Below are 144,179 nucleotides of genomic sequence, written 5' to 3' on the forward strand. Positions count from 1 at the left end.
CCAAGCCGGCCTGTGCGGTCAGCGCCGGGAGCCCTCGCCCCCTGCCCAGGCTGGAAGGGACCCACCTACAAACACCTGCAGCCCTCTCTCCTTCACTTCTCCTGCGCTCGGGGGCCACTTGGGGGAGATCAGTGCACCCGGGGTGCAGGCACCAAGGGGGAGCCAAGGACAGGGCCACCTCCTCGCCACTATCGCTGGAGCTGACACCACCCTTGCAGACCTAAGCTTTGGCAGCAGCCGTCTCAGCTGCAGGGAGAAGGCAATTCTGATTTCATTTTTAAGCGAAGCGGCTCCATATCCAATTCATCGCCCAGGAGAGGGCAAACCCTGACATCTGCTGACAGAGGGAACTATGGATGAAATTGATCTGGGCTTCCAAAATGTAGGGTTCTTTTCTTTCTCCATAAAAATGCACTTAATTTCCCTGTAAGGCATGACTCTGGCAGACTTCTAGGAGAGTTATCAAAAACTGGAGTTTTTCCAAAAGGTGGTGCAGCTGGGGGAAGGGGTTCAGGAAGCCAGCCCCGGCCTCTGCCCTCTGATTATCTTCCGTGCCCGTCTCGGACCGCAGGGGCCCCCTCAGCGGCCCCGCGCAGACACTCAGACGCCAGGCAGAGACCGAGCGCCGAGGCCCTGAAGTGCTTCTCTCGACCCAGGCGTTGCCGCTGCAACTTGGCCGTGCATGACAGCCTGGCCTGGCCTGTTCTATCCCAGCAAGAATTCGAGCACTGTGAAAATCCCTGAGAAGCTGGATTTTGTGAAAAGGAAACGCTCCTTGGCCCAGGGAGGGGGTGAGGGCGGGAGATGCGGGGGTTGGGGGGGGAGCGGTGAACTGAAAGACCATTGGAAAGAGGCCAGGTCCCCCAGGAGCGGGGTGGTGACCGCTGCGGCCAGGCCGGGAGCCGGGTGACTCGGTTCCTGGAGACACTTCAGACGCTCTACACATCTCTGCCAGGCTCTCCTTCCGGTCGGGGTCAGGCCTGTCCGCGTGGGGCGAGGCCCGTAGCAGGTCCTTCTCACCCCCCAGCGGCAGCAGCGGCGGCGGCGGCGGCGGCGGCAGCGGCGGCAGAAACATCAGGGCTTTTTCCTGTCAAAGTGCGGCACGATTCCGCTGTCCTCAGGCCTGGGGCTGCCTGCCCCCTCGGGCTCCTTCAGGCCCTCCTCGGCCAGCTGGGACAAGTACTTCTGCGGTGCAAAGATAGGGACAGAGGAGGCAGGAGGCATGAGTGGCAGCAGGTGGAGAGCAAGGGGGGTGACAGGCACCCTCTCCTGTCACCTGTGTCCCATGGGTGGGCCACCCTTCCCCTGGCATCCTCCTGGGGCTGGGGGACCCATGCTAAGGCCCTCCTAGGTTAGTTGACAACTCGTACGTGCCTGCCGTAGAAAAAACACAAAGTCCAGATACTAACAATAGCAAACACTTGCACAGCCAGGCACTGTTCTAACTGCTTGGCTTCTACACACTCACTTAATCCTCATGGCAACTCTGCCTGCTTTCCAGAGAGAGCAGGCAGTGGGTCCACATGGGAGGGCGGGAGAAGATGAGCCCTGGCCCACAGCTCTTGGGCAGTGGCAGCACAGAGGCTCTCGGTAACCTGTTTCCTGCCAGGAAAGGGCAGGGTCCTGGAGCTCCTTCCACGGATTCGAGCGTGCACCTGTCAGCTCTATAGTTGGGGCTGCTTCCACACAGTCCCTGAACACTCGCTGCTACGACTGGCCCCCGGCCCAACAAGGTGAGCCAGGTCAGGAGGCCGTGCAGCGTCCGCAGTGGACATGGTGAGACGGGATCAGGGGCAGCAGGTGACAGAGCACTGGATCAGGAGTCAGAAGCATTCCGTCCAGCACAGTGTGTGAGCTCTGCTCTCAAATGACCAGGGTTCAAATCCCAGCTCGGCAGGCACGTCACCCCCAAACTCGGACATGGGTGGAGTGAGGGTAGCAGCAGTGACTCCCACACTGCAGGGGGTGCGCTGTGAAGCTGAAGAGAAGCTGCACAAAGCATCTGGCTCGGTGCCTGGCACAGGGTAAACACCCAGGCAGGTGGGGCTTCTCCTTGCAGCCTCATAGTCCTAATCCGTGAAATGGGATGACAGTGTCTCCCACCTCCCGCCTCCCGGGGCGACAACCAGGCTCACATGAGAGGAAGTGTGTGGAAAGCCCGGGGCTGCCCTCCACAGAAGAGACTGGCTGGCTTTCAGGGCCGGGTGCAGCTTGATGGGGAGCGGGCACCCGCAGACGCCCGTGGTCAAGGCTGCTGATGCGGAGCCTGGGTTCAGCTGAGCGGCGGGAAAAGGCGCCCTGAGGGAGGCAAGTGCACCCCGTGTGCAGGCCTGCTCTTTCCCAGGGCAAGGGTCTGCTCCGCCCATCTGGCGCTGCGTCTACCTGCGGTCCCAGGTCACTCCGGGTGGTTCTCCCAGAGCCTTGGGCTGCAGTGGGCACAGCAGGGGAAGGTCAGAGAATGGAGGCTCCTCCCACCTGCTCCCTGCCTCCAAGAGCCATCCTGACCCCTTCTCAAGGAATCCTGGTGGGTGCTAAGTTTACACGTGTCTGGCTCAGGTGTCAGCCAGCACCCACTTGCTTGGGTCTGAATTTTTCCCTTTCCACACATGTATCCAGGGGTGGGGTGGGTGAAGCTGTGAGGACTGAGACATGCTGTCAAGGCTACCAGAAACCCCAGCTAGGAAGCCTGCGGCAGAGGCACTGGCTCCCCAGCAGGTGCACGGTTTGGGCAGCATGGGGCGGGGGGGTGGATTAGCCAGCATCTACACATGCCTAGAGAATCCGAGGAGGGGCTCTGGCCTGCGGTGGGGGGTGGGGGGAATGGCAGTTGGCCGAGGGGTCTGACTCAGAAGCTCAAAGCACAGGAAGGCCACTGCCCTGGAGAAAACAGGATTTGGAAGTAGAAGCCCTGGCAAGTCTGAACTCTTGCTAACTCCCTGGGTGACCTTGAGCTGTGTGGTCTCATCTCCCTGAGGGCGTCACAGTCTGCCTGAGAGAGAAGGTTCCTACACCGACGTGTCAGAAGGCACTGGACAGACTGTTTAAAATGCAGACTCTCAGGCCCAGCCTAGAGAGGATGAGGAAGCGAGTGAAGGGGCGGGGTCGAATCCAGGAAGCCACATTTTGAAAAGGAGCCAGTTGGCAGGGGGAGCAAGGTTAGGGGGGAAAAAGCAGGACCAGGTGATCTCCACAGCCGCTTCCAGCCCGGCCATTCCACAGCTCCCATCTCGGGGGGGATGGGGCGGGTGTGTCCTGGGGCTAGCTGACTGTCCTCAGCCGGCTCTGGGGAGCCCAGTCTGAACTCCCTGCTCTGGGCCCAGGAGTGGCCTCAGGCACAGGGCAGCTGCTCTCCAGAGGGAATCAAGAGGCTTAAATGACCTGAGTCTGGGCATAGTCCACGCCAGCCTCTTACAAACGGTGACCCGGGCCAGGACATCGTGGGTCTCAGTTTCCAGGGCCAGCTTAGTAGAGTAAAAAGAGGAAAGTGATTAAGAATCAAGTGATCTAGCACTGGGCCCAGCAGCTCACTCTGCAACGGATGAATCATGCCGCCTTGCTCTGAGCCTCAGTTCCCTGGGTTCTAAGACCAGAGAGCCCCGACCAGAGTTTCTTAACTGCGGGGAGGGTATTCGAATCATCTGGAGAACTTTCTCGAATCGCATGTTCCTGCCTCCCCACTTGCAGTTCTCTTGAATATCTGACCTGGGACGTGCACTTCAGAAACAGTGCCCAGGTGAGTCTGGTTTACAACCTGCTAGGTCAGGCCCTGTTTACCAACTGAACTGTACCCCAAATGCATGGCTGCAATTAGGGTGCTGACAGCACAAGGACTGCGTGACTTGAGGCACTGAGGGTCAATCGTGTCTGATCACTCGTAGTAAAAGCAGGCAGCGTCTCAAGATACTCATTCTGGACATTTGAGACGCTGGTAAGCTGCCAAAATGTAGCTTATACCAGACGTTCATTATGAAACCACACTCTAACCTACTCTATGTTAGTTGGGTAGACATTGTAGAACATTATGCCCTATTTCATTGATTTTAAGACACCTTTTTCCACATGGTAACAACTTTGCAATAGAGATACATTTCACAGTTGGTGGATTCTCACCATTTAATTTACAACATTTTTTTTTCTTGTTGGTTACCAAAAATGGCACTGTAGACTGGCTATAATGTAGTATATAGGATATCTTTTACATGCCACTTTTTTAAAAAAAAAAAGCTATTTTTATTTATTTGAAGGTAGAATGACACACAGAGCGGCAGAGATCTCCTGTGTGCTGGTTCATCTCCCAAATGCCTGCAGCAGTCAGTGCAGGACTATGCCAGGCTGTCCCAGTGGCTAGGAACTCAATCCAGGTCTCCCACAAGGGTGGCAGAGACTCAAGTACTTAAGCCATCACCTGCTGCTACCCAGGGTGTGCATTAGCAAGAAGCTGGATCAGAAGTAGAGTGGGGACTTGAACCAGGCACCCCGATACGGGATGTGGGCATCTCAACTGCTGAGCCAAATGCCTGCCCCATATACGTGACTTTTTAATTTACTATTATCACTTTTGTGATTTATTGCTTGACTCCTGCACTAGAATGGGAGCCCCATGAGGTCAAGGGTTTTGTCTGCTTTTGTAGCTGTCTCCCCAGTTCCTGGAGCAGTACCTGGTACATAGTCTGTGTAAACATCTGCTCTCTGCATGAACATTTAAACAGAACTTAACAGTGGACCCTGTACCAAGGAACAGAAGCAGGAACACCAACACCTGGAGCACCTAGGTCTGGTGGGAAGGGGTCAGCCCCACGAGGGTTCAGGTGAACAGCAGCCTAAGTCAGGCTACTCACAGTGGCTGGGGAGGCAGGCATTTTAAAAAGCCACCTAAACAGAGTGTATCAGTATGAAAGTAAAGACAGATGCCCTGGGAGCACTTGGGAGACAGCCCCCACAAGGCGCAGGCTGGTGGGGTCAGTTCTGTGGGTAGAGGGGGAGTTCTGCGTTGTGGGAGGGCACAGAAACTCACAGAAGCAGAGGGGCAGCCCTGTGTGCATGGGGTAGGGTTGGCTGCCTGCGTCCAGGGCTGGAGTCAGAGACAAGCCGGCCGAGGATCCTGGATGCCTGGTCCGGCCCCACGGGGTGCTGAGCCAGGAAGGCCAAGGGTTACCTGCAAGTTCCTGTAGTGGACGGCACTGCGGCAGTGGGTCACCTTGGCCATCTCCTCGCTGGCATAGAACAGCCCACACAGTTTGCAATAGAACCCAGTCCTGGGAACCACGAACTCCACCCCTGTAGGAGAGGGGATGGACAGGCGTTAGGAGGGCGCCCCCGGCCCCCAGCCCCCGGCCCCTCCTGCCACCAAGCGGACATGAGGGTGACAAGGTCCACCCTCCCTCATGGTTGACTTTGGCTGGTTCTCTTGCTCCTCCAAGCCTTGGTCTCATTTGCCAAGTGGCTTCGCTCCCTGGCGGCTGTGAGTAGAAGCGATGTCGCCGTGCGGGGTACTGAGTGCTAACAACTAAATGCTCGCCACTAGCTTTGGGGACGGTTGTCCCCATCTCCTCCTCGCAGGCAGAGCAGGAGGAAGGGGGTTCTGCATTTCACGTCTCCAGCCCATGCTCCTCTCTGCTGTCGCAGTTGCTGTTTATTTAGGAATGACGTTCATTGAAGAAAACCTTGCACACAAAGGGAGGCTAAAAAGCCACCCAGAGCCAGGCCAACCCCAGGATTTCTTTCCGCGTGGCTTCTCTCTGGCAGGGCCCTTTGCGGGCGGTCTTAACCGGCTCCTAAAGCAGCTCTGTGCCCTCCCTTTCTCCTAACGTGCACATTTCTCTACCTGCCTCCAGCCTTTACATCCCGTCAATGCCACAGTGCATGTGTGGCTCACTAACTGTAACTTCCAGAATTCCAGGAGGCCTTTTGATTTCAAGGGAGGGAGACAAAGGGCCCCAGGCATTGAGCAGTGACTGTCACACTAGAGGGCTCATCTTTGAAGGGTGACTGCTCAGGTTTCCGCAAAGAGGTGTTCTGACTGGCAGAGTCACGCGGTCTCCCCTCTCCACCCCCCCCCCCCAACCTTTTCTCAAAAATGATTTATTTATTGACTTATTTGAAAGGTGGACTTACATAGGGCAAGTGAGAGAGAGAGAGAGCAAGTGAGAGATCTTCACCTGCTGGTTCATTCCCCAAGTGGCTCCAGCCAGGGCTGAGTCAGGTTGAAACTAGGAGCCTGGGCCGGTGACGTGGCTCAATAGGCTAATCCTCCACCTTGCGGCGCTGGCACACCGGGTTCTAGTCCCGGTCGGGGTGCCGGATTCTGTCCCAGTTGGCCCCCTTCCAGGCCAGCTCTCTGCTATGGCCTGGGAAGGCAGTGGAGGATGGCCCAAGTGCTTGGGCCCTGCACCCCATGGGAGACCAGGAGAAGCACACAGTGCGGTACGCTGGCCGCAGCACACCGGCCGCGCCGGCCATTGGAGGGTGAACCAACGGCAAAGGAAGACCTTTCTCTGTCTCTCACTGTCCACTCTGCCTGTGAAAGGAAGGAAGGAAGGAAGGAAGGAAGGAAGGAAGGAAGGAAGGAAGGAAGGAAGGAAAAAAAAAAGAAACTAGGAGCCTGGAACTCCATCTGGGTCTCCTACATGGCTGGACGGGGCCCAGGTATTTCAGTCATCTTTTGCTTTCTCAGGTTCATTAGCAGAGAGCTGAATCGGAAGCAGAGCAGCCGGGACTCCCACCTGCACTCATACGGGATGCCATCAATGCCGGTGGCAGCTTAACCTTCTGTACCACAACACCTGCCGACATGGTCTCCTCTTGGAGATGTGGTCAGCAGGGTGGAGAAGGCCCAGGTCCGAGAGGGTCCCGCCCAGACACTGAGGACCTAGGCATCTTGGGGCAAGTCAGTGAGTCACTCCTGGGGTTCAGTTTCCCTGCCTGGAAGAGCATGGGCCCCGCTCAAGGGCATCTGTAGTGCAGCTCCAGCAAGGGGCGAGCCGGCAGGACTGCGAAAAGCAGCAGCCACTGCAGAGCGAAACAAGGGGGCTGGGCTTGGGCCCTGGGTGCCAGTCCACACTGGGGCTGCTGCCCATGTGTGAGTAGCACCTGTAGCCAGGCTTGGCTGCTCCCTCTGTTCTGCTAGGGGTAGGTAACGTCAGAGATCAGGCCACACTGAGATCCGCCCATGCAGGGGACACATGGCAACCTCTGGCAGTGAGGGAGAGGCAAGCCTCCCCCACCCCGCCCCCCGGGAGGGCAGTCCTGAGCCACAGGACCACATCCTGGCTGCTCTGCCTTCTCTCTCCTCCGCCCTCCTCCCACCCAGGGACAGAGCCGAGGGCCGGGAAGACTCTGGCTTAGAGATGCAGCCTAGCCTTGTCATTAGAGCTCCTTTTTCCATTTCACTGTGTGTGAAAGGGCAGCCCTGGGGAGGGGCCAGGAGGCCTGCCCCCGCCGGCCTTGGCTGCTCACTGCCTTGTGGTTTGTGGCCTGTGGCCTCAACTAGTTTGCTCTAACTGCCACGTAGCCTTGAGCTCTCAGCAGGCAGCAGCAGCCCCCAGAAGTGAGGGAGTCCCCCTAAGGCCTAGCTGCCTGGAGGGGACCAGAGGGTCCTCCCCAACCCCTCCTCCCACCCTCACCACAAAGGTGGGGAAGGTGGCCCCGGCCCTACTCCCTTCTACCTCATGCCCAGGCCCTGGCCCTGCCTCATGCTGGTCCAGCCACATTAAACAAAGCAGAATTTTTCCTCTTGCAGCCGCTCCACCGGGAGCTGAGAGCTCTGAGCCCAGCCAGGCCCTCGGTCCCAACCCAGACCCCACAGGATCCGCCAACCGGGTGGGGGTGCTGAAGGCCCGTCCTGGGACCCCCGGGAAGGGGTATAGCTGCCTTGGGGGGGGGGGTCCTCTGAGCCTGACACTGGCACTGAGCTGGCAGCATCTATGCCTTTTAAACAAAGACCCCGCTACCCTCTGTGGGGCTCAGGGCAGCATTTCACTTCACGCAGGAGAAAACGCCACTAACAAGCAAGAAAGCAAAAACGAGGGAGGCCACAGGGCAGGGCCATGGTAGAGTGGAGAGAACACTGAATTTAGAATCAGACAGACATAGGCGTTTTACTTGTGCTGTGTGACCCCAGGCACGTCTGAAACCTCTCTACGACAGTAACACCACGCATGTTGTTAGGGGCAAGCACCTATCATCTTGCCTGGTGCTCAGGAAACATCCGTTCGGAACGTTTCCCTCCCAGAGCAGCGGCCCTCCCACCGCCCTCCCACCTTCCCCGCGGCCTCCTGCAGGAGCCGGCTCTGCAGCCTGCCACGCCTTTTCCTGGCCTCTGTCCAGAAGGTCGGGGCAGTACCAGGAGTCACAAGACAGCCCCAGGGAAGCAGAAGCTAGGCAGGGAGAATCCCCCGGACAGCCTGGGGTTGTGCGGGCCCCTCAGCGCTCACAGCGACACCCTGGGATGCGGGGGACCTGAGGCAGCAGCAGCACATGTGTTGCCTTGGCTGTGACGAGCTCTGGAGCTGCTCGGTGCTCGCTCTCTGCTCTGTTGTAAAGTACCATCATTAAAGCTGCTTTTGGCTTCTAATAATAGCTCCTGGCAGCAGCCACTTAACTCCGTCGTCCCAGTAAAGCCAGCACTGGGGCGGCAGTGGCGGGGGGTGTTCTGTGCGCTGCAGGCAGGGGCAGTGACACTGGGATCTGAGAGCAGCAGGCCTTAGCAGGCCCACACTGGCCAGGGCCACCCAGAGCTGGCCCGAGTCACATGGGCCATGCCCTTCCCCACCATGACCCAGCCTCTGAGCAACAGAATCGGCCTCTCCCCATGGGGTACCCGGTCCTGGGCACTCCTCATGTCACCTCCCTGCTGTCCCACAGGGACAAAGCTTCCCTTAGTGACCAATCACGGAAGGGGAAGGTTATGCAGCCCCAGTAAGAGGAAGCACACTACAAGGGCACTTCACAAAGTTCACGGAAAATGCAATGAAGTGTATTTTGGTGTAAAAAAAAATCATGAAATCCATGCAAAGTTTCTGCATAATGTGCATTTCCATGAACTTTCAAAAGATTCTTCATCTGCATGGATTTCAAAACTATTTTGTTCGATAATAAACTTTTAACTCCACTTTCCACGAACTTTTTGAAGTACTCCTGTAGTTCTCAATAAACGAACAGTAACAACAGAAAACCCTTATTAAGTGTTCTTCTGGAAGGCACTAAGACCTAACAAGTATTTGTCCATTTAATCCTCAAAGTAACTCTTGGGAAGGCTTCTGTTATAATCCCTGCTTCATAGATGAAGAAGTCCAAGCAGAGGTTACATAAATTGCTTTTTGTTATCCAGCCAGCAAGTGGCCGAGATGAGACTCGAACCCAGGGAATCAGATTCCACGGTCCGTGCTCCTCACTTCCTGTACTTGCTGCTGCCGGAGCCGGAGGAACTGGCGAGCACAGAACCCTGAGCTCTGGCCTGGATTTCCTATGAGATCTTGGGGAAGTGTCCAGACTTGAGTGTCCCCACCTGTCGAGTACACACAATAGGATCATGCCTCTTCTCTTCTCAAGGTCAAGCAAAGACCACGAACATGCACAATCTGCAGTGCTCCAAGCCAAACACAACCTAAATGCCCATCAACCCGTGAATGAATAAACAGAGCGTGGTACACCCACATCTACGGCCCAATCCTGCTCAGCGAGGGAAGACGTGAACTACTGATACGCTCACCCATACAGACGAATGCCAATTATGCTGAGCGAAAGAAGCCAGGCGAAACCAGGACGCACTGTAGAACCCCCTCCCAGTCAGCTCTAGAAAACGCAAACTAATACTTGGTGGTGGAAAGCAGGTCAGTGAGCGGGGTGAGCGGGGGCCTGAGGCAAGGGAGGGAGGGATCACAGAGCAGCACACCCTCCCTGTCTGGGTCTTGCTCATGGTCTCCCGGATACACACAAATGTCAAACCGCACACTTCACAATGGTCAATCACACCTTGATAGAGCTGTTTCCAGAAAACCAAAATGAGACGTCATTTTCCTACCAACAGGCTCACACAGACAAAAGACAGATAACGTGTGATGCTGGCACGGAGGTGGAAGATGGGAATGCGCTCCCAAGGTCACAGGGGAAACTAGCATGGCCTTTGTGCAGGGCAATTTGGCTGCCGTCATGAGAATTTAAAGTGCAGGACACCATCTCGCAGAAGCACTGGCAAGTGCAGAGAACACCTCACAGCGCACACGTGCAAGGCAGCAAAGCTCAGCGAGTAGGAACGCAGCTTCAGCATCAGACGTTGGGGCTTGTGTCCTCGCTCCTGCCCTTGCCAGCCATTAGCTGTGTGATGCTACTGCTCAGGTTTGTGATCTATAAAAGAGGCATGAAACAACGCCCTGCCTTACAGGTGTCTTGAGAGGGCCAAGCAAGACAAGATACAGGAAGCACTAGGAGGCCTGCACGGTGAGTGAAGGCAACACAAGCATAGTTATCGCAGTGTTCTCACAATGGGAAAAACTAAAAAACAACCTACATGGTCTCCAGGAGCAGAAGGACCAGGAATGTGCAGTGAATCGAACGTCTGTGGGACCAGTGTGGTGGCGCAGCACGTAAGGCCACTGCCTGCTGCGCTTACTACCCTCATGGGCGCTGGTTCTTATCCCGACTGCTCTACTTCTTAACCAGCTCCCTGCTAATTTCCTGGGAAAAGCAGCGGAAGACGGCTCAACTGGGCCCCTGCCACACACGCGGCAGACCCAGATGACGTTTTTGACTCCGGTGTTTGTCCTGATCCACTCCGGTCATTGTGGCCATTCCATGTGGGGAGTGAACCAGCAGATGGAAGATCTCTCTCTCTCTCTCTCTCTCCTCTCTCTCTCTCTTTCTCTCTCCCTCTCTCCCTCCTTCCCTCCCTCCCTCTCTGAATAGGGCCAGCACTGTGGCTTAGCAGGTTAAAACACCGGCCTGCAGTGCCAGCATCCCATATGGGAGATGGTTCGTGTCCAGGCTGCTCTATTTACAATCCAGCTTCCTGCTAGTGGCCGGGGAAAGCAGTGGAAGACAGTCCAAGTGCTTGGGCCGCTTACCCATGTAGGGGACCCGGAAGAAGAAGCTCCTGGCTCCTGGCTTTGGCCTGGCTCAGTCCTAGCTGTTGCGGCTATTTGGAGAGTGAACCAGCAGATGCAAGGTCTCTATCTCTCTGTCTCTCCTTCTTTCTCTCTCTGTCACTCTGCCTTTCAAACAAATAACTCTTAAAAAAAATAAAGAAGGAATAATAGCATAAAAATAAGGTATCCTCTAAGAAGAGATCTCTGTGATCCGCTGTGATGTGAAAAAAGCAAACTGCAGAACAGGATGCGTCTCTAGCGATCCTGCCTTTGTGGGAATAAAGCCCTCTCTGAGCAGTGGCCACCACCGGAGGCTGGGGAGAGCCTGGAGGGACTGTGGGAACAGGCGACACCTTTCTTACTGACTGTATATGCCTCTTATTTTTTTTTTTAACTCATTAGTAATACTCATATTTTCTCTAGTGAAGACACGAATTATAAGGTAGTAGAATTGACTCCCAATTTTTGCTGACTCATCTGATTCCAAGTTCTTGGATGACAAGAGACTGGTTCCCCTGCAGGCCTAGCCCAGTGCCACAGTCTCCTGTATTTGCTGCCTGAGTGAATCATCTCCGCTCCCAAAAGGCAGCCTATGCAGCTGTTTAGAGACTTTCCCAGGGTTAAAAACCCAGGGCCCTTTCAGTTCATTCTAAGGTCTGTCGCCCTCTCTCCCTCCCTCCCTCCCTCTCTTCCTCCCTCCCTCCCTCCCTCCCTTTCTTCCTCCCTCCCTCACCTCCCTCTCTCCCTTTCTTTGCTCCTTCCTCCCTTCATTTCTCCTTTTTAAATTTTTGTCTTGGAAGATACTGTGCAGCACATCTACCACTTTACAAAAAAGGGTTTTTTGCTCTCTACACCTGACCCCAAAAAAATGAGGGGGAAACGGAGGTTGTTTTTGTTTTTTGTTTTGTTTTGTTTTTTAAGAGGAGAAGAAAAAGAACAGAGGAACGTGGATGGGAAGGGGGCCTCCACGGCGAGGAGCCCCTGCCTGGAAGTGCAGCCACACCAGAGCTTCTCAGACACACCGGCCTCTCGGCTGCCCACGTGGCCCTGTCCCAGGCTTGCTCTCTGGACAGCTGCTTTGACTCCTTTATTGCATCGCCTTCCAAGCTCTCAGAGCCAAGGCGCACCCTCAGAGATGACGCAGGCTGGAGTGGGAGTTACTCCGGACTCTCCCAGGGAAGTACCTTTACCCCTACCCAGACTCTGCTTGGTTCTCCCCTATGGAAATGTGGCCTCAGTGATTCAGTGAGTGAACCCCAGCCCACCCCCAACACCTGCCCACTGAAAGCCATCGGTTTGCTCCAATTCCGTGGCACAGATGAGGAAATCAAGGCTCAAGCTAGGACTGACCTGCCTAACAGTCACACAGGGCCCCATAAATGGAATAGAAAGGACAGGGCCCCAGGTCTCTGTGTTCAATGCTCCCTCTGTCAACTACCCAGGACCTGCCTAAAACACAGTCTATTCATTGCCTCAAAGAGGGAAAAAATGTAGCATTGGTCTGGGAACGGCTGGGCAAGCGGGGAAGGGAGACAGCAGCAGGAGAGGCTCATTTCTGTTGACTGTGGAGGCCGTGGGGCCTCCACCTCTCTACCTGCACGAGGCTGCGTGGTCAAGAAGACCACCCACGTTAGCCAACAAGGCAAACAGGCCTGCATTAGCTGAGTGCCAGGGCGCTGCTGCCCAAGGCCTGCTCCCAGAGAGTGGTCTACCAGCGGAGACTGAAACTGCACAAAACTTCCGGCACCTTGTAAAATTAGGTTATTGTATCACATGTTAAAAACACGACAACAACAACATGGGCAACGCCCTCTCAAGCTCTTAGAAGCTGCTATGGACTGCAATTTCCTGGAGCTGGGCTTTAGGAAGAACTGTTACATCACTTACCTAGAGGAATGCTGAGCTCACTGAACACATCCTCTGGCTCCCAGGACGGTAAAGAAAGGGGCTGCTTCAGCTCCGCTTCGGTGTATTCCGGGGCCCTCGTGTCCAGAGATTTCACTTCCAGGTACCTGGGGTTTTCTGCAAAACGGGAGCCAAGGCAAGGGGCTGTGGGAGCACACACGTCTCAGAGAGTCCCTGCAGGTACACGCCCTGGGAACGGTGCGGCTGGGAGTTGTCCCTAGATGCCTAATCTCATGAGGCTACAGTGATGACTGCAAATTAGAACCAAGCACTACCATTAGGAGCCTTCTCAGAATGCCACACGCCCCAAGTCTCTGCACTTGGCCCACAGAGGGTGGCTGCTGATGCCCCTCTCCTGCCCCACCCCCAGCTCTGTCTCATGCCATCTCTGCAGGCAGAGGAATTATAACAAGGGCAAAAACTGTACGGATGTCCACTGGGGCTGGCAAGAACGGCCATGCCAGTGTCACCGCAGAGAACTCCAAACCCCAGAGAGCACAGGGACCACTCACAGGCACGAGCTGAGACCCAAACTGCAAACTACAAGGGGTTCACAACAGAGCGAGGGGGAAAATGTCACTCCTGCCTGATCCTGGCCTTTTCCAGGCAGAGCCGGGCCTTGGCGTCTCTCTAGGCAGCTTCTGGTAGAGTTTCCATGGAGACTCAGATCCAGGCAAATGGAAAACAGCTCGGGTCAGCTTGACATGGAAGGAAGCCCAAGCCTCCAGGTCACCTACCACTTGGTGCTGTCCACGAGGCTCCGGGTTGAAAGGTTTCTTTGTAAGTCTTTCCTGCAGAATTCCTACCCCCGCTCCCCCACCCACCCACCTCCCCTATGTGGAGGCTTTCTATGCAACGAATCTCGGGGCATTTTCACTGTGACAGTCTCCAGGGCTCCACTCCCTCCTGCCTGCCCTCCCCTAGAGCCCTTGATGGAGCTTGGTTTCCACTTGGCAGAGAACCCGGGCTGAGCCTATTTTAAACTCTCTCTTTCATGATGTCACAGAGCCAGGCATAGACACAACATCACCTTGCGTGGAAGAGATCCTGGGACAAGTCTTGTGTCACTGCCAGACCCTGGAGAGGAATGGCTCTGCGGCAGTGAGAAGGGGAGCAAGCCATACTCCTTGGGATGACGCCCTGTCCTTTCCCCAACCCCTCCTTGCTTGCCTCCCACACACCTACCCCAGGAACCACAGCCTGGGTGGGCTCTGCCCGGCAGGTAAAAGGGGTCATGGGGCTGACCCGAGGAACCCCAGCTCCTCTGCTGTGAACGTGAGCACATTCTTCACTGTCCAAGTCCACCTGGGTTCCTTAATGCAGAAAAGTCTGTCCTGTCCGAGAGCACTTCCCAAAACACACGTGACCTCCTAGCCGACTTCCTTCACTCCTCTGGCCTGAAAGCTCTAGCAGGTTAGCCAGGCTCTCCGGGGCTTCCCTCTGGTACTTGCTCACTCTCTGTGCCCCTCTCCCCCACACTGCTGTAACCCCGGCACATGCGCCTCCGCCTTCGGGTGAGCAGTGGCCTGACCCGCCCGACCCACTGAGACAAGGGAAGGTAGTTACCCTGGGTCAACACTCCTTGGCAAGCCTGGCTTGGGAGGTCGGTCTCGGTGGAGGGGCTGGCTTTCTCCTCCAGGGGGCTGCCTCCACCACAAGCCCCATCTTCGGGGGTCCCCCTGGCCTTGCAGTCATCGAGAAATGGGCTAGGCTGCCGGGGCCTCTCCTCTGCTGGCTTGGGGGACGACATTTGCTGGACTGGAGGGGCCGGATGAACATCTGAGCCCTCCGTTCCCTTTGCCTCCTTCTCGTAGCAATCTGAGTCCCGCAGTGAGAGGCCGGTCTCGCATTCAGCTGGCTTCCGCTCAGCATCCAGATTTAGGCCAGGCATTTCCACGTCCATGTCACTGGGACAGCTCGTCGAAGCAGAAGGCAGTTGTCTGGGCGGCTTCAGGCTCATTTCCGCAGCCCCGCTCCCCAGGGGCTTCACTCCTTCCTCGGCGACACTCTGGGCCAAGTCCAGGTCCAAGGTGCTGGCTGCCACACAGGGACAGGTTTCAGGGCAGATTTTGTCTTTCTGGTCCTGGGGCACGTTTTCTTCCAGCTCTGGGATGTCTGGCTCCATGATAAAATCTTCTTCCCCCACCTCGTCCACTGTGACCAGTTCCTCCATGTTCGTGGGATACCAGCTCTCCCCCTCAGTCTCACTTCCACTCTCCCAGTCTTGCTCCTGGATAAAAATACAGAGCAGAGGTCAGAGGGTGGCTGAAGGCATTGATCAGAAGGCACAACCCTTGTCTGCAAGGACCCCTTATACCAAAAAGCTCCCGAGCATTCTTCTTTCCCTCTGGGAACGACTGGGAAATTGGGAGCCATGACACACTCTAGCCCCGTATCTGTGGCTCATCCTCAGAACGATGCTCAACACGGCACCAGATTTGCAAGGAGCCCTTGGTGTTTAGGCCACCGTGGTTACAGTGACACAAAGAATTCCAACCTCTGACACATAACAGGTGCTCAATAAATAGCTTTTGAATTAATAGATGATTAAGTTAAAAACTCTAAACACATTAGAGAGCACTGGGGAAACTATCTAAGACACTGGCACAGGCAAAGAGTTCTTGGAAAAGACCCCAAAAGCATAAGCAATCAAAGCCCAAATTCACAAATGGGATTACATCAAATTGAGAAGCTTCTATACTGCAAAGAAGCACTTAGGAAAGTGAAGAGGTAACTGACAGAATAGGAGAAATTATTTGCAAACTATGCAACTGATAAAGGATTAATACCCAGATTATATAAAGAGATCAAGAAACTCAGCAACAACAAAACAAACGACACAGTTAAGAAATGGGCAAAGGACTTTAACATTTTTCAAAAGAGGAAATCCAAATGGCCAACAGACACATGAAAAAATGCTCAGGATCACTAGCCATCAGGGAAATGCAAATCAAAATCACAATGAGGTTTCACCTCACCCCAGTTAGAATGGCATTCATACAGAAATCAATAAACAACAAATGCTGGTGAGGATGTGGGGAAAAGGTACCCTAATCCACTGTTGGTGGGAATGTAAACTGGTACAGCCTCTGTCGTAGACAGTATGGAGATACCTCAGAAATCTGAATATAGACCTACCATATGACCCAGCCATCCCATTGCTGGGAATTTACCCAAGGGAAATGAAGTCAGCATGTGAAAGAGTTATCTGCATCCCCATGTTTATTGTAGCTCAATTCTTAATAGCTAAGACACGAATCAATCCAAATGCCTGTCAACTGAAGACTGGATAAAGAAATTATGGGATATATACACCATGGAATACTACTCAGTGGTAAAAAAAAAAAAAATGAAGTACAGTCATTTGCAACAAAATGGATGAATCTGGAAAACATCATACTTAGTGAAATAAGCCAGTCCCAAAGGGACAAATACCATATGTTCTCCCTGACCTGTGATAACTAATAGAGCACCAAAAGGCAATCTGTAGAAGTGAAATTGACACTTTGAGAAATAATGACTGGAACAGCCTTTGTCTTGACTGTTGAGGAAGAGGTTTTTTTCATACTATTTGTTGACCCCTTTACTTAACTTAAACATATGTGTATAAAGTCAATTGAAAATAAAGCTCAGTAAAAAATAAGAATGGGAGTAAGAGAGGGAGGAGGAACAGGGGTGGGAATATGGGTGGGAGGGCAGCCACAGTGGGAAGAATCACCATGTTCCTAAAGTTGAAATTGTGAAGTGTATGAAGTTTGTAACTGTGAAAACATAATAATAATAAAATAACACTTTCTGGAGCTACTTCCTTGCACGTGGATGGCCACTCACTGGAACTGTGACCAACTCCCTCACACACACACAAATCCCGATTCCCCCCAGCCAGGGTGCAATCCCATAACCAAGGCTGTTCCTCGGCCCCTCCTGGAACAGCGTCCTTGGTGCCCCAGCAACCCAAGGACTCATGGACACAGTGAGGACGACACCCACCGCCCCTGCCTCTCCTGACCAGGAAGGCACGGAGCTGGCTACGTGCCAAGGACATTGCTGTTGCTTCGGCAGCCCCAGCCCAGGAGGTCTGCAACTGGGATTTGCATTTTAATTAAGTAAAGTCATCTTTACAAGCACAGTAGATGCCTTGCTAATCCCAGGCCTGGGCCTGCTGAGGTCAGGGCCCCAGCTAGAGTACAGAAGTGGGACCTGCCTATTTCGGGAGCCTGGCTCTGGAGCCTGAGTCTCTTTTGAGTGCGTGCTGCCTCTCAGGAGCACAGCCAAATTGCTGGAGAGGGAGGCAGAGACGAGGCATGGGGGTCGGGAGATCGTCAAGGCTGTCAGAAGGTCCCAGGCAAATCCATTCCTCCACTAGCTCCTTCACAGGAACCATGCTGGGGACACCCCTGTGACCCAGGGCCAGCAGCCACAGGGCAGACGTGACGACACTGCTAGAAACCAGGGCACACTTTACCTTCTTTGTCCTTGTGTCTTCTGGGTCAGAGGCCTCTGCTTCTTTCTCCTGTCCGCCCACAGATGCGGGGCTTTCTTCTGTGCTGTCTTGTTCCTCTTTTCCAGCCTTACCAAAAGAAGATCAGAAAAAACCAAATCAGCAGTGAACAATGGCGGGGAAGAGCGAGAGCAGCAGAAGGAAGCGTGATTCTGAGCGCGGCTCGCCGCTGTCAGACACGGCTGCGACGTCACCTCCCGTCCCCTCACAGAACCCTCGGAGGCGGCTGCACTGGTCATCTTGGTTTTATAAGGGAGCAAACTGTGGCTCAGAGAGGCTAAGTAGCTGTTCACAGTCACACAGGCAAATGGAGGCAGAGAGCTGTCTCTGATGGCTGGCCAGATGTCATTAGCGGGGAAACTAGGAACTATTTTTTTGCAGTGAGGGTGAGTAGAAGAAGCCAAGGGTGAAATGACTCTAGAGCCAGAGACCTTGGGGTTGGACATAAGATAGCATTTTCCCAACAGAGCTGCCTTGACTATTAAAAAAAAAAAAAAAAAAAAACAACTCACACTCAGGGGTGAGTCTTGGGCATAGCTGGGGACACATGCATTCCAGATCAGAGTGCTGGGTTCCAGTCCCAGCTTTGCCTCTGTTGCAGCTACCTACTAACACACACCCTGGAGGGGTGGCAGCAGACGACGGCTTAAGTAGCTGGGACAATGCCACCCATGTGGGAGAGCTGGATGGAGTTCCAGGCTCCCAGCTTTGGCTTGGCCTAGCCCTGGTTGCTGTGGGCATTTGGGGAGTGAAAGAGGTATGTCTGTCAGTCTCTGTCTTCCAAATAGATAAATAAATTTTCTAGAAAATCACATTCAGGCCACTTGTGAGTAGGAAAGGAGCTGTCACTCAACGTTGTCTCTGTCTTAGCACTATAGTTCAAACTAGCACTCCTCTCTTTTTCAGGATAGTGCCTATGTGTGTGAAACTGAGCAACTGGGAGCAGGTGTTGAGTTTCAGAATGAGGGCCTCACCAGCCTTTAAAACAGGGCACCAAGCTGTAGTCCATGGGACAAACCTGACAACTGCCCCCTCCCCCAATCTGTGTACACTCTGGGAGCTAAGGGGGGTTTTCTAATTTTAAACAGCTATCTTTTAAACAATCATGTAAGCGGCCGCATAAGATCCCCAGTTTGGCCTTGCCCTGCACAGACTAACATGTTTATCATCTGGTCCCTTGCAGAGAACATTTGCCAACCCCGCTGTAGAAGGTTCTGGGAGATTCTCCCATGACTTAAACTTTGGCTACCAAATCCACAACTACTCCCAGGCTTCCTCAGGGGCACCCTGCATTTTCTCGATGTTTTCAGCTGGGGTTGGCTCAAAGGAAATGACTCCGGTTCTGATGTCTCACCACCAGACACAGCCTCATGAGGACAGGAGCCAGTTGGGGCAGGAATTCAGGGCTGACTGGTTTAGCCTGCTGGACTGACAGGGACAGGTGGTTCCAGTCCACAAACCCTCACTCTTTCCAGTGTCTGGAGCAGAAGATTGCACAGAAAGCTTTGCGGAAGTCTTCTGGCTAAGCTGCGCAAGACAACAGCTGCGTGTACCTGGTGAGGCTGCAGAAGCCACTCCTTCACCTGCCTGGATACCCAGGGGCCTGTCCTACCCTCACCCTTTGCAAGCAGCTCGTGCAGCCACATCCCTAGCCCACACTGCAAAGACTCCTTCCAGCTCAAGCTAGGAGAGGCTGCGCCAAAAGCTCCCCTCCCCCCAAAGCAGGCAGACCCCTGCTCTTCCTTCCTGCAGGAAAGGAAACTGGGGAGCCCTGGGATCACTTCCCGGTGAGAGCAGCACCTTCAGAGGAACAGATAAACACACCCTGTCCCCAGCTGCCCACGGCAGCCCTCAGACCACGACGTTCGGTCCCCGTCTTGCTCTAAGAAAATAGGGATCTGGTGGCACAGGACACATAATCCTGACTGGCAGCTGTGGAACACAGCTGAGCAGTAGCCGGCCACCCCCATCAGAGAGGCGACACAGCCTGCCTCGGTCCCATCACTCCCACTCAGCCACACTCGTGTCGTCTGCTCCGGCATCACTACGTGGCGTCCAGGTCTCCAACACTGGACCCTGCTCCCACCTCTCCTGTGGTCCTGGGCTCAGGGCTGGCCATCATGCATGGACGTGGCTACCACAAACACCCAAAAGCACAAACTGGCTACACCATGCACTTTCTCCAGAGATCTCAGGGTTCCCAATGAGCATAAGCTCATTAACAAGCTACCACAGCCCGGGTCACACCCATTCTAATAACAAGAAAACTGAGGTAGAGAAGAACAGGGTGGGACTGGTTCTAGGAGCCAGGTCTTTGCCTCCGGAGTCTAGGTTCAGTCCTCCACCCTTCACCGGAAAACTGTTGAGTGTCCACTCTGGAGCTGGGGACACAGGATACAAAACTCCTGCCTCCTGGAGGTGACACGCAGAGGATAGTGGGAGTAAGGACACACATTAAATAAAACATACAGTAGGCGGCTGGCGCTGTGGTGTAGTAGGTTAAGCCTCCACCTGCAGCACCAGCAACCCATATGGGCGCCATTTCATGTCCTGGCGGCTCCACTTCCAATCCAGCTCCCTGCTAATGGTCTGGGAATGCAGTGGAAGATGGTCCAAGTGCTTGGGCCCCTGTACCCACATGGGAGACCTGGAAGAAGCTCCTGGCTCCTAGCTTCAGATCAGCCCAGCTCCAGCCATTGTAGTTACTTGGGAAGTGAACCAACGGATGGAAGACCTCTCTCTGTCTCTCCCTCTCTCTGTTTGTAACTCTGCCTCTCAAATAAATAAACCTTAAAAAAAAGACAGGAAGTAGGTAAAAGTGCTACCCCGAACAGCAAAGCGGAGAAAGGAGAGAAGTGGGTTGGGCTGCTGAGATCTTACACAGTTGCCAGGGATAAACTTGGAGAATGCCGCCACAAATGAAGACACAAGGGATGAGCAGCAAGTGGCATGGACTTCTGGGCTGGGGGCTCCTCAGCAGAGCAGTGGGTATCAACGGCCTGTGGGTGGCGGGGGTCTGGGGGATTGGAAGAAAGGCTGTAGCTCATCCCTGCTGCCTTCATTCCCAAGTTCAGCTGCTGCGTCGTAGCTGACTCCTGGGGCAGCCCCGTGGAGACCTGTTTTTTACAGAGTTCATAATACAGATTTTTGAGAACGGGGCAGAAAACTCATTGTTTTGCTGTTATTCCAACTCAGGGAGTTGGGCTGCCCAGCTCTGATTTCCCAGAATCAGTCTGCTGGGGGCCCTGAATCCCTACCAACCCCACTGAAGGGCTACACAAGGTAGAACCAAGCAGGAGGACAGATTATGGGGAAACACACGGGGCTACCTGAGACTCTGCTTTGGGCTCTTGGGATGACCCACAGTGTGCGCCAATTTAGATGGACAGTGTTATGCAAACCAACAAGAACAGGGTGGGTGCAACTGCAGGAGAAATAAGGTTCTCAAAGAACAGTCTCAGGTATGGGCAGGAGTATGGAGGGACAGCTCCACCCTTGCCTTGGGGGTCTGCGTATGAGCCCCGGGCTTTACTCCCGCCAACTCTTGCTCTTTGTCCCCTGGAGCCTTTTCTTGCAGTACCAACCCATCACCAGCTCCCTGGACACTTGTAAGCAGATATGTTCTTCTTAAAAACATCAACTTGGAGGTTGGCATTGTGACACAGCGGGTTAACACTGGCATCCCATAGTGACATGCTGATTCGAGTCTTGGCTACTCTGCATCCGATACAGCTCCCTGCTCATGTTCCTAGGCAGGCAGTGGAAGATGACCCAAGTACTTGGGCCCCTACCACCTATATGGGAGGCTCAGATGGAGCTCCAGGCTACTTCTGGCTTTGGCCTGGACCAGCCCCACTTGTTGCAGTGGACAAAAGATATCCCTCTGTCTCTGTCTATCTCACTCTGCCTTTCAAATAAACGAATAAACCTTAAAACAACAACAAGCATAACAGTTCCCCAGGTCCTTGGGATCCAGTTCAAGTCCTTAGCAAGGCACACAATGTCCTTCACGAACCCACCCCTTCCCTTTCCTAATCTCATCTCCTGTGCTTCCCTCCACTCAGTCATAAAGACTGTGAGTTTGAAGTGGGCAGAAAAGGTTGCAATGGACAAAAAAAAAAGGGTATCCTTTCAATGGAACACTGGACATTTGTCCAGTGCACCCTTCCATGGTGTCTGATTCTACCGGGGTCTGCATTGTTCATGATCTTCAAGAAAACTATTTTACAAGTAGAAGTCACAGAAAACTGGTTGTAATGCAGACAATTCTTGGCCATAAAGCTGCAAATGAATTTCATCTGGTGCAGATGCACCTGACCCTCCAGTCCCTGTGGGGAAGGCCAGTTGTCCATCTATTAGTATATTCTCAGTATCCCTGACTGCCTATAAAGGTTGCCACTCTCTAGATTCTCCTCTAAGTTGGCTTTTCCATCTTACAGTTTCCTCATTAACCAATGAGCTGAGAAAATCTCTGACATCTATTCATCGATGTTTGCTCTAGGCCCACAATTTTACTTTTTGAAAATATTATTCTTTAATATGCCCTAAAGCTGCAGTCATGCCCATAGTTTCAAGGTTCCTCACAGTCTTTTGCACTTCTTCCCTTGCTGCTGCCTCTACCAAGAACCCAAACTGCTTCTTTTTCCAATTTTCTGTACCCAGCTCAAATGTCACCCCCTTGGTGCAGCTGTGCCTCTCTCCTTGTGTAAAATTCATTGCTCACAGAACAGTTCATCCACTCTGAATTCTAGCATGAGTGCCATTGCATGCAAATTATTTTGAGGGGTCTGTTTCCACCCTTAGACCTTGGCTCTGCCATGAAATGGACTCTGTCCTATTCCCCAGACCCCCTGTGCCAAGCATGCACCACCTAGCCAAGCAGCACCCCAGCCGCATGTATGTGTGACTCTTCAGCATTCATGGACTAGAGAATCGGGCTCCTGATTGGCACTTAGGAACTGTCACCAAGTCCTGGTTCAGAAGATACACAAGGAGGATTTAAACAACTAGGTCCCTTACACAGATCTCCCAACCTCAACTACCCCAGCTCTCCCTTCAACACAGGAGGCTCCAGAAAGGAGGGAGTATGGGCATCTGTCAAGTAGATTCCTCCTCGTGACCCCCGCCCCCCAGTGTGAACTGGGACAATGCAACAAGGCGCAGGCCCTTTTGGACAGAGAGGAAGGTGTCGGCTTTACTGCAGTGGAATTAAAACACCGTGGGCACCATCTGGAGAAACACACCATGCCCTGGGCACCTGGGGTAATTTGGAGGGTGGTGGCTGCTTCTCCTTCACCGCCTCTCACCAAAGCTCTGGGGTTGGTATGCTCTGGGCAGGAGAGAGAAGAGAATGCACCAAGATCTAATCTCTCTTGGCAGACTCTGTGTCAACACTGCAGGGTTACTCCGCCCTGGGCAAACAGGGCTACAGAGGCTTTGCCACCCGGTGCCTCCCTGACTTCTAATAAGGGCAACAAGTGCCCTTATTAGATTTGGGGCCAGGCTGCCCAGGCAGGATTCTGGCTCTGCCCCTTCCGGATCATGTGTCCTTGGGCAAACCCCACAGTTCCCTGGGCCTCAGTTTCCTCATCTGCAGTAACCGGAGCACCAACCTCAGGGTTGCTGTGAGCATTAGATGACCTAACTGAGATACAGCATTCAGCACGGTGCCTGGCATGCAGTGAACAGCCAACCCCCATCACGCTGTTCCTAAGGTTATTCTACTATGGGACCTGCCTCGCCTTACCTGGGGAGGACTTGCATCATTACCTCATTCTCTGCCATTTTGCTTTCTTTTCTATCATCAGCTCCTTCTTGGTCTCTATCAGGTCTCTTGGTTTTATTTTTCTCACTCTGCTTGGACTTGGCGCCCTCAGGGGCCCTAGCGACCTTGGGCCCCAGCCCGTCTTCCTTGCCTGAGTCATCGGGGTGGGGGTGCCTGCTCTCCCGCAGCCTGGCCTCTTCTTTCCTCCTGGATCTCCCAGGGGTCTCCTGCTGCTGCTTTAGATGCTTGTCCGACTTGGCTTTAGGCTCTTTCCGGTAGTAGCCGTCTTCCCGGCTTTTGTAGCTGGACGCAGAGTGGATGAGGTTGGGGGACCCAGACCTTGGGTACCTGTCCCGGTAGCCCCTCCCTCCTTCCAGTCGCTCGTCCAGGTCGGCCTTGTCTGGCTGCCGGGGGTAGTGCTTGCGATCATGCGCCCACGTGTCAGTCCTGTCCCTCTTGTCCTCTCCGTTCTCCCTCCAGGGGCCTGGGTCTCGCTCCTCTTCCCTCCTGGCATAGGGAGAGTGCTCCCACGAGTCCCGGCCGTTGCCCCAGTCAGCCCGGGAAGGGACTGGGGGACTGTGGGAAGAGCTGCAGGAGGTGAAGCTTGGCGTATGGGACCTTGGAGAGAGGGACCGGCTCACTGGACTGCGAGACCGTGGCCTCTCTGGGCCGTATCTGCCAGGGATCAAAGGAGCAGGATTAGAATTTGTACCCCATGCCACCAACCTGGGCACAGAAGGCACACAGCCTCTCTGCGTACAGCTGTACATTCTGCACTCACAATGCTCCAGAACCACACAGAGCGGGCCAGGAGCAAGGCTTTCCTTCCCTCCTGGCTTCTGGTAGTGGTGGTGGTAGTGGGAGATGGGGGAGGGGGTGGGATGGACAAACTGGAGAACAAAAGCCCCATGCCTGAATAGCTACTTACAGATACACACAGGAGGCTACTTCAAAAAGGCCATGGAAAAATGGAATTAAAAGATTGGTTGATTTTGGCACAAAAACATCTTTTACAATTGATGTATTTATTTAAAAGACAGGGTTACACCTACACTTACACACACACACACACACACAGAGAGAGAGAGAGAGAGAGAGAGATTCTTTCATCCAATGGTTTACTCCCCAAATTGTTGCAAAGACCTGTGCTGGGCCAGGCTGAAGCCAGGAGTCAGGAACTCCATCTGGGTCTCCCACACCGGTGGCAAGGACCCAAGTACTTGGACTATCTTCTGCTGCTTTCGCAGGAGTGTTAGCAGAGAGCTGGATTGGAAGTAGAGCATCTAGGACTTGATCGGCACTTATATGGGAAGCCAGTGTTGCAGGTAGCAGTTTAACCCACTGCACCACAATGCAGGCCCCTTGGTACAAAGACTTTTTGAAGTCTATGCATAATTTATTCATAATGTACATTTCCATGAACTTTCTAATTTTCTGTGAATTCCCTAAAGACACACACACATAGACACACACACACAGGTTATTAAACAGATCAACTGAGTTCTACCCCTATTATTCTAAAAGGATGAGCATTTTTCATTTGGGTCTCAAACACAGAAAAACTCTGCAGCCCTCACTGCCCAGGAGACAGCAAGGTGTGGTTCTCTAGGACTAAGATACCTTGACCATCATGGGGAAAACAGCCTGGGCTCATGCCCTCTGTAGTGGAGTGAGAGCGCCCCCTGTGGTATCCCTGAGTAAGACCCCAGAATGTGTCAGCCAGGTGCAGGCTCCTGCTGTTTTCCACCCGCACTCTCCATAGGGACTGACTTTGTAGGGCAGTGACTGTGGTCAACTTGCAGCCCCCAGCTTGGTCTGGTCACAGCCCTCAGTTGGGTTAGAAAACTGAATGCATTCAATGTACAGAGTAAATGACTGTGCAGGGAGTTTGGGGATCATCTACATTCAGCTCATGAAAAATCCAGAGCTGGCTCCAAACCGAAATGCCCCCTCCCTCTACACACACACTGTCAGGCTGTCTTAGTGGAATGCAGACTTGCCCCAGAGGACCAACTATTAACAAACACTTGCTATATTCCTTTCCAACAAAGCAGGAGCAACTGCGAAGCAGCCCAGCACCTGGCATTTTCCTGACGGATAACTGGAGCAGCACTTCTGGACTGGACTGCATCAGTGCCCAGAAGGGCCGATGGATGGGGCAGAGGTAGGGACAGGACGTGTTGTGGTTCAAATACCCCTAAGAGTCAGAGAGAGGAGAGTGTTCCCGCTGCTGAGACACTGCCAAGGCCTCACCTGTCTGCTTCCCGGAACAAGTCCCTCTCCCTCTGGGAATGGATGTCCTGGATGATGGCAGCCACAGCTTTCCCAGGTTTCTAGACAAAGAGAGATCACCATGAGATGAGGGTGGCCTTGCAAACACCAAAGGACAGCAGCTGTGATGTGGGCTGCTCACTGCCCAGGCCACCCGAGGGGGAAAGGTGCCCTTTGTGCAGGGGGAAGAAAGGTTTGACGCCAGGGGTGTGGAGTGGGAGCAGAGAGAGCACGGCGCCCGTGGAGCTGGCGAAAGAAGGACGCTGGAGCTTCCTGTCCATGTGCTGGCAACAAGTAGCACTTGATAATTCGTACCACCTCCCAAGTTAAAAAACAAAAGGATTAAACATGAAAGAGAGGACAGAAGAAAGGAAGAAAGGAGGGAGGGAGGGGAGGGAGGGAGGGAGGGAGGGAGGACAATGGTTTTATAAATGTGGAGACCTGAAAACCGTTGCATGCAGCCTTCACAACATGTGTGTGCAAATGGAGACCCAGAGTCTCCCCTGCAGAATTCCAGGGCCGCCAGTCACAGGTGCTCCATGCAGATGGTGTCGTCCAGAGTTGTGCTGAGTTAAGGGACACGTTCAAGGTCACGATAGTGAAAGACTTGAGCGTGGACATTTTCCTTCCAAGCTCCTTTCCATGTCCTTGCCCCCTTTAACACCTTTCTCTAGCATGTTCATCCACAGGGGTGATTTGACGCTCAAAGTGTGTCATGCGGCACAGCTGTGAATGCCAGGCACCCAAAGGCTCTGTCCTTTCCGGAGGTCACTCTCTGGTGGTTGTACCAGCTCAGGACCAAATCCAGCCCCAAACCCCAAACCAAAATGCTTTCCTAAACCCAGGATGAACAAACAATGACAGAACAATACAAAACAAATGATTGGGGCAGGCATTAGCCCAGTGGGTAACACTCTGGTTGAGATGCCTGCACCCTACGTCAGAGTACTTAGGCTTGATCCCCAGCTCTGGCTCCTAATTCCAGCTGCCTGCTAATGAAGATCCTGGGAGGCAGTGGTGGTGGCTCAAGTACTTGAGTTGCTGTGTTCCACTGAGTTCTCCACACGGGAGACTTAGATTGAGTTCTCAGCTGTGGTTTCGGCCTGGCCCAGCCTCAGCCATTATGGGCATTTGGGGAGTGGGTCAGTAGACAGGAGGTCTGTCTGTCTGTCCATGCCCTCACTCCTCTCCTGCCACTGTCTCTCAATAAGCAAATAAAACTTTAAATCATTAAAAAGAAATTCATGGGCGCAAAAGAAAAGGCAGGAACATCTTCCAAGAGATTATGTGGGATCTATCCCTTTAATAAAAGTGTACTGAGCAGGGAGTTATATCTCAATAAAGTTGATTTTTAAAAAATTAAAACCCAGGGCCGGCGCTGTGGCTCAGTGGGTTAATGCCTTGGCCTGAAGCGCCAGCATCCAATACGGGCACCGATTCTAGTCCCGGCTGCTCCTCTTCCGATCCAGCTCTCTGCTATGGCCTAGGAAGGCAGAAGATGGCCCAAGTCCTTGGGCCCCTGCACCCATGTGGGAGACCTGGAAGAAGCTTATGGCTTCTGGCTTCAGATCAGCGCAGTTCCGGCCATTACAGCCAATTGGGGAATGAATCCTCGGATGGAAGACCTCTCTCTCTGCCTCTCCTCTCTCTGTGTAACTCTGACTTTTAAATAAATAAATACATCTTTAAAAAAAATTAAAACCCTCAGTCTGTAGTACCAACTTTTTAATTTTTTTTTTTTTTTGACAGAGTGGACAGTGAGAGAGAGACAGAAAGGTCTTCCTTTTGCCGTTGGTTTGTAGTACCAACTTTTGGTAGAGTTTTATTAAGAAACTTAATGAACTGCCCTTTTCATCCTTAATTTTTTCCATGTAGTTTACAGAATCCTGAAATCTTAGGAGCGATGCAAACATAGGTTATCATCATGTATCGCATTTTGTAGGTGGGAAAACCAGGTGCTGTGGTGTCTTCTAGCTGGGACTGGGACACTATCGGCACTGTGAGTGGCACAGGTGGGAAAAACATGGAGTAAAGGTGAGAATGAAGGGAGAGCTGCCTGTGGTTCAGGGCGAGGACACAGAGAAGAGAAAACAAATGCTCAAGCCAGGGTGGGATCTCTTGTCAACTTGAGCAGCAGGAAAAAGGCAAGAAATTCAAAGATGAGGCTGAGACCTCCCACCCCTGTGGCCGTGAAGAAGTAGGAGATTAAGAGGCCAGACAATCCCTTGTGCTTAGTCCTGGTTTGGAACTTAGTCCTGGTCAGGATACATACCCCAAAATGGCCCTGAACAACCTCAGTAAGTGGCCTCTTACATTCAGGTGTAGTGTAAAGGTTGGTCCACTTACCAGTAACCAGATCAGCCAGGACACTGTCAACCAACAATTCAACTGCTTGAAATGTACCACAACCAGAGACCCAAGGCCAAACAAGGAAGGAGGCCATGGCTGTTGGCCTGGGCCAAGAAGAAGGCTGGTGCTACCCAAGACCCCTCCTCCCAGCATACTCGAGACCACCGGCCCTTCAGCCAGGGTTGCTGGCTCATCCAGGGGTGACCGCACTGACCGTGGATATCCCGCTGAGTGGGTCGTCTTCCTGCCTGCCCACCTTGGGCCTCACAATGAAAGTCAGCTACCATGCCATCAGCAGCGAGGGCGGCCAGGACAGCTGGGCCGCAGAAAGACCCCTCGGTGCTGCCTCCCCACAGGTGAGCGTCAGAGCTGGGGAAAGCTGGCAGCAGCCACCAGGGCCAGACTGACGTGACGAGATGTGCTGTTCCCGGGAGGCTACATTTTGCATCCTAAATCCACAGCTCATACGGCCAAACCAGAATAGGCAAAGACTGAGGGATGTGCCTCCAAACGTGGTTAAACATATCACGGCAACTTTTCAGAACATAAAAATTCTCTGAAGCGGTGGGATGACAGACTTTCTGTAGCACGATGAGTCCCCACGGCCCCAGGAGTCTTCTGTTCTGGGACCTCATGATCATTCCTTCCAGCCCAGCCCCAGCAAAGCCTGAAGTGGGAGGAGGCCAACGGCCTTGTGGTTGTGAAGCTCACCATGGACAGCATAGGGAGGAGTGGCGAGATGTGTAGGGGCAGCGACGGGGCACATCAGGGAGAGAGGCATCCCAGGAGCTCACAGTCCCTACCGCACTTTGGGCATCACAAACAGCTGGGGCCAAGCCTTCCCCTCTTGGGGTTCCCTCCAAGAGGGGCAGAGCAGGTCCATCAGGCACCACACATGGAAACGTCCTCTTGTCACCCACATAGTCCCCCAGGAGTCACAGAGATGCCCGTGGAGAGCTTCCTCGAGGGCTAGAAGAGCCCCTTCTTGGCTTAAACATCCCCCAACTTCCTCCTGGGGGCCACTGTCAGCCCAGTGTCCTATGGAGCTCTCTGGGTTACTTCCAAACAGATCCCAGGTCCCTGGTGAGGGTGCCCTGGGCTGTTGACCACACAGCCCAAGCTTTGCATGGAACACCTGTTCCAACATAAATGGCCACAGAGATGGGGGCTGTGGCTGAGGAGAACCAACACATCAGGCGCAAATACTCTACACTGTGGCTAGTGATCACAGGCATTGTGCCACCTTCTGAGCATCAGACAGTCTGTTCTACTATTTTAAGTGCTGATTACAAGTGCGTGGCTCTCTGGAACAAACACCCTGCTAGCTGCCACCTGAGAAGGACACAGAGTGGCCAAAGGTTTTCAAACAACAGAAGTGGCTTTTCCAAATCCTAAGAACAATCCTCTCCACCTTCCTCTTTGGGCCACAACGTCTGTAAGGCCGGCAGGGGAAAGGAGAAAATGGAGATGAGGCTACAGTGATGTCGCCAATAAAAATCTGGGTATCTTTTTGTTGTAGAACCTCTTAAACATAAATAAAAGGAGAGAGAATGGTATGTTGGACCCCCCCCCATTAATCCATTAGCCATCTTCAACAATTCTGTCCAATCTTGCTGCATCTGCCCCCCTCCATTCCCATCCCATCCCTCTCCTCTCTCCCAAGGTTATTCTAAAGCACAGCCCAGATGTTCCATCTTCTCATCCACTCTGTGACATTGCTGTTGCAATCCAGCAACCCCACAGGGGACATTTCCAGTGCTTACCTTGCTGCTTCCAAGACAGTAGAGAGACTCCAAGCCTCACACAGACCTAGGAAAGTGCTCCATTCTAAGAGGGAGGCACCCCAACTTGGAATCTCAAACAAGGAGAGCAGCCCCAGCTCCACTCCCACCTGGCTGCATAATCTAGGGTCCAGGTTTGCTGCCTGTGGAAGACTCACTTTCTCCAGCTATAAAGGTGGGATAATGAAGCCCATCTGGCATCCACCAAGAGCCTCTGGGCATGGCAGTGTCTACAGTAAAGGCTCAGCCAAATAAAAGGGGCTGCCAGTGAGCTTCATGCCTTCTGACAGCACTACAGCTGTCTCACATACCTCTGGAGTCCTGGGTGATGCAACCTTCCAGATGGGCCCAGAGACCATCACAGCTGGACCCCATCAGGGCAGCCCTGATTGTTCCTGACGTAACTGGCCTGTACACCTCTTCTTGCTCAGTTCCTTCTGCATGCAAACAAGCCTTTCCCCGTGCAGCTGATCCTCCCCATGCTTCAAGGAATGGCTCCCTTCTTTACACTCCAAGTCACACTAACCTTCTGCTGGCTCCTGCACTTATGCACTCGTGGTTAAATCTTGTATAACTTTGCATAAGAATAGCTCGTCCCCCTATTAGACAGTAAACTGACCCAAAGGGAGGACCACATTTCACACAAATGACAGCTACAGGTACCATGCCTTACATGGAGAAGATCTTCAGGCACCAGTTTGCTGACTGGATCTGTCCAACTGAGAACATCACAGGCCACTTACAGGCCCACTTCCTAAGGTAGGAGGCCTGCTCTGTGGCTAGGAGGCTGGCAAGACGGGCAGTTCTGAAACCAGGCCATCCGCCCCCAGACCTGCCTGGGAATTTCAGCTTCACCCCAGATCTACTGAATGAGACTCTGGGAAAGAGGACTTGAACAGCCCTTGACAATGTCTGACATGGTGAATGGGAAACATTGTCTAAATTATTCCAAGTTCCCTTCTGCATCAAAGACATTATAAACTTGCACATCTAGGACAAGTGTACAGAGCCACCCAGAAAACAGCCTCATCTTGCCCAGGTCTACAGGAAGAAAAATAATTACTTAATATTGCTTCCTTGGATTTTCTCTGTATCATTCATTCCACATGTTTGTTAGACACCTGTTATGTGGAAGGCTCATCCCAAATCCCCCACGGAATAGAACCCCTGTCATAACGGTGCAAGGGGCAATATGATATGAGCATGAGAAAGTATCATTCATGAGAAGAGAGCAAAAATGCCGTAAAATCTCTCCAGTCTCTCTCTCCATTTTTCCTAATAAGCAGAAGATTAAAGTCAGAGGAGATTGACCAATCAATATGTTCTCCCATCTCTGCAAACCCTGGTGGTACCCAACGTGGGCCCATTTTGAATACAGAAGTTCACTGTGCACCTCCTTAGGACCCATCCCCCCTCCTCCTGATAGCAGCTGTTTCTCCCCCATCTCACTCCAGGGGTCTGGGTGGGTCTCTACCCCTGACTCTAAAGATGTACTGAGTGACATGAGTCTGGCCAATCACAGTGAAGCCTCCCCGTGGCCAGAGAATAGTATAGAGACAGGCACATATAGTAAGCTAGTCCAATCAAAATGACCCTAGCGCTTTTGTGGGAGCTAGGAGTAAAATCTCTGGCTCCCTCTTATTGAAGGCTATGGAGGATGAGGAACCAGAGCTGCTGAAGTCATAGTAACCATCACGCCATCTAGGGGAGACAGCCTGGGGCTGCTAAGGACCATCCCAGAACAAAGTCAACTGAGCCATCTAGGGGAGACAGCCTGGGGCTGCTAAGGACCAACCCAGAACAACACCAACTGAGCAGAAGGCACAGTGGGGAGAAACCCAGTCTTATGAGATCATCTGGGCCTTGACGCCAGCCATACCTGCTGCCAGAGCTACTCCTGGATTTACCATGCCGTAATAATTCCTTTTATTACTGCATCAATAGGTGAGACAAAATGAATTTCTGTTACTTGCAGAGAGAGACCTAGCTGATTCATGTCCACATAGGGACCATAAAGCATGCATTTCTCCATAGTGGAAACCTGCTTTAAAGATACTTTCACATAAGTGGTCCCATGGCACCTTTACAGTGACTCTGAGAGGCAGCATCACGGCTTGGGGAGCAGAGAACCCTCACTGAAGATCAGAACACGATGTGCTCCACAGGCCTTCCCACTCAGAGTGGGCTCTGCGCACCAGCAGCACAGCATCTCCTAGGAGTCGTCAGAACGCAGAATCAGGGTTGGGTGTCGTGATGCAGCAGCTTAAGCCACAGCTTAGGACGTCCACATCCCATAATTGGAGTGCCAGTTTCAATCCTGACTACTCCACACTTCCAATTCAGCTTCCTACTGAACCTGGGTGGCAATGGATGATGGCCCAAGTATATGGGTTCCTGCCAGCCATGTGGGAGACCCACATGGATTTCCTGGATCCTGGATTCAGCCAGGGCTGAATGGCCACAGGCATTAGGGGAGTGAACCAGCAGATGGAAGATGGATTCTCTCTCTCTTCCTTCTTCCTCTCTCCCTGCTTCCTTCTCTGTCACTCTGCCTTTCAAATAAGTAAATCTTTAAAACAAACAAAAACATAAACGCAGAATCACAGCCCTTGCTCAGAAACACATTTTAACAAGACCCCTGCGTGGCTGGTACACACGCTGCAGTGGAGAGGCTCGGTCCGTCAGAACACTGCCTCTGTTTCTTCCTGCCCAGGCTACCTGGTTTCTCTCTGTGTTTTCCTGTGGACAACAGAGATTATAATGACAACATAATGATGCAGCAAAACCAAACTGTTCTTGGGTTATCCTCACGGTCCTTCCAGTAACTGTGATCTGGGGCAAGTCCCCTATTAGCCTCAGTTTCCTCTTGTGTGAAATTGAAGTAATGATACCTGTCTGACAGGGCTGACGTCAGGATGAGGGCAGATAATGTATGGCAAGTGTTTGGGAAATTATTTGCCCCCAAATAATTCAATTAATGGTACACATTATTGTTATTGTTGTACTCTTTTAATTACTGTAATTATCCACCCTACGCACCTCACACGGTAGGAGGTTGTGAGATTTAAAGGTAATGTAAGCTTAAAAAAATTGCTAAAACTAAAGAACTCAAGGTATAGTTCTTTCCTGTTCTGGCAACTAAGGTTCCCAGAGGTTAAGCAACTCATCTGAGCTTGCCCCAGCAGGAAGGGACAGCACCTGGGTTGGCACCATCACCTTCCAAGCTGGCACAGGTCACACGGCTGTGGATGGTTCTGTGGTTACACGTCTCTCCTCCCACCAGACTGAGCTCCTCACACGCCTGCCACTTCCACACCCATGGCACCGGGCCCAGCTCCGGCCAACAGTGAACACTGAATGAACATCTGCAGAATGCAAAGCTTGACCACACGACCTTTTTAAAAAACCCATGGTTTTTGCCCCACCCCAAACTATCTCCCTCCGTAAGGTATTACAGCATCTTGGTACTTTAATGTAAGAAGCTGATTACCACTGTAGCTCCTAATTAGAAACTTACGACAACATCTCATCTGGAGACCAAAGCTCCTCTGTGAACTCAGTGCAGAAATTCAGTTCCAGCCCCAGGGGAGAAACCAGGAGAACAGGAACTTTGGCTGGGTACAGAATGGGGAGGGATCTTTCACTCGTCTAAGAGAAGGAGAGGGGAGCAGAGGGGAAGGGAGGGAAGGGAGGGCTCACGTTCTGCTTGGAGCACCCTAGTTGGCAAAGGACTTCAGAGGCAACAATGCAAGCAAAGCAGAATCAGCTTGGGCAAATGGTTGCCATATTCCTGGTCTACATATGGAGACTTGTCAGAATGCTATCCTGGCTGGAAGCAACCACCGCGCCTTTGTTTTCTGGCTGCAAACTAGAAGATTGAGGGCATTGTCAAGGGCTATGAGGCTTGAACAAAATGGACCCTAAGTAAATGAGGAAAGAGATGAAGTAAAGTGGAAAAAATTCCTATTGAATAATACAGAAGGCACAAAATAAGAGCAGAGACTTAGATGCAAATATAGCATTAATTATAAGAAACCCAAATAGATTCAGTGCTCCAATTAAAAGAATTTCTGTAAACAAGAAGACACAGTGCAAAAGAAAAGTATGGGCACTGACTTAAAAAGAAAATTCGTGCCAAAGAATATCCAGATGGAATAGCCAATAAACAGGAAAAAGTGCTCAAGCTCAGTTAGTAATTAAGAAAATTAAAAAATGAAACCATAATAAACCATTATATTCTCCTGCAGAAAGGCAAAATTGAAAAGTCAGGCAAGTCAAAGTGCTAGCAAGAATGTGGACCACTGAAAACTCCCAAACGACTAGGAGTGTAAATGTGGAAAGAGCTTTCTATCATCTAATAAAATTATGGGTAAGCATGCATTGTGACTTAGCAATTCCAAGTCTACTTATTTGCATACCCTTAGTTATATCTTCATGAGCATGTATACCAGGGTAACATGTTTGGGAAGGTTTCTATTAGCCTTGTTCCTAATATCCTACAACCGGCAGCAATCCAAATGTCCTTCAGCAGTAGAATGGATAAATAAATTGTACAACAGGGATTTATATAACAATTAAAATAAACAGACACACCCAACAACATGGATGACATAACGTGGACTGAAAGAAGACCTGAAAGAATACAGGTGGTATAATTCCACTCTTATAAAGCCTAAAATCAGGCAAACCTAAGCTACAATAGCTATGGCTTGGATATGGTTTGTCCCCTAGAAGTTCATGCACTAGAGGCATGGTCCCAAGTGTGGCAATGCTGAGGTGGTGAAACTTTTAAGAGGCGTGGCCTAGTGGGGGTGATTTCATCACTATGTGCAACACCCTCAGAAGGGATTAATGCATGTATCAAGGGACCCTAATTAGTTCTCACAAGAGTGGGTTGCTATAAAAGAGCAAGCCAGGCCCCGGAATGTCTTGGGCTTCCTGTCTAGTCATGTGATCTCTTCTGTACCTGCTCCCACCATCATGGTGCCATCTCTCATGGGCCCTTACCAGAAGATGAACAGATAGGGCCACCCAATCCTGAACTTGCAGCTTCCCAAAATATGACCTAATCAAACCTCTTTTTTCCTCTTTGATGAAGTGCCCAACCTCACGTATTTTTCTGTAGCAACAGAAAAGGGATTCACATTTCTACAATAAGGTTGAAGCAGGCATTACTGTGGTAGAACTATAAGAGAAAGCATGGAAATCCTAAAAGTGAGAAGAGTGGAGAGGGAGGGCTGGTTGAGAGGAGAGACTCACAGGGACTCTGGGTTCTGGTCAAATTCCATTCTTTGACTTTGGCTGTAATAGTATGGGATTTATGAGCTTTCATGCATTAATAATTTTTACAGTTTTACTTTTACATCTGTTTCTATGTTACATTTCCCAATTTCAGAGAAAGAAAGAAATATGAGATGAACTAGAACAAAAACAAAGCCCTCTTCACAATGATCAAAATTCATCCCTGAATTCTCACCATGGCCATTTCCTCCAGGTACTGCCTAGAAGAATGGGACTTAAGATACAGATATGGAGGAGGAAGGTGATACTAAGAGATCATGGGGTAGGAGAGGAATTAGAAGGTCTTGAAGGCCTAGATGGGCAGAGAAGAAGGGTGTGTTCATGTTTTATGCCCTGAACTGCCATCACCGACAAGCAATCACCTTTCCCCCTCTTGCTTCTTTCTTCCAAATTTCCCCCGTAAATAAGATTTTCCTCAGCTCCCAGGCAGTCCCAAGCCTCCCTTACATTTTGCACTGACCTCAGGGAGTGCTTCTCTTACATATTGTAATGGTCTGCTCTCCCAAGTGATCTCTTCAAAGCCATTATTTTTTGAGTCATTTTTGAATCACACCCCTTTCCCATCAACACTTAGGTCAAGGTCTGACCAGTAAGAGAAACTTGGCACATGCTTGGTGAATGACTGAATGACTGAAAGCATGCTTTACCTTCAGCTGCAGTTCCTTGTATCTCTTGGACATCCGAATGAGTAACTTCTCACCATTGATCACAGCAGATTTTTCTTGATAATACTGGACCATGGCCTGGGCAGCTTCTGTGTAGGCCATCTCTAAGAAGGCCTGGGGAAGAAAGGAAAGACATACCCTGGACTTGACTTTAATGGTCTTCAATAAAGTTCAGTACAGGGAACGAGTCTACGTATGGGAAGTTCAAGGACAGACAAAACCAACCGATGGTGACAGAGCTCACAGCTGAGCTTCCCTCTGGGGGTATCCACTGGAGAGGACATAAGGAAATCCTCTATTTCTGGATTAGAAATATTCTGGAAATGTCCTATATCTTGACTGAGTGTTAATTATATGGATGTACATATGTTAAAAATTAATGGAGTTGTACACTGAAGACAAGTGTGCTTTCTGTACTGTAGACTATGTACTTTATCCCTCAATAAAAAGGGAAAAAAAGTCAGTACAAGGAAGAGCTGTCTTTGATCCCATGTGTTCAAAGAGACCTCTTTATTTACCTCACCCAATGAACTCATTATCTAACGGCTCCTCTCCTGATCCCCATGGTTACTGAACATTATTCTTCATAAAGTATTCCACCCTGGGCTACATCATGCCACTGAAGCCCCTGTGGGATGGGAGAGTCCATGGACCCACAGCTCCCACAGGGGACTGCTGCAAATGTGGCCTTAGGCTGAGCTCTATACAACTTGCTGTTTGGTGTGGCTGCAGCAGGAGGTAGAGGCACCTGCCATGTTTATTTGAGCTCTCATGTTCCTTACACAGACAGAATATACTAAAAACAAAAAAACAAAAAACCTCAGAGCTTAGAAGCCCCTAGGCTTGAAGAAAGGCACTGTCATCATGGAGTTAGAGAAAGGAAACCCTGGGAGATGTTTCCACCACATTTTCCCTCTTGATTTAATTGCTCAGATAAAATATTTTTGGAGAAATGGGTTTTTCCCTTTGGTCTGTGTCTACAGAGTTTCTAAGCAGTCTGTTTTGACACCCGTCATTTTACCCCAGGAGCTGCTGTGGCAGATTTGCTGCTGTGGTTGTTCCCTGGATGTGTTTGGGTTGGACCGCGCTGATGATGCCCTCATTCTGGTCCCTCGATGTTGACAAGGAAAAGTGTTCCAGGACAGGGAACCCCTGACTCTCTCATTTCCTTGAACTGAATGAGCTAACCAGATCATTCCTCCTCCCTTCCACACACTTCTGAACTTCAGAAGCATGGCTCCTCCCCCCATAGCCAGTCCATGGTGAGAGCGTGGGTGGCTTAGAAGTCAATTCCCGAGTGTTTTATTTCAAGTTCTGCCACCCAGCTTTCTAAGTGCCTCTTTGTTGACAGAAATATTTTAGCACCTCTAGTTCTCACCTGTCAAGTGGGAATTATATGAATCTAGGGACTCTCAATGCATTAATCTTGCAAGTTGAATTGTGTATATTTGCCCAAAAATTAATTCCTGTGTAGTGGGCAGAAAGAGACGAAGTGGGTAGTCTGTCCCCAGGTTGGGGGAGGGAGGTCGCTGATGACCTGATGTGGTTTTGACTCCAAAATTCATGACTTAATTTAGAAAATAACTTCTCTTCTGTCTATTCCTCTGATTCATGCTATAAAAATATTTATTTAAAAAGACAAAAATACTCTGATTTATGACCATTCAGTGTATAAACTTCCCTTTGGGGGCTGGCAATGTGGCAAAGCAGCCTGAGCTAATGCCTGAGACACCAGCATCCCATATGAGTGCTGGTTTGAGTCCCGATTGCTCCACTTCCAATCCAGATCCCTGCTAATGCACCTGGGAAACAGTGGAAGATGGCCCAAATGTTTGGGCCTCTGCCACCCATGTGGGAAACCCAGATAGAGTTCCAAGCCCTTGGTTTCAGCCTGGTCCAGCCCTAGCCATCGCAGCCATTTGGAGAGTGAACCAGTGGATGGAAGATCAATTCTCTCTCTCTCTCTCTTGCTAACTCTGCCTTTCAAATAAATAAACAAATCTTATAAAATAATAAAATTTTGACTTTAGAGATGAAGACAAACATATTCCGTTCCAAAAGGCTGCTGAGTCAATCCCCACAGATTATGAGTTTTTAGTGCCTTAGGCGACTTAGACATCTATCTAACTCCCATGTAGTCTCCCGCTACGAGACCCAAGGGCCTCACACACCGATGCCAGGACTGGTAAGAATGCCCACCCAGGTGGGTACTTGTGCAGTTCAGAGGCATGGCTTTTCTTCACGCAGCTGGTTCCTGACTGACTCCAAATCCAGGACGACATTTACGTTCAACTTAAAAGACGAGACCGCAGCATTGGCTCAGAGGGTCAGCAACACAGCAGAGACTCACGTCCATGAATTTTTATTTGGGGGCCAATTATGTTCTCTCTGTTAATGAGCACCTCATTCCAAAGTGCCTCCCCTAGCCACAGGGTGGCTTACAAAGACCTGTGTCTACCACCAGAAGGGGAGGATAAAGCGAGGGGAAAAACAACACCCCCAACAGAAACCTCTATGTTGCGCCAACAGGAGGTCAGCTGTATCTCCTCTGTATGTTAGGACTGTTCTTTGAAATTTATGCTGGCTTAGTGGTTAGGACACCCACATGTCATACTGGAATGCCTGCATTTAGTAACCAGCTTCCTGCTGGTGCAAACTCTAGGAGGCAGCGGTAGCGGCTCGAGGGATGGTTCTGCCACCCGTGTGGAGATCTGGACTGGGTTCTCAGCTCCCTGCTTCAGCCCAGCCTTGCCCGGCAGCAGCTGTCTCAGGCATTTGGGGAGTGAACCAAAGGAGGGGGAGCTCCCTCCCTTCTTCCCTCCCTCTCTCTCTTTCCTCCCCTTTCTCTCAGCCAAATATTAAAAATATAAATACACACACGTGTGTGTGTACTTGTGTATGTGAGTATCATTCCCTTTCTCCAACCTGTGGCTTATCCCGTACACGTTAGAGTGAAAGTGCCCCGGCCTACCTGGTTAGTCGACTTCATGAGGATGTAGTTCGTGACTTTTCCAAAGGGCAGCCCCAGGTTAATGACGTCATTCTCGGTGCAGCTTCCTTCCGGGAGGTTGCAGATGTGCACCACACGACCAGCACCTTTCCGCTGCGCAAACTAGTGGGAACCAAGAGCAGCCACTGGTTGTCAAAGCTCATTTCCCTCTCTCCACGCCCTCCAGACATGGCTGCCTTCCCCAAGACTGTACAAAACGTATGCAGAAAGAGAATCCACTGGGACACACATGAAATACCAATTTTATACATTTCTTTGCAAAGAGTATTCAGAATATTTGGATGAGCAATGATATCCAGGGCTATGGGGGAAATGGGGACATCGGTGGTACCACTAGTGGGTGGCTGAGTATCTACACCCTTCTGAGAATACACCTGAGCAAAATTAAACAGGCGCAAAAAGGGCACATAATTCCAGCATTCCACTTTTAGAAATCCATTCTACAGAAATAAAATACCTAAATAAAATAAAAAAGACTTACAAGAGAACTTCAAAAAGTTATGAAAAACTGGAATTAAAAGATAAGTTTAATTTTGGTACAAATTTTTTTTAAATCCAAACACATTTTTTTCATAATATGCATTTTCTATGAACTTTTCAAAGCCCAGCTGTATGTACATAGACGTTTAATACAGTAATTTATGGGGTGACAAAAGTCCTGGAAACAAGCCAGCAACAGGGGCAGGTTTGTGTAAATGATGGTTCAAGCATACAATGGAAAACTTCAGGGGCTGGCATTGTGGCACAACTGGTTATACCACCCCCAGCAATGCTGGCATCCCTTATTGGAAGGATGGTTCAAGTCCGAGCTACACTGCTTCAGACCCAACTCCCTGTTAGCACGTATGAGAAAGCAGCAGAAGACGGCCCAAGTATTTGGGCCTCAGATCCTGTCACTCACGTGGGAGACCCTGATGGGGTTCTTGGGTCCTGGCTTCTGCACGGCCCAGCCTCAGCCATTGGGACCATTTGGGGAGTGAACCGGTGGATGGAAGATTTCTCTCTGTGTGTGTCTCTCCCTCACTCTCTATAACTCTGGCTTTCAAATAAATAAACCAATCTTATTAAAAAAAAAAAAAGGAAAGAAAACTATATCACCATTAAAAGGATGTAAATGTTCTGGTATGGGATAATTTTTTAAAACACAGTGTTAAGAAATAACCAATTACCAAGTAGTATGCATACAATGACACAATTTTTTTGTCAAACAAAACTGTGTGAGAATAAGACAGATTAGGCAACTGCTATAAAAATGCTGATAGCTATTGGGACTGGATGATGGGTATACAAGGGTTATTTTGAGAGTCTCCACAATGCTGTATGCTAGACATTTTTTGCAATAGGAAAATTTTAAAGGGTATCAGCACAGATGGAGAAAGGCATGGAAGAAGCTGGTTATCTTCAGAGGGGCAGAACAGGAAGGGTGCAAGGGGCGCTATCTTGGACCGTTTTCATACATACCACATACTGTTGGAGAATTTTTAAAATGTCCAATAAAGAAAAAAAAAAAACAACACAGAAATGTTTGTGGGAACTGAATACATACACACAAGAGCTCACAGCAAAGCCTGTGGCTTAGGCCAGTGGGTTTCAAAACATCTTTTGGCCTTGGAGTTCTTTCTTGACATAAAAACTTGCTCAGAAGCCCCAAACTCTCAATAAATAAAAGAGCAGCTGTTCTGGTCGAAACTTAGGGACTAGCCCCACCCCCACCCCAAAATCCCCACCAGGCAGTGTCGAAGGCACCTCTGGGAGTACAGCTGGGAAGCCAAGGCCCAGGCCAATCCAAGCTCCCGGAGGGAGGAACATCTCTGGTCCAGGCAAACACTACTGCGCCTATACCCTCTGGGACCTTCAGGGATTAGCAACCAGGAGCCAAGCCCACGTGGAAGAGAAGGATGCAATTTTCCAAACCAAAAACTTGCTCAAATAGCAGAGCCTACATTTGCACAGTCTCCATTTTCTATGACAAAGTGAACTTCAGCATCTAATTACATCTGATGTGGGTCTGGCTCTGCTAAGATAATACAGGGGGAAAGTCTGAGCTCCCGTCCCTAACTAGGGTTAACACTTGGGTAATTCTACCAAAAAAAGCCCTCATTTGTTTCCGTGAGGACAACTGGAGTCAACAAGAGCTCCCTTTCACGGTCCATCCCTGGACTAGAGCAATGCATGTACCCTGTTCAGGGTGTCCAGAGGCAGCCCATTCCCAGAGAGAAGCAAGGACTCAGTGTGTGGCTCAGGCAGCTCCCAGAGCATCCCCTTGCCTCTCTAAAGTATAAATGGGAGACTGAGTCTGAGCCTGGCGTGGGAGGGGTACAGGGGTGATGGAAGGCAGGCTGGTGGGGAGCAGGGCCTTTGTTGCCCCTTGAGGTGAGCTGGTGACATACAGATGCGGACCCAGTGGAGCTCTCACACAGGGCAAGGTGCTGGTCCTCTGAGACCATCAGCAGGAGGGCTGAGGCTGGCGCTCTGCCCAGCCGCCTCTTGGTGGGGTCCCTTGTGACTCTGCTGTGGTCGGTCTGGGGAACGCACTTGGACAACAGAGCAGATGGCAGGACCAGTTCTGGCCTGGTCTTGCTCCCAGCCTGTCCAGTGGCACCATGAGGGTCCACCCCTCTCTGGTTGGCTCGTCAGCTGACAGTGTCTGAGCACAGCAAATGGCTGCTGCTGGATGGCAGCCTATGCCTGCCAAAGACTAAACACCCCTGCAGCCACCGATCACCAAAGAACAAGACACATCCATGCTGCAGATATAACCAAAGGCACCCACAGGAATGGGTCTCGAGTCTTTCACTCACATTTTAGAATTACATTTCCTGAGCAACCACTAAGATGCCAATCAGAAATAGCAGTTTGGCTTTTATTGCTTCTCCTGTTATTCATTAATATCATCATAAGGTTTTGCATTATTTACTTGGAGCTTCGCAAAGGGCAAGCTGCAAGCAGGTTGTAAGTGTGCCAAGATATTGACCCCTCAGCCTGCAGGTTAAGTACTCCGGGTGACCACAAGCAGCTTCTTCAGTTTATCATTTTCTGAAGAAGCCACAAAATGAAAATCTTGGGTATCACTGTGTTAATGGCTTGCTTCGCATTAGGTCTGGCTTCAGGGCGTGTAGTAAATATTATCCAGTTCTTGTCTTGTTGTTGTTAAGCTCAATTTAGGTTCAAAATCATACATGATTCCTAAAAGCTATGGGGGAATGAGTGGCATCACTCTAGTTTCTTCTCAAACAGCTCTACATAAGCGCGGTTATAATTTGTCCTGTGCCCTGGAGACTATCAGAGGGAGAAAGGGGAGGGGGGAGGAAGGAGAGGGAGTGAGGGCCTGGGTGGTTTATTCACTGGGGCACTGCTTCCGAGCAAGCAGCATGATGCTGTGTGGTAATCCTGAGTTCTCTAATGAGCCCCAGATCGTCTCTGAAGTTAACACCACAATATTCCTCCTCATTCTGGGAGCCACAGTCCAAGAGCCCCAGGGGACATCCGAAGCCATGGATAGTTCTAGACCCTACGTGTACTATGGTTTCCCTCTCCCTATAAACCTATCCTAAAGTTTAATTTATAAATTAGGCACAGTAAACATGCTCAACAACAACTAATAATAAAATAGAAAAAAAGTTATAGCATTAGATTGCAATAAAAGTTATTTAAAAATGCAGGAATTGCTTCTGGAATTTTCCACGCGGTATTTGCAGACCACAGTTGACTGGACATAACCTGAACCACAATGAAAGTGAAATTGTAGCAAGGGGGGAACCACTGTACTGCAGGGCAGTGGGGGGCTAACCGTCACTTCTGACGTTCAAGAACTTGTCTGGACGCACACTCGAGTTTCTTCACTAATATGGAAAACTGGGCTCAAATCAAACTAAATTTGACCTAAGGATGTCTCCATACTTTCAGTCCTACTGCAATGAACTTCAACCTAACGTAGTACATAAAGTAACTGACAGGCCAGTTCGCAAGGGTACCTCTGTACACCAGTTTACTGCAGCTCATTGAGTACACCACACAGACAAGCTGGTTCCCCTCTCCAGGTCTGAGTTATCCCCTTTTCTGGAAGAGGGAGATGGCCTGTGTGTCTCCAGTCCTCTGCACACGTCGAACAGCTACACCTCTGTAGCTCTGAGCTCTAAAATTCCTCCCCTCCCAGAGGCAGTGCCAAGCTAAACCCTCAGCCCCAGGATAATGATCACTTTCCCCATTGTGCTCAGCATAAACAGGAAACCATGTCTTTCCTCACTCTGTGTGAAGGGCTGTTTAACGGTGCATCTGTCAGAAGCATGTTGGCCCTTCCAACAGCTTGCACAGACAGGCTTGTGAACACTGTTGGTGGTGCTCTCTTTGCAGGGCTAAAGATAAGCCCTAGGCTCTACGAGAGTTGAGATGACGCACTGAGAGGAGCTGAAGACACACTGGCCTCGTGCCTTTATAAGGACGCACACACGGAGTGTGCAACACAATAAGCAGGCACCATGGTCAGGGCCATGGGAGAGTCAGACAGACCCACATGCGTGTCTCTGCTCTCCAGTGCTAACAGTGAACCAGTTTCTGAATTTCTTCAAGCCTGAGCTTGCTAGTCTGAAAAAGTGGGGAAAATAAACACAAATTCCATGGGACTACTTAGAAGACAAAATGCTGCATTGTATGCTACGTGCTTTGGTGTGATGTGTGGCCTCCAGCAGGCTCCTATAAATAACTGCTTGTCTCTTTCTTTCCTCTAACAGTTAAAGAATGTGCTAATATGATCCTGCAATGTGAAGAATACTGCTGGGATTATGTAAGAGAAGGTCTGTGTTCTTAGGAAATTCACACTGAGCTAAAATGGGGGGGGGGGGGGGGGCACACGCCCAAGGAGCTCTCAACAATGCTTCAGGAGACACAGTGTATAGCTGATTAGAAAGACTAGACTAGGGGCCGGTGCTGTGGTGCAGTGGGTTAACGCCCTGGCCTGAAGCGCTGGCATCCCATATGGACACCGGTTCATGTCCCAGTTGCTCCACTTCCTGTCCAGCTCTCCGCTGTGGCCTGGGAAAGCAGTAGAAGATGTCCCAGGGCCCCTGTAACTGCGTGGGAGACCTGGAAGAGGCTCCTGGCTTCGGATGGGTACAGCTTTGGATGGGTGCGGCTCCGGCCGTTGCGGCCAATTGGGGAGTGAGCCATCGGATGGAGGACCTCTCTCTCTCTCTCTCTCTCTCTGCCTCTCCTCTCTCTGTGTAGCTCTGACTTTCAAATAAATAAATTAATGAAAAAAAAAGGACTAGACTAGATAGACAGATAAAAGAGAATGACAAAGTAAACAAAGGAGTAGTGAGTCTAGGCAGAAATTACATGGGAGCTCCGTACAACTTTTTGCAACTTTTCAATAGGCTTAAAATACATGCAAACTTCCCACAGGTACATCTTAAAGTAACGCTGTGGAGCAGAGGAGCAGGTGGATTTAGATGGGAAGACCTCACCAGCTTGGATGTTTGGAGCGAGGTGTTGATGGACCTGGTTCACATCCACTCCCCTGCTCTGCCTGCTGAGCTCCCAGCAGACACATGTGTGACAGGTACTTGAAACTTTCCAGCCCAGTATCAAATGTCTAAGAGCGGGAAGGTGTGGAGGTTGTAACCAAAGCCCTAATTACCAACCTAAAATGAGGATCATCCTTTCCTAGCCTGCAGGAGCTCCTGCCTGAAGCACTGGCCTGGAATGTGCCCACTGGGATCAGGGTCTGGGCTGTCATTTGCACATGCTAGGGCTGTGCATTTAAAACCAGTGGTTCATCCTCCACTGCACTCCTGGGCCACAGCAGAGAGCTGGTCTGGAAGAGGGGCAACCGGGACAGAATCCGGTGCCCCAACCGGGACTAGAACCTGGTGTGCCGGTGCCACAGGCGGAGGATTAGCCAAGTGAGCCGCAGCACCAGCTCTAAAACCAGTGGTTCATGTCACGGTGTCCCAGACCTCTGAGCTCACCAGCAACGCTAACAGCTGGGTGGAAACATGAAAGGTACAAACAGAATTGAATAGGAAGATTCTGAGACTTGTCTCAATGCCCCTTTAGTGCAAGCAGAAATAGGCTTTGTAGACAAGTTCAAAGAGGTGCAGTTCAAACAGCTCAGAGCTGCAATAAAATGTGGCTTAGAGCAAACAGGCCTGTGGGGTGAGAGAAGTCTCTCAAGGTGCTTCCTAGAGCTACGAAGTTAAGGTTCTGCCTTCATAACTGATCCTGTGCTCTGGCCTGGTCTCTCTTAGGTGTGACCTAATATCCTCTGGCAGGGTCTGTGGTTTTGTGCAAAAAACACCTAAGGACAGACACAGGGCAAATGTTTATTCCTCATACTGTTGGTTTTCAACATCTGATGACAGATAGCAAATAGGTGTGGACTCCATAGCTATGGAACTTGGCTTGACCAGGTTAGATATGGCCACCCCTGTTTACATACCCAACAACTCTAAAGAGCAAATTACCTTTGACTTGGACTGACTTTATTTTATTTGTGCCAGACTTGCCTACAGGTTTGGGTGGTTCACCTGCTGAACAACTTAAACAGCCCTGGAAACTTTAGAGTCCCAGAATGGCAAACTGGGAGATCATCTGTGGTCCACACCCATCACCGTTTGTTAGGACACTGAAGCCTGGGAGAAATTAAGGAATTTAGCTGTGCTCAATTAAATGGTGGCAGATTTGTAATTAAAACTCAGTACCCAGGGCCAGCGCTGTGGCGTAGCAGGTAAAGCTGCCGCCTGCAGTGCCAGCATCCCATATAGGCACCAGTTCCAGTCCTGGCTGCTCCACTTCCAATCCAGTTTTCTGCTATGGGCCAGGAAAGCAATAGAAGATGGCCCAAACGGTTGGGTCCCTGAACCCACGTGGAAGACCCCAAAGAAGCTCCTGGCTTCAGATCAGCACCGCTCCGGCCATTGTGGCCAGCTGGGGAATGAACCAGCAGATGGAAGACCTCTCTCTTTCTCTCTGCCTCTCTGTAACTCTGCCATTCAATTAAATAAATACATCTTTTAAAATAAAAAACAACTCGGTTCTCACTGAAAACTCTGTCAATCAAATCACTGATTTGATAAATTAAGGTAAATACACACAATAAACAATGTTACAAAATAAGATAGACCTTTATGCTTTCATAGGGAAAGGTGTCTAGAAATTAGAGTATGTACTGAGAGCTTCAGTTGAGTGAAAAAAACAAATCACCTAATACATTCAGATGGTATTATCTGATTTTTGCAAAAAACACTTTTATTAAATATGCATGCACATACTAGCTAGAGATAGTTATAATAAAGATATTTACCTTCAGTTTTTTCTACAAAGCTGTATTTTCTAATTTTCATATTTCTGTTACTGTTAGAGCCTTTTCATACCAAGTTTATACTACTTTTTCATCAAGCAAAAACAATGAAGAGTCATAAAATAAAAAGAAAGAAGCACAAGGGCTGACATTCTAGCACAGTGGGTTAGGCTCCCTCTGTGACACTAGCATCCATGCCAGAGCACCAGTTCAAGTTCCAACTGCTCTGCCTCTGCTCTAGCTCTCTGCAAATATGCCTGGGAAAGCCACAGAAGATGGCCCAGGCACTCTGACCCATGCCACCCATGTGGGAAACCAGGATGGAGTTCCAGGATCCTGGCTTTGGCCTAGCCCAGTCCCAACTATTCCAGTCACATGGAAAATGAACCAGCAAATGGAAGATCTCTTTCTCTCTTTTTAAAGATTTATTTATTTATGTGAAAGGTGGAGTTACAAAGACAGAGGCAAAGAGAGAGAGAGAATTTTTCTATCCACTGGTTCACTCCCAAATGGCCATAAAGGCTGGAGCTAGGTCGATCTAAAGCCAGGAGCCTGGAGCTTCTTCCAGGTCTCCCACAGGGGCCCAAGCACTTTGGGCCATCTTCCACTGCTTTCCCAGGCCATAGCAGAGAGCATTGGAAGTGGAGCAGCACCCATATGGGATGCCAGCACTGCAGGCGGCAGCTTTACTCACTATGCCCCAGCGCCCCAGATCTTTTTCTTTCTGTCTCTCTTCTCTGTCACTCTCGCTCCGCCTTTCAGATAAATAAATCTTTCTTAAAAAAGGAAAAAAAGAAGAAGTCCAGAAAATACAACCTACCCCCTTCTCCTGTCTCTCCTCTATCCCTGCTTGGAAAGCGCAGGAGAGACAGGGAGCGTGCACCACATTAGTGACTGCTCCCCACACCTATAGATGTCAGGGGAACAGACTGAGCCAGGACGGGCAGACAGATGCCCTTGATGCAGCCAGCAGCCTGAGGGGCAACCTATGGCTTCCAGCCTGGCAGAAACATTTGCTTCTTTGAGGTTCACTTTCCTTTGTTATACAAGTCTGCAGTGTGCAGGGAGCTGGTGTGCAGTGCTGGTGCCCAGCATTGCTTTGCTCTCCTACTTAAAAACAGGGAGCTTTGGGAGCAGCATCTGTTGTTTGCTCCACAAACAGGCTGAGTCCTGGATGCTCCTTGTTTTAGTCAACAAAATGCTTCTGGGGGCTGGCGCTGTGGCCCAGAGGGTTCAAGCCTTAGCCTTAAGCACCTCAGCCTGAAGCCTCGCCCCACAGAGGCTCTGGTTCCAGTCCCAGCTGCTCCACTTCTGATACAGCTCCTTGATAATGTGCCTGGGAAAGCAGCAGAGGATGGCCCAAGTCCTAGGGCTCCTGCGCCCACATCGGAGAACCAGATGAAGCTCCCGCCTCCTGGTTTCAGCCTGGCTCAGTCCTGGCTGTTGTGGCCAGCAGATGGAAGACCTCTCTCTCCGTCTCTCCTTCTCTCTCTGTCTGTAACTCTGCCTTTCAAATAAATAAATAAATCTTTTTAAAAAATTTTTAAAATGTTTCTGAAGAGAGGCAGGGAAATGGAATCATACAGGAAGGCCCTGGAGCAAGAGCAGAAGACAGCGCAGAAACGCCCCGAAGCCCTCGTGGGATCCTGGAGCGGAGTTCTCATTCTCCTCGAGTGTTTCTTTACTCCTTGGATTTTCACAGCAAGCATGAATTTTTCAAGCAGAGAAAGCACTAGAAACGTATACTGTGCACACGCAGCTGGCGGGGCACTCAGTGGAGCCTGGCAAAGGAGACTCTGAGAACAGAGAAATCAGCCTTGCGGGGGGGGGGGGGGGGGTGTCCCTTGTTTGAGCGTCACACTGCTAGGGGAGTCCTCTTCCTCATGGAAGCAACAGCTTCAGAGAAGGAAAGTGACGATGACTTGCCTGAGGCTCGCAGCTGGTGGCTCCAGAACTAGTCCTTGAGCTTGGGTCCCTGAGCGCCAAAGCTCACAAAAAGGGCCCTGGTTCCACAGGTAACACCGAGGCCTGGGCCAGAGCTCACAGATGTTCTCCCTGTGTCCCTTCCCATCCCTTTACAGAACGCTCGGTTGACACCAACTCTCTTTCCAATGCCAGAACCTAGGACGAATCAACAAGCCCTGGTCCCTGGGCCACCTGCCACCCAATCCAGGCTTGTCCAACTCAGTCTTGGTCCCCTCCCCCTCAGCGCCTGGGGCGGGGTCGTAGAGGTGCCTCCATGGCCCTGGGGTTGGACACTCCACCAAATCCATCAGGACACGGGGTCACGTCACCAGGGGTCTGACCTCAAGGACAAGGGACAGGCCTCACGGAAACCAGTCAGCCGGCTCTCCTGGCCACTGAGCCAGGCAGTGCTCTGAGGGGGTGAAGTGCAGAGAGGGAAACCACGAAATCCTTTCCACCAAAACGTGGGCTTCCAGACAGCTGCTCCCTTGAAGCAAAAAAATTTTCCCCAGCTGACATCACAAATGCACAGATGGAAATAAAAACAAAACACATGAACTTCACTCCCCAGCAGCGCCTGCAAGTTAACACTTCACGGACAGCTCATTCCCTGTTCGGCACAAGTACTCTGAACACAGGGCGGAGTTACACATGGAGGCCTGCTCTCCACAGCCTGTGTCTGTTGTGAGAGCGAAAAGAGGGAAAGAGAGGGAAGGAGAGGGAGAGGGAGAGGGAGAGAGGAGGAGAGAGAGGGGAGAGGGGAGAGGGAAGAGGGGAGAGGGGAGAGGGGAGAGGGGAGAGGGGAGAGAGGAGAGAGGAGAGAGAAGAGAGAGACAGAGAGAGACAGACAGACAGATGGAAGGGGGCCATAGCCGCTGACATCACAATTCAACAAGACAGGCACGGGCAGAAACACACTAACAGGCGCCCTCTAGCCGGGTCCCGCCAAATGCATTTTGTTTCACAGTTGATCTATCTCCCAGGGCCCCTTCCTCCTGCCCAGAGAAGAGAAGCCTTCCCAGCTGGCGGGGAGCAGGGAGGATGTGCAGTCGCGAAACTGGCAAACGCAGACAGCAAGGGAGCTCCACAGCCCGCAGGAATGAGAGGGGGGGAAGCCTAGGGCTTTGGGCTGCAGTGCCTGTTGCAGAGAAAACACCATCAAAACCAGACACACAGAAACCATCACACAGCACCAACCGTTCCCCCAAGGGCCAGCAAATACTATCAGTGCATCGTCCTTACTTTCAAACACATTTTCTTGTTCTGGTTCAAGTTTCAGATGTACCCTCTCCTAGGAAATGGTCCACTTCAATAAAGCATCAAAACGTTCCTTTAAAAAGCTGAAACTTTTTGTTCCTCCTGAACTAGTGTTGAATGCTAGACGGTCTCTGCGTGCCTGCGATTTCAAGAATTTATGTCAGCATTTTTACTTGTGCATCTCAAAGCTAGCTGGACCTAACGCAGGGCTCCTGACCTGACTAGGGGATGTTCTTCCGAGTGACATAGCTTGGAGCCACAGCAGCTGCGCCTCAGCCTCTCCTGCGCCTCCACGCCCAGACACAGCAGGCGTTGAGGACCACAATCACAATGCGGAAACCCGTGTTTTCTGTACTCACGTTCGTCCCAGGGGAAGCTGCAGGAAACGCAGCAGTTGACTGAGCAAATGTCCTTGCTGGAATGGCCGCATATGATGTCCCAAGATTTGAGGCATAGTCTGAGGATAAATTACACAAAGCAGGTGAAGCCTAGTGGTTACCTCCCAAGGCCATTGGGTCATCAGTGGGAAGAGGAACGGGAACATTTCCTTTGAGTGCTTTCTTCGTGATCAGTGTGATGACACCCCAGCCATGTTGACCATCAGCAGAGCTTTCTGTGTAAGGTATCTCAGAGCACACCCAGGCCCAGGTGGCAGGTGCAATGCCCGGTAGTATGAAAAAGTGTAAGCAGGGCAGGGTAGGCAAGTCCTGCTTGCTAAAGGTGGGACGTAATGGCCTGGGGGAAGCTGCTGACCTGCCAGACCTCACTCACCTTCGTTTCCAGCAGGGTTATACACAGCCGTGCTGTTGGGAGAGGCACGCAGAGTCCCCTCGGCAGAACCAAGTAGACACCGCACCCCAGCACTGCAGGGGAGAGAAAACAGAAACCAGTTCCTCGATAAGTTAAAAAAGAATGACCATATGACCCAGAAATTCCACTTCTAAGAATACATCCCCAGGATTTGAAAATAGGCGTTCAAACAAACATTTGTCCCTGAAGGTTCCCTACCTCGTTACTCCCAAAAGCCAACAGGTAAAGCAACCCTGATGTTCATCAAACAATGAATGGACCAATAACACGTGTAATAGACATGTGATGGGCTATTATTCATCCACTGGAAGATCATCCAAGAGAGCAGGTCGAGGAAACTTGAAAATATTATGCTAAGGCCGGCGCCGTGGCTCAACAGGCTAATCCTCCGCCTTGCGGCGCCGGCACACCGGGTTCTAGTCCCGGTCGGGGCACCGATCCTGTCCCGGTTGCCCCTCTTCCAGGCCAGCTCTCTGCTGTGGCCAGGGAGTGCAGTGGAGGATGGCCCAAGTGCTTGGGCTCTGCACCCCATGGGAGACCAGGAGAAGCACCTGGCTCCTGCCATCGGAACAGCGCGGTGCGCTGGCCGCAGCGCGCTACCGCGGCGGCCATTAGAGGGTGAACCAACGGCAAAGGAAGACCTTTCTCTCTCTCTCTCTCTCTCACTGTCCACTCTGCCTGTCAAAAATAAAAAAAAAAGAAAATATTATGCTAAGGGGCCAGTGTTGTGGCATAGTAGGCTAAGCCTTCACCTGCAGTGCCAGCATCACATATGGGCACCAGTTCTAGCCATGGCTGCTCCTCTTCTGATCCAGCTGTCTGCTATTGCCTGGGAAAGTAGTAGAAGATGGACCAAGTACTGGAAGAAGTTCCTGGCTCCTGGCTTCGGATAAGCTCAGCTCCTGCTGTTGCAGCCATTTGGAGAGTGAACCAGCAGATGGAAGACCTTTCTCTCTGACTCTCCCTCTCTCTGTCTGTAACTCTGCCTCTCAAATCAATTTTTAAAAAATTTTTTTTAAAAAATATTATGCTAAGTAAAAAAGGCAGTCACCAAAAACCAATACATAAAGCACGATTCTATTTAGAGAAACGTTCAGAAGAGGCAAACCCAAAGAGGAAGGAGGCAAATGGGTCATTGCCGGGGCTGGGGAAGAGGAATGGGAGTGACTGCCCCAGGATTCCTCTGGGGAGAGATGAAGACGTTCTGGAACAAGATAGTGATGATATTTACATAACCTCCTCAGTGTGCAAAATGCCACTGGACTACCAACACTAAAACAGTTAAAATGGCGAGTCTTAATGTGAATTTTACCCCAATAAAAAGGGGGGATCCAGAAAAGGGAGACCTTCTTAAAAATTATTTTAAAGTTCTCATTAAGCACACATGATCTAAAATTCAGCAGCTCAGTCATTTTCAAAGTGTGCAGTCCAGTGGGATTAAGCACAATCACACGGTGATGCAGCCATCGCCACCACGGGCCTCCCAAGCTTGTGCTCAGACAAAACCGAGACTGCATGCATGAAACACAGACTCCCAATTCCCTGCCTCAGCGACTGCCGTCCTGCTCCCGGTCTAGGAGCCTCGCTGCTCTAAACACCTCCTGTAAGTGGAGTCACGCAGTATCTGTCCCTTTCTGGCCGGCTTAGTAGCCTGAGCATGGTGTCCCCAAGGCTCATTCATGTTGCAGCCTGTGTCAGAATTGCACTGCGTCACTGTCCATTGCATGGATAGACCGTATTTGGTTTATTCATTCATCTGTCCAGGGGCATTCGGGTTGCTCACTTTGAGCTGTCATGACTAATAAAGGAAGACCTTCTGAATGCACCCATTTCAAACACTTAACCCCAGCCATCTGGTCACCATCCCTGGGCCACACACCCTCCGCTCCACCTGCTCCGTGGTCTCTGGGGGTCTGCCCTTGTCCTCCCAGCATCTGTTCACAGCAGGCAGCCAGGGTCCTGCTCTGGAGAGCTCAGGCATATCACTCTGAAGGCCCCAACCACTCTCAGAGCGAAAGTGAAAATCTTTACAATAACCCCAGGGGCCCAGGATGTGGGCCTCGGTCCTGCCCTGGCTCCCTTCCCCTGTTCTGCCCTAGTTATGCTACATGCTGCCTGGGTATCTCAGGGCCATGCCAGCTGCGGGGCCTTCAAACCCACTGTTCCCTCTGACAGGAGGTGTTTCCCCCACACTGTCAAGGGCGCCTTCTGCCCCCTCCCCAGAGGTCCTTGGTGAGGCCTCTCCTAAATGCCCAATTTAAAATACAAGGGCTGGCCCCAAAGCATGCATGCGTGCACGCACACACACACACACACACTCCCCTCCCACTCCCACCCCAGTGGCGTTCTCTGCTGAACACTTCTAGTGTTCCCTACCAGGAGTGCTACCTAATTTACTTGTTCCTCTCGTTCAGCATCTGTCTCCCTGCCCCCGGTGAAGGGTAAGCTCCCTGAGGACAGGGGCTTTGCTTGCTCTGTTCTCTGCTGTTTCCCAGCACCCAGACTAGAGCAAGACACACAGTAGGGGCGCGGTGAGCATTGCTGGGTGAATGCACGGAGCCGGTCTCCTGGACAGCACTTACTTCTCTGAGAAGACCAGGCATTTCTGCGCGTGCAGCTTCCCTTTCACGTGCAGCTCCCAGTCCTGGGTCAGAAAGAAAGAAGAATGACCAAAGTGGGACTGAGTCCATGGCTGGGGTCGGGGGTCAGGCGCGGGAGGGAACGAGGGCAGAGTCACCATCCAGGAGGGGGGCACAGACAGCCCAGAGGCGCCGGACCAACTCTTCCCTCCCATTCCCTCCCTCCCAGGCTCCTCCCTCTGCCCCTGCCTCCCCAGTCCCCACTCCAGCAACCTCTCACCTCTACATCCCATGCCCATCTTGGATAGCAGCCCATACCTGCAAGTCTGACCCCTCCACCTCTCTCAGTGGATTCTTGTAGCCACCACTCACCTTCCCACTCCTCCTCTCTGGCAGAGACCCCACCCGTTTCTGTGTCCAGCTGGGAGACCCCATAGATGGACCCACAGTGAGTTATCAGTCTTTAGAAAAGGCTTATGAGAGACAAAAAAAAAAAACCAAATCCTCAACCCTGCCCAGTGCTCCCCAGGGCTGGAGGAGAGACAGTACAATCCACCCATGTTCCTGGGATGTATGTGAATGTGTGACCAAGCAGAGGTGGTGGCGTGCTACAGCAGGACTCCCACTAAGCAGGACTTCATCATGTCGTGGGACAGGATGAGGATGGGAGGCAGGACAGCCCGGGGCTTAGGAGGCACAGCCTCTGGGGCAGTCAGGCCCACTTTGGAATGTCTGTTTATCCACTGTCTCCTAGCAGGCCCCGGTCAAGTCACTTCACCTTTCTGGGACTCAGTTTTCTAACTGTAAGATGAGAATAATAATAGAATCTACCTCATAGGATTACTACTGGCACACAGATTGGGTTTCACATGTTAGCTGTTACAATTCTTATTGCTTTGGAATAGTTCATTGCAGTATAATACATTTGGAGTGGGGGGTAGGGAATGATAAAGAATGGATCTTTGCTTGCAGTGGCCCTAAGCATGTTACCACCACAGGGAAAGGGGACACACAGCTCTCTCTCCATTGTGCAGATGGGAGGACTGAGGCCCTCCAACAAGGTGTGGAAGTCCCACTTGAGAAGTACTCTCTGGCCTCTGAGCCACAATTCTGCTGACTTTTCCCCTTCAAACTTGGTGCAACACTTGTTCTCAAAGAACACTAGCTTCTAGGCACAACCCCACCTCACCCCTGCTGCAAGGAGGCAGGGGAGCTCCTGAGCCCCGCTCTGCAGCTCCTGTGGGGGTCCCTCGGTCTCCCGCTAAGCCTCGGCTTCCTCCTGGGGAAGGAATCTTCCTCGCCTAAAGCAAGGGACAGGCCCTGGTTCAGTTCTAAAATCCCTTTGGGTTCTAATACCTAAGATTGTAATCAAGGAGACAGACGGCTAACTCTGTCCCCCAGTCCCCAGGTACAACAGTCCCTAGCCTTCGAGCAGGGAGGGCTGGACTGGCGGCGGAAGCCGACCCGGGCTCCCAGCTGCAGCCCCAGCCCGCCCTGGACGACTCACCTTCAAGTCAAACACCTTCTTGTCACAGATGCTACAGATGTGCGGCAAGTGGAGGGGGGCCACGCCGTGAAAGTCGTTCAGCTCGTGGGCCTGCAGGGGCCGCAGGGACAGCATCCCCTGCTCCTCCTTGGCCCGCCGCCGGGCCCCACTGAAACCCTGTTTGCTGTTATTAAGCCAACCCCCAAAGGAAGGCGGGGTCCTGTCTGAGGTGGGCTCCTCGGGGTCGTACAGCTCATAGGGCTGGCTGGGGGGTGGCGGCCACAGGTTGGGCCCTGCTGTAATGTCAGGCTTGCTTGGGCCAGAGAACCCAGCAGGGCTCTCCCACTGGCTGTTCACACCCTGCAGCAGCGCTCCTACCTCACCCTTCACGCCCCCGGCCTGCTCCGCTGGAAATCCACCGGCCACGTGTGCCCCTTGGGAGTTGGGTCCATAGAAGTCTTTAGAAAAGGCAGCTTGGCCATCCTGCCCTGCATGGCTGTAGTGCCCTTCGTAGGCCACAGTGCCCGAGGTGGAGGCTGAGGCTGGCAAGAAGCCAGGCTGACTGTCCGTCTCAGTGCCATATGCCTGGCCGGCATTGGCTTTGCCATACTCGTAGAATCCTGTGGTAGCCGGGGTGGGCCCAGTCTTCCCAATGCCCAGGATGACTGCCGGCTGGGCAGCAGTCTGTGGCATCACCCCGCTGAAAGGGTGCATCACCATGGCACTGGGGGGCTGGCTGGGAAGGCTCACAGATGGTCCCGGGCCTCGTGTCTGGCCGGGAGGTGAAAAAGCAATGGCATTTGAGGGAAACCGGGCACTGGGTATGGCCGGAGCATGTTGGGGCACCCCAGTATGGCTGTGGGGGGCACTGAGGACAGACGGATGCCTCAGCTGGTTGAAGAGAGGCTGGGACATGGCCACTTTAGAGAGGACTTGGTTCAGGACCGTGGCGGCCGCAGTGTTGGTGGTGACAGCCGTCTGTGCCAGCTTCAGCCGGTGGAGGGTGAGCTGGGCTTGCAGCTGGGCCAGTTGGAGACTGGCAGGCGAAGGAAGCAGAGGGTTCGTGTTACCGGCCGAAAACGGGTTCTTGTCCAGGAGCTTGGCGGCACTGCAGGGAGACAGAGGACTTGATGCACAGCTGGCTTCCAATGCGGGGGACAAGGGGCTTATTAAGCTTACCTGTGGGTCCCCCAAAATACACACACACAACCAAGACCCTCCCACCCAGGTCCCACATACAAGCCGTCTGCAAATATCTTACCCACGCATATACATGACAAAAACCCAATCTAATAGAAACGTTATGTGACGGATTGTTCAGTCTCCCTGGTAACTACAAATACAAGCTTAAACCACTAGAAACAGATGCTTAGCAAAATAGCATTATCAAGAAAAATAACAGCACTCAGTGTTGGAGAGATAAAGTGGAATGGACACAATATCAATGATAGTCTAAATTCAGACCACTATATTGAAAAGCAATCTCAAAATAGCCATTCACTACAGTCCTATTCTTCGACTCAGTAATTGAAGCCTATAAATCTCTCCTAAGAAAATGAGCTAAGATGTAGACAAAGCTTCATATGCCAAAGATGTTTGATACAACCTTATTTAAGAGTTCAAAGTTTAAAGTTACAAATATCCAGTAGCAGAGGGATAAAATCTGATCTGAGTAAATTATAATATAGCTGCGTAGTGAAATTTTAAGAGGCCATTTACTAGTGGTACTCACACTTCTACTTTATTAGGTAACATTTAAAAAGTGTACCCAGCACTAAGCCCAAGATGGAAAATCTTCTGACAATCTAAATGTACCATGGATGCCTGCTCCCCCCCCCCCCCAGTCCAGTCCCATTACTGCCAGTGGTAAACTTGAATTTGGTAAAGTCACTGGTTAAAAAAATCACTTTAATGGCATGAGAAAATCCATATGCTCCCACACTAAGTTTTAAAAAGCAGACTTCAAGATCGTACAACAGAGTGAATTGTGTGTATTTTTACATCAGACACATTTTCATCCTTGTCCTCAATTCACATCCAAAAGCAACAAGAAGTATGCTCCCTCCAACCCAGCTCTCAAACCCGACCAGTATAAGGAATAACCTAAGAAACTGCAAGTGAATAATGGAAATTTGAGAAGGGGGCACAGGTCAGCTCTCCCAGAATCTTGTGCGTTGTGTGTGGTTTGTGTGTTTGTGTGTGTGTGTGTGTATTCTGTCTGATATGTGATGAAACAAAGACACAAGCCTTAGCCACTCTCACTCATTGCCCAAAAGATAGATAAACCTTGGAATTTATTCCTTGCCCTTGAATCTCAATTGGGTCTCATGCTTTCAACTCCCACCCTCCACAGCCACCTGCTCAAACACTTGACAGACCAGTTCCAGGAATTCCCCTCCACGTGTTGCTCTCTACCCCTACCCCATCCCCAGCCCTCCTAAAATATAAAAAGGCCCAGCCCCTGAGGGTTGGGGCCTTCTGCCACGTGTTCCATCATGTGCATACTGGCAGTTGGTCACCCACCTCTATGAATTTATTTTCTCTTTATAAATTTGGTCTGGCTGTACATTCATACACTGCCTTCTCTCTATTCTGCGCCTCTTTTCCTAACAATATGCACCTCTCATGGTACCTATATTGGTTGATTATGGTGTTTTCTGGAGCAAAAATCAGGACACCTGGTCTGGACATAGGACAGACTTTCCCAGAGAGTCTAGGATATGTGGTTACCACGGTCAGGGCTCCTGAGTAAGACCACATTTTATGGGGCTTAAATTCCCCTTGTGGGAAGTGAATGTAAGCAGGAAACATGTTTGGGAGGCTGAAGAACTGGATGGAATTCTAGGATGTGTGACTGGGAAGAATGGGACTGTGAAATTTGAAGTTGGGACTGCCACGGCCAATCTGGCTGTATGTGAAGGGGGTTAGGAGTGTTGCACAGCTGGGACACTTCAGTGTCCCCTGTCACGGGCTCTGAGCAGTTAAAGTCCAATGATAATGAAGCAAACAAGTGGTTGGGGGATGGCCTGCATGGGCAAGAAAAAGGGAGACATGGAAATGGCACCCCACACTTCTCTCACTTGGCAGGCATGTTGAGGACAAAGAGCTTTGGCTTTGATTGGTGCTTTGCCCTGGAGGAGGTAGGCAGTGTAGGGGAGAGGACGGTGAGATGGCCTGAAGTTACCGCCATGCTACTGTGTGGCCAATACTTAGCCTAATGTCCCCTCATTTGCTGTTTCCAGCAGTCTGATGCGTCAAGTTATTTTTCACCCCAATTTTGCTTGGCAAGAACCTACAGCTCAGAGACACAGGTGACCTACTTAATGAGCACTCACTGTTGTGAGTGCAAAGTGGTGAGGGCACAGAATTCAAACCCCCACCAGGCTTTGTAAAGAAGTAAAAGCACAGCAGGAAATTAAAGCACACAGCTTCTCTCGGAGCACATCTCCGGGGTCTGCCTCACTGCTTTGTTTGAAGTGAGCTCCCAGAACACCAGGCACACCCACACTCCAATACAAGTACAAAACACATTTCAGAGCCAGATAAAAATGACTCGTTACTCATCCTCCTTTGTGTGCAAAGTCAAAAACTTGCAATAAGTCGTTAAACAGGTAGCACCTTCACCCAGACAGCAGCACTGCGTGCTCCAAGGGCAGAACAGGTTCATTGCAAGTTAACATACTGGGGATGGAGTTGGGGGTGAAAGGTGGGCTGCAAGCATTTCCTCCTCTGGAGAGCTGCATTGGGTGCAGCTAAGCCATGGTGGCTCAGTACGGCCCAAAACAAATCATGGCAGCAGCAGAATGCAAAGGCACTAACTGTTTATATAGGCAAAGATACAAAAGGCAGGGGACGACGGATGGTCAGGAGTCTGATGATGGATTTCGACTTGTGTAGTATTAAGCCACTGAGCTTTAGAAGGGCAATTAAGCTTAACTCAAAACCCTGCCCAAACGGGGCCAACCCTTCCTACCAGGTCTGTCCACCACGCAGGCTGTCCTTACTAACAAGGCGATAATGAGGTGCCAACTTGGTTTCCATGACCAGTGTAAGACAAGGTTTTGTTTTCCCCAGAGAAGTCAGCTGCATTTTCTAAACTTGCATTCTGGGCTGGGGAGAACTCTTGTTGGAGACTCTCCCTGCACCTCTAAAAGGACTTGGGAGAAAGAGCTCTTTTCAAAGAGGAAAGCCAACCCTGTGGGGTGTTGATAGATCACCATAGGGAGGAAGTACGCTGCAGAGTAGGGCCCAGGTTACAGAAGTGCATTTTCTCAAATCCTGTCCCCAACTTTAACCAACCTTGAGTAGAAGAGATGTCACACGACTCTTCAGAGCGGAACCAAAAGCCCTAGTTAAGGAGGAAAAGATCTGTTACCCTATTTTTCTTATATTTCTTAGCTTCTAAGCGTTAATAACTGAAATTCATGTGCACATAACAATCATATTTCTGAGCCAAAAGCTGGAGTGCATGACCTGTGGAGCCTAGAAGTGATGTCCCCTACTGTCTTTTCACCTCCTTGGTTATATCACTTAGTGCATCCTACCTTGTGTTAAAAATCACTGCTTATGTGCCTTTCTAGTCCATTGAACATAAGCTCCATGAGGGAAGGGAGTAGGTCTGGGAGATTCTTGCATTTTCTCAGCACACTGTCTTTAACTTGGTGGGCTCCTGGTAACTGCTATGAATAGAACTAAGAAGAAGGATAATGGCCATGGCTAATCAGAACCTGATGGCTGTGAGGAAACGTGGAGCTATCTTTTGTGAACAGACATTTCAGTAGATAAAAGTCCTAAAACAGTTCAAAAAAGAGACTCTAAATATAACTAGAAGGCAAACAGATGTTGCTGTTGTATAGAGTCAAGTCTGCATACTATCTACAATTTTCATTCCCATTCAGTTATCTTAATACACTCTTCTCCCTGTCTAGGGCTAGTTTTTGAAATTGAATAGGGAGGTTCGGAGGCACTGTGGTGTAGCGGGTAAAGTCATCGCCTGCAGTGGTGGCTGCTCCACTTCTGACCCAGCTCTCTGATATGGCCTAGGAAAGCAGTGGGAGATGACCCAAGCCCTTGGGCCCCTGCACCCACGTGGAAGACCCGGAAGAAGCTCCTGGCTCCTGGCTTTGGATCAGCACAGCTCCAGCCCAGCCATTGCAGCCACCTGGGGAGTGAACCAGCAGATGGAAGAACTGTTTCTCTCTCTCTCTCTCTCTCTACCCCTGCCTCTCTAATAAATAAATAAATAAATCTAAAAAAAGAAATTGAATAGGGAATCCCTGCAGTAACTTGAATGATAACCCCCAAAGACGTTCATGTTCCAATCCACAGGCCCTGCAAATATGGAACCTGACATGGTAAAGAGGACTTGGACATCCAGATATGAAGAGTACCCTGATATTAGTCACCTGGGCCCAGTGGAATCACAGGGATCCTAACAAGATGGAGGCAGGAGGATCAGCGTAAGGGAGAGAAGATAGAAGGATGGAAGCAGAGAGCAAAGAAGAGAGAAGATGCTAAGCTGCTGGCTTTCAAGGTGCAGGGAGGGGCTGTGAGCCCAGGAAATACAGACAGCCCCTGGAAACAATAAAAGGCAAGGAGACAGATTCTCCCCTCAACCCCCAGGAGGAACTAGCCCTGCAGACACCTTCATTTCAGCCCAGTGAGACCGATTTTGCACTTCTGGCCTCCAGACTGTACAGGAATAAACTTACACTGTTATAAGCATGGAAACTTCTGATAATTTGTTACAGCAGCCCTAGGAAACCAGTGCAATCCCCTCCAAATAGTTAGATACAAAAAAGGCTTCTGCTCAGAGAGGCAGTGGTGGGTGTGGGGCTGACCAGATCTGTTGGTATGAACTGATGCCCCACAGTCCTAGGGAACACAGAGCACTGGACCCGGCATCCAAAGACCCTGTAGCAACTCAGCCAGGAAAAACCCAGAGATCACTTTCTCTTCCAAGTCAGCTTCCTAGCTGGAGCAGCGACAACCAGAGAAAGCTCAGAGTTACAAACTCTTAGAGATTAAACCCACTCAACACCTTCATTAACACAGAAGGCAACTTCTCTGAGCCACTTAGCTGGATGGAGGTGAAACCTTACTGAGAAGCCAGGTCACCCAAGCCAGTGTCCGAGGGAACAGCCTTGCCTCTAAAATTCCCAAGCACCAGAGCTCTCTCTCATCAACTGACCTTGTCCACCCACACTGATTTATGGTTTGCACCTCCACTCAAAGAGATACCAGGGTACTTCCAAAAGTTTGTGAAAAATAGAATGGAAAGATATTGATTAATGCAAAAATTTTTGAAATCCATGCCTTCCTGCACGTTATGAAAGAATGATCAGTGTGTTCTTGCACCAAAATTATCTTCTAACTGCGTTTTCCAGAAGCCTCTCCAAGTCCCCTTGTACGGAGTACCTGCCACACGCAAGGCAATCGCTGAGCGCTGGGGAAATGCAGAGGGAGGCCGTCTCAGGAGCCACCTCGGTGAGGACAGCAGAGATGGGCCCTTGTCTGCGGGTCACGGGCAGGATTCTGTGCATATCCTAAACCCTGAGCAACCCCACTGTAGTCAGACTGCAGATCTGGGGAGGGGGGAGCGCCATGGTGAGCGGCACACCTGGGGCTAGAACATCTGTCACACAGCCACGTGGAGAGCTCATCCATACTCACAGAAGAGATAAGAAGCCCACGGTGGCTGCTCTGATTCCCCTGGGCCTGTATAAGGCTCACCACCCCAGGGCTGAGGTCTTGTTTCTGAGCCTATTATAGAGAACCATGGTTAGATTTCACAATTCATAGTTAGAAGCACAATTAGATTTAAAACTTTGCTTCCTTGCTTGCTTAGAAAGTCTTGTTTTTAACGAAAGCAACATTTCTCTCGAGTTGTTTTTCTTTTTTTAAGATTTATTTATTTGAAAGGCAGAGTTAGAGAGAAGGAGGAGAGAGAGAGCGAGAGAGAGGGAGAGAGAGAAGGAGGGAGGGAGGGAGGGAGGGAGGGAGGGAGGGAGGAGAGAGAGAGAGAGAGAGAGAGAGAGAGAGAGAGAGAGAGAGAGAGAGAGAGAATCTTAATGTCTGCTGGTTTAATCCTCAAAAGACTATAATTGCCTTTGGGTCAGGCCAAAGCCAGAAGCTTATTTTGGGTTTCCCTTGTGGGCACAGGGGCCTGAGCACTTGGGCCACCTTACACCACTTTCTCAGGCACATTAGCAGGGAGCTGGATTGGAAATGGAGTAGCCAGGACATGAAATGACACCCATACAGGATGCAGGAGTCATAGGTGGCAGCTTAACCCAGTGTACCACAACAGTGGCCCCATCTCAAGGGTTTTAAAAATAAAATACTTAGAAAGGAGAAGTAGTTATCTTTATAATGCTGGGAAATAGCAGGGCTCCAGATGAAAACTGTCTCTAATGGTTTAATTCTGTGTGTTGAAAGGATGGGCAGCAAACTGCGCCCAGCAGAAGGCAGCAGCTGTCCCAGCCTGACCATGTCCCTGATGGGTCCAAACTGGCTCATGCTTTACTGGGGGTCCCAAGCACGATGTGATGATGGATTAGCATTTGGGCACAAGGAGAGAGGCAAAATGTCCTCAGCTGGAGTCAGGGTACTGGAACTTCAGGCAGACAGTATGTATATATGTATTTGAAAGGCAGAGAGACAGAGATAGGCAGAGTACTCCTATCCTAAATGGTTCACTCCCTGAGATGCCCACTACAGCCAGGGCTGGGCCAGGCCAACCCCAGGAGTCAGGAACCCTATCTGGGTCTCCCATGTGAGTGGCAGGGACCCAAATACTTAAGCCATCACCTGCTACCTCCCAGGATCCCCATTAGCAGGAAGCTGAAATGGGGGAGAGGGGGAATGTGGACCCAGGACTCAAACCTAGGCACTCCTACCTATATGAGATGCAGGCAGCCCATGGGGTTTCTTAATTACTATGCCAAACCCCTGCCCTCACCAGAGTTTTTGTCTTGTTCCAAAAGGAAGGAAGAGCACCCAAGATACAGGCAGAGTCTATGGGATCCGCCCCAAAACCAAGACTCAGAGCACTAAAGGGCCACCTGGGCGTTCATGAGCTCTTCCGTTCAGCCCACTCGGACTGAGGGTCTATCATGATGGGCAAAGGTGCCAGGCGCAAGGGACACGGGGTGGAGAAAGAAACCTCCCCAAGATTGCAGGCAAGAGACAGATCCACACAGAACGACAAATACCCTGGCAGAAGTTAAGCACCAGACAGCAAGGCGTGGGAGGAAAGGGGCCACGCTGTATAAGTTTTAAACAAATTGAACAAATTAAAGAAAATGCCAGCTCAGGGCTGCCTCTGAACAAAGACTCATCCACGCTCTGGGATTGTTAATCCAGCTGCAGATGCAACGCTGCATCAGTGACTCAGCGGATTATGACGACAGATCTGGGTTCCACCTGCCTGGCACTGGTTTTGAGGTTGGGGAAAACGTGCTTAATTTTCCCAGCCCTCATATGTATGATGGGAATAGTAATCCCACGCAGAGTGTCTCAGACCTGCCACTCGCATGCCCCTGGCCACGGTGATTGGTCCAAGGATAGACATTACTTGGAATTTTGTTGGAGCTATCCCTAGGAGGTTCTCTGTCATGCTCAGCATTACTAAACCAGTTGTTAGGCTACCACTCAAGGAGAGCCTGCTTGAGAATGATGACAACCGAGGGGACAATGGCCACGGGGTAGCTCCTGGGTGACTCTGTGGGAACTCCTCCAGCCAGCTTTGCCTGGCTACCCTGGACTCCTCTGTATATAACCAACGTATTTTCTTTATCAGTGTAACAAAAATGACCGTGCAAAAACAGAGCCAGCCTACTTAAACTATCTATATTCAATGAAGACAGTTCCCTGCCATTCTCCAGTCTCCTCTGCAGGATTGGACACATATAAGGACCCAGGAGTCAGAGCTAAGGGGTCACTACAGGGGAAACATGGGCAGAAACTGTTGTCTCTGTTGACCAAAGCGACTTGCTTTCTGGAGGTTCAGGGAACAGAACGCTTCTCCTGCCTGCTGCTAAGAGCCCCACATCATGGTGCCAAAGGGGTGTGGGAGGAGAGGCCCAATGAGGGTGTGGCTGGGGACAACAAGGATCCAGCTGTGGCCACACAGGTGCCCCCGTGAGCAGGGAAACAAGAGGGGCCGTTCCAAATCCGCTGCGACACCTTTCATTACTCAACAGCAGACAGCTCATTTTTGCTGCACTGAGAACTGGCTTTGTGAGAAGCAGTCATCATTCCCCTAAGAGAAACAGACCTTTACTACAGATGCAAGGGTTCTTTAGTCTCCTTCTCACTGGAGGGGAGAAGGGTACGGTGAGTGCCACTGGACTGTCCTGTGTGAACTGTGGGCAGGAATCCAGCATCCTAGGTTCTAGCCCCACTCTTGCTGGTCAGCAGCGTGTCAGTGGGGAAGGCACTCCACCTCCCTAAGCCTCGGTGTCATCACTCATAAAGGGAAATCACGTCTTCTCCTTTACAGGAGGAGGGTGTGGCAGACCACACAAGGAGAGTCCCAAGAGTGCTCAGCAGGTGCTGTGCAGACGGGTGCCATAACAGTGCTCAGGAGACACCGGGAAAAGGATATTCCTGTGTGGTCAGGGCCTGGGCTTTCCTTTCAGAGAACACTGCTCTACGGAGGAAGTGGTATTTGCCACTCACATGCTTGGAGACAACCTCACAGCCACTAAGCTTCAGGGTAGAATGGGTAAGATCAGTGCTACGCACAGAGCACAAAGTGCATCACCGTGATTGAGCTGGGCTTTGCAGCTGGAGGTGGGGGCGCCACACCCAGAGCCTGAGTGCCGATCTTAGCATCACCCTGGGTATGAATTCCAGTTTGGCCATTTAGAAACTACAGATGCATCTTCCCTGGGCTTCGAGCTCCTCATCGTTAAAGGAAAGCTGACCACAAGCTACAGGCTTGTTCTCAGAGTTGAACGACAGGTGCCCATCCAGTGCTCAGCATGGTTCCCAGCACACAGGAAGTGACCATTGCTACCACTGCCATCATCGCCATCATCATTTCCACTACCATTACTATTGCTATCGTCATTGCCATCACTGTCATTGTCAGTAGAGGCAGCAGGTGAGCTCTGCTAAGGCAGGGGAATCTTTCTTAGATACAAATAGAAATAAATGGCAGGAGATATAGAGATGTAAATATGGAGAGAAGACAGTCCAAGAGAAGGGGCTGATTGCTGAAGGAGGAGGGAGAGGGGTGGGGAAGGGGTGGAGGGGAACAGAGTCACAGCAGCTGCTTGGTGAACCAGAGAGGGCGTCAACAACAGCCATAACAGGTTGGGAACAGCAACAGGGATGCAGCTGGAGCTCAGCAGCACAAACGTGCGTGGACACATCTGCAGGCTCTTCTCCAGTCATGTTCAGCCAGGAACAGAGGCAGAAGCCAAGAACCACAGCCCAAAGCATGTCAGTGACCAAGCCAACCCAAGTGGCCCCATCTACAATAGCACAGCATCTTCCAAGGTAACTATCTCAGGAGTTTAAAGTCACTCCCAATTCAACTGAGTTCACTCTCCAGACTGAGCGATGAATGTGCTGTCTTCTCCTGTGCTAAGATACACAATACAACCCAGGTGAGAGGTCCCGGCCAGGCAACAGAAGGCTGTCCACTTTCGGGCATACTTTAAAAGCATGTACAAACCAAGTAAGGCACAAGGCTCAGAGTCAGGTTTTTGCTGGGTCTGTGCTTCTGCTGCCTCCTGGGAGCTGAATGTCCCCTGGGATCATAACTGTTCAACCCTCCTATGATGCTCTCACAAGGCAGGTCTGGGTGTGAACCACAGGGGGATGTCCCTAAGTGCCAGGGTACAGAGACGACAACAATGTCACCACAGTCATGTTGGGGCTGAAGTTCAAACTCTACCTACTTACTACAGGTTTTAAGAGCAAGAAGGGGCTCTATAGATTAAAAGATCTGTTAGCTGACCTCACTCATTCTACAGTTGAAAATGAATGCCATGAAGTCGGTATAACATGTGAGTCAACCCAAAGTACACACCCGGGTGGAGGGGAGCTGGGAGCAGAACCCAGGTCTCCTCCCTCCCCAGGGCTCATGTGATGGCTAGCGGGGACCATGTCCCCATCGACACTCACTGGCTAAGTCTTCTCCTTCGCGGGGAGAACAGTGGGACACGTGCTGTTTGACAGCCCCTCTCTATGGGTAACAGTAGCACCGCTGGGTCATTGCTGCCGGGCCACTGTGACTAATTCTGAGATTCCTGGGTCGGTGCTGCTCTCCCGTGTCTGGGCCTTCGCCATGACATTACCGTATGATGATTCATATCACCACGCACCTCCTGCAATGATTCATAATGCACTAATCACTCTGTCATCTCTCTTTTGTTCCATGTTTTTCAGTCAGTGGATTAATAAGTGCTTTTACCCCATGAGCAATTCAATCTGCAGAACAGCTCTGTGGTTTGTTAAGTCTAATATGACCAATTCCAGATTACATTAAAAAGACTGAGACCATACAGGCCTGAGGCCATCCAGCAAATAAAGGACTTCTTTAAAAAATAAAATAAAATAAAACCAGGGGCAGGTGCTATGGGATAGCAGGTAAAGCCACCAACTGCAGTGTTGGCATCCTATATGACGCCAGCTTGAGTCCCGGCTATTCTACTTCCCATCCAGCTCTCTGCAATGGCTTGTGAAAGCAGTAGAAGAATGCCCAGGTGTTTGGGTCCCTGTACCCATGCAGGAGACCTGGAAGAAGCTCCTGGCTCCTGGCTTTGGAATTGCCCAGCTCCAGCCATTGTGGCCATTTGAGGAGTGAACCAGTGGATGGAAGACCTCTGTCTCTCTTCTGTCTCTGCCCCTGTAACTCTGCCTTTCAAACAAATAAACACATCTTAAAAAAGAAAAAGAAAAGAGGACTTGATTGGGGAGTAAGGGTCTTTCAACAGGAAGGCCAATAATACTCCAGCCTCAGTTCCATGTTCATGAGACAGAGCTTCCCACACTGCACTCCAGGTCCTACTTTCCTTGGATGTAGGCTTGGTATCGAATCTCCTGCCTCTACCTCTAGCACCATTAGGATTGGTACTACTGTTACCAGGGAAAGTATGATTCCCAGAGCCAAGGACCACGCAGTGACAGAAGGGCTGCTAACAGTTTTATAACCAACAAGACGGGGCCAGCCTTTGCTGCTGGAGTTATCAGAAGGGTTCAAAATGTGCAAAAGAGAACAAAAGAGACAGTGCAGCAGATGCAGAGAAAACAGCACATATTCTGCGAGGCTCTCAGCAAGGAAGACTTAAAGCAAAGCGAGGATCCACCCGGAACCATTCAGTACTTTTCTTTTCCTTCCTCTGGACCACTTCTTTTCCTTTAAAACATCATTCATTTTATAAAGTGGTAGTCTTAAGTGGGAGTTTATTTTTAATATTCATATCTGTGTCGAATTTTTAAAATGCAAAAATAGAAGAGTATAACAAATACCTATGAATTCTGCCCACCACCGCAAATAAACAAATGCTACTATTAAGGTTATTTCTGCCTCAGGTTTTTTAAATAAAAAAAAGGTAAAACCAGGGGCAGGCATTTGGCAAAGCAGGGAAGACACTGGGACATCCTCATCCCATATCAGAGTGCCCAGGGTTGAGTCCTGGTTCCGCTCCATAATCCAGCTTCCTGCTAGTGTGCACCCTGGGAGGCAGCAGGTGATGGCTCAAGTAGTTGGGTCCCTGTCACACCAGTGGGAGACCTGGATTGAGTTCTGGCTCCTACCTTTGGCCTGACCCAGGCCAGCTAACGGGAGATTTTTGTCTGTCTCTCAATCTCTCTCTTCCTCCAATCACCCTCTCTCTTTTTGTCTCCCTGCCTTTCAAATACAATAAATACTAATTGAAAAAACAAAATTATACAGATAAAATTGAAATTCCTACTGAGATTGTGCCCAGTTTAATTCTACCCTCATCTCCCAAGTGATATCCTCACGCACCATGTGTATCTATCTATAATCTGTCTACACATATCTTACCTTCATACAGAAAAAGTTGAAAAAAAGAGAGAGACCTTCTCTATGTAACACGTACTTTCATAAAACAGCATGGAGGAGGGTTTCAACAAAATTTCTCCCAATGCAAGAAATGCATAGCGCCCTCACACAGAAGACTGAGGGCAAAACGACAGAGTGAAAACCTGACGAGCTTGAAATCAGACCAGGGTGGTCTTCCTACCCCCTAGTGTCCTCCCTGTGGGACTGCAGGTCAGTCGGCTCCTCTGGATCTCAGGGGGTCCTTTTTGTTAAGTGAGAAAGTTGGATGCAAGAATCTCTGAGGTCCCTTCCATCTTTGAAAGCCGATGACTGTCAGGTTTAATGTCCTCTCTGCCCAATGAAGACAACAATGTCTGCCCAGCTGGCTGCTGGGCAGGACTGTTGTAAAGACCAGTCATGACGTGCAGGTGCTCCACCAAGCATGATGAGGACAATATTAGCAGCTGTTACCATTACTCACAAATCAACCCTTTTCAAATTATTCTTTGGTGTTTGCTTTTTCTGAATAAACTATAAGAATATCATTCTTGATATTCTGTAATTCTTTTTTAAAATCCTGTAAAATTTCTGACACATAATAAATGTATGTATTTATGGGTACAGTGTGATAATTCAACATATGTAGATAATGTGTCATGCTCAAATTAGGGTAATTAGCTATTTTTAGCTCCTGGGACTTCTCCTAAAGAAACCATTGGTATATATCTATGGCTTGGGGCCGACTGTGTTTCCAGCCAATGAGCACGAAATAATGTCCCCCATCCCTATCCTCTTGGGTCAAATTGCTCATGTCCAAATGAAATATTTAAGAGTGTATTGGTGCATCTGGACTGCCCCAGGAAAGGGGCACAGGGACTCTATGAGCTCCATCCAGGCTCAGTGAATGAGATACCAAAGATGTCTTGCTATATAATTCCCTTCTCTACAAAAACATGGCACAGACAACTCACAACTTTCAGGATGAGATACAACTCACACCAGGACTTAGTGGTCTGTATCAGACATGAGTTTTCAGGAAATGATGTTAGGAAGAATTTCAAGCTAAAATCAAGGGAGCTGGTTTGACTCCTGAGGCTAGGGGAGAGCTTTCTGTTTTACTGTGCTTACCACAGTGGTGACGATGATGCCCACATTCAATATCAGAGTGCCTGGGTTTGAGGCCCAGCTCCACTTCCAATTCCAGCTTCCTACTAATGTGTTCTGCAGGAGACAGAAAAGATGATGGTTCAAGCAGTTGGGTCCCTGCCACCCACATGAGAGACCTGGACTGAGTTTTTGGCTCCTGGTTTTGGCCAAGCCCAGCCCTGGTTGATGCAGACATGTGAGGAATGGACCGGTAGATGGATGATCTCTCTCTCTAGCTCTCTCTCTCCTCCTCTCTCTGTAACTCTGCCTTTCAAATAAGTATATAAATATTAAAAAGAAAAAAAAAACAGAAAACAAAGACTGCCCCAGTGAAGGACCCCCTCCTCTTAGATAACCTTCACCTGAACAACCACCACTCTTCAAAAATGCAGCTCACACGTCACCTCCTCCAGGCAGGCTTGTCCAGCTCCGCCCATCCAATGTGCACTGGTGCCCTTTTAGGAGCCCCAGAATGCCTTGCTGCTCTGCTGGCCTCAATTTTACTCTCAATGCCTGTACCACCCACTTTCCTGAGTGGCTACTTCATCCCTTGTCTGAGATTCCCACTGAAGTCAGGGTCTGCGCGTTCTGTAGCGCATGGCAGTGCTGGGTGCACGGTAGATGCATGGAACTGGTAAATACTTCTGTGCACCCAGTGTCCCCTGGCACGTGTATGTGAGTAACAGTCGTGTGTCATATTGTTTTCCTGGCTATTGCTGCATGTGTGCTCCAAGCTCTGAAAGACGAACCTCTGCAGAGAATACAGACTGGATTCACTCTGAACACTTAAAATTATGCAAAAACCACCAGTCACGGCAAGTACAAAATTCTAAAATATTCAACAAACAGACTTGTTGTCATGTTTTTCCTTTTAACTAAACATGAAGAAAACGCAATCTCTCTGTGTGTGATCTGAGGAGCTCTAAGTGTCTAATCGACATGACTCTGAAATGAGACACACTCCAGAAATGGGCTCTGTGTTCTCTGGGTTTTCGTCTCAGTAGTTTACGTAACAGATATTTTTTCTAGTAAATGTACAAAAATGATTTCAAAATCCAAGCCAATTTTAAGTCAAAATAAAAATGTAGATTCATTTAAAGAAATTAAGGTAGCTGTTCTTTTCCTGGAGTTCCTGACTCTCAACTTGGGCCTTTTTTTTTTTTTTTTTAAGATTATTTATTTATTTATTTGAAAGTCCGAGTTATACAGAGAGAGAAGGAGAGGCAGAAAGGGAGAGAGGTCTTCCATCTGCTGGTTCACTCCCCAGTTGGCCTCAATGGCTGGAGCTGCGCAGATCCAAAGCCAGGAGCCAGGAGCTTCTTCCGGGTCTCCCACGCAGGTGCGGGGCCCATCTTCTGCTGCTTTCCCAGACCATAGCAGAGAGCTCAAATGGGCGCCCATATAGGATGTTAGCACTGCAGGCGGCGGCTTTACCTGCTATGCCACAGCACTGGCCCCTCAACCTGGGCCTTTTAACTGACATGATTTAAGCCATATGCTAACAGGCTGTGCACAGCTGAGGAGGACAGCAGGCACACATTTGTGGTGGTGCTGGGGGACTGGTTTGGTTGTAAGTAGGCCCATTTCTTACATAAGCTCATTCACCAATAGCTGTGCATGTTTCTAGTTTGCTTTACCCTGTACATCTTAGTTTTCTCATCTGTGAACTGGGAGGAGTGGGTAAGACATTTCAGTTTTCTTTACACCTTACAATTTGAGGGTGGTGGAGGTTATCTTAACATGGTTACTTATGAGACACGGAAAAGTCTGGATGATCTGGCCGCAGTACAGGACAGACTCCAGGAGTAAGGAATGTCCATCCCGGGTGACCTCAAGGAGAGCCACTTACCTGCATGTAACTGACCTATGTGCCTGTAACCTGACAGGTGAGGTAACAGCAGTGATTCGCCAGCTCTGCTGGTCCCTGGAGAGCTCACACCACAGAGGCTGGGCCTGCCCCCAGTTTCGAGGGCCTGAGAATTGGCATTTCTAACAAATCCAGGTGATGCTGATGCTGCCCTTGGGAACCAGTGAAGTAGGACATCTTAAAAAGCACTTTCCGGGGCCGGCGCTGTAGCATAGGAGGTTAAGCCACCACCTGCAGTTCCAGTATCCCATATGGGCACTGATTCGAGTTCTGGCTACTCTACTTCCAATCCAGCTCCCTGCTGAAGTGCTAGGGCCCCTGCACCCACGTGGGAGACTTGGAAGAAATTCCAGGTTCCTAGCTTCGGATCAGCTCAGTTCCAGCTGTTGTGGCCATTTGGGGAGTGAACCAGTGGATGGAAGACCTTTCTCTTTCTCTCTCTCTTTCTCTCCCTCCCTCTCTCTCTCTCTCTCTCCTTCTCTCTTTCTTTCTCCCCCTCTCTCTGTAACTCTGCCTCTCAAATAAATAAATAAATCTTTTTTTTTAAAAGGTACTTTCCAATTCTAAAACTCTGTGGTGAGTTCGCAGAATTCAGTAGCACCGGTATTCTTAATGAGCTTCTGTTTGCTAACTTCCCAGTACACCAAGCGGGGACCTCTCTTTTTCTATGGGGATTTCTACTCATTGCAAAAATAATTTCTAGGGCACATATAATCAATCTTATAACTACCTCCCTTTTAGAGATTCAGTCAGCATCTTCAACAACACTTAGTCCCCTGGAATCAAAGCACTCGAGGCTCAGAAAACTTTATATATTTTGGCTGACTGACCCAGCATCATAGTATCAGGTTTGCTGAACAGGGAGAAAGCATAGCTCCTTTCATGCAGAGGACAGAGGGTTAGATTCCGGAAGGTCAAAAGTTCTTAAATCAAGCAACATCATCCTTATGAAAAAGTCGATTCCCAAACTCACCCTGGAAGACCTAAACTAAAAAATGAACTACCCAAAAAACCTCTTCAATAAAGTCATCTGTATCAGAAGATTTCAACCTGGTGGCACTTTCGAATTGCTGGGGGAGTTTTTAAAGTACTGATGCTTGGGTTACACCTCCAGAAACTTCGACTCAATATGAGCGCTGGGATTTTCAGTAACTCCCTGGAAAAATTATTGTGAAGCCAAGTCTGAGAGTCACCGGTCTCTAAAGGAATGGAATCAGTCTGGCTTTTCACTACTCTGGATCCCAGAAACCATTTTTTTGTCAATCCCAACATCATGAGCACTAGTCTTAAATTATTCTTAAAAACAAACATGGAAATTTTCATAACTCCACAAGGGTCAAAAACACAATGGGCAGTCAATCAATATTTATTGATTCTATTGATGAACTTTCATGCTTCAATAAATCTTTCTGTGGCAAGGTCTCGCCCAGAGTACACCTTTAGTTCCCCCTGCAGAAAGCCAGGGGAGGATTGTAGGGGGAGGATTTTACAAGCACTTTGAAGACATCATCTACATCCAAAAATCTTTCATATTCCCAAAAGCCTGCCTGGCTCGGTGCTGGACAAATTAGAGGCACTGAACAAATACTTGTTTGACTGACTTAGATTTATGACTGTCTCAAAGCACATGAGAATGTGGATCTTAGCAGAATGAGCTATTTCATTGTCAAGTACAAGGTACGTGTTTCTGTGTATGTTAGGAATGTGCATGGTTTAATTCCTTTAAATTCCTTAGATAACAAAACAAGGTGGGAATTTTATAAATATATGGCATAACTATTTTTTGAGAAAGCAACCATTTCCCAACAGATGGAAATTTCGGGTACCTTAAGACATAGTTTTCTGACTACAGCCAGCCAAGGCAGTGAATAGCATGTGACGGGTACTTCTGGCAGTTGCCTCTATCTTACACAGCAACGGCCGTTCCTGCAGAGTGGTGATAAAAGACAAAACAGCGACAGTTAGAGGGAGAGGCCCATCTCTGTTACATTGGCCCATGCTATCCCAGATATTTTATTGGAATACCACAAGTGAAACCTATGGTTAAGATCCAAGCAGATTGAGCACTAGTGGCCTTCGCTGAGGCCAGAGCGTCTGAAACTTGAAGGCTGATTTTTTACTTGAAACCACGCTCCCATGCTTGCCCCTGCTCTCCCATCCATTGCTAATTGGGAGCAGCCAAGGCCTGACATGTACACAGTCCTCTATGGTAAAATTGATTACTATATTACTATGGTGAAGAAGGAAGTCATTGCATTCGAAATATCAAATTCCACAAAACCATACATGGCAGCTGTTAGCGTATGCGTGGGGGGGATGGGTGGGTGTGTAAAAATTTTAACCCTCTCCCTTTCAGATTTCTAACATCTTTGCAAAGATGTGCCCAAAAAACAGAAAGAGAAAACAAAAGAAGCTGACGCACATAACATAAGGCAGAAACCATTGGCGAAGCCACATAATGAATTTTTTCAAGGTTAAAAAATCCCCATGACATGAGATACATCATATATCCTGTTTTATGAGTGTGGCTTTGCTTTCATGCACTTGCCAGCAGAAAACCAGTATTCCCCCACTGCGTGTGTCCAAGCTACTTTTAATTGCATCAGATAAAAAAATGAGGTGAGTCATGTTTGGTTGTGCTTGAGCCTGCCAGCAGCTCATCACATCCTGTCCAAATATGTCCCCAAACCTCACTAGCAAAGTTCATACCCTTGCTTGCTTGCTCGCTCACTGGTAGATTATTAGAACCGTCTTGTTGAAAATGTTAACTTTACTTACAGATACCTAACAGTTGCTCAAGTGCGTGGCAAAGCTCCCGCAGAGGTGTTCAGAAGCAACGCCCAGGCGTGTCTTGGCCGGAAAAAAAAAACCCTGCCCATGAGTCTGGGTTCACAGCGACTCCCCTCTGCACTCAACAGATCCGGGACATTTCCAGCGTCCCAAGTCCATTTCCTGTCATTGACAAACCCCAACGATGAACACAAAACACCTCAACTGTAAGAAACCCTCATTGTTCGTTCATGAGGTTTCAGGATTCTGAATGCGTCCCCTCCCAGCCCCTCCGACCTGCTGATAACGCAATCTGTTTTCCAGTGGCCCCGCGACTTGTCTCAAAAAAAAAAAAAAAAAAAAAAAAAATAGCTTAGTAGCCAGCCTAAAAAGAGCATCTTGACTTCCTGACATTGGGATCCTGGGTTTCACTGGGGTCATGGGGAGCTGGGTTAGGTCACATGTTAAAGTGCCGCTGGGAATCACTTCTTAACATTTCCTTAAGCAGGAAGGGGGGGTGGGGTAGGGACACAGACAAATCGCATACTCATGGACAAACGCTTAGCGCCAAGAACATGGCCAGAAGTGCCGCCTGGACTCCAGGAGAAACAGAAACCCCCCGGGTCCCCCCGGTGCTGGGGAGAGGTGGGATGACGTCATGCGACCTTACCTTGCCGAAACAGACCAGGGCGCCTGGCACCCAGCGCTGACCTGCGGCCGCCGAAGCCGGGAGTCATTTTGGGTGTCGCGCATGTGCCTCCCTAGAAAATTCCAACAACATTCTACCAGCTTTCTGCACGCCAATCATGACAAGCCTCCACTCGAGCTCTCACGAGTCTGGGAAGGGGCAGAGGAGGGGGGATGCTAGCGAGGGAGCGAGCGAAAGAGAAAGAGCGGTCGCCGCCACCGCGTAGCCGTCTGGAAGGGGAGTCACATGCCGCCAGGAGCCATTCCTGCTGCATTACACATGCAGAGTGTAAATGGCAAACAATATCAGTCGATGTTTACGCCACATGTTCTCAGCCTCTTCGCATATCAACACCCAAGCCAGCTCCAGGCAGAGAGGGCTCCTAAGAGCACGCCTGAAGGAGGCAGCCCTGGGCTTCTCGTAAAATGCCGGCTCCTGCTGGCCTGGTTGGCGTCTCGACTTTTTGGTGGTGGTGGTGATGGTTGGCTGGCTTGCCCACTGGCTTGTTTTTCACTCAGTTTTCACAGTGACAATCTTCAGCGACGCGGCTATGGCTGACAGCCCCTCTAACAAACCCCAGCCATCAGACCTCTCGGTCTGGCAGCTCCCGCTTTTCCCTCCTGTGTGTGGAACAGGAGACGCGAGATGAGCCTGCACCTCACCGTCTCATCTGCTGCGGGGCTACAGCAACACCTTCGCTAGACAAAATGGCTGCTCCTGTCCCTCAGCAGTGTGTGTGTGTGTGTGGGGGGGTGCCCCGGAGGCAAGGCTGGGGACATTGTGTTTGTCAGAACTGGGCTTGGGGGAGTGGAATCTACTGGACGATGACCAGAGCTGCTGCTATATTCCTACAACACTCAGGGCAGCCCAGACAAGACAGAACTGCTAGGCTAAGACATCAACAGTGCACAGCTGAGAAACTTTCCAAGACTAAGGCCTCCAACCAGTCTTGCGGAGCACAAGGTAGACGGTGGGAAGCCAAGAGGCCTCTCTCCGTGAGGGTCCTTAGAGGCCCTGAGCTGGGGTCCCAAGACAGGGTTGGCCTTATCTGTGGTTTAATCACTTAGGCACTTGCTAGCCTTTCTTTCCAGGAGCCACCACCCTCCTACCATTTTTTTTTTAACTTTTCTCTTTTGAAACCTCACATGGTCACACCTGAACAATCCAAACTAAATTCGCTGTGATTTTTCCCAGTTAAACTCAGCTGTCACAGGTACCGCGTTGCCTGGAAATACAAAGCTGTCTGGGGCAGCCTGATGTTTGTCCGTGACACCTGCTGCCGCTGTCCTCTCCTCCCACATGGTTGGCTAGGGCATGCTTTTTAAAGCTGAAACTTTCACCCAAAGAACTTGTAAATTCTTTGGCGACTAAAGCTTACCAGGTTCTCCTATTTCACTCAGACCCTGGGAAGGGGAGGCGTGGAGCAGACCTCCTCCTACCAGCACCACCTCTAGGACCACCAGCATCAGGAAAGCGTCCCTGCTCATGGGACTCAGGGCAAGACACTTCTGGAGTCGCAGTGAAAGCCACTCAGAATCATCTCACCAGCGTGTTTCCTGGGATCCCCGGGGACCCTGCCACCACCCACCTCCCCAGAGATCTCCCCCGAGAGCCCAAGGGCTCCCTCTTCCTAATTTGGTCACAACCGCAGGCTGCCCAGGCTCAGTTGGCTCTTGGCAGCCAACTCAGCCCCAGACACCTAAGGGCGTCAGTCCCAGCTCCTGACCCATGGGACCCAGCCAACCCGGCCAGGCCTCGGGCCCCTCCCATGATTTGCTAGGTTTCCTCAAGGCACAAGGCTCAGCTCCCATCTGTGACTGCACATTTTGCCCTTCCTCGGTTTCTTTCTTGTTCCTTTTGTGTCCAGGACATCGTCGTTAGGATAAGAGTACATGGAAGTTGTACCACACACATCTCTGCACACTCACATACAGGTTGTACTACCCCCACCCTCAACCCCAGGGAGAAGCAGCAGCTGTGTGTGGTGGTTAGGAATCAAGTCCCTGCCAGCACTGTGGCACAGCAGGTTAAACCTCTGCTTCCAACACTGGTATCCTCTATGGGCACCGGTTTGAGTCCAGACTGCTCCACTTCTGATCCAGCTCCCTGCTAATACACCTGGGAAAGCAGTGGAGGATGGCCCAAGTGCTTGGGCCCCTACAACCATGTGGGAGACCTGGAAGAGGCTCCTGGCTCCTGGCTTCAGCCTGGCCCAACCCTGGCCATTGCAGCCATTTGGGGAGTGAACCAGTGGATGAAAGATTCTCTCTCTCTCTCTCTCTCTCTCTCTCTCTCTCTCTCTCTCTCTCCTCTCTTCTCTGTCTGTAACTCTGCCTTCAAATAAATAAAAAATAAATCTTTTTTTTAGAAAAAAAAAAAAAAAAGCAGGGCCCTGGAGCTCGACAGCCACAGCCGCCCAAGGAAAGGAGAGTTAGGGCCGTGCTCACCTCCGGGCAGAAGGTGTGTGTCCAACACAGCCCCGTGCCCGGTACACTCATGTTGTTGGGGGTCCCATAATGTGACACTTGCACACAGAACATGAACTTGATTACTAAAACAAAAGGCCTCTGAAACATGGCCTGGAGACAACGTGCGGCAGAAGTCAGTACTTGCAGGCCTTCTAACTGTTCAGTCCTGCCTCTTAGCCAGAGACTAGGACACAACCCCAGAATCCACTTGGAAATGGAGAAGCACAACTGATTATCACAGACTGAAATTCAGGTTAATGTAGGAAGCACATGTTGATCACCTACTGTCTATCAGCACCATGCTGAGAAAAGACGGAGAGAGGAACAATGGGCAATCTTGAGTGGATGTGTTATACCACCTGCTTCATGCATTATCCTGATCTTCACATGACTTAAAAATTAAGATCACTATCCCCACTTCACAGAACTCTGGGGCTGGAAATGACAGAGTAGCCTGCCTCTGGTGCCAAAGCTATTATGTGGTCGGTAGAAATAAGTCTGTAAAGACTTTGACTCTCCATTAAAACACCCTACAGTGTATGCAAGGAGTCACAGCTGTAAGTAACATTAGTAAGTGAAGGAAGTGAGCGCTGCAGGTGAGGAACGTTCAGAGTACAAGGAGAGCAGTGCCAACTACTAGCAACACCCAGTGCAAAATGAAAAGGTAGGGCCCTTGTTCTGCAGAGAACTAACCACGCACAGCACACTTCTAAGTGTGAGACCCGCTATGAAAGCACCCGGAAGTCAGCCTTGGTGGAAGGGAGCCACACCTTCCATCTACCCTGACAGTAGCAGTCAGAACACTGCAGTCCTAACAGCTGTTCACTGGCGATTCAAGCCTGTGCCTATTTTTTTTAATAGGAAACTTTTATTTAATAAATATAAATTTCAAAAGTACAACTTTTGGATTATAGAGGTTCTTCTCCCCATAAGCACCTTCCCACCTGCAAACCATCCCATCTCCTACTCCCTCTCTCATCCCACTCTTCATTTAGATTCATTTTTAATTATCTTTATAAACGGAAGATCAACTCTATACTGAGTAAAGATTTCAACAGTTTACACCCACACAGACACACAAAGTATAAAGTACTGTTTGAAGACTGGTTTTACCATTAATTCTCATAGTACAACACATTAAGAACAGAGGTCCTACATGGGGAGCAAGTGCACAGTGACTCCTGTTATTGATTTAACAATTGACACTCTTATTTATAAAGCCTTGCCTATTTCTATAGCTATTCCTGTTCCTGCTCCCGACCTAGTGTGAAGGCAAAAGGTGAAACTGAGGTTGGGAGAAGCAGGAGGTGCCTCTGACCCAGAGGAAAACCGCTGTTTGTTAGGATACTGGTGCCATGGTGGCAGGGGACATGTGCTACAGATCCTCCATGGAAGCGGAAGAGGGTACTATAAACACATGGTTATAGCAAGGACAGAACTGTATAGGGGACAAGGCAGGGACATACACAGGGGACAGCTGTGTGTCAGGGACAAAGGCAGAGAAAAGTTGAGAACCAGCAAATTTAATAAGCATTCTCCTGGGAGGTGGAAGACATGAGCTGGGCCTGGCTTCATCACCCACCCAAACCAGTCACCGAGTCCTTGTGGCTCAAGATGTCCAAGTGCCAAATACAACTGTCCCCTGGAATCTAGGAAGCATTGGTTCCAGAACCCCAGTGAAGGCCAAGATCCAAGGGTACTCAAGTGCCTTATTTAACATGGTGTCACATTTGCAAATAACCTATACACATCTCTAGATCACTAATAATACCTGACATGATATAAATGCTATATCAAGAGTTGTTAGATCCCATCATTTAGGGAACAATGACAAGAGGAAAAAATAATCTGTACTTGTTCAGTACAGATGATATTCATTTACTATAGCTGGTTGGTTGAGTCCACAGATACAGAACCTGTGGACACAAAGGGCTGCCCGGACGTAAGAACTTGGGGGTATAACATGGAGCCATTAAAATGTAATGTTTAGATTAAGTTGCCACTTGACATGCCTGCATCTCTTACAGGAGCACAGGTTCAAGTCCTGGCTGCTCTGTTTCGGATCCAGCTCCCGCTAATGTACCTGGGAGACAGCACAGGATGACCCAAGTACTTGGGCCCCTGCCACCCACATGGGAGACTAGGATGGAGTTCCAGGCTCTTGCTTCAGCCTGGCCCAGCCGCAGCTGTTGTAGCCATTTAGAGAATGAACCAGTGGATAGATATATTAATCAATCTCTCCTTCTCCCCCCCTCCGCTGTCTTTCAAATAAATAAATCTTTCTTTAAAAAGTAATGCTTACCATCCACATACTATTTAGTATTATTTTTAAACCATGCACAAAGTTGTGTATGCAAGAGTATTATGCTTATAGTCATGTGAAAGATAAAATAACCCTTTGATAAGAATCAGAGAACACATTAGCCATTAAACAGAGCTTATTTCAGATGATGGAATCATAGGTAATTCTTTCCTTGGGTAAAGTTTGCAGTTCTTTCATAAACATCTACTTTTTAATTAAAAGCAATTTTTGTAATTTGAAAGAATTCATCTAGCTTAATACAGCCTCCATCAAGCTTACAGGGCTTTCAATTGACCCCCTCCCTGGGACCCCCAGACCACTCCCCTCCCCCACCCCTGACCAAGACATCTGGCACAGCCCCTTCCCATGGCAGGACTCCCTCCTGGGAACCGCCTGCTCCACAGAAGCGAGGCGTCTGCAGATCTGGCTTCCTGGGAAGGCCAAGGCACGGGGTTCAGACGGGGTTTTGCACACATATTCCAGGAAGGCTCTTTGCAAAATGAGATGGATCATGCTGGTCCATTGTTCTGGAATCACAGAGGTTCCTGTCACCACCTCAGAGTTCTCTGCCAGAAAGATCAAGGCCGTACCCGCAGAGATCTGCCTGGCGCATGCCACAGCTTGACCTCAGCAGCCTGGCTCTTTCCCCTGGGCCGTCCCTCTCCACCCCCTTCCCCTCACTGCACACCATCAGGCGGCACCAAGGGGGAAAGGGCAGGACTACGCTTCACCATGGACGTGGGCTTGGTCCTGGCGTCTCCAGTTTAATATTTTGATCTCCTCTGCTGACTCAGGGTAGAGCTAGGTCACAGTTTTTTCTGTTGTGTAGGCAGTTACAAAGATAAAAGTAACCAATGATAACTCCAGGTGAGCCAGGGCTTAGAGACAACGCCTCTAATTCTCATTGGTTGCCTCTGTTTGTCTCTGTTTCTGCATGGTCATCTTGTTATAAACAAATCTCCACCCACTCTGAATGGGCAGAGCTGGTCTCTGCTATTGTCCCTCCCCTATCCACTGTTGGGATAAGCCAGGGGCTGTTTGGAACAGCCCAGTTCTTGGCCAAGAGGGACAGAGGCACCCATGGCCTGAGAGCCCAACACACATGGGCATGGGTGGAAACCTCCCTGGGCTCTCCCCCCCCTCCCCTGCCTTCCTCCCCTCTCCCATGCTCTTCTTTTTTCTTAGCCCTTTGAAAACTAAGTTGCAACTCAAGGTGAAACTCTCCAACCATCAGTTTCTCCTCAAAACCAAAAAAAGCAGGGGAAGGTGGCCCAAGTCCCTGGGCCCTTAGAACCTGTGTGGGAGTCCAGGATGAAGCTCCTGGCTCCAGGCTTCAGCCTGGCTCAGCCCTGGCCATTGCGGCCATCTGGGGAGTGAACCAGCAAATGGAAGATCTCTCTTTCTCTCTCTCTCTCTGCCTTTCAAATAAATAAAATAAATATTCAAAACAAATGAAACTAGAACTGATTCTGTCATCTTTAGCTATGTGGGGCGGTGGGGAGAAGATAAACCAGGGAAGCTGAGGTCTCCAGCTTCTGGTATGGGAGAAAAATAGTGAGTCAAACACAAAGGGGCCCCTTAACAGGACCACGTTAGAAGCCCCAGCCTCTCGTTAAGACATAAGGCAGGGTTCATTCCCAGAAGGATCAGGCCCAGCCTCTGGAAAGGCTCCATCCTGCAGACAAAGGGCAGCCCAGCCCGTGCGTGGAAGAAGCCAGGCAGGAGCCGTGAGTCAGCCAGCATGGGAATGCGCCCCTCCTAGGACAGGAAACAGGCTCTTTGTTGAGTGGGGTTTTGATTCCCATCTGGCTAACTGCTGTTCCTCTGTACACTCTCCAGGGCCCACGAAACAGAAGCAGGAAGCATCACTAAGTTCTCCAGATTGGCTCTGAGGTTGGCGTTTGGCATAGTGGTTAAGGTCCCACTTGGGATGTCTGCATCCCACATCTGGGTGCTTGGGTTCAAGACCTGGCTCTGCTCTGCGGTAGCCCCCACACACCCTGGGAGGCAGCAGGTAACGGTTCAGGTGGTTGGGTCCCAACCCAGACTGAGTTCCTTGCTCCTGGTGTTAGCCTGGCCCAGCCTTGGCTGCTTCAGGAATTTTAGGACTGAATCAATACATGGAGTCACTCCCTCTCGCTCTCAAATAAATTAAATAAAAATTTTTAAAAGGCTGAACATAGCTTCCAGAGGCATTGTTCTACTGTTGGACGCACAGCATGACCATATCCTCAGGACCTTTGCACAAGCTATCCTCTCTACCTGAAATGTCCCTCCTGGAATCTGCACAGCCCAACAGGGTAGCTATCAGCCACATGTAGCTATCTAAATTCAAGTTGGTAGTATTAAATTTAAAACTCAGTTCCTCAGCTGCACTAGCCACGTTTCAAGCATTCAACAGCCACAGGTGACCAGCAGCTACCACACTGGACAGTGCAGTATGGAACATCTCCAGCAGGCCGAGATCTATTGGACAACACTGCTTCAAGCCTTCCTGGGACTGGTTCCTTCTAAGGCCAGGTGTCTGTGCCACTGTCTTCTTCTCAAAGAGGCCATGTCACACCTAGGAATCTAAAGCAGGAATCTAAACCATTCTTGGGTTTGAGTGTTTGTCCCTGAAATCAGGAATTTAGTCCCAATGTCTGATGTTAATGGTACAACAGGGTGGAAACTTAATCCAGTTCTGATGTTTGGAGGCAGGGCCTTTGGGAAGGGATTAAATTAGATTAGGTCATTTGGGTGGGGCCCCAACGACTGAATTCTGATGACTTTTTTTCCCCCCAGAAACCTTTTTAAGGAATACAAACTTCATGCTTTTCATAAATACAACTTTAGGAATACAGTGATTCTTCCCACCATACCTGCCCTCCCATTCCTGTTCCTCCTCTCCCTTCTATTCCCATTCTTATTTTTTACTAAGATCTATTTTCAATTAACTTTATACACATACAATTAACTCTATACTAAGTAAAGAGTTCAAAAATTGTATTTATTAAAAAAAAACAAAACTGTTCCTCAGCAATCGAGACAGAGACAGGGGCTGTTCAAAGTCGCTGCATCTCAAAGTGTTAATTTCATTCTATAAATTACCTTTTAGGTGCTCTATTAGTTACCACAGATCAGGGAGCACATATGGCATTTGTCCTTTGGGGACTGGTTTATTTCACTAAGTATGATGTTTTCTAGCTTCATCCATTTTGTTGCAAATGACAGGATCTCATTCTTTTTTATTACTGTGTAGTATTCCATAGTGTACATATCCCATAATTTCTTCATCCAGTCTTCAGTTGACCTGATGACATTTTAAGAGACCAGAGAGACACAGAGAGAGACATGTATACTCCCCATCTCTTGCCACCTTCATGTTCTGCTCTGCCTTGGGACTCCACCAGCAGGACCGCCATCTCCAGAGGCCAAACCAGTGGGGTGTACCCAGCCTTGGACTGTGAGCTTCCAGAATTAGTAACCAAAACAAACTCCCTCTATTAGGAAGTTAGAGGGCCTCAGATAGTTCATCATAGGAACAGGAAAACGACTGAAACAATCACCCCCTATCCTACCTTCAGCTTTTTTTTTTTTTTTTTTTTTTTTTTTGGACAGGCAGAGTGGATAGTGAGAGAGAGAGACAGAGAGAAAGGTCTTCCTCTTTGCCGTTGGTTCACCCTCCAATGGCCGCTGCGGCCAGTGCACTGCGCTGATCCGAAGCCAGGAGCTTCTCCTGGTCTCCCATGCGGGTGCAGGGCCCAAGGACTTGGGCCATCCTCCACTGCCTTCCCGGGCCATAGCAGAGAGCTGGTCTGGAAGAGGGGCAACCAGGATAGAATCTGGTGCTCCAACCGGGACTAGAACCCGGTGTGCCGGCGCTGCAAGGCAGAGGATTAGCCTGTTAAGCCACGGCGCCGGCCTACCTTCAGCATTCTAAAACCACTTTATTTATTCTGTATTTTATTGCCTGTCTCTCAATGACAGCAGGATCTCACCTGTCTTTTCTACTGCTGTATGCCCAACACCTGGAACAGTATCTGGCACAAGCAGAGCTCAATGTCATTGAATAAATGGCTCACAGGAGGGCCTGTCTCACACTCTGGGATCAGAAGACACGAGACAGCTACAGGTTATCTCCCATGGGCCCAGATAACACCTAAGTATGGGTCCCTTCAGGAGCATCTGGGGAGACTGAGTGTTGGTGTGAATTCTGAGGTAGCAGCAGAGTAGCTGACCCAACTGTGCCTGGTCTTGCTCCAAGATCACCAGTTGCCTTTAATCCCTCGTAGGTGTCAATCAACATACCATGCCCAGCACTTTGTACTGCCTTCTTCCCCTGCTTTTTCAAAAGCACAAATAACCCTTAAGCCATAGTATCAGACATTCTCTCTTTTTTTTTAAAGATTTTTTTATTTACTTGAAAGTCAGAGTTACACAGAGAGAGAAGGAAAGCCAGAGAGAGATTTGTCTTCCATGCGCTGGTTCACTCCCCAAATGGCCGCAACAGCCAGAGCTGCGCCAATCCGAAGCCAGGAGCCAGGAGCTTCTTCCAGGTCTCCCACGTCGGGGCAGGGGCCCAAGGATTTGGGCCGTCTTCTACTGCTTTCCAGGCCACAGCTGAAAGCCAGATTGGAAGCAGAGTAGCTGGGACTCGAACCAGCGCCCATATGGGATGCTGGCACTGAAGGCAGCAGCTTTACCTGCTACACCACAGCGCCGGCCCCAAGTATCAGACATTCTCTAACACGATCACTTTTACTTCACAAGTCCCAGGCCGGGACGGGTCCTAAGTGTAAGGAGTTGATATTTGGACTTTGCAGTGTACTCTGTGAGTTGGTTCTGAGTTCTCCTCAGCAACAGGAGGAACCACCAGAAGACAACTTTGTTTTAATATTTACTTAGGTTAAAATGTGAACGGTATGAGCATTATGTTCCATAAAACATGATCCCTGTGGCTCAACACCAGAGCAGTATAAAGATATAAAAGTTAGAAAACCTAACCATGCGTCACATGGAATTGATCTTTCAAAAAAAGCTAAGCACAAAAGTCACCTTCGGATGGAATCTAAATATTTAGCAACATAATCAGAGAAGTTGGGCATGGAAAAGAGTCCGTGCTTGGGAGGAGAAAAACCAACAAACAGAAAGCAAAGGAAAAGCAGGCTGCATCTGAGCTCTGCACAAACTAGGGAAAGAACCCTTCAGAGCGAAGGATGCGGAGGGCCTGCAGGCTGACAGCCCTGTGCTTGCCAAGAAAGAAAGGAGCGGCTTGGAGCAGCCATGGCTGTCTACCTTCTCATTCTTGCCAAGGAGAAAAACTCTACTCTTAGCTTTTTTCCTTTAAATAGCACATGGCGATTGTTTGCTGAGGCATTAACTGATTTCTTAGTGGCATTAATTAATAAATGCACCAAATTCACTTGTGTAGGAGCACTGCAGACCAATGGGGTTTAAGAGAATTGGCAAGCAGATACAGCTTTCACTCCAGCCAAGTTTTAAGTTGATTTCCAACATCTATCTTGAAATGATTTATAGAAAACTGGGCCTGCTCTGATACGTAAATGAATTAATCATCAGACTGCAGAAAATCTGGTGACAGGCAACAAAGACTAGTTCCACCACTGAGATTCCTCTCTATTGTCCTTTGCATGGGCACTTGCACACCTGACAAACTGGGGCAAAGGTTACACTCATGGCGATGAGCCCAGATAGGGGAAGGCACACATCATGGTGTGAGGAAGGGGAAGACAATAGCTAGCAGATCAACCAATCAATCTCATGAGCAACAGGATGACACATATCCCAGCCAGGTCGCTCTCACCTCAGCGGCTCCTCTGACTCTCAGTTTCTCTCCTAGGTGACCATAATTGAGTCCTCTGCATACGGCAAGATTGTAGACACTGAGTGGGCAAGGACTCCATAATTACCAGCAGGGTTCTCTCCACATAGTAAAAATCCATTCAGTGCATTCTGAATCGATAAATGATTTAAAGGCTTTGTCTCACATTGACGCATTTCAGATTTCTATCCACATTCGGAACATGAGGACTAAGCAGTCAAAAATTTGCTCTTGACATTGGGATTTAAAGGTTCAGCATCTTGATCTAACACAACTGGTCAAAACGTGATGTTCAGGGCAAACCAAAGGTTGGACTCACAAACCTGTGAGTGGCCAGAACTTATCCATTTGCGTATCCTAAGCCAGCAGCAGAGTCAGGAATCTGCCTTCATTGTCACAGACACACGTCGGAGCATTAAGGATGAGGCAGAGAAGTGGCTGCTGCCTAATGCCGTCTCTACAGCCTGAACCAAAGCCAGCTGCCGTCACAGCTGCCTCAGACTTGAATAGGCTGGACCTGGCGGCTGAGGGCAGCTCAGGACCAGGCCAAGGAGGTTGGGAAAGGATATAGGAGTAGTTTTCCTTTGATGGTTATATTTTCAAGGCAAAGACAGTGCTTATTGGCCAACCAATTAAGGCTACCCCTTGAGGCAAGGACAAGCGGCATCAGGCAAGATGGGCTTTCCAATTTCACAACATTAACCGGCAGCCAGCAAAAGTCTCATACATTTCCCCCCAAAAGTCTACACTGGATCAGTCTCCCATATGGCCACTAATCTCTTAAAACACACAAAAACATTCCCTTAATCATTCTGCACTGTAAATGTTAAATTTCCCAAAACAAATGACATGGTTGTTGAACACAAATACATAATTTTATACAATAAAAATATAACAGCTATTTCCCAGAAGGGGAGGTTAGGTGAGTTCGGTTACTTGGATGAACCCTCTGGCCACAGCAACTATGGATAAATCACATAAACACGCTGAAGAGTTGAAAAGATAGCACAGCCTTGCCAGGCCAATGTGAGAGTAAGCCTGAACCCAACCAAACAGCTCAAGGATTATCTGAGTGCCAGAGCTGTTTTCACCTTGTAGACACTGGAAGGGTAAGGATGACAGAGGACAAGGCCCAGGGCATGCTCGACATAAAGACTCTCACAGGACACTTTTCCTGGCATTGAGCTGGGACCCAAAGGGCCATACTCGCAGGAGCAGGATGAACCAGAACCAGTCTGTCCTGTCCCTCCCCCAACACCATGGGCCCAGAGAGAAACCTGAGCAGAGCAGAAGAAAAAGGAAAGAGCAAAAGTTCACTGAGATGTGACCACAGCCCTGCCCTCAAACAGATTCATACCTGCAGCAACACAGACACAGGTCGGCAATGAATTTGATGTGTAGCCACTCCAAAATGCAACAGCAGAACAATAGCACACTTACTCTAAGTCTCAGGGAATCTGCACAGATAATTTCTTCAGGATAATAATTAACAAAATAGTCAGGCATCGAAGGAAATAATCATGCACATGAGGAAATAAAGCAATATGAGTGCGAATATATAAAAGAGCAGAGAGCAGAAACCCGCCTGGACAGGCCCCAGACACAAATGAGTTAAGTTTCTATGTGCTGACCACATGAAAAAGGAAGCACAAGCTTGCAAACATCTGCAGAGAACCCAAAACTATAAAACTGACTTAGTAGATCCGGAAAAGAATCAAACAGAACTTTTAGAAAGGAAAAATTGAGAGGCAAATAAAAATCTTAATAGAAGTGTTTGGCAAAAGATCAGAAACAACAGAAGAGATGAGAAGGAACCAGAGCTTAGATCACAGGAAACAGCCTAGAAAACAGCATCAAAAAGCAAAAACATGGGAAACACGAAAGAATGGATTTACTACTCTGAGGACACAATGAGATGTGCTATATACTTGGCAGGGTCCTAGAAGGCAACCTGGGATCAGGATGAGGTAACATGGAAGAAATCAAAGCAGAGATTTTCCAGAACAACTGAAAGACATCTATGGAGTCAAAGGTCCAGAGAATCTCCAGCAGAATAAATACAAAGGAATGCACACCTAGATACATCATAGTTACCCGTAATCAAAACCAAGCAAAAAGCTTAAAGGAAAAATATAGACTGCCTTAAAATGAATGAAAAATGATATCTCAACACCAAAAGTGGATGCCAGATATACTGAATAATTCCTTTCATATGCTGAGAGCGCATACCACTGACCTGTAATTCTACACACTAATATGGAAAGTGGAATAATGGCTCCCATGGACACACAGGGAATACTCCCTGGAAACTGTGACTACTACCTGATAAAGTAAAAAACAAAAACAAAAACACGACCCTCCAAATGTGATAGTTAAGAATCCTGAGAGGGGTTGGTCACCCTGGGTTATCTGGGTGGGCCCAAAATGTAACGAGAAGTGTAATTATAAGAGAGGCAGGGGGAAGACTTCTCACCAAGAAGAAAGCAATGTACCAGGAGAGACCTGAAACTGCGAGCGACTCTGGCTGCTGGCTTCCAGGACGGAGGAGGGAGCCAGGAACCAAGGAATGCACAGAACACTGGAAAAGGCAATGATCCCCTCCTCACACCTGCAGAACGGGTTCAGCTCTAGCGATACCTTGACTTTGGCCCCGGTAAACTGAGCTGGGGCTTCTGTCCTCCACAACAATATTCTTTACTTAAGAATAAATTTGTTTATGGTAATTTGTTACAGCAACCTTAGACAACAAAGACAACAGTCAAAAATATTCTTTCACCATGGAGGTGAAATCCAGGAGCTGTCAGGAATATAAAACCTGGAAGAGTTAAACATCAACAAAGGAGGTCTGAAGGCTGTGTTTCCAGCAGAAAGAAAGTGACCCTGGGCAAAGACTGGAAATGCGCAAAGGAAAGAACAGCAAAGAAAGCAGCAAATGCATGAGTGAACTGAAATGAAGGCGCACAGTGTGTTTTGTTGCTTTCTTTCAAAAATACAGAATTAAAACGTCCAACAATGAGAAAAAAGATGTTAGGAAAAATGAAACGTTTTTAGAGTATTCTAAGAACCTTGAAATAGGAAATAGAAGTTGTGATAAGTTTTAGATTCGGGTAAGTAAACATTATAATCTCCACAGTAGAAGCAGGATAGAACTTTCAACCTAGTGGAGAGAAACACAGGTGGTAAAACTACAGAGAAAGCAAAGAAGTTAACACAGCCTACGTGCGGAAGGGGAGGTGAGATGGGACAGGGACACGCAGGGGCTTGTGTGTGCCAGAGATATCTCATATTTACTGACCTGGAATAGTTACACTGATGTTGGTTTATTTGTTAAACTCTGCATTCATTTCTTTTGCTATAAATGCAATATTTTGCAATGGAAAATGATTTTTTAAAAATATATATTTGTCCCTTTCAACCACACTCTATGTCCAGCCTCTTCAACCACAGGCTAATGTTTATAAGATCAAAAAGTTGGAACAGGCACTGTGGTATAGTGGGTAGGGCCACCACCTGCAGTGCCAGCATCCCATATGGGCACTGGTTCGAGTACTGGTTGCTCCACTTCCCATTCAGTTCCCTGCTAATGTGCCTGGAAAACAGTGGAAGATGGCCCAAGTCCTTGGGCCCCTAAACCCACATGAGAGACCTAGAGCAAGCTCCTGGCTCCTGGCTTTGGATTGACGCAGCTCCAGCCATTGCAGCCACGTGGAGAGTAAACCAGAGGATGGAAGACTCACTTTCTCTCTCTCTGTCTCCCTCTCCCTCTGCCTCTGCCTCTGCCTCTCTGTAACAACTCTGCCTTTCAAATAAATAAATAAATCTTTAAAAAGAAAGAAAAGTAGACTAGGTTACTCTTTTAAAAAAAAGATCAAAAAGTCATAGACACGTCCACATAACACATGGGTGCTCATGGCAGCTTTATTCAGAACTTCCAAAACCTGGAAGCCACTCAGATGGCCTTCAGTAGGAGAATGGATAACTTATCTAGACAGTGGAATAGTATTCAGCACTAAAAACAAACAAGCTACTGAGCCACAAAAATACATGGAAGACCTTCACTAGAATATCACTTAAGTGAAAGAAGCCAGTCAGAAAAGGCCACTTGTTGCGTGATTCCAACTATGTGGCAGTTAGAAAAGGCAAAACTATGGAGACAGCAAAGAGATAAGTGGTTGCCAGGGGCTGGGGGAGGCGGGAGGAACAGAAAGAGCACAGAAAACTTTTAAAGCAGTGAAAGTTCTCTGTGTGATACTATAATGATGGCTCTCTGAAATTGTGCATTTGTCCAAACACATGGGCTACACAACACCAGGAGTGTAGCTCAGTGTGAACTATGGACTTCGGGAGATGAGGATGAGCCAAGGCAGGTTCCTCAATGGTAATAAATGTTGCACTCTGGTGGGAGATACTGCTGGTAGGGAAACTGCATGTGTCAGGGCAGAGAGCATATGGGAACTCTCTGTACCTTGAAAAAACGAGTTTGTGGGGGCTGGTGTTGTGGCGTACTGGGTTAAGTTGCCATCTTTGATGCCAGCATCCTGTATGGGTTCCAGTTGGAGTCCTGGCTGCTGCACTTCCCATCCAGCTCCCTGCTAATGCACCTGGGAAAGTAGCAGAGGCATGCCCAAGTCTTTGGGTCCCTGCACCCACGTGGAGGAAGCTCTTGGCTCCTGGGTTCAGCCTGGCCCAGCCCCAGTTGTTGCAGCCATCTGGGGAGTGAACCAGCAGATAGAAGATCGATCTCTCTCTCTCTCTTTCTCTCTCTCTCCACCCCCCCCACTCTCTGTAACTCTGCCTTTCAAATAAGTAAAATAAATCTTAAAAAAAAAAAGTTTGCCTCAGAGAAATGTCTTCTCTCCCCCAAGTTCCTTTCCAAAATCCAACATCAACAGTTATTTATTTGCACATTGCAATGCCAATGCTTTCACCCAGCAAACCCTTTTTCTATTTAAACAAAAAATCCATAGATGATTTCTCCACAGACTATCTCATCCAGCTTCCATCAACACACACGTAAATTATTATACCCACTCTATGGGTGATACATCTTAAGTCTAATGAAATTAAAGGATTTATCCAAGCTCATATTGGCTTCAAAAAGACAGTTAATTAAAAATAACTTCTCTTTCCATTTTTCAAAAAAATTGAAATTCTAGTTTTTACTTTCCTGTCTTCCTGCTCCACATGTGACAAAAACCTGAGGATTTCTCAGGGTTGTATCTGTTGCACTGCGAACCCCCTGCCCTTTGCCTATTTAAGAAAGACCAGTGGCCATAAACATGTGAGTTGAGTGCCTGTAATTAGCTGTGCTTTTGCAAGACTCGCCCTTAATATTGATGCAACCACACATTTCAAATGCTGCAACAGCAGAGATTTTAAAAACAGAACACATCCTCAAGCCCGGACTTGTGTGTGGCTCCCCAATGAGATGCTCACCAAACACAATGCTGCCACCCCACAAAAAAACAAGCATCACCCCAAAGGGGGCAGCACCATACCAGAGAAGAACAGACATTACCCCAGAACAGAAAACTAGGGTCATGGAAGGAGCAAGACACAGCTCGCCCAGAGTGGGCGAGGAGGAGCAAGAGCACAAACGAGGGAACTAAGGAATAAATCTGCACAGGTTTTTTTTTTTTTTTTTTTTTTTACAGAGATGGAGGAAGGAGGGTAAGGGAGAAGGAGAGCTCCCCCACCCACTGGTTTGCTTCTCAAATGCCTAAAACAAGCCCTGACTGAAGCCAGGATCTGGGAACTCAATACAGGTTTCCCACTTGGTTGGCAGGAACCCAGCTACTTGAGCCATCAGCTGTAGTAAGCTAGCCCTGGGAGCAGAGCCAGGACTTGAACCTAGGCACTCTGATGTGCACTGTGGGCATCTCAACTGGTGGCTTAATTGCTAGAACGAACACTCACCTCTTCAGAGTTTAAAAAAAAAAATTTTGCCTTGGGACTAGCTTTGTGTTACAGCAGGTTAAGCGGCTGCCCGCAACATTGGCAACTCATACAAGTGCCAGTTTGGATCTCAGCTGCTCTGCTTCCAATCCAGCTCGCTGCTAATGTGCCTGGAAAAGCAGCAGAAGATGGCCCAAGTGATTGAGGCCTTGCCATCTACATAGGAGACCTACATGGAGTTCCAGGCTCCTGGCTTTGGTCTGGCTCAGCTTCCGTTATAGAAGACATTTGGGGAGTAAGCCAACAGGTGGAAGATTTCTCTGTTTCTCCTCTCTGTAACTCTTGACTTATAAATAAATATATCTTTTAAATAAAGAATAAATAAATATATCTTTTAAAAAATTTTGTGTTGGGCCCAGCGCCGTGGCTCACTTGGCTAATCCTCCGCCTGTGGCGCCGGCATCCCACACTGGATTCTAGTCCCAGTTGCTCCTCTTCCAGTCCAGCTCTCTGCTGTGGCCCGGGAGGGCAGTGGAGGATGGCCCAAGTGCTTGGGCGCCTGCACCCGCATGGGAGACCAAGAGGAAGCAGCTGGCCGTAGCGGCCTTTTGGGGGTGAACCAACGGAAGGAAGGAAGACCTTTCTCTCTGTCTCTCTCTGTCTGTAACTCTGCCTGTCAAATAAATAAATAAATCTTTCAAAAAATTTTGTGTTAATACAAATAAATATTAAAGAGCACCTTCATTTCTTTCTTTCTTTCTTCTTCTTTTTTTTTTTTTTTTTTTTGACAGGCAGAGTGGACAGTGAGAGAGAGACAGAGAGAAGTCTTCCTTTTGCCGTTGGTTCACCCTCCAATGGCCCCCGCGGCCAGCGTGCTGCGGCCAGCGCACTGTGCTGATCCAAAGACAGGAGCCAGGTGCTTCTCCTGGTCTCCCATGCGGGTGCAGGGCCCAAGCACTTGGGCCATCTTCCACTGCACTCCCTGGCCACAGCAGAGAGCTGGCCTGGAAGAGGGGCAACCGGGACAGAATCTGGCGCCCCGACCAGGACTAGAACCCGGTGTGCCGGAGCCGCAAGGTGGAGGATTAGCCTATTGAGCCACAGCACCGGCCATCTTCATTTATTTCTAACTCTATATAATTTCCTAGCGAAATGAAACACCTGCCATAAAGCACAAGATTTCCAGCGTGGATCCCTGAACACATAAGAACATCATGTCTGCTTCTGGCACTTATGCACTTCTCCCAAGTCCCTCTTATTCTCAACCTCTGTGCAAACTCCATCACTCCACTGGACCCTCTCAAGCAAGGACACTCTCTTCACATATGTCAACAAGCTGGGAAGAAAGTTTAAAAGTTGCAAAGCCAAAATCACAGTGTGCCTTTTAAGAACCACAGTTTTCAAAAAGCAAGGCCATCTTCACCACGATGGTCCGAGTCACAGACAGTCATAGTGTGTTCATTTTTAGGGCATCCTTTGAGTGTTCCCTATCACATAATATTGTGGCAACAGTGTGCAGTTCTTGCAGACCCGTTTTTCCTCAAATCACTTGCCAAGGAGAGAACGCAGAAGACACAAGGAGGAGACGGCTGAACAAAGTGAAGAAATGTTTGTTCTCCAAGAAATGGAGACAAGAAAGGAAATGATCAAATTAAGGCCACAATGGAAAAGCGCAATTCTTCAGCACATTTAATGGAAATAGTGTGCTGAATGGAGGGAGTATCTTTGTCTACACCCTACTCTGCTGCTGCTACAACTACCTCTCAAGTTAGTCTCCAAGTTGCCTCTTAAAATTCATTCCTACAATAGAGACAGGCCATTAGAGAATGCCCTGCCTTTTAACCTTGAACTTGTTATCTAGCCCTCAGACCGGTTTTGCAGAGAAAGTTCGAAGAATCTGTCCACACACAAATTACTTAAGATGACTGAGCTCTTGCTTACAACGCCCTGGATTGACAGCAGTGATAATTCTAATTACAAATACCCAGCCCCGGTGGACAGCGTTGCTGCCTCTCCCTCTCTTTGTCTTCAGAGCTCTCTCACTGCAGTCAAAAAGGAAATGAGCCCCTTCATTACTCTGGGCTCATCCTATCAGCCCCATTTCACAGATGAAAAAACCCAGGCAGGACAGGGCAGCAGGTGCAGCAGGGCTCCAAGACTCCTGCTTTCAAAGTACCAGCCCTCACCTTGATCAAAACACTGGCATCTCCGAACTCCCCAAGCCACAGACCCACCAGGCCCTTCCCCACCCCCCCATCCCATTACCCACGTGTATGTCTTGGCTCTCTGTCAGGTCTCATGATGCCAGGGCAATCCCGGAGACCAATTAAACTGGTGCGTCAATGTCAGCAGCGTGTGGCTCCTACTCAGTCCCAGCTAATTAAGAACCTCTGCCACCACGTCATGAGCACAGTGTTCACCTGAGGCACCCAGATCCACCCCGCCAAGGACAACAGCAAGGTCCAGGGCTCGAAAGAAATTAGGCAGAGCCTATAAATGAAGAGAGCCAGCGAGTAGAATGGACTGCAGTGGTCATCACTGCCCTGCCTGTGCCAGTGTGCTCCCCATGTTCTTCCTTCTCTGCTCCCCGGAGACTGGAGAGAACACGGCAGAGCTGGCAAGGGAGGGGGACTTAGCACACCATCAGTCCCACCCTCTGCTTACAGAGTGAGAAGCCCCTGAGAGGAAGGGCTTCTCACACACACACAAACACATGCACACACACACACGCACACACACACAGCTTGCTCACGGCTCTGCTAGGACAAGATTCAGTCTTTGAGAGCTGACAATCTCCCCTGTAACTCCCACATTGCACACTGAGGTTAGTGGTTGCTTTGTGCACTCTTAAAAATGTTTTGAACACAGAAACATGTTTAAATATTACAAGCTCTCATGTTCCTGCCATCCAGAATGAACCAACATTTTGGCTTACTCCAGATTTACCTCTGTGTATGCTGTGAGATCAAGTTAATAGTTGTCTCTAGAAAGCCACTTATCTCTCAGTGAGTCACTGCAGAGCTCAGCCTTCCCCACTGACTTGCAACATGCAGCCACTCCATGCCCAGTGCACACTTTAAAAAAAAAATTTTTTATTATTATTTGACAAGTAAAGTTATAGACAGTGAGAGAGAGAGACAGAGAGAAAGGTCTTCCTTCCGCTGGTTCACCCCCCAAATGGCCGCCACAGCCGGCGCTGCACCGATCTGAAGCCAGGAGCCAAGTGCTTTTTCCTGGTTTCCCATGCGGGTGCAGGTGCCCAAGCACTTGGGCCATCCTCCACTGCCTTCTCGGGCCACAGCAGAGAGCTGGACTGGAAGAGGAGCAACTGGGACTAGAACCCGGCGCCCATATGGGATGCCAGCGCCGCATGTGGAGGATTAACCAAATGAGCCACAGCACCGGCCCCAGTGCACGCTTTTTCTTAGGTCTGTTTCCCTGGTCCCCACTTGCCTCTTTTGTTACAAATAACACTTGAAGTTTCTTAGATTTTGAGGCTACACAACCACATTGCCTTCAGGTAATAAGAACTTTTAAAAAAGATTTTATTTATCTGAGAGGCAGAGTTACAGACAGATGGAGGGAGAGACGGAGAGAAAGGTCTTCCATCCACTGGTTCACTCTCCAAATGGCCACAATGGCTGGAGTTGAGCCAATCTGAAGCCAGGAGCCAGGAGCTTCTCCCAGGTCTCCCATGTGGATGCAGGGCCCAAGCACCTGGGCCACCTTCCACTGCTCTCCCAGGCCATAAGCAGAGAGCTAGATCAGAAGAGGAGCAGCCAGGACTTGAACTGGCGCCCATATGGGATGACGGTGCCGGAGGCAAAGGCTTAGCCTACTACTCCACAGTGCTGGCCCTGTAAAAACTCTCTGCCATCCTACCGTTCCATTTATTTTTCTTGTCTTGTGGCCCTGAGTCGTCCAGCACAACGCTGAGTAGCAGAGGTGATATCTACTATCCTTATGTTTTTTCTGATGCTAATAAGAATGCTTCTAAGATTTCCCAGCGAGCATGATGTTGGTCATGGGTCTTTTTTACGTTTTCAGATTACATCTTCCCAGCTGGTTGGTTCCTTCAGAGCAAGACCTGAGTCACATGCAACTTCCTATCCACTATGGCACGGTGCTTTTTCACACAGCAGGTACAAAATAAATATTTACTGATTGCTTACAGATGTTTAAATGCGACTACTGTAGAGTTTATTTATTTTATTGACATTTCCTGTTTCTCTAGCTCGAGTAAATGTTGTAGATGCTGGGACAACATTTGGTCAGATTTTTAAGTTTATTTATTTATTTGAAAGGCATAGAGAAAGAGAGAGAGAGAGAGATCTTCCATCTGCTGGTTCACTCTCCAAACACCTACAACAGTCAGGGCTGGGCCAGGCCAAAGCCAGGAATGAGTGACAGGGATCCAAATATTTGGGCCATCATCTGCTGCCTCACAGGTGCATTAACAGGAAGCTGGATTGGAATCAGAGGCAGGACTTGATCCCAGGCACACTGATATGAGATGCAGGCATCCCAAGTGGCTTGCCAGATGTTTTTTGTTTTTCTTTTCTTTCTTTTTTTTGACAGGCAGAGTTAGGCAGTGAGAAAGGTCTTCCTTCCGCTGGTTCACCCCCCAAATGGCCACTACGGCCGGCGCACTGCACTGATCCGAAGCCAGGAGCCAGGTGCTTCCTTTCGGTCTCCCATGCAGGTGCAGGGCCCAAGGATTTGGGCCATCCTCCACTGCACTCCCGGGCCACAGCAGAGAGCTGGACTGGAAGAGGAGCAACCAGGACAGAATCCGGTGCCCCAACCAGGACTAGAACCCAGAGTGCCGGCGCTGCAGGCGGAGGATTAGCCAAGTGAGCCATGGCACCGGCCGCCAGATGGTTTTAAGAGGAGTGCTCTTTAAGTGTGTATGCACACACATGCTTCTGTTGTGCATGCAGGTAGGTGTGTGTGTGTGTGCACGATGGAGATGGTAACTCATCCAATGAAGCTCCAGGTTTCACGAAGACATTCTGGTTTCTAAGCAGTGAATTCTCTTGGGCACTGGGGCTTTGATGGTGCCCTGGAGGCTGCTGCGCCCTGCTCCATCCTTGTTCACCCCATCTGAACGAGGCTGATCTGTAGTCACTGGCCGCTGAAAGGGTCACTGATGTTTTCAGATCCACCAGGACCTATTCCTCCATGCTGCATGCGCAGCCCAGCAGGAGTGAGACCACAGGCCTCCAGCTGCTCAGAGAGAACGCGATTCCCAGGAGTGCAGCCAACACAAACCCCCTACCCCACCCCGCCCCCGACCGAGGCTGTGCACACAAAACCACCAGGAATGCCACTTGGTAGGGATGAGAAAACACCTGGTGGTGAGGGAGAGAGAAAGCCAGACTGCAGGCATGCTTCCTTCCCTAATGGCCCTGCTCCCTGTGCCAGGGGCCAAAACCCTGCTCTCATGTACACAGGAGGGGAGGAGATGGACAGGGGCCCACCTCCACCCCAAGCTATCCTTAGTCTTGTCCACACAAACAGCTGAGAGGAAGGGACCTAGGAGTAAAATCAGTTGATTTTACCCTCTGCAGTAGAGTACCAAGGTCAAGTCAGGGCCGGGGCACGAGACACAGAGAAGAGCACACTCCTCTTGAGGTCAGAAGACCTGGGTTCAAGTCTCAGCCCCGCCGCTCACTTGCCATCTCATCATAGCCACCTTTCAACTTCTAAGTGCCTCATCTGAAAAATGGGAACAGCTACTAGAACCCCAAGAACTATTCCAGCATGGGCCACATATAAGTGACAGTGTGGGTAGTCCCTGAAAAGTCCCATGGCCCCTGAAGGAAAGGTGCTTTTAGACTGGCGAGGTACCTTGCAGGACCCAGGCAAGCTGAGAAGCCAGGATTAGCCATGAGCTGGCCTCGGCCAGAAAGCCACATAAAGCTTCCCTAGTGGTATCATTAAAACTCCTTCCATCACTTAGCAACCTGAGTCAGGACACAGCCAGCCCAGTACAGGGCAGAGCAGAGAGGCCAGAGGGCCGGGCCTGGAGGGTCTCTCATTGGTCCCCTTGGGCCACCCTCCTCTCCTCCCTCTGCCTCCCTACACCTAAGCAGGGACACAATTCCCCTCCTCTCCCTTCCCATTGCCAATGTGCTTGTTGGCACGCTGGCCAGGGTGACTGCAGCAGCCTCTGTCCTCGCCTTCATTCCCCTCCTGCTCGAAGCCACGAGAGCTGTCTCCCTAAACAGTTAAGGTGGAAAACATCACTCCGTGGCTGCAAACCTTCAGCAGCTGTCACTTGCCCCAAATAAGCCCAGATGTCTCAGAAAGGCATTCGGCTCTGAGCTGGGTTCACCTTCCCTTCGTGTCCCCTCCAGAGCTTTCACCTCTGTAGCTGCAGCCACCACTGGCCAGAGACACTCTCTGTACCTATCCGACCCCAGCTTGGGTCAGCTGGCCCCTCCTTCCTGCGTGCCTCCCGCACTGCCCCTGCTCAGAAAGAGCTGGAGGCCTGCCTCTCCTCCCCAGCACAGCAGCTTCCTTGCGGGCTTGGGCCATGTTTGATTCTTCTCGTCACACCCCACAGCACCTTTATGTGGGGTGGTACAGAATGCGAACTGCAGGCTGAACGGCACAGATCAACCTGAGAACATGGTGCATAACGGAGCTGCTAGACACCAAGGCCAGCTGCTGTGTGATTCCATTTCTATGATCTCCCCAAAGAGGCAGGGGCAGAGACAGAGCAGGCTGTGGGTCACAGGGCCGGGGAAGGAGGGAGTCACCATCACCGGTGAAAAGTACAGGCTCTCCTCGGCACAGACGGAAAGGTTCTAGAACCAGACAGTGGTGACGGCAGTACAACATTATGAATGTGATGACGGTAGGGATGCTTAAAATGGTGAATTTTATTTTATGTGTGTTTTACTACACACACACACACCACTAAGGCTGAAAAGATAGGGATGCAGGCTAGGAAGTGTGTACTTTACAGAGTCCAGTTTTTCTCTGTAATTTCAAGAGTCAACAGACTACTCCTGCTCCTACATCTCCACATCCAGCCAAGTCCCCCATGTTCCCCTGCCACCTCCTCTCAGGGATCCCAGCCTCAGTAGCTCTCGTTTCCAGAAACACCCACGTAACATACCCCAGCATGAAAGCGCGGCTGCCCTTGATGTAGGCAGGCAGATAGGATAAAATCAATTAGATTGGTGAGCTGGAAGACCATGCCCCCAATGTGATCTCATGCCCCTACCTGACCCCACCATTACGCCCACCTGCCAGTCAAACTACATAACCACTCCCCCTTTGGGAGTAAATAAAATGCCTGGAGCACTGTAGGCCCTGCCCTTGCTGCCCCCAGAAGTGGCCTTCCGGCAGCTGGCTCTCTACTTTCCTGCCTACATGCTTCCTCCATGAGGCTCATGGCCTGCTCTTTGCCTTTGCTTTGCTGCCCCCGCTAAGCTACCTGTGGCTGCTCAACCATATGCTTGCTCCATGTTGCTCATGGCATGCTCTCTGCTTGGTATAGACCCACAAGATTATTAATATTAAAAATTATTTTTAAAGATTTATTTTATTTATTTGAAAGAGAGTTACAGCAAGAAGTAGAGACAAGGAGAGAGGTCTTCCATCCACTGGTTCACTCCCCAGATGGCTGCAATGGCCCGAGCTGCGCTGATCCAAAGCCAGGAGCCAAGAGTTTCTTCCGGGTCTCCCATGCGGGTGCAGAGGCCCAAGAATTTGGGCCATCCTCCACTGCTATCCCAGGCCATAGTAGAGAGCTGAATCGGAAGAGGAGCAGCCAGGACTAGAACTGGCGCCCATATGGGATGCTGGCGCTTCAGGCCAGGGCTTTAACCCGCTGTGCCACAGTGCCAGCCCCCAATATTAAAAATTATTAATAAGCCAGCTGATATCACCCGGAATCCTTTTCTGGCTGCCGTGCAGGTTCCTGTGTTAGCTCCACAGCTCAGTACCTGGTGAGCTCTTTGTGGCAGTCACCTGAGCCCCTGACAATGAGGAAGCCCCTGGTATAAAAAACAAACAACAAAAACACAGTAAGGAAGTCCCTCATGATGCAGAAGTCCCTGGCCAGCGGCAACCTGCCCCAGAGATACTCATCCCAGATTAGAACCTGTGTGACAGCAGTGGTCAGCACCCACCTGTCCGGCTTGCCCACGGCTCCCTTGCAGTGCATTTTAACTAAAGTAACTCTGCTCCTTCCCTCTGCCTTCCAGTGCTGGTAACGCTGGCCACAGTCCAGGGCTCCATTCACTCTTTAAGGGCAGGGCCTGCCTGGAACCTTCCCTCAGGGTTCACGCACCTGACCTCGCAGTGGAAACCAAACTGCTTCTGTGTTTTTCCCAGTGTTCACTTGCGTTTTAGCTGAAACGTTCTCACGTTCTTCTGGCCAGCAAAACATAACAGTCAGTCCCCTTTTGCCATGATTCAATCTCAGGAAATGCCTTTTTGCCACAGAATGACTGAGCCATTGCTGCCCATTGTTCTCGCACAGAGGAAAACAAAGTTTACCTCCACTCTCTCCACTTAGAGAAAGTTTCACCCCTCTACCTCAAACACACACTGTGTGGACATCAAAAGGGGCTGTAGGTTGCATTTTACTAGATCAAGCCAGTAAATAAAAGCAAGTGAGGCTAGAGCTTAAGACTGGATTCATCTAAGGTTTAAAATGAGTTTTTACTTTAAAACTTACAAAGAGTTTTCTTTTTCTCACTCATTTTTGTCTACTTAGGAATTAGCAAGGGAAATCTAGATACAAACCAAGTCCAGCACCTGGGATCTAGTCCTTAGCCGTGGCCTTTGGCAAGTCCTCCAGCTCCACCTAAGTGAGTTTCCTATGCACAAAATGGGAATAAAATTGCCTTAGAGGAGCAGTGACTGGCTCTGGACACGCAGGAGGCACAGTCAGTCTTTGAGTCCAGGAGGGCAGGAAGTGGGGAGCAGGAATGCACCCCTGGGCCTGGGCTCCAGGCCCTTGCACAGCTGGTCAGCTGACCCTGCAGGTGGGTGGCCCCATGGAAGTGCCCTTTCTCTGCCAGGACAACTCAAACAGGGGTTTTCAAAATCAGCATTCAACTCTCCTCTCTCAGATGATAATGTCAGTATCAGCAATATGCAACCAGGTGGAGATTATTTTCAGATAGGATTTTCTTAAACTTTCTATCCTGAAATAATTAGACTCATGAGAAGTCGCAAAGATAGTAGAGAGAGGCTCATGTCCTTGTCACCCAGTGTCCCCCCATGGTAGCATCTTATACACCCCTCTCTCATAGTTTTGCTTTCCATGGTTTCAGTTACTGTGGTCAACCACGGTCTCAAAATATTAAATGGAAAGTTCCAAAAGTCAACAATCCATACATTTTCTATAATTTCTATACAGCACTATACTTGTTCTATTTTATTATTGGTTATCATCATTAATCTCTTACCATGCCTAATTTATAAATTAAGCTTTATCCATAGATAGGAATATATAGGAAAAAGCATCGTGTACGCAAGGTTCAGCACTATGCACGGTCAGGCACCCACTGGGGGTCTTGGAACGTGTCCTCCATGGATAAGGGGGGTCCACTGTCACTCCATTATCAAAATGGCACAAAGCAATGTACCAGGCTAAGGACTTTTGTCAAACGACTGGGTTTCACATGCACCATTGTTTTTAAGTGTACAGACTGCAGATGTCGAAGTAAAGCAAGCACTGGTGTAGAGATATTACCACTGCTGCAATAAAATCAATACGATGCCATTTTGACAGGCAGTTCATGAACATGCCTACATTGCTGCATTACAAACAGTCCTCTGCCCATGGAGAGGGGATATTTGCAGCATCCTGCTCCATCCAGTCTCCCATTCCGCAGCTAACAAGGTCTCACAGATTTGTGTTCTCACAAGAGTTCTACAAGAACAAGGGAGAAAGGGTTGGCGTTTCCTTTTCCGGAGGGGCAGTTGGAGCACACGGCAGTCCTTACCCCAGGCCCACACCCAGAGCCACAGGATTCCCACATCTTCATGGGCCTCTCCAAGTGGAACTTGGTGCTAGCCTTGAAATGCGCCAGCTCCACTGAGCAATGCCACCATCTGGTGGTCAGACCGTGAACTAAGACATGAACTAAGCAGCTCTGCCTTTGCGGCCCTGAGTCACCTTTTACACCCACTCCAGCAGGCTCTGCTTAAGGTGCACCTTGCACTTTGCAATAAAGACTGCTTTGAAAAGAGAACAGCCCCTCCACAGGAGACTACATACAGCTGCAAATTCTCTGGAGCCCCTCCCATTGAGAGGTGAGTCTGCTTTCCCACGCTGTGATCCAGGCTGGCCTCTGGACTTGCTTTGAAACAGAATGCCCAGGCAGCAAGGGGTGCTGGCAAATTCCAAGCCTCGTCTCAGGAGGCCTCAGAGCTCTGCCTCTGTCCCTTGTGAACAAGCCCAGGCTGCCTCCTGCAGGGTGACACTGCACAGGGAACAAGAGGGGGAGAGGCCCAGGTGTCTCAGCCATTTCTTCAGGGGCCCCAGACACGTGAATGGGGCCAGCGGGTCCCACTGAACTGCTACCCCATGCAGCAGTGAGTAAGCCCAGGCAGCACCTACTGAAGGCAGCTCAAGTCTTAACCCACAGAAATCAAGAGAAATAGCAAACTGTTTGAAGCCACCAAGTTCCCAGGTGGCATAGAATATAGCAGTAAATAACTGATACACACTCTCAAAGTCATATTTAAGAAGTCTATACCCTGGAATGCAACTTTAAGACTCTTAATACGATGGCCTGGCTATGGCATACCTGGTAAAGTCACCACCTGCAACACCAGCATCCCATATGGGCTCCTTCTTGGTCTAGGACTCTGCCTATATTTAAAGATTTTTATTTATTTGAGAGGCAGAGTTACAGAGAGAGAGCGAGAGAGAGAGAGAGAGAGAGAGGTCAAGACAGAAAGAGAGGTCTTCCATTAGCTGGTTCACTCCCCAGATGGCTGCAATGGCCAGAGTTGGACCAATCTGAAGCCAGGAGCCAGGAGCTTCTTCCAGATCTCCCATATGGGCGAAGGGGCCCAAGCACTTGGGCCATCCTCCACTGCTTTCACAGGCCATTAGCAGAGAGCTGGATTGGAAGTGGAGCAGTTAGGACTCAAACTGGCACCCATAAGGGATGCTGGTGCTACAGGTGAAAGCTTAGCCTAGTATACCACAGCGCTGGCCCAAATAAACATTTTTTTAAAGACTGTTATTGTCAGGTGTCTGCTAAAGAAATGCAGCATCTAAAGCCCAGAAAAAAAAAAAGGTGTTATTTTCAGGGACCAGTGCTGTGACATAGTGGGTAAAGCCGCCTCCTACAGTGCTGACATCCCATATGGGCACCGGTTTGAGACCCGGCTGCTCCACTTCCAATCCAGCTCTCTGCTATGGCCTGGGAAAGCAGTACAAGATGGCCCAAGTCCTTGGGCCCCTGCACCCACATGGGAGACCTGGAAGAAGCTCCTGGCTCCTGGCTCCAGATTGGCGCAGCTCTGGCCATTATGGCCATCATCTGGGGAGTGAACCAGCAGATGGAAGACCTCTCTCTCTCTCTCTCTGCCTCTCCCTCTCTCTCTCTCTGTGTAACTCTGACTTTCAAGTAAAACAAATCTTTTTTTAAAAAAAGACTGTTCTTGTCAGTATTACTATTTTAGATTGGGAGAAGGTGCAGTGCAGAGCATGCACTGGCAGCTCCACACGGCAATTCTACTGTTACACAAATTCTGAATGCTGCATACTCTGATTTTCCCATGTATTTTTACCCCGCCACATGTTACCTATCATTCATTCATTCATCAAACACTACCTAAGCCTGTTGAAAGTAACAGCTACTGGAATAGGTGCTAAGTACTTCACACTGAATTAAATAGGATGCCTACCCTTGAGAAGGTCATCGCTATTGGAAAAGACACGTGTGCTAGTGCATCCTAACAATAAAGTAGTGAGTGTCAGATTCAAACAGAAGTGACTACCCCCCTCCCCCTGAGGAAGAAGGGCAAGGAGCTATGTTAGTCCCCACCCAATCAAGAAAAGAGAAATCACTCCAAATGTCCTTAGAACAAAGGGAATTCAATCCAAGAAATCTGTTACACAGGCGAGAAGGCAAACGCAAAAATAGCAGGGACAGGAATGAGAGCAGAGTCCTGGCAGATGCTCAGCCACTGCCAGAGACCCCGCGACAGTGATGGACAGGGACAGAAAGACCCTGGCATCTTCCTCTCCCTCCAATCCCCTGCTGGTACCTGGCACTGGTCAACCCAGCAGGAGCCTGGCAAAGGCAGCCTGTAGGGCCCAGTCCCTGGGGAGTGCAGAATAGCAGGGGAGGAGCACAGAAAGGGGGACGACAGGCATGGGATTTACCACAGGGCTGGCCTGGGCCAGAAAGGCTAGGCAATGGACGCAGAGGATGAGTCGAGCTTTGGAGAGACCGTTCCAAACCATCCACACATTTCTTTCTCACATTCCCATTGCCCTGTCCTCACCCTCAGAGTAGAATGAGCTTTCTTCCTGCAACTCTAGCTCTGCCAGGAAAGAATGGTCCAAGGCCATCACAGCAGAGACGACGTGAGCCCTTCTCAAGGGAGAATCTCAACAAACATTTGGAGTATGCAGCATGAAGCTGTGTGAGATGGAGGAGAGAGCAATGGGCTTTGAGTCAAGATCTCAGCCCGCGGTGGAACCAGGGGACCCTGGGTCCTGTCCCTAAATAATAACACCAGGCTAAGAACTCCTCTGAGCCTCACACTCTTAGACAAGCTTATAAAGGCAATCCCTATGTAACCCCATGGGATCCAGGAGACATTGTGGCTTGATGATGGACAGCAGCTACAGGGCTGTGGATTCAAATCCCTAGCTCAGCCTCTCACTATCTGTGATCTGAAGCCAGCTGTTCTCTCTCACAGTCATTGTTTCCTCATCTGTAAAATGGGATAACTGCTAATTTCCAAGGTTGTTGTAAGGATCAAGTTATGTAATCCCTTGAGGACCTAGGACAGGTGGCCCTCAGAGGGTGGTCCCTGAATCCCAAACCCCAGCTCTCTACATTTGAATAGCCCTCCAAGGACTCTGACACTGAAGTCAGAGAACCACTGATCTAGCTAAAATATAAAGGGCCCTTGAGAAACAGTAGCTGTTACTGTTATTTTTACAGTTTCAAGGAATAAGTTTAGAAAAGAGAAAGTTTCTCACATCATCATCTGGGACGAGCTGGAATTTGAAGGACATTCAAGGCTTTAATTTCTGGGATCAACTGCAATTCCATAGATGGCTTAGATCGGCCCCCACTGCCCACCTCAACTCAGGGATACGCCTCCCAGGCCTCGGCTGAAACAGAACTGCCCAGGGCTGTTCATCATCCCACCTGCTCCAGGCCCCAGAGGAGCCTGGGAATTTGTCCAAGGGCATGAGAGAAGAAGAGACAGATTTGTGAGATAGAGGGAGAAGGTGCAAAAGAAGGGAAGAAAGAAATATTCAGCCCTGAGAAGTGGAAGTGAAAATCTGAGTAGAGAAAACCTCTACCCAGAGATTTGGGAGGTAAGAATGTTGAGAAAAGAGGAAGAAAATGAGAACAGGTAGCCTACGAGATTCGTGATATACAAGGAAAGCTCAGAGAGGTGATGTGGATGGCGTCAAAGAGGAGGGAGAGGCAGAAACCAAGACACAGTCTCGTCATATCTTGTGCTTTTGTTGCCCCTTTCCTGCTGACCATGCGGCAAGTCTTCACCTTCTTTGGGTTGTGTCACGAGATCTATTCCTTAATAGGAATAGGCTGGTAGAAGCCAGGCTCAGGTGCACTCAGCGGCCACTAGATGGAGATGTTTTGCTAAACTGAGTGGGAGACACTTAAAAAATGGGGCTCTATTTCAGGACGTTTTGCACCCCCCATTTGGGCTTGCCCAGGGGAAACAGGGAGGGGCGGCAGAGGGCTTGGATTCAAGCAGCTGTTCACGGCACTGACAAAAACAATTACAGCAGGCGGGTGAGCACGTGGCACCATGGCGCAGGAAGCACTGGGGCTCCTGCGAAGCAGAAAGAACTTCTCAGCATGGCTCTGTCTAGCACACGGGAGATGATGAAGCCAAAGCCATCCCTTCAACTGTCCTGGCCACTGGCTTCTCGGGTCCACATCCCGGCCACTGTGTCTCACCACAAGACAAGCAAAGAAACAGAGTGGATTCAGTACCCTCACTAGAAATGTAACTGTGGGGCCAGCACTGTGGCACAGTGGGTAAACCTGCCACCTGCAGTGCCGGCATCACATATTGGCGCTGGTTTGAGTCCCAGCTGCTCCACTTCTGATCCAGCTCTCTGCTATGGCCTGGGAAAGCAGTAGAAGATGGCCCAGGTCCTTGGGCCCCTGCACTCGTGTGGTAGACCTGAAAGAAGCTCCTGACTTCTGGGTTCAGGTCGGCTCAACTCCAGCCATTGCGGTCATCTGGTGAACCAATGGAAGGAAGACCTTTCTCTCTGTCTCTGCCTCTCTGTAACTCTGCTTTTCAAATAAATAAATAAATAAATAAATAAATCTTTTTCTTTAAGAAAAAAAAAAGAAATGTTAAAAGTAAAACAATTACACAAGTAAACAGTTTATTCAAAAAGGAAAAAAAAGGAAATGTAATTGTGCCTCCATGTCACTGGAGTTCTTTTTCTCCTCTTAGTATAGGTGTGCATCTCTTTAGGTATCTCCTGCTATAGCTTTGTAGACACCTGAACTTTTTTGTGAAGATTTATTTGAGAATCAGAGTTACACAGAGAGAGGAGAGACAGAAAGAGATCTTCCATGCGCTGGTTCACTCCCAAAATGGCTGCCATATATGGGACTGGGCCAGGCCAAAGCTAGGAACCAGGGGCTTCTTCCAGGTCTTCCACACGGGTGCAAGGGCCCAAGCATTTGGGCCATCTTCTGCTACTTTCCCAGGCACATAAGCAGGGAGTTGGATTGGAAGTGGAACAGCCAGGACTGGAATGGGTGCGCATATGGGATGTTAGCACTGTAGGTTGTGACTTTTGCTCACTGTGCCACGGCGCTGGCCCCATCTAAACTTAATTGAATGAAATAAGAATTGGCTTCTTAAACATCTAGGCATCATCCACAAACAGCAGCAGGTACCAGAAGACCCACAAGGGCTGGTTCAAACTCAACATTGCCAGCATCCATTCTCGGGGTTTCCCTTCTGCAAGTCCGGAATCAGGTCTGAGAACCTGCATTCCTCTCAGGTTCCTGGCCAATGCTGCCCTGGTTCAAGACCACATGCTGAGAGCCAGGGCTGGCCAGCAATAACCTTCCCCTGAGTTCTCTCACTTTCTGTGTCCAGTCACCTTTGTCTCTCATCGGATTGGCGGTGGTGCTTCCCATCATCCCAATGACAAGCTGAATCAGCTGGGTGCTGCGGAAACCTTGGCCTCCCAGCCCCGCCTGGAGATCCTGAGGGTCTGGAATGCCACTGCTAAGGGCCCTGTAACTAACCACCGCCATCCTGCCAACCACTACCTGCCCAGCACCGTGCTCGGCGGTGACGACAGGTGCGCATTCTTTGGTGCTCCTGTGCATCACTTGCATTTCCTCTTTGCAGAGAGGCATCTGAGACTCAGAGGGGTGACCCAACAGCCCCCAGCTGGCAGGCCCAAGGAAATGTGCACACACCCTCATCCCTTGCTCATAATGACTCTGCCCCATTTCCTTCTACAGAAAGGGGGCCTGGAGCCCAGGAAGGGCTCTCTGACAAATCTCTCAGGTGAGGGGGAGCTGATCTCTCCCAGTAGAAAACACCAACAAAAATCAACCAAAGGACAAAGTAGGTATTGCGGCTGGCTGTGGACTCTGGGCCACGGAGCTGTGAGGAGCAGGAAGGAGGACAAGCTTTGGAGGGAAGCTGAGCAGAGTTTAAAAGCAGCTTGGTTTCACTACTGTTCTCCCAGCCTTTGGCAAGCCGCTTAATCTCCCTATACTTTGGCTAAATGACCTGTAAAAGAGGGGGCCATTTAGACCCTGGAGAGCATCAAGCGAGATGTCTGTGAAAGCCTTTATTTAGCTCAGAAGATGTTGTTTTCATTTTTGATAAAATACATATATCGTGAAATTTACCATTTTGTCATAAACCTTTTTTAAAATAAAGATTTGGTTTATTTATTTGAAAGGCAGTTACAGAGACGGGGAAGAGAGAGGAAAGAGAGATCGAGAGATCTTCTATCTACCAGTTTACTCCCCAAATGGGTGCAATGGCCAAGGCTGAGCTAGGCTGAAGCCAGAAGCCTGGAACTCCATCCTGGGTCTCTCACATGGGTACAAGGGCCCAAGTACTTAAGCCATCTTCTGCTGCTTTCCTAGGCCATTAGCAGGGAGCTAGATTGGATGTGGAGCTGCCAGGAAATGAACTGGCACCCATATGGGATGCCAGCATTGCAGGCAGCCTAACCCACTATACCACAACACCAGCCTCTGCCATAAAACTTTTTTTTTTGACAGGCAGAGTGGACAGTGAGAGAGACAGAGAAATGTCTTCCTTTGTCGTTGGTTCACCCTCCAATGGCCGCTCCGGCCGGTGCACCACGCTGATCCGAAGCCAGGAGCCAGGTGCTTCTCCTGGTCTCCTATGCGGGTACAGGGCCCAAGAACTGGGGCCACCCTCCACTGTACTCCCGGGCCACAGCAGAGATCTCTGTCATAAAACTTTTAAAAATAATTAGTGTGGCCAGTGCTGTAGTGCAGTAGGCTAAGCCTACACCTGCAGTGCTGGTATTCCATATGGGTGCCGGCTGCCCCTCTTCCAATCCAGCTCTCTGCGAATGAAGTGCTTGGGCCACTGCCCCTGCATGGGAGATCCAGAAGAAGCTCCTGGCTCCTGGCTTCAAATCGGCTCAGCTCTGGCTATTGTGGCCATCTGGGGATGGAAGACCTTTCTCTCTGACTCTCCCTCTCTCTGTCTGTAACTCTACCTCTCATACAAATAAATAAAATCTTAATAATAATTTATTTTAAAAAAACCTTTTATCTTGGCTCCCCAAACAGGGTGGTGATTTGTGCCGAGTGTCACAGCAGGGAGGACTGCAGGGCAGCCCCAGGCCTGTTCCCAGGTAACACATCTTCCCAGATCCATGCTCGTCAGAAAGCAGACGTCACAGTGGCAGCTGAGGTTAACAGAAATGAGTCTCTGTGTTTCGGGCATCAGCCCTGATCTCAAAACCAGAGGAATTTTTTTTTTTTTTTTTTTTTTTTTTTTGGCAAATGCAGCTTCGGGTTTAAGACATTAAAAGAGGCCCCCAGTGACTACCCAGGCACTCTGGGAGCAGACAATGCTAAGAGCCATTAACAGCAGGTTACTAGACCAACCGCACCTGAACAGTTCAGGTACCCGGAGTTGGGTTCTTTTCTCCTTGAACCTGAAGAAGGAAGAAGCTGAGCAGCAAGAAAGTTAAACTTGCATACAAGGTGCAGAGACAAATGCTGGGTGTAGCTGGGCTTCCTGCCCTCAACAGCTTCAGAAAACGTCCCAGAGACAGTGTGAGGCAAGTGGCTTGTCACCCCCACCCCCCCACCCCCAGGACCAAGGTCCAGAGGTGCAGCTTGCTAAGGGCCTCACAGTGCCCTCAGGGGTTCCTGCAGCAACACCGTCCAGGGCCCAGTTCCCTGTGTCCTCCTAGGGCCTGGAAGGTTTGTAGGCAGGGGCTGGGGAACAGCCCACGGCCGGGAAGCTAAGGATGGAAAGGTCCAGGAAGCTACTGAAAGCCAAACTCTTCCCTGACCGTAGCCTCTGACTGGGGAGTGAGCAGCCCAGATGCTTCTCTGACGAGGAAGTGTAGATAGCGAGGTGGACACCTCTGGTGGAATCACAGCCCATCAGGGCAGGAAGGCACTGGGCAGCTCCTCCTAGGGTCACCTGATGCACAAAATAGAATGGGCAAAGCAGAACCTGGCACTGCAACTCTCAGGCCTCTATGTTTCTCTCCCTCCCTTAAGTTGGGCAAAGATAACTTTGGCCAGCTTGGGGCTCTCCCTAAAGGAGTGCACTGTAAACCGGGGGGAGGGGGGTCAGGTTTTGTGAAGGTGGCAAGAGGGTGTTGCAGAGCAACAGGAGCCTGGAAGAGGTCTCAGCAAACTCTCCTTGGGATAGGGTGGGGAACACGTGCCTTCCATCCAGGAGTGCCTCCAAGAGGAGGTGAGGTCTGAGCTGGGACTTTGTCAAGGGGCAGGACAAAGCCAGATGAGAGGAGTAAGAGGACTATAGGCATGGGTAACAGCCCCTGTGTGGCTGCAGGGACTTGAAAACAATTGCTGGCTACCACCAAGGTGTGGGCCAGTGAATGGCAGGAGCCTTGGCAGGGCAGACCTGTTGAGGAACATTCAAGAACATGTTGACACTGAATGCTGGCAGCAGGCAGGGGAGGAAGGAGTCTGGGATGAATTGTGGGTTCCTGGGTGTCTGAGTTGGTGGTGGAGTTGGGGGGACACCCGGAAAGGTGGCAATAAGATGAGCTCAACTTCATGCACAGGAAGACTTGGGAGCAGGCGCCACCATGTGGAAACAGCTGCAGGCCCCTGGATGCCAGGGAAGACGGCAGCACCAGAGACCTGCATTTCCTTCCTACCTGTGCTGTTATCTCTGTAGCTGATTTCTTCTCTTATCTGCATTTACCCTAATGCATGTCGAGTGTGTGTGCTCATTCCTGGGAGCTTCTGGCCTGCAGAGGCATGGGAGAGGTCCCAGAAGCAGCAGAGTCTGGAAGGCAAGGACAATCCACACGCTGATGGCAATGGGAGTTGACTAGAAATCCAGGACCAGCAAGAGGAGGTGTCGGGAGCCGCTGAGGGACACTCAGCTTGACTGTAAGGGGGCTACCTTGGATGGGCAGGAAGTAAAGGAAATGCCACCAAATGCCACAGACTCCAAAGAAGAGATCAATGCAGACAGTAAGGCAGAGAAGGATCCAAACCCCAGAGAATGAGAGCCACGTTTCCCTGGGCCAAAGCTCCCAGCACCGGGGATATCCAAGGATGCTCCTCCCAAGCTGGGTCCAGCTGGCTTCTGCATCCCGTGTCTGAGCTCACAAGAGCTACCGTGATGTCAGTGCATCTGCAGGGCAATGCCCCCTCAAGATGTATTTGCATGTCTTCGTGCAAATAACGGTGTCCTCTTTGCTGCTGTCCTCCGGAGGAAAGGAAGGAATGAAGGTAAGAAGAAGCCTAATTAGATTTCACGCCACTGCGCAAGTCTCATGGCCTACACCATGCAGTCTCATCAGAAACAGAAGCACCCTTCCAAAGTCAACAGGACTCCACCCCTACCCACAGACAAGGCCTTCGAACCACTCAGGCAACCGAATCCTACCAAACTCTACACAGCCTTCTTTTCAGAACTCTGGGGCCTCCCTCCTTGGCCTGGCCTTGGCATGACCCTGATTCAGTTGAGCAGTTGGCCCGGAAATGCCAAGCTGCTTCATGTCCAAGTTCCAGATGCCTCTGCATTGCTGAGGATCAGGGAAGACTGGTGCAGGTCTGGGCACTTGGGAAGGGAGGGAGACACACACACACACATGCGCGCACGCACACACGCACACACAGCTGGGGCTAGCAGGCCCAGCTAGACAGGGCTGTAGAGTGGGGCTTTCTCTCCATTTGCAGATGTTATTAATCACCCAGGTCACACAGAAGCTTGTGCCTTGACAGCCACAAAGGCCACCCAATAGCCAGGCCAGAGCTTTGACTTTCCGGATCCCCATTCATTATCATGGCTCAGTCTTGCAGATGGGATCAGTAATCCCTATTTTTTTTTTTATTAAACTTTTATTTAATGAATATAAATTTCCAAAGTATAGCTTATGGGTTACAATGGCTTCCCCCCTCCCATAACTTCCCTCCCGCCCGCAACCCTCCCCTTTCCCGCTCCCTTTCCCCTTCCATTCATGTAAAGATTCATTTTCAATTCTCTTTGTATACAGAAGATCAGTTTAGTATATATTAGGTAAAGATTTCAACATTTTGCCCATATAGCAACATCAAGTGAAAAAACTACCATTGGATTACTAATTATAGCATTAAATAGCAATGTACAGCACATTAAAGACAGAGATCCTACATAATTTTTTTTCAAATTAATTAATTTTCTATGCCATTTCCATTTTAACACCAGGTTGTTTTTTTTTTTCATTTCCAATTCTCTTTATATACAGAAGATCATTTCAGTATATAATTAGCAAAGACCTCATCAGTCTGCGCCCACACAGAAACGCAAAGTATAAAAATACTGTTTCAGTACCAGTCATAGCATCACTTGGCTTTAGACGACACATTAGGGACAGATCCCACATGGGGTGTAAGTACACAGTAATCCCTATTTTGCAGCTCAATGTTGCCCCAAGTCAGGTCAGCAGGAAGTCACCAGCTGGGATATTCAAGTGGGTGCTGATGCCCCTTCCACTTCTCTCTGCCTCCCTGACCATGCCAGGTCTCAACACGAGTTCTATTTGGAAAGCAGTAGGAAACCGGCTTCCAATTTTCAAGTTCTAGACTTTCCTTCTTCTTTATGCTTACACATAAGCACTTTTCCCTAACATAAAATTCTCTGAGGGCTCAAGAGATCTGGCGATTCAATAGAACAATCTTTGAGAGACGACTGTGAACGAACATAAGCTCCCCGAGGACAGGGCATTCTGTGCTTTGGTCACTGCTGGACACAGAGACACGGAGTGGGCACCCAGTGACAGCAGGTGGAATAAATGCTTCACCAGCATGCAGATCCTTGCAAAGTGTTCATGGTCTCCTGCTGAAACGCCTTCTTAAAAATAAGGGAAGATATCAAATGCTCTTGAGTAGAGCAAAGCGGCTAAATACACCCAGCACAGCTCAGACACATGCAGGCCTCTGTCCTCGGGAAAGGAGGCTCCACTCAACACACAGACGCCATCTGCCTGATATCCGGTGTCCGGCCAGAAGGCACCACCTGCACCCTGGTAAGGGCATCACAACTCCCCATACTCGTCAATAAATCACCTCGCTGGAGGCTCTTGAGCAGCTGTGGAGCACGGCAGACCTTTCTACTACTTCTCATGGCAGAATGAGTCCTCCCACTCTGCCGGGACCACCAGCCCTCCAGGAACACAGGTGGTCTAGCTCCCACCACAGGCACAAAGGCCGTGACCTCTGCCCAACCTCTAGCTACTTTCCCTACCCAGATCCTCGCTCTGTGCCCTGATCACCCTGCTCTTCCTTCACCCCAGGAACAAGCCCTGTGTGTTCCTCCAGCTACTGGGAAAGCTCTCTCCACATACATGGCTTCTTCAAGGAAGCCTTCCCTCACACACCACCTGCTCCCAAGGTCAGATCTTCTTGCTATTTCAACAGTCTCTTGGGATCCTGTATCTTTCCTCTTTTGCATTTAATTCCATTGTAATGAATCCATCTCATCTTGATGTTTGCTTAATTAACACCTGCCCAAGAGCAGAAACTGCACCTGCTTCTGCTTATTACGACACCCCAACGCCTTGCACCGCATTTGGCATGTGAAGGACTATGTAAAACACGCTTCCATAGATTCTGCTAAGTTCACGCTCCAGTAACTCTACCGCTGGGCATAGACCCAAAAGAAATGTGTACACATGTTCTCCAAAAGACTCACACAAACATGTTCATGGCCACATGATTTATAATAGCCAAAATATGGAAACAACCCCTATGGAAGAACGAATTGAAAAACAGTGATATACTGACTTAATGGAATACTAGACAGCAGTGAAAACAGAGTAGGATTACTTGCTACAACATGGATGGATTTCACGAACATACCACTGAGCAAAATCACTTACACATGAAAGAATTCATACCACACCATTCCAATTACATGAAGCTATGGTCAGAGAGGTCAAAATGTAAAGACCTGTGGAGGCGGGGGAGTCACTGGAAGGGCAGAGACTGCTCCTAGGGAACAGGTTTGGAGATGTGTTCACTATGAAAACTCGTTCAGTCGTTTCTTAAGTACTGCTGTGTGTGTAAGACCTCAGAGTCTCAGCAGGGTTTGGGCTGCTGTAACAAAACAAGGGGAAGTTTCTGCTCACAGTTCTGGAGGCTGGAAGTCCCAGAGGAAGCGAGCCCGCAGTGAGGACACGGACAGTGCCTCCTGGCTGCAGGAGGGGTGAACACCGCCCATGGCTTCTCTTCAGAGGACACTGATCCCAGCCACCTCCTAACCCCATCGCCACGAGGGACAGGCTTCAACACATGCATTTGGGGCTCAGGCCATCGCATTCAGTAAAAAAATATTATGAGGGAGAAGGAGAGAGAGCGCGAGCGAGAAGAGAGGACAGCTCTTCCATCAGACGGTGATGGATCTTGACAGGCCAAGAGGGGGTCTAAGGGGTGCAGAAGCACAGCCCCCAATACTGCAAGCACACAGGTCTGCTCCTCTGTTCCCAGCCCCTTGCTTTCCTCCTTCTCTCCCACTCCCTCTTTCTTTTCTTTTAGATGTAGGTAAATGCTTAAACTTGCTCTTCCAAGCAATACCAGACAGAAACGGGATTACTGTTCAACAACCTAGCCTAAAAATCCTGGAATTCAGCCCAAGCAGGGTGTGTTGTATGTAAAGGTCATGGTAGAGAAGCAAGCATGTGACTAAGAATGTGACTTGGGAAGGCCAACTTTATACTTCTTCACATTTTGTAAAAACTGCGCTATGACTTTCTTGCTCTAATAAGTTTCTTCCCAATCCCTCAAGTTGCACAGATGTGATCTGTAATCTTAAATGCATGTGTTTTGGCTTTTTTTTTTTTTTTGACAGAGTTAGTGAGAGAGACAGAGACAGAGAGAAAGGTCTTCCTTCCGTTGGTTCACCACCCAAATGGCCACTACGGCCGGAGCTACGCCAATCTGAAGCCAGGAGCCAGGTGTTTCCTCCTGGTCTCCCATGTGGGTGCAGGGGCCCAAGCACTTGGGCCATCCTCCACTGCCTTCCCGGGCCACCGCAGAGAGCTGGACTGCAAGAGGAGCAACTGGGACTAGAACCCGGCACCCATATGGGATGCCAGCGTCGCAGGTGGAGGATTAACCAAGTGAGCCACGGCGCCAGCCCCAAATGCATGTTTCAATCAGCCATCCATATGCATGAGTTTCACATCCTTGGATTCGACCAACCAGAGATCAATAGCAGGTACTCTTTTTTAAAGATTTATTTATTTATTAGAAAGGCAGAGTTACAGAGAGCCAGAGGCAGAGAGAGCAAGAGAGGTCTTCCATCTGCTGGCTCACTCCCCAGATGGCCATAATGGCCAGAGCAGCACCAATCTGAAGCCAGGAGCCAGGAGCTTCTTCTGGGTCTCCCATGTGGGTACCGGGGCCCAAGCACTTGAGCTATCTTCCACTGCTTTCCCAGGCCATAGCAGAGAGCTGGATCGGAAGTGGAGCAGCTGGGACTTGAACAAGTGCCCCTATAGGATGCTGGTATCCCAGGCAGCAGCTTTACCCACTATGCCACAGCGCCAGCCCCAAAAGTATATACTTTTTTTTTCTTTTTCTTTAAGATTTTATTTATTTATTTGAAAGTCAGAGTTACACAGAGAGAGAAGGAGAGGCAGAGAGAGAGAGAAGCCCTCCATCCACTGGTTCACTCCCCAGATGGCCACAATGGCCGGATCTGCACCGATTAGAAGCCAGGAGCCAGGAGCTTCCTCCAGGTCTCCCATGTGGGTGCAGGGTCCAAGGATTTGGGTCATCTTCTACTGCTTTCCCAGGCCATAGCAGAGAGCTGGGTCGGAAGTGGAGCATCCAGGACTTAAACCGGCACCCGTGTGGGATGCCAGCACTACAGACAGTGGCCTTACCCGCTACGCCACAGTGCTGGCCCCCAAAAGTATATACTTTTAAAATCACATCTTTGGAATTGGCGTTGTAGCACAGCCGCTACCCTGTGGACATTGAAGGGCTGCTGTATTTAAGATTCACTGCCAAAATATTGCATCCCACCCTCTGCATGTCTGAAAGCGTGACTGTTTCAGGCAAAGACACCTGTGCTCTCCAAGGCACACAGGTTGACACCTGCTTGGGTTGCATTTGCCCACTTCCCTCTTGCCTATATGAGGGCATTTCAAGGAGTTCGTCTAAAATGGACTTAGGAGGTAAGTTTATTTTGGTGTAAAAAAAACTTTTTTTTACATCCAAGCATTGTTTTTCCATACATCAAATTTTTCATGGAGTTTTTCAAGGTCCTTCCTAAGTGAAGAATATAACCAGGAAGAGACTTGAGAAACTGAGTCAGGGACCTGATTCTAAAAGTGTAAAAAAGCCACTATGAAAACCAAAATTATTCATCTTAGTGGGTTAGGGTCTAGGTATGATTATTAAGGAGCCTCCTGAAATAAGAATATGTAGGAATTTTTATATTGCATCTAAGCTGAAATTTCCACAATCTGGCTAATGGGATAAAACGCGCTCACCCACAGAATTTAGTAAGGTAGGTGACAATATGAAATTGACCACAGATGCAAATCCACTTTCAAAGGGGAAAAAGAGACTGAGCAGAGGGAACCTTTCCCTATGACACTGACAGTTCTAATATCAAAGCCTTATCTGAACGTGAATGACATGAAAGTCACAAGTGGCTATCCTCCCCTCCCCCAGCCACGTCTTGAGTTCATGTCTACACTGACATGAGCATATCTGAGGACCTGGTTTCCTTGCCCCCATTCCTCCTCCACGTCTCTTTCTCCTGCAATCTCACCATCCTTTTACTCAGCATCTCTAACGCATGGATCACCATCCAAGGAGGCCCACATCAGCTTCCTAGGGACACCAAGACGACTCTTTATCTGTGATGTTTTTAAAACCCAAATTAACTGCCAAGATACTGTTAAGTTGGCACACTTCTGCCAAGCTTGTCCCAAAGCTGAGTAATTCCAGGCAGAATATGGACCACTGTGAACAACCAAAACCACCTCCTCAGCCAGTGGCAGCGTTCATTCTGTTTTTACAAAACAGGGGAAGGAACGCATCTAGTGAGTGCGGCTGAACACACAGTGCCCGGTCTACTGAGAAGACACCGAAAAGCATGACGAAGCACTACACTGAAGCCACGGTCAGCACCTGTGAAGCCATTCTCTTGAGAGGCTAGCCAGCTCGCTGGGGATCAAACGTGTCCATTCCCTCGCCTTAGAGGCAAAGCAAGAGTGAACACAGCTCAGCAAAGAGCTCCTGGGCATTCCGCAAAGTCACAGGCATCGAACACCAAAGGCAGCCAGAAAGTGCCTCATCACACAAGTGAGGGAAGTCTGTGGCCAGAGCGAAGTCAGTATCTCGAGCTAAACAGAAACCGCAGACATCATCCTCAGGGACCGTGCAAAGGGCTGTACCCCTGACTGGCCATGACCTCATTCAAAGCACGAAAGACCAAGGCACTAGCCCTGCATGAGCAATCCTATTTATAGCAACCACAAATCGTCTTTGCCTCCTCTGTGTACGAGAGATGATTTATCCAGAGGCAGCATTCACAGAAAGACCCCTGGCACAGCACATGAACAATCCTCTCAGCCATATACCTGGCTCTGTACTTGGTGGTTCTGCCACACAAATCCTGCTCAACCCTGTACATTTCTGGCAAGGGGCAAGTGATGGAAGTTACTGATTCTCCCCTAGGAAAACCATCAGAGGTGGGGACAGGGATGGATGGAATTGAGACACTATGAGCCAGCTCCAGAGACAGAAGAGGGAAAGAGGTTCCAAGAACAACTTCAGGTAACAAAGAATACCACTTTCCCAAGGGAAAGCAAAAGTCTGTCACAGATGCAGGTGTCACTTCACAGCCTTGCAAGCTTCTCTATTGCTGCTCCGTGCAAAGACAAAGACAGGAGGGGGAGCACAGACTGTTGAGAGATTTAGCATGTCCAGCAGGGATGCTGGGGCCCATCGGAATGGATTCCAAAGGAAAATATCAATTAGAACAAAAGGAGGTTTTCTGAGCTTGGTGAATAGGTCTGCTAACACAGGTGACTAGGACTCACTGTTACTGGCTCCAGGCCAGATCCACTGCCTAGGAAAGTTTCCTGAATGTGTTACAGGGAACCAGGCAGAGGGCTGAGGCCAAGGGTTCAGCACATTTGGTTTCCAACAAGATCCTTAAAACTCAGATTCAGAAAACCAAATTCTCACCCTGACAGTGTCTTAGAGTTCTGAGCCAAGAAAACGAGCAAGCCTTCCTGTAGAAGTTCTGCTCTAGATGGCATGCTGTCCAATGGCATGCCAGTGGCCAGCAAGGACTGTCTCTATGTATCAGTGATTCCATTTGTCCCAGAGGGATCCTGGCCCCCAGGGTGGAAAAACTGGAGTTTGGGAAAGAAGGAATTTAGGGAATGATTTCAGAAGCTACCAAAGAATGAACCTCAACAGGCATGGACAAGCAGTGAACTGAATGTGCCCATGAAAACCTGGTTTTGCTTCTTTCAGAGTCAGGATTAATAAATAAGTCAAATTAGGGGCTGGCACGGTGGCATAGCAGGTTAAGCATCCACCTGTGGTGTCAGCATCCCATGTGTGCGCCAGTTCGAGTCCTGGCTGCTCTACTTCCCATTCAGCTCCCTGCTGATGGCCTGGGAAAACAATAGAAGATGGCCCCAGTCCTTGGGCCCCTGCACCCATGTGGGAGACTTGGAAGAAGCTCCTGGCTCCTGGCTTCCAAATGGTGCAGCTCCGGCTGCTGTAGCCATCTAGGGAGTAAATCCATGGATAGAAGGCCTCTCTCTCTCTCTCTCTCTCTCTCTCTCTCTCTCTCTCTCTCTGCAACCATGCCTCTCAAGTAAATTAGAAAACAAATCAACCAAGAAAATAAACAATAAATAAATAAATGGCTAAATATATAAACAGGTGAAATTAGCTATACCTAATAGAGAAAGGGAAAATGCCTTCCCAATTCTTGAAAGAAGTGCGAGAACCGACTATAGAAGAGATGTCTGTCTTCACAAGAAACCATTCCCGTAGAAGAGAGCAAAGAGGAATCAGGAAGGAATGGTGGCTAACAGCAGGTTAGGGGAAGAAAGTCACCAGTAATTACTTGAGAGGCTGAGAGACATGGGTAGAGCAAAAGGGAGAGGGAGAGAAAGAGCGAGGCAGAGGGGAACACTCCCATGGTCCAGCCCCAGTCACTGTGGACATCTGGGTAGTGAACCAGTATATGAAAGCTCTCTCCCTCTCTCTGTAACTTTGCCTTTCAAACAAATAAATAAATGCAAATAAATTTTTAAAATAAAAGAGTCAGTAAGCCAAAACTGCAATACAGACCTGGAAGGCTGCTGTGTGTAAGAAACACCCTGGAGAAAAGACAGGAAAGAATGAGAGAGAATGCAGATGACAACTTGGGTCAGCGTGGCCACTACTTGCCATACAGGGGCATCAGAAGCCAAAGCTGTGAAGACTGAGGAAAGGGCTCCACAAACACGCACACACGTGGAAGACTCATGTTCCAGCGAGACCCAGAGGTGCCTAACACCAAGTGCAGAAGGTGAGAATCCCACAAGGCCAAATACATATGCAAATTTTACAAGGAGGGTACACGCTGCAAAAAAGGCTCACATTTGGCAAATTAAGCAGAAGAGAACACTGCTAACTGTAAGACGAAGAGAAATTCCTGCAGAAGCCCAAACTCTGATGTGGACAAAGAATACAAGCACTTGCCTTTTAGAGCTGTTCTGGTGCAGGAATTTCTATTTTCACCATTACACAATGAGAAATTCTAAGGTGACCTAGTCTAGAAATGAAACAGGGGACAGAGTGGAGAAGATACTATAATTTCTAATAGAAAGAGCTGCTGAAAATTATTTTTAGAAAGATCTATTTATTTTATTTGAAAGGCAGAGTTACAGAGGGAGAGGAAGAGGGAGAAAGGTGGGGGGGGGGGGTCTTCCACTTACTGGTTCACTCCCCAGATGGTCGCAAGGGCCAGGGCTGAGCCAGGCTGAAGCCAGTAGCCAGGAGCTCTGTTTGAGTCTCCTATGCAGGTGGCAGAGGCCCAAACACCTGGGCCATCTTCCAATACCTTTCTCAGGCCATTAGCAGAGAGCTGGATAGGAAGTGGAGCTGCCGAGAAACACACCAATGCCTATGTGTGATGTCAGCCTTGCAGGTGGAGGCTTTATCCACTACCATGCTGGACCCCTTAAAAATTACTTTTAAGAATCAAGATGAAGGTGGCAGCTCAAGTTAAAAAAGGATGGAACTGTAACTAAAACAGGTTTATTCATTAGCTAAAAAGACTGGGTGCCTGGATTTTTCAGAACGATATGGGAGGTGGCAGAGGGATGCAAGGTGGGACAATACGAAGGAGGAGAGACAAGGTGGACTGATCGCTGCTATTCTAACGGGAATTCCAACCAGTTTTCAGCCCTTCCACTCACCCATCTCAACCCTCCATTGTTTCCCAAGGAATCAAAGGAGTTGTCCTCTTCCTGCTTTCTCTCCAGGAATCAAGTAAGGGAATTAGCAGTTTATTTTGAGTTTGAGTTTGGTTTTTGTTTGAATTACAGGGCAGATTGGTGGGTAGGGGGGTGGCAGGTAAGAGGAAACAAGGAAGGAGCCTGGTTACCTCCCACCTGGGGAAAAAATGAACCCCACCCCCATGGTCAGCCTCATGCAGAGTAGCTGAAGATGACTTTTCACACCTCCAACTCACCTTGGTCACCGAATGAAACACTGGAGATACTTATAGAAGCATTCAGCACCAACCACGTATATTACTCCTGACATACTGGTTTCCAACCGGGGCAGTGGGAGGCGTGCCATGGGTCCCACACGCTGGCACTTCAAGCATGAGTGTAGGGTGGTAGGAAGAAAGCCGAAAGACACCTCCTCTGACCCTTTTTCATCCACCTGTTTCCTGGCCTGCCGGCCTCTGACGCACAAGTTCTCCCTTGTATACTTGTTGAATTGGGAAACAGGGAGAAGAAAGGGGAGGGAGCCATCTGAGGAAGAGTGGCAGAGGGTGCTCCATCCTATCACCCTGGGTTGTCAACAGGAGGCCACAGAGCGTGACCCAGGGGCTGGCTACGGGCGGGCACTCTGCCCATTTTACAGAGGTAGCTCCTGGCAGTGAAAAGCTTGTGCAAAGCCACGGTCAGAAGCAGAGCTCCGTCAGAAGCCAGAGTTGGCACAAGGCTGCCTCCCTCTCCCAGACTAGAGAAGGGATCCCCAGGACAGGTGCTGTGGTCACTTACGCCTGAGGACCTGTTCGGAGCAGAGGTGTTTTCTGGAGTTGGACGACCGGAGCAAAGGGTGGGGTCTGGGAGGCAGTCCCAAGCCAGGACTAAATGAAGTTAAACTGGGTGCATGTTCTTAAATCTTTGCCACAGGGCTCTGCCTCAGTACTGCTACTCGAATGCATACGCTGGTGAAGGCAAGCCCCAGGAAACCACATCAGTGTGTTGTAGGCAACAAGCCATTATCCTCCTCCATCCGGGGAATTGTATCTTCCCCAGGCAACAGGCAGGGCTGACAGCCAGCTCAGACACACACCTGGGATAAGCCTTAGAAAGGACTTTAATGTTCCCCAGAAAAGGCAGCCAGGAGAGCATCCATGGAGCAAACCAGTCTACTACTGAGGATGGGCGTGGTGCCCTCTGGGCCGGGAACAGGCCAGTGTTCTCCGAAGTCAGGGAGGATGGCTGGGAATCAGCCCTGGAGCTTCTACGACACCCCACCCAGCTTTCAGGTTTGCCTCACGTGCACAGCAGCTGTGCTGGGCCTGGGAGATAGGAGGATAATCTCCTGCACTCCGAGTCTAGCAGAGGTAGACTCTAATCCAACTGTCAAGTGGGAGGCTGTGAGTTGACAACTGCTTCAAAGGAAAGGGGGTGCAAGTGAGGGGGTGCAAGCCTCAGCTGGCATCAAGCAGTTGGTAGGATTTGAATGAAATGTGGGCCATTACTAGGGGAGGGGAGAGGCAGGAGGAACAGACAACAGGGGACCTGGCTCCAGCAAGAGAAGGTAGAGACACCTCCTAGCAGGAAGGAGCTTTAACAACAAACATTGTTTTATAGACCACAGAGATAGGCAGATTCAGGACAAGGCCACTAACTGCCCTCTCCTCAAGACCCCTTCTCCGTCTGAATTTCTCATGCTTACTGAAATGCTTGGAAAGGTCACTGCTGTGGTTGTCACTGGACGGCAGTAATGGTGAACACCCACTATCGTTCGTGCTCGCGTGCCATGCCGGGTGCTGGGAGGAGGAGCCTGTCCTCTACACATCATCTCACGTGATGCCATCAGGCAGGGGAGCAGGGAAGACTCTGCCCAGGGTCACACGGCCTGGCTGTGGCAGGGACCGGATCTGAACCCAGGCTGCCTGGTCCAAGGCTGTGCACATAAACGAAGCAGCATCGTAGGGGGTCAGCAGGAGATGGACAAACACCGAGTGACAGTCGCCTTTATCCCTACTGTCAGTGCTGAGAGTCGGCGACTCAGAGCGCCTTCCGTGACATCACCTGTCTCACTGTAAAACCAGGATGACACCTGTCTACCTACCTCACCGGTAGATGTGAGGTTCACACGAGCGCCTGTGAGTGAGTCTGACAGGTTTAATGCACCACGTAAACGAGAGGCAGTATTATTTTGCCAAAAGCACCCCAATATTAACTTCAAATAGGCGAGGTGAGTGACACCCTCCCAAGACCACAGACATAATTAAAGAGAATGGAGAAAGACATCAAAGCTCCTCTTCCTCACCTCGACCCTGGGGCACACAAATGAGCACAACCAGCAATTCGCTGACCTGCACCAGGCACCAGGCACCAAAGGATCACACCTGAGTGGGGTCTTGGAGACCCCAAACTTGCACTTGGTGTCAGAAAGAGTGTGGTCTTGGGGACCCCTGAGCTTCGTAGTCCCTCTGCCATGTCATTTGTTCCTCACATAAACTCAAGGAAGTCGTGTTATTTCCACCTTACAGATGAGAAGATTCAGCAGCTTACAGAAGCTGTCACTTGCCCACAGTCCTACATCCAGCGGGCGGAGGAGGAGGAGTTCTTCCCTGAGCTGTGGCATCAGTGAAACTCTCCCCTCGGCAGGTGAGTCTGCTTCCTTCCACTAAACCACGTCTCTGATACCCTGGGAGCCGGAGACAAGTGAATAGAGGGCTTCCCTCTGTGCTGATGCTTTGAACACCAGCCCAGGCATGGGAGAAGGGGAGGGCTTAGAAAGCGCTTTAGTAGGGAAAAAAACACAATGGTATGTGGATACTGGGTGGTATCATGACCTTACCCTCCCCTACTCGAGGCAGGGACACCCGCAGCAGCCCTGAAACCCAAACCTTAGCCGCTTCGTGGTCAAAGCCAAACCAGCCTTTGGGAGCAGGAGGTGAGATGACAGTGATGCAATGCCTCCCAGGACAGGACATTCCACCAAGAGGCCAGGCGGGCAGGGAGGGGGTACCCAGAGCAGGAGGGGCAGACGGGGTGGCCAGCAGCACATCTGCCCCCGAGTCAGACATGGTGCCCCTGTGCCCAGCACTGCCGCCTGCCAGGATGGGGACGGGGGAGGCAGGAAGGAGTCTGCACACGCAGCAGATTCCAACCCCAGCCTGGACACCAAGCTGTGGCTGTCAATCCTGACACCCATCACAGGGAGCCTGGGGTGGCCAGTGCCCTTGGCCTGCTGCACACACACCATCCAAGCTTTAGGCCACAGAATTTGTTTCACAAGAGCTATTGATTTAATGCTGCCCTCTTCCCAAACAGCTCTGTGGCCTGCAGCCCCAAAATACAAAATCAAGCAACATGTCATACCTAAAATTCATGCTGCTGTGCTTTATTTATGTTTTTAAATCTATTCTATGCATTTGCTTTCCATTTTACTTTATACATGTACACAAGAGCAGAAGCAAAACCCAATCAGAACACCTGGCTTTTGCTTTATCCTCAGAGTGTATAGACATAAGTAATACCTAGCTATGAGAGACACCTAGCAAGCGACTGTTTGATTTTTGATGGACACATAGTGACACTGTACACATGTGCAGGGAAGCAGGTGGTGTACATGTGCAGTGTGCAATGATCAAATTCAGGTCAGATGGGCTGGTGCTGTGGCACAGTGAGTAAAGCCGCCGCCTGCAGTGCCGGCATCCCATATGGGCGCTGGTTCAAGTCCCAGCTGCTCTACTTCCGATCCAGCTCTCTGCTATAGCCTGGGAAAGCAGTGGAAGATGGCCCAAGTGTTTGGGCCCCTGCATCTGCATGGAAGACCCAGAAGAAGCTCCTGGCTGCTGGCTTCGGATTGGCTCAGCTCCAGCCGCTGCAGTCATTTGGGAAGTGAATCTGCCTCTGCCTCTCTGTAACTCTGACTTTCAAATCAATAAATAAATCTTTAAAAAAAAAAATCAGGTCAGAAGCATTTTTCATCACCTCCAACAGGTATCATTTCTTGGAGCTGGGAACATCCAAAGCTTCTCTTTAGATATTTATAGAAAATTGTTGTTAACATTTGTCAACTACTATTAGCATGAGAACTTATTCTGCTCCAACTGAATGCAGGCACCCAGTACCCCTCCACTGACACTTCCCAGCCTATGCTGAACCTCTGTTCTGCTCTCACTTCTGTGAGATCCACTGTTTGAGCTTGCACACGTGAGTGAGAACACACAGCACTTGTCTTTCTGTGTCTGGCTTATTTCACTAAACACAACGTCCTCCAAGGCTCATCCAGGTTGCTATAAATGGTGGGAATTCATTCTCTTCTACAGCTGAATAATATTCTACTAAGTATACAAGGATACTCCATGGAAAATGGAATTAGAAGGCTGCTGTGGTGCACACAATTTTGAAGTCCATGCAAAGTTCTTTCACAACACGTATTTTCCATAAACTTCTTGGAGGCCCCTCACATTGTCTTCCTTTACCCACCGGTTGGTGGACACCTAGAGCAAGTGCGATGCTTTTTTAAGGAGAAGGGGTTTTCCAGGCAGGGTCCAAGCAGGTGACTCTTGCTCTTTGTGCCCTCAGTGTGGCCACCTAAGTGGGCCTGAGTTGGCAGATGCGCTGGAGGCCCCACAACTGCTTCACTCCCATGTCTGGCACACTGGAAGGCTGGGCTCGGCTGAGACCATTAAGGAGAAAGGATTTTCACTTGGAAATCCCTGAGAAACACAGTAGTATTGATAACAGTGACGTGAATGAACCTGGGACTTGAAAAACTAAATCAGCTCTGCCCCAGGTGTTAGCAACCCACAGGTCCCCAGGGCATTGAAGCTGGGCTTCAGGATGTCCGTGAAAACCATGAAACGAACATTTTTTTACAAAATCATGTGTGCGTGTGCTCCAGAGTAAATTTACCAAGGCCAAAGCTTTCATCAGCTTCTGAGAGGGAATCCTGACCCCAAATGTCAGAGCTCCCAGCACATTCAGGTCAGGCACAGCCTCTGCTCATTTGCTCCTGAGACATCTTTGTTAATCATGTGGGATGAGAATGGTCACCCCACTGGGCAGTCAGGACAGGGCCGAAATGGCCCTGGCTCACTGACCGTGGGGGCCACTTTATAAGAAGCTCAGTGCCAGAATTCACTGCTACCCTCCTCACTCAGGAGTCCTCATAAGACTTAACCTGGCTGGTGCCGTGGCTCAACAGGCTAATCCTCCACCTTGCGGTGCTGGCACACCGGATTCTAGTCCTGGTCGGGGCGCTGGATTCTGTCCTGGTTGCCCCACTTCCAGGACAGCTCTCTGTTATGGCCCGGGAGTGCAGAGGAGGATGGCCCAAGTGCTTGGGCCCTGCACCCACATGAGAGACCAGGAGGAAGCACCTGGCTCCTGCCTTCAGATCAGCGCGGTGCGCTGGCCGCAGCACACCGGCCTCGGCGGCCACTGGAGTGTGAACCAACAGCAAAGGAAGACCTTTGTCTCTGTCTCTCTCTTTCTCTCACTGTCCACTATGCCTGTCAAAAAAAAAAAAAAAAAAAAAAAGACTTAACCTTCTTGGGGCTGGCGCTGTGGTGTACCGGGTAAAGCCGCCGCCTGTAGTGCCTGCATCCCATATGGGTGCTGGTTCGAGTCCCGGCTGCTCCACTTCCTATCTAGCTCTCTGCTATGGCCTGGGAAAGCAGTACAAGATGGCCCAAGTCCTTGGGCCCCTGCACCTACATGGGAGACCCAGAAGAAGTTCCTGGCTTCTGGCTTTGGATCAGCACAGCTCCGGCCGTTGCGGCCATCTGGGGAGTGAACCAGCAGGTGGAAGACTCTTTCTCTCTCTCTCTCTCTCTCTCTCTCTCTCTGCCTCTCCTTCTTTCTCTGTATAACTCTTTCAAGTAAATAAATAAATCTTAAAAAAAAAAACTTAATCTTCTTAAAGACAGAGATTGGGCTTGATGCTAGGCACACAACCAGTGCCCAAGAGGCCATGTTCATGGGGAGGACCGCCTGGATGGGGAGCCAAAGAATCAGTGCAAGAATGCCGGGCAGCCTGAGTGGCAGGCTCCCGGCTTCCACCCCATTCTAAAGCAACCCAGGATCCCTGTGATGTGATGTGGGGATCCCGCCTCTGCTGCCAGAAACAGAACTGAGAAAATCCTGACTGCAGTTTTAGATGCCAGCAGGTACAAAGAAACCCCTGTAGGCGCCTTCCTAAGAAAGCATTTTGTTGTGAAACCACTGCGGTCCACACTCCTAGCTTTGAGCAGTCTCAGCTCGAGCAGCCTGCAATCTGCTGGCGCAGATGGGGTTTGCACGCAGCCTGGCAAGGCGAGTCCTGAAACAACACCAGTTTGAAATTCCAGCATCAGGTTCTGAAACCACGGATTCTGCACAAATGCCAGCAGATGGGATTCGTCCGTCTGCTTTCAGCACACTGTCAGCAAAGGGGCAAACACAAGCGCCTGGCTTGGACAGGCTTGGTCTCTCCCTGTGCAACTCTGGTCCAACAGAGTGACCTTACTGAGCCTCAGCCTCTGCAGGGTTGTTAGAAGCGCAGAGTGGGTATATAAAGTGCCTGGCACCGACTAGATGGTAAGTAGTATTATTTAGACATGGGGCAGGAGATAAGCCTATATAAGCAAAGCAAATCTTGCTGTCAACACTTGAGAAATTCCATCTGTACTGAGAAGCACATGATTCTCTACAGAATTCCCATCCACACAACAGAGAAATAAACTAACAATAAAAAGACAGGGCCCGGGCATTGTGGCACAGCAGGTTAAGCCATGGCCTGCTGTGCTGGCATCCCATGTGGGCACCAATTCAAGTCCCGGCAGCTCCACTTCCGATCCAACTCCCTGCTAATGGCCTGGGAAAGCAGCAGATGATCGCCCAAGTCCCTGGACCTCTGCACCCATGTGGAAGACCAGGAAGAAACTCCTGGTTCCTGGGATTGGCTCCTGGCTGTTGCAGCAATGTGGGAGGTGAATCAGCAGATAGAAGATCTCCACCTCTCCTTCTTTCTCCCTGTAATTCTGCCTTTCAAATAAATAAATAAAATCTTTTTAAAAAAGAAAGACAAGTAACCCAATTAAAAAATAGACAAAGGATCTGAATAGACATTTCTCAGAGAAGACCAATGACCAATAAGCCCAGGAAAAGATGCTCAACATCACTGGCCAATAGGGAAAGGTGAATCGTGATGAAATTGCCCTCCATACTTGCAAGAACAGCTAAAATAAAAAAGGAAGACAATATTAAGTGTTGCAAGAATGGAGAGAAATCAGAACCCTCACTTACCACTGGTGGCATTACACAGTGGTGCAGCTGCTTCAAAAACCAGTTCAGTTGCTCCTCAAAATGCTAAATGTAGAGTTACCATGTGAGCCGGAAACCCCTCACCCAGGTAAATACCCAAGAGAATTGAAAACACATCCGCACAAAAACTCTCACACACGGACATTCACAGCAGCATGATTCAGAACAGCCAGAAAACAGAAAATGAAGCACAGGGCCAGACTGTGGCTCAGCAGGTTAACGCCCTGGCCTGAAGCGCTGGCATCCCACATGGGCACCGGTTCAAGACCTGGCTGCTCCACTTCTGATCTACCTCTCTGCTGAGGCCTGGGAAAGCAGTAGAAGATGGCCCAGATCCTTGGGCCCCTGCACCCATGTGGGAGACCCGGAAGAAGCTCCTGGCTCCTGGCTTCAGATCGGCCCAGCTCCGGCCACTGCAGCCATTTGGGGAGTGAACTATCAGATGGAGGACCTCTCTCTCTCTCCCTCTCTCTGCCTCTCCTCTGTGTAACTCTTTCAAATAAATAAATAAATATTTTTTAAAAAAAGCGCAGGTGTTGGCACCATGGCTTAGTGGGTAAAGCCACCACCTGCAGCACCAGGAGCCCATATGGATGCCGGTTTAAGTCCGGCTGCTCCACTTCTGACCCAGCTCTCCTCTACGGCCTGGGAAAGCAGTAGAAGATGGCCCAGGTCCTTGGGCCCCTGCACCTGCATGGGAGACCTGGAAGAAGCTCTTGGCTCCCAGCTTCAGATCGGCCCAGCTCTGGCCATTGCAGCCATTTGGGGAGTGAACCAGCAGATGGAAGACCTTTCTTTCTCTCTTCCTCTCTCTGTCTATAACTCTACCTCTCAAATAAATAAATCTTTTTTAAAAAATGAAGCATTGACAGAAGCTACCACGTGGATGGACCTTGTGCACACTATAAGTAGAAGAAACTAGTCACAAGGTCACATAGTGCACAATTCCACGGACCTGCAGTGTCCACATCACGCACACTCACAGAGAGAGTAAACAGATTATCCGCTGCCAGGGGTGGGAGGCCAGGGGGAGGGAGGGCAGGGGAGTGACTGGTAATGGGCATGCAGCTTCTCCTTGGAGTACAAAAATGTTCTGGAATTAGACAGTGGTGATGATAGACATACAACTGCATGGATACATAAACCACTGACATGGATACTTGGAAAGGGTGGATTTTATGGTATGTGACATATTTCAATAAAGCTGTTATTTAAAAAAAAAAAAAAACAAACAACATTCACATCCTACTTCCGGAGTTGCTCAGAGGGTTCTGTGAGCTGATGGATGTGTAGCTCCTGGCACACACCCAGCCCTAGAGCCCTTTGTCCACAGTACTGGAGGAGGAACCCTGTGTAAACTAGAAAAAAACAACAAATTAACAACAGAGATGGATTCTGAGGCAAGATCTGAGACTGGACATGGAAGGACAAAAAGAGACCCTAGCTTTATAAGCAGTGTTTTAACATTATATTCATCTATGACTTACATACTTTTCAATTTAAAAGCAATCTAATGTTTTTAAAGATTTGGTTATTTATTTGAAACTCAGAGTTATATGGAAGGAGAAGCAGAGACAGAGTCAGAGACAGACAGAGGGAGAAAGAGACAGGGGCGGGGTGGATCTTTCATCCACTGGTTCTTTCCCCAAATGTCTTCATTGGCTGGGGGTGGGCCAGGCTGAAGCCAGGGATCAGGAGCTTCATCTGGGTCTCCTATGGGGATGCAGGGGCCCAAGGACTGGGGCCATCCTTTGCTGCTTTCCCGGGCACACCAGCAGGGAGGTGGATTGGAAGTGGAGCATCCAGAACTCGAACAGGTGCCCATATGGGATGCAGGTGCTGCAGGCAGTGGCTATACCCATTACATCACAACACTGGCCCCAACTGTATAATTAAATTTTTGTTTCATTGTAGCACAGTGGAACTACTCTATCTGATACCACAAGGGTAGGTCCACACCATTATACAATTGTCCTAACACAGAGAATATATGAAGAAGCCTCCCAAAAGTTCATGGAAAAAGGAAATGAAAAGATAAAGCCCATTTCCATGAATCTGTTGAAGTCCCTGTGAACTGCAAGCTCTGGTAGTAATGACGCATCCGCATGGGCTCACGCGTACTCCAGGGTGGGCTGCTGACTGTGGAGAAAGCTATGCACATGTGGGGACAGGGGGATATGGAAAATCTCCGACCTTCCTCTCAATTTGCTGTGAACTGCACTGAAAACTATGGTCTATTAAAAAACAAGTAATTGAAAAACACCTGCCATTATGCTTAAAGCCGATCTTTCTATGAACCATTTCAAGTCATCTCTCCTAATAACCATCATTAAACACTGAAAGAAACTGAGAGCTAAGTCTCTCTCTAAAAAAAAAAAAAAAAAAAAAAAAAAAAAAAAAAAAAAAAACCTATCGCGTAAAGAAACAAAAAAACAGTCATTTCTAATATAAATGATGGCCATCCCCCTACCCACCCCCAACACCGCCTAGTGATCAAAGGTAGTGGTCAGAGGAGGGGGTGGCTCCCAAAGAGAGGACCCTCCCCAAGTGGAAGAGAAATCAAACCTCTGTCCCTCTGCCCACCCTAAGACACCCCATTCCAACACCTGGGGCCCCCGAGACTGCTGTGGGCACGTGTGCTCTGGGCTGTGGGTGAGGCGAGGAGGCAAGCGCCTTTACAAACAGCCTTAATCTGCTTGTCACGTTATTTTTAGGCTTGGTGGCATGAGAGGGTGCAGGGGAATCCAAATGCCAGGCTACATTAAGATGTTTCATGAGAAGCAGGGAGACGCTTTCACAAGCAAAACCAGAGCCGGAAGCCACAGGTTGTTTTTGAAGATGACACCAATTAGGGAGGCAGCCGAGGAGCTTGCTGATGTGCCCTTTGGTCATGTGAAAAGGCTCGGGCAGTGCGGTGATGATTTACAGCCTGGAGGACAGATGCACGCGCACCCCCACCTGTCCTGTCCACGGCAGGTCGCTCACAGGGCCCATTCCCACTGCTCCACGGGAAGGCGGCCCCAGTTCTAAAGCAGGCTGGGCCCCAGTCAGCAGTCTCCTGGGGTTCGAGGTGGGAGACTCATCCGACAGTAGCAGATGGACTTCTACATGCTGGGGGTTGCCCTAGAGGCTAGAGAGTCACTCAACTACAAACAAAGCAAAATCTTTCTTCTCATGGAAAGTATGTTCCAGCTCAGGAAGACAGCAAAATATACAAACTAAGTGAGGTCAATGATGAGTGCTTCAAGAAAAAGATGATGGGGTTAGATACAGGGCCAGGGAAGGCCAAGAGAGAAGGTGACAATTCAGCAGGCGATGTCCCGTGGGCATCAGGAAGGAGAAAGCGCCAGACAGCAGGGGCAATGGCTCTGGAGCACCTGAGGAAGAGCAAGAACCCAGTGGGAGGAGTGTCAGGGACAGGAAGAGAAATGAGAGAACACGAAGGGGAGGATGACATCATGGAAGGTCTTGCAGGTCACCAACAGCTCTGGACTCTACCCTGAGGAACACAGTGGGCTCTGGAGCATTTTGAACAGAGGACAGGACGACTCGACATGCATTTAAAAAGTCACCCTGGCTACTTGGGAAAGCAGACTTGGGGGAAGAGGAGGGAGCAGGCGCCATAGTGATGGGGTAGGAGGGCAGGCCATGGTGTGGCGTGGGACAGGCACTGTAAAGACTCAGGTCGAGCAGCCAGAGCTGTGGTGCAATAGGTTAATCCTCGGCCTGCAGCATCGGCATCCTATATAGGTGCCTGTTCCAGTCTTGGCTGTTCCACTACCAATCCAGCTCTCTGCTGTGACCTGGGAAAGCAGTAGAAGATGGCCCAAGTCCTTGGACTCATGCACCCATGTGAGAGACCCAGAAGAAGCTCCTGGCTCCTGGCTTTGTGGCCCAGCTCCAGCTGTTGCGGCCATCTGGGGAATGAACAAGCTAATGGAAGACCTCTCTCTCTCTCTCTCTCTGCCTCTGCCTCTCTGTAATGCTACCAGTCAAATAAATAAATAAAATCTTAAAAAAAAAAAAAAGAGACTCAGGTTGGAGGCCACATGGCCTGCTCCTCGTAAGAGCAGAGGTGTGGAGGAGAGCTTGGATTCTGAATGTGCTCTCAGGTACAGCGAGAAAATCTGCCTGGGCCTGAAACTGCTGGGGTCCCATAGTGGGTGACAAAATGCAAACTAGACAGCAGATGTGGGACGAGCATTCCCACTCCAGGACTGCAAGCATGCTATGAGGTCCTGAGCACTCCCAGGAAGCAGCCAGCAGGGTGGACACAGAATTCCCAAACATTGTGCCCAAACTCCTGGCAGAAAACAGCCCTGCTGACTCCACTATGAACAAAGCAGGCAGGACAGTTCTTATAGTGCTTGGAGGGGTGGGCACTGAGGCACAGCAGGTTAAGCCATCCCTCGGAACACCTGCATCTCATATCGAAGTGCTGGTTTGGGGGACCACTGTTGTAGCAGAGTGGGTTAAGCTGCCTCCTGCAACGCCAGCATCCCATATGAGCACTGGTTTGTGTCCCGGCTACCCCACTTCTGATCCAGCTCCCTGCTAACGGCCTGTGAAAGCAGCAAAAGACGGCCCAAATGCTTGAGCCCCTGCACCTAAGTGGGAGACCTGAAAGAAGCTCTGAACTCCTGGCTTTGGCCTAGCACAGCCCCAGCCAATATGGCCATTTGGGGAATAAACCAGTGGATGGAAGATATCTCTCAATCTCTCTTTGTCTTTCCCTCTCTCTCCATAACTCTCCTTTTCAAACGAATTTTAAAAAAATAAAATCTTAGGCCAGCGCCGTGGCTTAACAGGCTAATCCTCCGCCTTGCGGCGCCGGCACACCGGGTTCTAGTCCTGGTCGGGGCGCCGGATTCTATCCCGGTTGCCCCTCTTCCAGGCCAGCTCTCTGCTATGGCCCGGGAAGGCAGTGGAGGATGGCCCAAGTGCTTGGGCCCTGCACCCACGTGGGAGACCAGGAGAACCACCTGGCTCCTGGCTTCGGATCAGCGAGATGCGCCGGCCACAGCGGCCATTGGAGGGTGAACCAACGGCAAAAAGGAAGACCTTTCTCTCTGTCTCTCTCTCTCACTATCCACTCTGCCTGTCAAAAAAATAAAAAATAAATAAATAAAATAAAATCTTAAAAAAAAAAAACAGCGCTGGTTTGAATCCTGGCTTCTCTGCTTTCAATGCAGGTTCCTACTAACATGCCTGGGAAGCAGCAGATGTTGGCTCAAGTATTTGAGTCTGTGCAACACACACAGAGAGACCCAGATGGAGTTCCTGGCTCCCAGCCTTGGCCTGGCCCAAGCCTGGCTGTTGCAGACACTTGGGGAACATGGACAATGAACTAAAGACGTTGGTCTCATCTCAACAGTAGATGTAGGTGGAATGAGTACTCAGAGTACGTTCCAAGAACTCAAGTAAACCCACCACATTCCTTAAAGTTCCCCACAGTTTTATCATCCATTAGAACAAAATGAAATTTGCACAGATGAAACTGTAGGGAGCTGCAGGGAGAGTTGTAGGGGGAGGGAGACAGAGGTAGTGGGGTGATGGAATATATATGAGATATGAAGGGAAAAGATGAGACAAGTCCCAATAGTACTTCTAAAGAATATTGAAATATGAGGGTGTGGTGAATTAAATATGAAGATCACCTTCACCAACTCCATCATTTATTAAACACCTTATTTTGCTTTGTGGAAGAAGCCGTGAGAGGAGAATGGGGAGCCAGCATCACACAGTTCTGTTCTCAGAAGCCTGCATTCCAAGATGACCACAATGGTGTCCATCATAGGACACACAGACAAGACCAACATGACAGCAGCAGAGCCACACAATTTCCCTCTATGCAGAACCCAAACAACTCATGAGACGAGCTCAATCACTGGTATTTAAAAATACAAGCAAAGGGGGATTGGATATTTAGCCTAATGGTTAAGATACCCACATCCCACCCACATCTGGGTACCTAGGTTTGATGCTCAGCTCCAGTTCCTGACTCCAGCTTCTGGTTGATGCAGCCCTTGGGAGACAGCAATGATGGCTCCAGTGACCAAAAGACCTGAGTTGTATTCCCGGCTCTTGGCAGTGTAGGCATTTGGGAAGGGAGCCAGTGGGTAGGATCTTTGTCTCTGCCTCTCAAATAAAATTTTTTTAAATGCAAGTATAGGAAGGATAACAGGTACAACAATAAATTCAAATTTTCCATACTTTTAAAATCTTTCAAGCCATACTCCAGCCATCTGTTCAACAAGTATGTGCTTACTCAAACACCCACTGCCTTCTGAATTCCAACTTACTCTTTCTTGTACTCTCATTCCAAGTTAGGACATAACCTATACCTCGCAAGGTTCAACCACCCAAACCACACCCTTCCAACAGCTGTAGAAAGTGACCAGTGGCTGAATGAAGGCAGACAATGCACTCCTAGCTGTGCCAACTGCAGCACAATCAAGACCTTCTGTAGGCGGCTCCAGGGGTGGGAGAGGACAGTGCCCTGGTGCTCAGGGCCCAGGTAGTGGCACAGTCAGAGCACTTGTTCACAGCAAGAAATGAGGTCAGACCTGGGGCCTGCTCGGAGAGCTGCTTGTGCACCTAGAGCCCAAGACTAGGAAAGGGAAGAGACAGATGTTGACAAAGAGGACCTCTCAACTAATTACTTTTCCAAAGTGGGGAGTTAGTGTAAATACTTCACTTTTCATCATTTATATTCTACCTGTTTTATAAGCAGAGGTGAGACTTCCTGAGACAACTTTGCTTCAAGTCAGCAGAAGAACCACGCCCCTAACAAGTCTGGATGGTGAGTTCCAGTGCTCACCTTACCTAGTTCTTTTCTCCTGGGTGCACAAAAGGATGATGCTCCTTGGCCCCCTCAGCATTGAGAGGGCCTATGGGATTAGTCGTGGCCAATGGATGTAAGTAGATGCCTCCTCCAGACTGCAGCAATTCACTGCTAGTGGGAGACCCCTCAGTAGCCTCTCCTCCTGTCTCAGTGGCCCAGAAGGCTGCATATTCCAGTTAGTGTATGATGAGATGATAGAGCCACAGCCATCCTGGGATCCTGAGAGATCATGTGGAGCAATCCCTCCAATATTCATGCCCCAATCCAGAAGCGATGTGTGAATGGATGAGAAGAAAATCTTTGTCATGTTAAAGCTTCTGGGATTTTGCAGCTTTAACATCAGCTTAACCTATCATGACTTAAAACAAAAGCCTTCAACATAGTAGAGCGTTAAGATACACACACAAATACAACCAAGGAGAATGACCTTGGCCTGACCCACAAAAGGTACTCCACTGATGTCTGGTGACAGAGCGTATGAATGACTGTCATAAAAGTGGTGCAGGGGCTGACACTGTGGCACAGCGGGTTGACGCCCTGGCCTGAAGCGCCAGCATCCCATATGGGTGCCGGTTCGAGTCCTGGCTGCTCCACTTCCCATCCAGCTCTCTGCTATGGCCTGGGAAAGCAGTAGAACATGGCCCAAGTCCTTGGGCCCCTGCACCTGCATGGGAGACCTGGAAGAAGCTCCTAGCTCCTGGCTTCAGATCAGTGCAGTTCCAGTCATTGCAGCCAATTGGGGAGTGAACCATCGGATGGAAGATCTCTCTCTCTCTCTCTCTCTCTCTCTTTCTTTCTCTCTGCCTCTCCTTCTCTCTCTGTATAACTCTGACTTTTGAATAAATAAATAAATCTTAAAAAAAAAAAGTGGTGCAGATGGTGCAATGATGGGAGCTAAATATACTCACTTCCACCTTGGAGATAATCATTAAACAATGATGGAGCAGAAGAAATATTAACAACCTGAAGATTTTTTAATTTGCGGGTTTGCTGATATTTTCCTCAAGTTCATCTGGGAAAGTCTCTTCAACAAAGGTAATTATTTTCCCTAGGTCACCCTTCCACTAGGAACCTAAAGACCAAGTGACAATTCAGTCTAGTTAGAGTCCCCTGCCCTGAGCTGCTGGGTCTCTAACCAGGTGACTGGTGGAAAATGAGTCCTCTCTTGACTCTGGGCTGAGAGACACTTTGAAGGGGTGGAACGTGTTGCCCCCCTGCAGTAAGTCAATGGGGCCGAGGACCACCACGAAGGGCTCCCCAGCCCGGCTCTTTCTTTCTGCTGCTCCCTGGGCCACCCACTGCTCCCAGCGGCTGTTCCTGCTCTCTGGGGGCAGCGGCTCCTTCTGACAGCTGCCAGCAGCTGCTCTCACCAACAGGTCTCTTAATAAGTCCTGGTGGCAGAAGTTCTTGCTCTCAAGTAATGTGATCTTCCTGGGGTGCCTCAAGTTGGCAGCTCCCGGGGTCCTCGTGTCTTGTCCCTCCAGCAGCTCCTACCAGACTGGATGCCCACGTGGCTAGCTCTACATGCATGCCACCCCTGCTAGGCACAGCTTAAGACCAGCTTTCTTTGTGGCAGCAATGGTGCTAGAGATGGCTACCAAAGAACAACTCCTTTACAAAACCTCCTCTTTGCCCTCTGAGAGCTGCAGATATGGTTGTTTCTATCTTCCCAGCATGGGCAAGACCCAGGACCATGAGCCTCTTAAACCAGGGAACACCCTCTTCTCGCTTAAGAGGGTCTCCTACCATTTCTCAACCCCAGGTGAACCATGGCCCAAGTATCCACTCAGTAGGCTTGGCAGAGGCCCCAGCTTCCTCTTCCCACATCCCATCTGCAGGATCAGGAGCACCTGCCTGACTCCAGCCCCAGGCATAGACCTGCTTGCCCCAGGTCCTCACTGTAAGGAGTAAGCTTCATCCTAGTAACTTTCCTGGGACTGATGCCATGTGACATGCATCTTCAAGGGTTCATATACCTAAACAACATCGGTCTTCACAAGGAAGTATTTCTCACTGTTCCCAAACAGCTCACAAAGGCAGCCTCAGTAGGGTGGAAAATACACTGGAAAGAATAAGGAGCCCTAGATTCTGGCTTGAGACTAACCATTAACTGCTGGGAAATTCGGAAAAAAAAAAAAAAAACATAACCACTGCCCTAGGCTTTTGTTTCTCCATCTGTAACCTGAGGTTAGATATGCTCCACCTGCTTTAGGGAATGGACATGAGACTGCCATTAATTAATGAATGTGACAGCTCTTTCCAAATACTGTACAAAACTTCTGGGAATAACAAGAAAAATTTGATTTATTCATCCTTAAACTTGCAAGTAATGCATCTATTGAATTAATTTAAAATTTCTTATCACTGCCCTAAACATTCAAATTAGAGTACTAAAAATAGCTATTGTATCCCTGTAGTGTACAAAATGCAACTACAAAACACCAGAGATTTGAGGCTGGTTCTTGTTTCTAGCAATTTACGCTGGTCAGTGCTATAATCTAATTAATCTTACTATATCTAAAATGAGAGAGTCTAAAAGGACTCACGGTATTATCCAAGCCATGTCCTTCACTCCACAAGGAGGGAACTGAGGCCCAGAATGCTTAGCTAACAACCAACAACAGGTATTATACTAGATAATGCTGAATGTTTGTTACTCTGTGCCAAGACTCCCTTAGGAGCACACAGAAGACCTGCAGCCAGGCCAGACCTGGAACCTGTGTGTCTGGATTCCTTGGCCAGGGCTTGTTCCATATGTGAATCACCTCTCTGTATTCCCCCTGTTATCCAGCCTCTCTGTCAAACTGTATCTTCTGTGGTTCTCTCACTGCAAGTCCTGAAGAGTTGGAAGAGGAGAGCAAGAACTAAGAGAATGGGCTGAATAAAAGCAGCTTTATAGAAGGTAGCCTGGGGGAAACTGAAGGAAAAGATACTGAAAAATATATGCATGAGGATGACCTAAGATGAAGAACTCCATTTAAGGATACTCCACAGACTACAGAGTATAATAGATGGGCTGACAAAAGTGCTGGGGAATTGTAGACAAAACATGATTCCTACCAAACAGAAGTGTAAAGTCAAGCGCAGGTGAGAAAGTATACACTGTGAAGTAACAGAAAGAGATTATTGGGGTCATAAGAATAGTTTTATTAATCTCAATTAATAAATATTGAAATATTTTAGAAAGCTTCTTTATATCATGCTTGGACTATTCCAGTAGCTACCAAATTGGAGTACTCTTTAGTTTAAAAGGATTCATCTCTGGGGCCGGCGCCATGGCTCACTTGGTTAATCCTCCGCCTGTGGTGCCGGCATCCCATATGGGTACCGGGTTCTAGTCCCAGTTGCTCTTTTTCCAATCCAGCTCTCTGCTGTGGGCCAGGAGGTCAGTGGAGGATGGTCTAAGTGCTTGGGCCCCTGCACCTGCTTGGGAGACCAGGAAGAAGCACCTGGCTCCTGGTTTCAGATCAGCTCAGTGCCGGCCATAGCAGCCATTTGGGAGGTGAACCAACGGAAGGAAGACCTTTCTCTCTGTCTCTCTCTCTCACTGTCTATCTCTATCTGTCAAAAAAAAAAAAAAAAGGATTCGTCTCTATTCACAGTGATTTCTGGTATTACCACTACTACCACCACCACTACTACTACTACTACTACACACACACACACACACATACAGTATCTTGAGGATGAAGAATTGAGGATTGGGGGGAGCATTTGGTGCAACAGATTAAGCTGCTGCTTGGGATGCCCACAACCCATATCAAAGCCCCTGGTTTGAATCCTGGCTACTCCACTTCGGTCCTAACTTCAGTTTGGCCAAGCCCTAGCTGTTGAGAAGTAAACCCACAGATGGAAGATCTATTTCTGTTTCTGCTTCTCTGTGTGTGTGTGTGTGTGTCTGCCTTTCAAACAGAATTTCGGTAAATAGATGAGGACCAGAGTTGGAATGTGACCTATTGCAAAGCCACACAGTTAACTAACAGTTAACTACAACTGAGCACCTGTTTGTTTGGATACATCCTTTTTTGTTGGTGTTGTTTAACTTTCTTATTTGGAGATTTATTATGGATACACATACAGTCACAAGAAATAATATCATATGATTTCATGCAAATTTTACTTAGTTTCTTTCAATGGTAACAAATTGTATAACTGGAGTACAATATCCTACGCAGGAAATTGATAACCACTATAACACACAGACCTTATTTAGACTTCACCGGATTGGATTTGCATGCATTCATTTGTATATGTGTGTGTTTATATCTATGCAATTTATTTTCTTTAGAAAACTTTTATTTAATAAATATAAATTTCAAAAGTACAACTTTTGGATTATAGCGGTTATCCCCCCATAACCACCCTCCCACCCACTAACCATCCCATATTCTACTCCCTCTCCCATCCCATTCTTCATTAAGATTCATTTTCAATTACTTTTATATACAGAAGATCGAGTATATACTAAGTAAAGATTTCAACAGTTTGCACCCACACAGACACACAAAGTATAAAGTACTGTTTGAAGACTAGTTTTACCATTAATTCTCATAGTATAACACATTAAGAACAGAGATCCTACATGGGGAGTAAGTGCACAATGACTCCTGTTGTTGATTTAACAATTGACGCTCTTATTTATGACGTCAGTAATCACCCGAGGCTCTTGTCATGAGCTGCCAAGGCTAAGGAAGCCTCCTGAGTTCACAGACTCCAACCTTATTTAGACAAGGTCATAGTCAAAGTGGAAGTTCTCTCCTCCCTTCAGAGAAAGGTGACTCCTTCTTTGATGGCCCGTTCTTTCCACTGGGATCTCACTCACAGAGATCTTTCATTTACATCATTTTTGAATGCATCCTTTCTTAATAGAAGAATGACACAAAATAGTACAAAACACAAGTTTAATTAAAATGCATGACAATTCAACTGGAGAGAAAAATGCTATTTATACACTTGGAACATATCACCTTTTAGGTTACTATTTCCAATGTTTATATGCTTTCTGTATCTTAAATGATGCCAAAACTTTATTTTTTTATTTTTATTTTTTGACAGGCAGAGTTAGACAGTGAGAGAGAGAGAGACAGAGAGAAAGGTCTTCCTTTTCCATTGGTTCACCCCCCAAATGGCTGCTATGGCCGGCGTGCTGCACCGATCCGAAGTCGGGAGCCAGGTGCCTCTCCTGGTCTCCCATGCAGGTGCAAGGCCCAAGCACTTGGGCTATCCTCCACAGCACTCCTGGGTCACAGCAGACAGCTGGACTGGAAGAGGAGCAACCGGGACAGAATCCGGCACCCCAACCAGGACTAGAACCTGGGGTGCCGGCACCGCAGGCAGAAGATTAGCCTAGTGAGCTGCGGCACCGGCCAATGCCGAAACTTTATTATGGGTTAGGAAGGGTTATTTTCCACTATAGATCAACAACATATTAGCTGATGTTATACAATAAACAGAGGCGGGGACAGAGATGAGATGAAGACACAATCTGTGCCTAGGAATCCAGAATCCCAGAAGGTAGGAAGAGAACTCATCGGTGAAACTTACGTCTCCTGGCACTGGCACGGTACACAGGCGATGCTCACTAAATGTTGTGGGAGGCAGAAGCCAAACAATGAGAACAGAATGACAGAGGGGACAGCTTCATGGAAGAGTGTGAACACAGCATGTTTTCATTTCTTTACCACAACTGCCCCGCCTGGGCTATGTCAATCCTGTCCCCCTCTTCCACTGGGGGCGCCTCCTGGAAGTCATCGTGACCCAGTTCCTCGCCCATGGGGCCACTGCTGACCACCCAGTCTCATCTGGATTTTTCTAAGACTCAGCCATGGTCATTTTAGAGCTGAACTCAGAGCTCTTTTCCCTCCCCTCCTTCCAAGCCAGGCAGGAGCTGTGGCTGTGGTGGCCTGAGAGAAGGACCCATGGTGGCCTGTCCTTTCCACATCTCCATACTTCCAGCCTCTTGCCCACTCTACTGGACAGGGTGGCCCAAGGGGAAAGACTGGCCAGCCTCTGGTCTCACATGCACCCTGAGCCTCCTCTGTGGCCTTTGAGCTCAGTAACCCTGACAAGAAAGATCCTGCAGAGGTGTGCTAAGACTGCCCTAATGTGGAGTCCTGGCCGCACCCCCAAGTGATGGAGGAAGATCCTGCTCAGCACGACCACACTTGTGTTGCTTGAAAATGACCTCGAACACAAGGGGAGACGTCCAATCCAGCCATAGTCCGACAACTGACATCTGCTCTCATCAGCACAAAGGTCAGAACTAGAGACCTTAGGAGCCCAGGGTCCAACAGGGCAGTAAGAATTTGGTCAAATACTGTGGTTTTCACACTTTCTGCTTTTTAGCAATGAACTCTTTTTCATGCAAAATACCAGGTAAAAGTCTAAAATCTAGTGCTATACTGGCCAAAGCAGGTCTGGGGTGGAGCTGAGGAGGGGACCTTAACTCTTCCCTGTCCCTCTGCATCAGCTGGTCCCAATAAAAACATTCCTTTAAACTCAAGTTTAAAGCACTCAAGTGCTTTCCTTTGGTTCTACCTTGAGTCTTAGAATTTTTTAAATTATGATTCATGGGCTGGTGCTGTGGCTCAGTGGGTAAAGCCACCGCCTGCAGTGCCTGCATCCCATAGGGGCACCGGTTCGAGACCCAGATGCTCCACTTCCCATCCAGCTCTCTGCTATGGTCTGGGAAAGCAGTAGAAGGTGGCCCAAGTCCTTGGGACCCTTCAGCCACATGGGAGACCTGGAAGAAGCTCCTGGCTCCTGGCTTCGGACGGGCGCAGCTCCAGCCATTGCAGCCATTTGGGGAGTGAACCAACGGAAGGAAGACCTATTCTCTCTCTCTGCCTCTGCCTTTCAAATAAATTAATTTAAAAAAAAGAAATTATAATTCATGTTGAAAATCCAGTTTAAGATTTTTTTTTTTTTGACAGGCAGAGTGGACAGTGAGAGAGAGAGACAGAGAGAAAGGCCTTCCTTTGCCGTTGGTTCACCCTCCAATGGCCACCGCAGCTGGCGCGCTGCAGCCAGCGCACCGCGCTGATCCGAAGGCAGGAGCCAGGTGCTTCTCCTGGTCTCCCATGGGGTGCAGGGCCCAAGCACTTGGGCCATCCTCCACTGCACTCCCTGGCCACAGCAGAGAACTGGCCTGGAAGAGGGGCAACCGGGACAGAATCCGGCGCCCCAACCGGGACTAGAATCCGGTGTGCTGGTGCCGCAAGGCGGAGGATTAGCCTAGTGAGCCACGGCGCCGGCTCCAGTTTAAGATTTGCCAAGGCCTTTGGTCACAAGCACAGAGACAAAAATTGGAGGTGAGCCCCTCCCCGCAGTGTCTGGGCAGAAACTTCTTTCCACAGCGGGCTTGCCCGGATCTCCCAGTGGCCTGCTCTGGCACACCCAGCCCCCAGCCCGGCAGGCTTGCCCTCTCCGAGGCGTCAGAATGCCAGTGTCATCCCTGCTTCTCTGACTAAATCCTGGCCATTTCACAGCAGCAGGAGGGCATGCACAGTGCCAGAGATGTCACAGAGATATGTGGAATCCCAAGCTGTTTCTCTCCCCCTGAACCTGACCCCTTCCCCCACACTGACTGGGTGGAAGATAGGCGGCCTGCCCAGTCCTGCCTGCTTCCAAGGGAGCTACAGTTTGGGCCAGGAGCCATATGCTGCATTTTTGACTTGTCGTTGAGGAGTTGGAAAGCTTTTGAAAAATAGAAGAAAAACAAAGAAACCCAGCAGCTGATAGCCACGGGCTTCGAGTGCAATAACATTCCATTGAGTGCTTCCTATAAAATTGGATACCAGGCCCAGATGATCCCCAAGTTTGCAGACACTGCTCAATGCTTCTGCTGCAGACAGGGCTCGCTCCAGGCCATTGCCTGAGCATCACCATCTCTTCTTCAACTGGCCTTCTGAATAAGAACCCCAGGACCCTAGCTCCTAAGACCCTTCCTTCATTAGGATGGTGGTAATCAATCCACGTTGGAATGATGTTGGAAATGCAAAAGCCCAAAACCAGTTGGAGCTGAATTACCAGGTGCCTAGCAATGCACAGCACCAGATTCATAGTTTACATGGCCCAGAGGGAAATAAAATGTGTGGTGCCTGGTTCACAACCTAATGAGGATTTCAAATAGTGGCAGCAGAGCTGTAAGTCAAGCATGGGGCCCTTCTAAGCAGATCACCCAGCCCTGCCGATGCACACTCCTTTAATCGTGTGACTACCAAGCATCACTTTTTATTTTTAAAGCTTCAGATCTACATGTTTGCCTTTTAAGACCATCCATACTGTTTTTCTAAAAATGCCTAACTTTCTCCATGGAATAAATTGGCAGGAGAGCAATAAGTCCAGGAAAAACATTTTCAAAATGGAATCTTAGCCTCAGCTTGATTGAGCTATGTTTGTTGACAAATTTTCCAGTTGAAATGAATTGGCTACGCAGCCAATATTGTAAAAATACACACAATGCATTCTGGAATATCAGGTTAGCAAAAATGAAAACTTAAGCTCCATTTTATATCCAGCAATCTACATTTGAGATTATTTACAACATGAGATACTTTTCTTGGGAAGATTAATACACTTTCAACTTTTTAAACAATAAAAAAAAAAAATGTGCTTCCTTCTCAATACTCCCAATAGGCTGTCACTAAATATGCTTCTCTTAAAAAGGGAAAAAGAAAACTTTATCACTTGGCAGATTAAACTGTATAAAATTAAGAATTCTCTTTAGCCTCTTTAAAGTGCAATAGGTTCATTTTACAACACAAAATCCAAAATCGCTATGTAAAGTTTTATCCAGCGTCTCCCCAGATCAACTGAATGCATTTCCAAGTTCAACATGATCTGTGCACACATAAGAATAGCTTGATCTCTTCTATGTGATAAGAATACCGAGAATTCTTTAACTGCTATAAAAGGCTCCCAAAAGCCACCAAAAGGCCTGGACCACATTCCTTGGCAATTATCAGTGTGAGGAGGAGGCAGGATCAAGACAGAGAAAGAGGGCAGAGTGGTTTGAAAATGGCCTGGACTGCCAGCAAGCCTCTTGGAGTCGGAGAAACAGCTGCCTCCAGCCAAGGAGAACCACTTTAATTTCTGAGGTTCAGCCTTCTGAGACAGCCCAACACACCATCCTGGCATTTCCCAGCTCATCAGCCCAGCACAGACCAGAATAGATCTCCCACGCACGCCTGAATTCTGATGGACACATCTCAGAACACTCAAAAGTTTGTGCACGCTTTTCCCAGGGCTCGGTCTAGTTATTCAATGAATAGCGCTTAAACAGTACCGTTGGTTTCCTGGGAGATGCCAGGAAGAGGCCAAAGGAGGCCAGCTCTGTGCATGGTGGGCCTGAGCTACCTCCTGCAGCTGCACAGCGCCATAACCAGAGACACACAGTCTCCAGCCGCTGCAGATGGAGAAGGGAAGGCAGCTCACATTTCTTAAGAACCTATGGTTTACAGAGCCTACCCCCAAGCCCTTTGAATGGACGGTTATTAACCCACAGAAAACCCTACCCTTTTGCAGATAAGAAAGCTGAAGACAGCTGTCAAGGTGACTCACTCACAGTGCAGCTACAAACTGGCTTCAAGTTCACGTCCACCAAAACTCAAAGGCTCTGATCTTTGTGTTCCATCAGTGGTGAAACTGAATGGAAGGCACAGGCAACGAGGCAGACCAGCGTGTCTACAGAAGTTTGCAACAACAACGAAACCATAAAAGTCACCTGCTTTTCCTTATTCCCAGCCATCAGCATTTCTAAACGATGTCAGTGAGAAGCTAATTCTCAAAAAGAAGCCATTTTTTTGGCTGAGGCTCTAAACGACTAACGCAGCTATCCATAAGTCTGAACGTACACTGGTATTGCTTAGCCTTGAAACAGCCTCGCGTTCACACGCAAGTTATTGCAGAACTCCAAGACTGGCAGCTGCACATCCAGACTCGGGCTCAGCGTCACACGTTGGTTTCAGAAATAAATCCGTAGTAATTTAGAATCTTTCAGTTCCAGCACAGTTGGTATCTCCAATCCCTGCACTACTGTTTGTCCTTGGATTCAGAGAGAGCTGACAGGAACTGTGAAAGCAGCGGCTACAGAAATGGAGAGATGAGACTGGAATCACTTCAATGCAGTCACTGTGTGTGACCACCGGCAGCCTTTTGTGTCTAAACTCTTCCACAGCAAATTTCAGGATAATAATTCTGCTGGGTAAGCACAAATTGTAATTCATATTTGAAATATTGAATTTGAGAATAGTTATCTTTAAGACAAATGTATTCTTTTTTAATCATTCATAATTTGAATAAAACAAATGATTAAGTGACTGAAAACTCAAGAAAATTCAGAAAATGTCTGCTGATTACATAACTTTTACTGAAAAGAATTTTTTCATGCAGAGGACAGAAGAGTGAAGAAGTGCCTGCTGTAGGAGTCAAGGGTGAGCTTTCGCTGCACCCCCTCTGCCTGGCCACCCCACAGAAGACCAGCAGCCTTGAAGACCAGGGAACAGCAATGCATGACTCGGCCGAGAGTCTGACTTTTTGTCTGCAGTGGTAAAATGCTAAAGCTCACTTCCAAGCAATGCCATATTTCTGGTCTCTTTTTGTGGGTAAAGAATGCCCTTTCAAAAAATATATATGCTTCTACAATGATCTTTATTTTTTACTTAAAACACATACTCCATATGAAACTGATGGATTTTCTTCAAACTCAAATACTTCCAAGGTTTCCTCAAATACAAAGGATCATCAAATTGCCAGTGTCAAGTACAACTGCTTCTGTACTCTCCACTCTCCTCCATCCGTGGCCTCCCAGCTATGCGTGGGGCTCTTAGGAACCTTCTATAACCCAACTGCACACAATCAAACGGCTCCTCTTCCCAACTACCCAGCACCAGACCCACGTCAGACATTTACTGAAGGCAAGAGTCATCACCATAGCATCTGAGTCTCCTTCCCTTCTCTGCCACTTGCGCAGCCCTGGACACATTGTAAAGGTCAATGGTCTATTTTAGTTTATCTAACAAATACTGTTCACATGCTTACAACAAGTCACAGGTTGGGACATAAATTTGTTGTGGGAGGTTCATGCTTAACTAACAAAGTGTTACTTTATCCCTATTAAAGTAAAATAGGCAATTACCATACGCCTCAGCGATTGCATTCTTGGGCATCTATCCCAGGGAACAGAGAACTCATTTTCACACAAAAACCCATACACCAATGTCCATTGCAGCTTTATTTGTAATACTCCCAAACTGGGAAGAGTCCAGATGTCCTTCAACGAGGGAGTGGCTAAACAAATCATGGCCCATACGTATCATGGAACAGGAAAAAAAGAATGAAACATTGATATACTCAAAACTTGGGTAAATTTCTAGGAAATAGGCTGAGTGGAAAAGGCTAATCATAAAAGGTCATAAATAATATGATTCCATTTATATAATTTTTTGGAAATGACAAAATTTTAGAAATGGAGAACAGATTAGTTACTGCCGGGGATCTCAAAGAGGTGAGGCAGGTGTGTGTGGCTACGGAAGGGCACCGGGAGGGATCCTTCTGGGTGATGGAACTGTTCAGGCTCTGGATTGTAGTGATGGAAACACAAACTACACATGTGATAAAACTGCACAGAACCAAATATAAACACGCA

General features: G+C 49.3%; 1 protein-coding gene across 1 annotated transcript; it reads right to left on the minus strand.

Annotated features, from left to right (window-relative positions):
- Positions 1-1,065: 1,065 nt before the first annotated feature.
- RBM20 (RNA binding motif protein 20) lies at positions 1,066-57,113 on the minus strand. The gene is made up of 14 exons (XM_062214269.1): positions 57,103-57,113; positions 54,044-55,130; positions 52,540-52,601; positions 49,919-50,010; positions 49,507-49,604; positions 38,590-38,730; positions 35,601-35,732; positions 25,505-25,584; positions 23,257-23,926; positions 17,452-17,556; positions 14,553-15,216; positions 12,969-13,103; positions 5,156-5,277; positions 1,066-1,185 (listed from the first exon to the last, which is right to left on the minus strand). The coding sequence occupies exons 1-14, from the start codon at positions 57,111-57,113 to the stop codon at positions 1,075-1,077; spliced, it is 3,510 nt and encodes a 1,169-aa protein (XP_062070253.1). The 3' UTR covers positions 1,066-1,074.
- Positions 57,114-144,179: the final 87,066 nt, after the last annotated feature.

This window comes from Lepus europaeus, chromosome 17, assembly GCF_033115175.1.
Source record: "Lepus europaeus isolate LE1 chromosome 17, mLepTim1.pri, whole genome shotgun sequence".
NCBI lineage: Eukaryota > Metazoa > Chordata > Mammalia > Lagomorpha > Leporidae > Lepus > Lepus europaeus.

Bases quoted from the DNA above. Each gene is read 5' to 3' on its own strand.
- RBM20 (XM_062214269.1), bottom strand. The intron at 52,602-54,043 runs GTGAGTCGTCCA...TTTCTGACCCAG, and splicing joins AGAAGGTGTTTGACTTGAAG to GACTGGGAGCTGCACGTGAA. The intron at 49,605-49,918 runs GTGAGTGAGGTC...ATTTATCCTCAG, and splicing joins TAACCCTGCTGGAAACGAAG to ACTATGCCTCAAATCTTGGG.